Source organism: Urocitellus parryii, chromosome 11, assembly GCF_045843805.1.
Source record: "Urocitellus parryii isolate mUroPar1 chromosome 11, mUroPar1.hap1, whole genome shotgun sequence".
NCBI classification, from domain to species: domain Eukaryota; kingdom Metazoa; phylum Chordata; class Mammalia; order Rodentia; family Sciuridae; genus Urocitellus; species Urocitellus parryii.
This window is the reverse complement of record NC_135541.1, coordinates 23,277,261-23,418,114: the sequence shown is the minus strand read 5'-3', so window position 1 is coordinate 23,418,114 and position 140,854 is coordinate 23,277,261. Positions and strand designations below refer to the sequence as shown.

Sequence of the window (140,854 nt, the reverse complement as noted above, 5' to 3'; positions counted from 1 at the left end):
CAGAAACCCACAAGGCGAGCCGAGGACAGGCATCTGTCTGCAGATCTGCAGGTGAGGGCCCTGGGAGGGAGAGCCGCGGCCGGGGAGTTCCCCTCCACTGCACGCTGCCTGCTGCATCTGGAGGGTCCCCCGGCCCTCGGCCTCTCCCGACCTACATGTTCCACCAGGCACCCTCCTTCCCCAGGCTGCTGCCCCAGATCCTCCCTCCCCTCCCCACCCGCTGCGGGAGCTAAGCCCCAGGTCCTCGCTGGACTCCTGGGGGAGGAGGCCAGCCCTGGTCAATCTCACCCAAGCTGCAGGGGCCTCTGCCAGGCGCTCACGCCCATGACCTCATCCCCTTCATAACAACTTAATGAGGGGGGCACGTCCTTCCCGGTTCACAGGTGACTTCACTGAGGCTCAGAGCGTTTAAATAACTTGCCCAAGGTCATTCCACAGCCCGTCGGGGGCAGAGCCCAGAGTCAACCTTAGACCCACGAGACTCCAACATCCTCCCCCGTTGACTCCACCGCCCTGTGGAGGCCCAGGGAGGACGGAGGTGGCCGCTTCCTTTGGACCACGTTGCCTTGGAGGAGAGAGGCGCTGTCGCCGGCCAGAGGGAAGGTGATATTCTGAGCCAACGGAGCAGTCAGCAGAGAAGGCGGTGGCCTTACAAAGCACCCACTGTGTGCCAAGGCGTGTGCGTTCCCTGTGCCGGGGCTCCCCGTCCATCGTCCTAACCTAACTCTGCAAGCAGTCACCGTGTCCATCCTGAGCTGGTAAATATTTACCAACCAGCTCGTGGGAAGAAAAAGGAGCCCGCGATTACAGCGCGGGCTGATGGCCGTGGGTAAATATTCCCGTGATGGTCCATCCAGGCCACCAGGGGATGTCACTGAAGGCTGAGGAGAGACGCCCTGGTTCAGTTCTGTGAGCCGCGGACCCCAATCCAGCACACCCCTGCCTCTCGGGGCTTGGAGGTCATGTGACACGTGAGGTCACCCCAAAAAGCGCCCAGGCCGACATCCATGGCTTTTTGATCGTGTGGAGTCCACGCTCTCGTTCTCGCCACAGCTCCGTGTCCCCAGGAGCCAAGTCGGCGCCAGGAACCAGTGGTGGGTCTCCAGTCTCTGATGGAGCACAGACTCCTGCGAAATGCTCAAGGACAGAAGATGGAAGAGCTGTCTGTCTGTCCTCTAGGCCGACGGCTGGGAAGGCAGAGGCCGGCCAAGGCTGGCGCACGGTACAGACTCACAGTGATGGACAGACGGACATGAGCAGCGCCGTCCCCGCAGCTCCCAGCCCTGGCTCAGGCCCTCCCTGCCCGCTGCTCCCTCCTCCCGGTTCCTGCCAGGAACCGGGCGGCCTGGGCTCTCCTGGCGGACCATCCAATCCGTCCACCTGTCCCTCCACTCCACACCTGCATCTCAGGAGCAGGGGACACCTCACCCCCAACTCAGACCGCTGCCATCTCTCACCAGGCTCAGCAGCTGCCACCTGGCCCTCGGCGTTCCTGAGGCCCGTGCCCACGCCCAGCCCCTGGCAAACCCGCTGTTGGCCAAGCTGCCACTGTGGACTCTCATGACAGCATCCGAGTGTCACCTCCTCCCCAGAGGGCCGAGGTAGAGCCCCCGGGTCCTCCCAGGCCTGGACCAACTCCTCTCCTGCCTGGCTGCCCAGCTCCCCTCCTCCGTGGCTTTGGTGGCTCCTCTTGAGCAGCACCAAGCTGCCTGGTGTGCCCCTCCGCCTCTGCCCGCGGAAGCTCCTGCTCGGGACGCCCTCTTCCCTCTCAGCCTCCCTCCCTTTGCCTCCATGGCTTCCACTCATCCTTTAAGATGGAAGTAAGAGAGCTTGGGTAGATGATTCCCTGTGAGTCCCAACATCCTACGATTCGAACACCATGTCTTCATATTCAAGTCCCTCCAGGACCTGTGGTCACTTTCTGTCCTCACAGGGATCCTGAGAGGTCCCATGGTCCAACTCCACTGTTTGGCAGATGGAACATTGGAGGCCCAGAGAGGGAGAAGGATTTGTTCAAGATCACACAGCTCCTGGATGGCAGAGACGGGACAGGAACCACACACCTGCCTCCCAGCCTAGGACCCTTCCTTTGCACGACACTGTCCGAGCGGAAGCCCCCATGGCAGCCCCTCGGCCCTCTCCACACTCTCCTCCTCTCGTCCAAGCCAGACCCACGCTGCTGTGTCTGCCCACGCAGGTCACTCTCGACTCCCAGTGCCCTCAGCCTCCACGAAGCCTCTCTTGGTTATCGCACCCCACCCACCCACACCCACACCCCACACACACACCCTTCCCAAACTCCCATGACCGTCCACACCCAGCAGCAAGGACACATTGATGCACATGCCATCGAGGCCCTGTCCAGACTCACCAGGCAGGATGCCCACTGCTGAGGACCCGCCAGTGTCTCCTCATCTTCTTTCTCTCTCCCTTTATAACCCCCAGCTCAAAACACAGCTGCTCTGGGGAACAAAGGAGAGCCCAAGGTCAGACGGATGGAGGTTCAAAGCCCAGCACTGGGCATTCCTAACTGGCTGCCCTGAGTCCACCCGAGCCTCAGCCGCCCCATCTCTGCCACCCAGGTTGGCGCCCAGAGCTCACCCACAGACAGGCCTGGCACTTAGTAGGCTCTTGTTTGCGGATATTCCCTCCCCACTGCCTTTCCCCGTAAATCCCAAGACACTTGGAGAAACAGGCCCCTGGGTGGGGAGGTGGGCCGACTCGCACACTGTCCTTCCTCTCTGTCCGTCGGTCCGTCTGCAGCAGGCTCAGAGCAGCCTGTGTGCAGAAGCGCGGGGCGTTCCCAGCCCCCTCCCCACCCCCCACAATCTGCTCTAACCTTCCTATCACGAATGCCTTGTTTACTTCAATATCATCCGTTTTACTTTTCCGCTCATGCAAAAAAAAAATAGAAGAAGAAAATCACAAAAACAGATTTAAGAGGAAGAGAAGTGCTTAATGAGTCAAACTGTCTGCAGCCCTGTTTCTCTCTCAGGAAAAAGTGGCTGTGATTCTGGCATCGGAGAGGGAAGCTCAACAGCTTCACTCATGCAGCTGCCAGGAGGAGTGCGTCTCGGAGCGGAGCAGAACCTCCACGTTCAACAGTAGGCCTCCCCGCCAGGCGCCTCGGCCCATTCAGCCTGGCAGGTGACGCCCAGCCCCAGCCAGCTCCAGCCCCAGCCTGAGCCACGGCTCCCGCTCCTGCTCCCCTCCCCCAGGGCAGACCCCGTCCTGCCAGGCCCTGACACACACTGCCCACCAAGGGAAAGGCCCTGAGAGGGGAAGGGGACAGCTGGAAAGGGGGTGGGTACACTGAGCTGGTGGCCGAGGAGTCGAGGCCCCACCCGGTGCCAGAACATTCAGGTCCCAGCACTTTCCTCTCCCCTGAACCGGAGTAGCAGGCCACAAAGACCAACCCCAAGGTTTGCTGCTTAGACAAAAATCTCAGGAAACCTGCAACTCCTTTCCCAGCTAGAAAGGTGTCACTGCGGGTTGCTCCAGAGGCCTCTGCCTGCCTTAAGAACCGGAGGCACTGGGAAGCAGAAGGCAGCACCAGGCCTTCCAACACGCACCAGAGGAACTGGCCCAGGGCAGAGAGGAGGCAGGAGAGCGGTCTCCTCCTTCGTTCCAAACACCATACCTCTATTAATGAGGCACACTGATTCCTCCTGAGCTGGCTGGCCCTGGAGCTCCTAAATCTCCTTCTTATCAGTGGCTGCTCCCCAGCATTTATCCCTTGATACTTCATCCGGGTAAATCACCTGGGTCCCCCTCCCCAGCCTGGTGAGATCTGCTCTGAATTCTGATTCTGCGGTCTGAGCTTTTCTCCATCCCTCGGACCTTTCTGGCACCTCCTCCTGTCCTAGGAGTCACCCCTCTGTGTCTCCTTCTGGGTCGTTGGCATAGATGGGTCGGAACCGGGGGGAAGGCAGAGCCCGTGACAGTCTCTGAAGCCTCTGTCCCGCAGACAGAGCCGATTCCACTGAGAGTTGGTGACTGTCACTCAGCCAGATGACAGCCACCTCCCGTCCTCGAGGGTCCTGAGAGGCTGTCCGGTGCCTTTGGAGGCTGCACGATGGCAGAAAGGGACACACAGATCACGTTTGAATCCCAGCCCCCGGGGTCCTGAGCAGGTCACTTAACTTCCCGGGGAATCCATTTCTCATCAACAGAACGGAGACTGTGACCTCAAAGGTACAAGCTCGTGAGAATTAAGACTGGGTGTGACGTTCCCGGCACACAGTAGGTGCTCAATAAATAAGAGGCTCCTTTCCACCCCACGCTGGCTCATTTTCTTCGACCTCCAGTCACTCAGCTACCGAGAGCCTGAAAGAGTCACCTGGTCTCGGTGAATCCACGTTGGCCACAGGGATCGCTGTCTTGTCAATGTCACCAAAGTCACCATCCATCCTCTCACACTGATTTGAGATCAGACAAAACCCTGGATCTTTTTTATTTGAATTCCTGTCAAAATGGGCTTCCTTCCAGGACCTGTACAGGTTGTTTTTGTTTTTTAAATAAAAATAATACTTCTTGTAATGCCAGCTTGATCCCTCCAATCCTGCCAAGAGAATAAAAGGATCTCCATTTTACCGAGGAAGAAACTGAGGTTCAGAGAGGTTTAGTAGCCCATCCAAGGTCACACAGCGGGTGAGTATGAAAGTCAGCATAGCCCTGTTCTGGCCTGAACGCCATACTGTCGACATTTCCTAAACGTGGGCCTAGGGGGAACTTGGTCTCCAGCCGGTTGCATTTGTCTTTTGGGTCTCAGCCCAAAGCTCCACGTAGCTGAGTGCCCTCTGGGTCCTGCGATTGTCCACCACACTCCCACCCTTCCTCACCCCCACTCCCAGCAGCTCTGTGCCCACGTGGAAAGGGACTGGGCTTTGGCATAGATCCTGTCACTTCCTGAAGACAGGACGGTGGGCTCTTCCCCCAGGTCCCAGAACCCATCTTGATGCTGCCGGCCTCCTGACTGCCTGGTGCTGGGCCCTCGACTCCCCGACGGCCAAGCACGAGGCCAGCGGAACCCTCCTCTCCAGCTCCTCATCGGAGCTCAGCCACCCACTGCCAAACCCCAATGCCTCTGAACTGACCGCTGTCCCCTGGACCCCCATGGCCAGGACCCCACCTGCCAAGTGGCCCCCAGACTCCTCTGCCCAGCTCTGTGCCCAGGTTATCCACATGCTGGGTCCAGCTGCCCCATCGGCTGCCCCTCCAGCCCTGGCCACCGGTCTCCACCCTCCTGACCCCTCCCGGGCTGGGGTCAGACCAGGCTGCAGCTTGAGGGACTCCCTGAGCTCAGGGGACAGGGGAAGGGAAGGGGTGGAGCCCAGAGGCTGCCAGGACTAGGTAGGGGGCTAGGCCTGTGGCCACCGGGAAAGCATCTGGTGGACCCCCAGGGATTTCTGGGGAAGGCGTCTATGATCTGCATGTTGGGGCAGGGCGACAGGACAAGAAGCCGTCAGAGGACTGCGCCCCAGCTCAGAGGACAGTGCTCTGGAGCCACCCAACTGCTCCCACCACCATCACCCCAGAAAGCATGGAGCTTTCTAGACACTGGGGATTCAGCAGAGGCCAATGGGGTGGGAGTCTCCCCCGGTGAGGGCGTTCATCCCAACAGGGTACCCACGGCGAACCTTAGAAGAGTAAATAGAAAATAAATAAGTAAGTCGCTTTGTGTGTTGGAAGGTAACATGGAGAGAAGAAAGATTAGAACAAGATGGACAACTTGGGGGGCTTGGGGTGGGGCGGCAATTTTAACTAGAGTGGTCCAGGCCTCCTGATGAGGTGCACCCAAGGGAGCCCCTGAGGGGGACGGTGAGCTCACTCATTCACTCATGCCTCCGATTCACGTTTATTGAACATCCACGACACCCCTCGGCCAGGAACGATTCCAATAGTGGAGACACAGACGTGCACAAAACCACTAACGTCCCTCCCCTCCTGGAGTCTACATTCAAGCAAAATCACAAACCAAAGAGATAAGGAAAGCCGTGCGCGGTGGGCCCACCAGGAATCCCAGCGGCTCAGGAGGCTGAGGCAGGAGGATCAAGAGTTCAAAGCCAGCCTCAGCAATGGTGAGATGCTAAGCAACTCAGTGAGACCCTGTCTCTAAATAAAATACAAAATAGGACTGGGGAGGTGGCTCCATGGTCAAGTGCCCCTGAGTTCCATCCCCGGTACCCCACCCACCCACAAAAAAAAGATGAGGAAAGATCTGTTATGTTCCGCTGTGACCAGGGCCTGGAGGACAGTAAAGTAGAAGAGAAGGGGAGTATATGAATCCTTTTTCTGTTGCTATAACTGCATATCACAAACCAGGAAGTTTATAAGGAAAAGAGGTTTATTTGGCTCACTGTTCTCAAGGCTGGAAGTTCAAGGTCGGGCAGCCACATCTGGTAAAGTCCTCCCTGCTGGTGGGGCCTCTGCAGAATCCCCCAAGTGGTACAGGGACTGACTGTCCTAGCTCAGGTCTCTCTTCCTCTTCTTATAAAGTCACAGTCCCACAGGATTAGGGCCCCACCCTTCTGGCTTCATTTAACCTTGATCTCCGTCCATAGGTCCCACCTCCAAATAACGCGGTCAGATTTAGCTGCTGCCCACTTAAGACCTCACGGTAGGGACGGCATCCAAGCATGAACCTTGATGAGGACCTTAAACCATAGGATGGCCTCTGTCCTCACCTCACAAGTCCGTCCTCTGAGTGAAAACACACCCACAGGTCACTGCCCAAACCTCCTCACGCACACTCATGCTGGGCTTGACCCAACTCCGGAGGAACACGGGCACACATATGTCCTCACACACAAATACACCCACCCACGTCCACACAGACACACCCAGACACACCCAGCCCAAACACACTCATCCAACACACACAGCCCCCCCCTCCAGCCCACCTTATCTGAGTCTCTGAGAAACACACCCTCAAGGTTACACAGATTAGAAGGTCAGAATTGCCAGGACCCTCAGCGGAAGCCCAGAGAGGCCACAGCTGGACTGAGGCCGAAGGACAGCAGCGGCACCGTGGACACCACTCCAGTCCCAATATGCTCCCCCGCCCATAGACATCAATTCCATGCCCCACAGAGAACTCACACTTGCAAGACAGAAACGCACACACTTGTACACAGGGACACACACAGAGGTGCACACATCCGTGCAAGAACACAAACCTCATTCCCCTCTCCCACGAAACAGGGGTGAAGGGCTTTCGGGTCTCTGTGTTGGTGGCATCCTGTCTCTTGGTCTGACACCCACCTCACACCTCACAGCTGCCCAGCCACCAAGGGATTCCCCTCCACCCGCCCTGTGGCCGTGAGTGGAGTGTGTACACCAGTGCATCGTGCAAACTGTGTGCACTGGGGCCTGGGAGTGGGCGGGCCTGTTTGTAACTGTGCACACCTGTGCACGCCTGTGCACGCCTGTGCATGGGGCATCTGCAACGTTGAGCGTCTCCATGTGTCTGGGCCACTGTGTGTGCAGGATACCAGGAAGACAGAGGAATTTATAATCCAAATCTTGTTTCTCCGGGGGATGAAAGAAAGCAAAGCAAAGTTGAGGTTTAAATCATCACACCCGGGGCAGGAGGGTTCCCGCACCTTGCGTGATCATGTGCCCGTGTCGGGGGACGGGCTGGCAGGGGGCAGGCAGCGAACAGCCCATCAGCAGGGAGTCATTTGTTGTCTCCAGGCCCCTGGGACCTGCTGTGGCTGCTGCAGAGACCCAAGCTCAGCCACCGGACAACAAGGTGTGGGGGAAGGGCACCGTCGTCCAGTACTGGACTCCTCCTGCTGCAGGACAGCAAAGGGACAACAGGCAGGACCTGAAGACCGGAGAGGATCCCGGGCACTTCCTGGCCTGGACGAAGGGAAGAGGTCCCACAGGCCCCAGAGGACCGACCTCTTCATGATCCAGGGACGCACCCCTCGGGGGCCCAGGCGGCCAGGGCCCCAAGCAGCTGTGCTCCCTGACCCCTCCCTCCCTGTGCCCGTTCCCCTCTCCCCTCCGCACCCTGTACCATTCTCTTTGTTCCTAGGCATCTGCTCTTAGTGTCTCCCTGTCTATCTCCAGGTCCTCCTACCCTTTGTCTGATTGTCTGGCCTCACCTCCCCGTCTGGCCATCTTGCAATCTTCTCTTCAACTCCCTCCATCCCCCCTGACCTCAGTGCTTCCCTCTGCAGATCCCGAGTCACCTGAGGCCCTGCCTGCAGCACACCACAAGCCTCCCAAAGCATTTGGTCCCACCTGAGCCTCTCACCATTCCTTCAGGGAAGGCTGGGAGGGTTGAGGTCAGACATCCCATTTCACAGATGAGAAAACTGAGCCCCTAAAGCTCATCCAAGGCTATACAGCTGACATGGAGTTAAAAGTCCACGTCTTTCCATTGCAGCATCAGCTCCTCATAACCACATCACTGGTGACCCCCAGGACCCCACGCCCCAAAGGAAAGAGAATATAGGAACCCATTTCCCTGACAGTCCCTCCCACTCCAGCCCAACCACTAAAACCCACTCTGATTAACCAAAGGTCCTAAAAGACAGAACGAGGGTGGAGATGGCAAGCATGGGGACTTCCCATATGTCCCCTCAGAAGCGCTCCATGCCAATCCTACTCTATCTGAACTGTCCCCGCCCCAGGATGAATGGGCTCCCTGCCTCTTGTCTGTGCCTCTCCAGGTCTCAGTCTTCCCATCTGTACAATGGGGATGATATGTCTTGCTCACGCTGCTGAGCTGGGCCCCTGCTCCAACCAACTCAGCTATTCTCCCTCTCCAGGTCCCTGATTCCTAAAAGACCTTAGGCTTCAGCCACCAGGAGCCCTGGGACACCTCCAGGGGGAGTTGCCAGGATTCCTTAAGCCTGGGCCAGCTTTGAGCATGTGGGCAGCAACCAGGAAGCCACAGGCCAAGAGGTAGAGCTCCATCTGCAGCAGGGTCCCACAGCCTCCCGAAGCCTCCAAGGCTGCCTCCAACCCCCACCCTGGAGGCGTCAGCACCAACGACCCGCCAGGGCCTGCCCATTTCCCTTTCTTTTCATTGCCGGCTCCCGCGCACAGTTATAGAACCAGGTCTCCACAGAGTAATTTACTGGCAGAATCTCTCCCAGAATCCAGCTTGAAACCAAGCTGTAAAAACAGCTTCGAGTGTAAATAATTCATGCAGACAATATGACTTTTTTATGTAAATTCGGTGCATTAACCCTCTATTATAATGATGGACGACAGATAGGGGCGACGTTGCCTTGGTAAGAGCTAATGGATGGCCGCCATAAATTCACTGCACATTTTATTGTGTTGCTGGAAATTGTGCCTTCAGGCAATGCTGTTTACTTTTATGTAAAACTCTAGGTTCCCTAAATATTACAAATATTTTACATCCAGCTCCTCAGCATTTGGGCTCTGCCCACAAATCAAGCTTTCTCTATGTGAGTTGTAATTAAAGGTTTGTTGTGTTTTTTTTTTTTCCTGGGACAATTATCTCCAACTATAAAGAGAAATATTTTTCCCCTTTAGATGTTCCGTCATTGACTTATTAACAAATCCTTTGAAGAAGGAGGTTGTAAGTGACTCGCTGGGGCCCTTGGCGGGAGGTGGGTCTACAGGAGAAGGGGCTCTGTGGGCGCGAGGGCTTGGTGGCTGGCTTTCATGTCTGGCCACCACTCCGGTTTATTTACACATATGATATTCTGGGCCCTCCTCCCCCCTCTTCCTTTCTATAATTCATGACCACTTTAGCAGGGTAATTCCTCTCACCACCTTTCCCAGGAAGTGGCCCCTGGCAAACCCCCTGCCCACACACCTCTGGGGAACACAGACAGCAGGGCCTTATGCCCAAGAGGGTCAGATGGAGAGTCCCTGCAGCTGGCTGCCCATGCACAGGCCGATTCAGTCCTTCCTTGTCCCCTGCCTGCACACATGGCCCAGCGCTCTGTGGATGGACACTCAGAGTTTCCTGCATTGATTCTTCTTCAATCCAAAGTGCTGGACATGTATGTCCTTTGGGCTCAGCCCTCACCCAGGCCGAGGTCACCAGGGTGCCACAGAGTCACACCAGAGGTCTGGGGAGAGGAAGGCCGGAAGCTCAGAGGCTTCCTAATGAAGGGAGGCAACAGCTGGAGTAGCAGTCCTCTTTAAAAATAATCCTCACACTTGTTTATTATTGTCATTAATATTAATGGCATGCTATTAATATTCATATAGCTGCATTAATATCATCCAGAAGCACCTGGGATCTCCAAGCACCCCTAATGGCCTGTGCATTCTGCTTCCCTCCCGAGAACCCCAGCCCCTGCGGCCATGCCCCTGGGGACAACACCCACCAGTGCCACACCGGTTCCACGCACATCCCCACTCCCTCTCTCCCATCTCTGATTGGCACTTGCCTTTGGAAACCCAGAGCCACAGGGGGCTCAGAGTCTTCTCAAAGACCTAGGGGCACTGGTGTAGGATGGGACCCTATGCAGGACAGGGACCCTGGACATTTCCTGCCTCCCCAAGGGACACAGGAAGATTTCTGACAGAGGTGGCTTAGGGAAGAAAGATGGCTCATTTCCCCCCCAAGGGCTCAATTTCCTGCAGAGTCGGGGAGAAAAAAAAAAAAAGACACGTTGGTTAAAAACAAAGATGAGATATCATTTTTCACTGATTAGATTGGCAAAGATAATTATAATAATAATGGCATCGGAGCAAACGGCCCACTTCCGATGTGCCAGCGCCGGGCTTAACCCCGAGCCAGCTCTCTCACTGAATCTTCACGACAACCTCTGGAGCAGCCTTTATGGGACTGTAAATTCGTGAAACCTTTGTGGGGAACAATTTACAATATGTGACAAAAATGCAAGCTCTGCTTACCCTTTGGTCAACCCAGCAATTCCATTTTTAGGTATTTCCCATATGTTAATAATTGAAAATTCTGCTCCCTGACTTGAGCCCACTCATCTTTCTTTTTTTTTTTTCTGGGATTCTGGGGATCCAACCCAGACCCTGCACATGGCAGGCAGGCACTGTTCCCCTGAGCCACACCCCAGCCTCTTGCTCATCCTTCAATCTGAATGTCACCTCCCCGGAGCAGCTTTCCCTGATTCCCAAGCCCACATGATGACCTCTCTTGTTGAATTCTCTTGTGACCAGTACTTTAGTCTAGCAATTATATACATTTTTCCATGGTGCTACCATCAACTGCTAACTGGATAATTATTTATGTAACTGCTTCATACATAGACTCTTTTCCAAAAAAAAAAAAAAAAAAAAAACAACTTGCCATCCTTCCTGCTACAGGGCTGGACTCTGTCTCCCCGCGACATCAGAAACTCCATAAGAGCGGGGATTGACCACGTCTGGTTTGTGAATCATTTCTGTCCCCAGCACCTGGCAGTAGGCTGGTACCTAGAACATTCTCAATAAACGTCTGTGGCATGAATGAAGAAATGAAATGTGCAAAGATACAAGCACATAGATGTTCACTGCAGGGCTGTTTATAAGAGCAAGACAATTGGAAGAACATGATCCCCGGAGGCTGGGTAAGCAGCAAAGTCAGGCAGATCTGTGGACCAGTGCATGCATATACATAATGCAGGCGTTGAAACTATGAGGTGGATCTATATGAATTGACATGAAGGATGTCCATGACATATTGCTGAGTGAGGGGGAAAAAACAGGTGACAGAACAGCATGTGTCGTCTGATCTCACTCGGGGTAGCATTGCATACGTGGAATCTATTTGTGTATATTTATGCACAGAGAGAAGTCTGGAAGGACGTTCACCAAAATGCTATGTGGTTATCTCTGGCTGGTGAAATCTGAGGTGGTTTTTACATTTTTCTTTGAACTTTTCCATATTGTCTGATTTTTTTTTTTTTGCAATGAGCATATGTACCCTTTTTTTTTATTTTACAGAATGATAAAGCTGCTTTCAAAAGAAAAGAAAATGTATAGGTGCCTTGGGAAAGGGTGGGGGTGCTTCGTGAGGGGCTTGAACCTGAGGAGACCAGGTGAACTGGGCAAAAGCCAGGGACCAGGGGGTCATCTCCTCTTCTGGTGCAGCTGGGACCCTCCAAGATTACAGGAGAGGAGCCTTTAGGGCCACCGGCCCTGCCCTGTCCTTCCTGCAGGCACCGAGCCTGTCCGGAGTGGGGTGTCTAAATAAGGATTTCCACATTTGATTCTTCTGACATGCTTTATCGCCTTGGAGCTGTTTTGCAAAATTCATGGTGATTTTCGAAGGCTTCGGGCTTCCTGGGACCAATTCCATTTTGAACAATAGCACAGCACCGGCTCCACTCCGGAGCGGCCTCCCGGCCTCAGTGAGCTGGGACCGTGGGCCGAGAGCGGAGGCCTCGGCATGAAAATACATGAGCTCGTCCTTGTCCTTGTCCTCACCCTCCTCTCCTTCCCCTGTTGAGGAGCAGGAAGAAGGAAGGCAGCCAACTTCCTCCCGCCCAGGTCCCTCCTGTGCCCCGAGGGGAATCTCAGGACCCCAGGAGGTGACCAAAGCCCTTGCCAGTGTCCCTCCTTCTACAACCCTGGCTCTTTACCCAAGAACCACCTGGAGCCTGAGAAGCTGAGTGATGTGACCAACCCTCGGTGACAGAGCAAAAGCAGCGCAGCTGGGGTGAAAGCCACCTGGTCTGTGTTGCTTGAAATTCTGTTTTTAAAAAAAAAAAAATTTTAAATTCTTGCTGCCCTCTCCCTTAGAATAAATCTAAGAGCTGTGGCAGCATGGCCATTATCCCAGGCTAAGGGCCCCCATCACTGCCTCCCTCCCTGGCTTTAACCCTGCCCTCCCTCCACCTGGACCCAATACCCAGATCCAGAGTGATCTCTGTAAAACACAAGGCTCACCAGCCATTCCCCTGCTCAAAAGCCTTCCATGGCTCCCCATTCCCTGTGGGAGGAGCTAAGCTCCTTAGTCTTTCGTGATATGGCCCTTCCTGCCTCCCTGTGCATGCTGAGTGGAGCCCTGCCGATGACTTAGCTGTCCCGTCCAGGCCTCCGGGCTGTCACACATCGTCCACACTGCTCCCTCCCAGGTTCACCTGGCTGCTTCCTTACGGTCCCAGAGGATCCCCTGGGTGTCACCTCATCTTCTACCAACAGGTGGGTCAGACTCCTCCTTCAGCCCCTCAGACCCCTGAGCACCATTGAGCACCCACTGCCTACCCTCATGGTTGTGGTGTGTGCCACCCACAGTGCTCCCTTGGTGCCTGCTCCCTGGCTAGTCAGCAAGCTCCCAGAGGCAGGGACACTTCAGCAGCATTCATCCGTTTCCCAATTATGTGGCAACGGCACAGGTCATGAGCCCTGCTTCCCAGGTCAGAAATCCAGGCGTCCCTCAACGGTAGGGTGAGCAAGAAGAGGAAAGAAGAGTTTTCCTGAAATCCAAGCCCATGCCTCCCTCCCCTGCCGCCCCTCCCTCTTCCCCAAGTGTGTTTCCTGTTTATGCCGCCACAAGCCCCTGCGTGGTGTGGGGCCTCGGCTCTCTCCCTTCTCCTCAATGCTCCACCCTCCTGAGCCCTTCACAGCTCTTCCCAAGCCCCGTGGCCTCTCCTGCCTCTGGGCCTTTGTACCTGATTTCACCTCCGCCCAGGACAATCCTCTGCTCGCTCCCTCGTCTTGGTCCCTCAAATGCCTGAAGTGTGGTGTGTGGATGAACCAATGAAGGTCATCCCAGAGGCATCTCAAACTCCGGATGGCCCACTGCATCGCCCTCCTTCTAAAGAGACCCCCTCCCGTGTCCACTGTTCCAGTGAACATCGTCACACGCCACCCACCTGTTGGAGCCACAAGTCGGGGTCACCGCTGGCTCTGCACTCCCTTCCCACTGCGCTGTCCAATCCATCCACGCACTACTGATTGTGCCTCAGGGGCACCCTCTGACGCCCCCGTCCCCCTCGACACTGCCCTAGACTGGGCCCACCACCTCCCAGGCCACCTCAGCAGCCAGTCTCCAGTGCCTCACCTCCAGTGTCCCTGTCCTCTCTAGTCCTTCCTCCTGGAGAACTGGGTGCTGTCTCTCCTTCACCAAGACCCCCAAAGGCTCCCCTTCACCCTGAGGCCGGCCGTGCTGGGTGACCTGGTCCAACTCCTCCTACTCCTGCCACCTGGCTCCTGGTCTCCAGCCACTCTGAGGGGCCAGCAGGGCCTCCACCCCACCTCTACCCGCCCTTGGGCTGGCCCGATCTTCTCAGCCTCTTCATCTAGAGCTCCTGGTCATCCTCCAAGGTGCCTCTCAAAGGTCACCTCTTCAGAGCTGTCCTCTAACCCCACCCCACCCCATCTTCTACCCAGGCCAAATGGCGTTCCACACAGTGCCCTGGGCTGGCCTGTGCCAATGCCCTGATGACCTGGTGGCCCTCCTGCTGCTTGGTTCATCTCTCCTCCTGGGCTGTGCACTCAGGTGCCCAGCGTCCAGTGAATACCACTGCCATCGGTACAGCAGAGTAGGTTTCATCAGCCCATTTTACAGATGAGAGGTGGAATGACTTTCCCAAGGCCACAGAGCTAGCAAGAGGCGGAGCCAGGACGTGAATGCAGACGTCACTGCTTCCAGAGAAGTGTTCTTCCACTGCCTCCCACGACAGCTCTCACGACAGCTCTCACGAGCATCTCAAGCACATGGGTGCATACACACCCACACTCAGACATGCAAAGAATGCACACGGATCACACCAAACACACAGGGAGGCGTGCACATAGTCACACCAACACACAGGCTCACAGACACGAAGAGCGGTCCCCACGCACATGCCTAATGACCCATGCAGAGGTATTCACACCAGAGTAGCCACCGATACACACACGAACATGTATATGCGCATACATGTGTGTGCACAGCCCACCCAGACGGCCAGGCACACTCGAACATGCAGACATTAGCATCCATGTGCATGCACCTCAGGACAAAAACAGACCCACACTGATTCAAACAAGCACACAGAGATGCACACACAGACAGCTATGCACTTGTGCAGACACAGGGACACCCTCATCTACTGCACACGCGCACTCCTATAAACAACAGGCAACATGCAGGTGTGTGTGCAGAGGACACAAGCATGCCACAGGCCCTCACAAGAAGAAGCAGGTCCCTGGCCAGTGCACACAGAGGCGTGCGTGCAGTCACGCTCCCCGAGACGGGCTAGTGAGGGACGCAGGTCAAAGGGAGCTATGTGCCGGGAGCGGGGCCTGTCGAAGGTACCTCGGGGCGCTCACATTTTTGCAGCTCAGGAAGGCAGCTGACATACCAGCCTGGCTGTGATGGTATTTTGCATAAATGCTAATGTATTAATTACCATGTACAGTACACAGAGCTGCCATTTAAAAGACAAAGTTAAGACTTTTTAAATCAAAAGCCCCATGTGGGGTGGGGGTGGGGACCTGTCCTTCTTGGGGGGCAGGAGCTGGCCAGCCAAGCCCACCCTTGGGTCCCTGCCTGGGGCCGGTCAGCGGACACACAGCCTCTTACCCTTGGTGCTCTCTGGCACAACCCGACCCCGCCTGGACCAGGGAAGGGAGAACATGGAGGGCAGGCAAGGCGGCGGGACAGGAGGCAGAGCGGCCGCAGGACAGGCATCATAGTCCTCCCCACCCTCGGTCCCTTTCGCACTCGGGTCAGACTCTCGGGCCCAGGCTGCCAATCTCCTGGCCTCCCCTCCATCGCTCTTAGAATAAAGTCCACTCTCCCTAGACGCCGACCGGACCTGGCCCCTCTCCCCCTCCCGGCCTCTCCTGCCTGCCCTGCGTCCTCACCAGCCGCCTGGCTTCCCACTCCTCCACGGCCAGCCTCTGGCAAACCTGTCCCCTCCCCGACCACCTCATCTGCAGAAGCCCCTCCCCCGTTGCTCTCTTTGGCATCCCCAGGGTCTGGAGCCTTGTCTTTGTGGAACGTTCTGTCGCTGTCCTCCTCCTTGTCCACCTGGTTATCGTGGCTGCCCCACCCCACTCCGCACAAGGAGCTCTGGGAAGCCAGGATGGTCCACGCCCCATGGCAGCCCCTGGACCAGCCTGGGGCACTGTCCGTGTTCAGTTAAACATTGGTTGATGAGGGGACTTGGAATGAATGACCAGGAGGCTCTCTCTGGCCAGTTCCATCCCAGGGGCTAGAGGAGGGCAGGAGAGCTCTCTCCACCTGCCTGGGGGGGACCACTCTCGCTGTCCTGCCTCTCACGGGGTGGGGGGTCACATCCCTGATCAGGTGACCGAGGCCCCAGCGTCACACCTCTTGGAGACGTGCGCCCGGTGAGCCTCCCGCCAGCCTACCTCTCCCGTCTCACGGGACCATGCTGCTGAGCTGCAGAGCCCTCCACCCCAGGTCCATGTCTGTCCCCATTATCTCTCACAGCCCCTGTGAGGAAGCCCAGAAGACATGAAGGCACCAAGTCACATAGAGTCTCACGGCTTGTCAGAGCCACCGGGACACAGATTGGGCCTGACGCCCCGTCCGAGGCTTCCTCCGCTCACCGGGGACCTCCTGTCCCCCTGAGCCCGTGGGTGTGCTCCCAGCAACGACTGAGGCCCCAACACGCCCTAGGGAGGCGAGAGAGCCCAGGTGGGCCTGCGAGGCAGGGGAGCAGCCCAGGGTGGAGCCTCAGCCCCGCTCACCTCACCCCCACACCCACCAGGCCACCTGCTACTGCCACTCTACACCCTGGGTCCCTCCCAGACCTGCCTCCTCTCCCCAGGCCCGCTGCCCTGCACTGGTCCCGACCATATGGCCGTCATCTCCCATCTGTACTCTTGTGACAGCCTCCACCCAGCAGCCAGAGTGACCCTCCCCTGAGCTCTAATCCCACTTCCCTCCCCAGCAGCCCCCACTCTACTCCCCAGCTCATCCCGCCACTGCCCTGATGATGGTGGTAAAGGTGCGTCGTGGATAACAATGCACGCTGCGTCCTCAGCTTGGCTCTGCTCCTTGCTCGCTATGTGACCTGAAGCGAGTCACCTAACCTCACTGTGCCTTGACTACCTAATCTATAAAATGGGAATGATAATAGCATCCTCCCCTGCAGAAGGCGGTTGTGAGAACGAAATGAGTTTAAATAGGTCAAGCACCAAGAACAGAGCTCGGAACCCGAAGAACACTTTGTATGTATCGTTGTTGTTTGTGTTTGATCTGTCTTTCTCCTCCATGAAATTATAAGCTCCATGAGGATGGGGGTTAGACCAGGCTGGCTGCTGGGTTACTTCTTGGCTTGCCTCTCCGGGTTCCCTTCTGCCTGCGGCCTTTGTCCTTTCCTCCAGGGTCCTGACTGGTGCTGGTTCTCGGGGGAGGAGAAGGGCATGCCCTCAGGAAACGCTGTCCCGAGGCAGAGGTCCAGTCCTGACAGCTATGACAGGGGCAGCCGGAGAGGGCTGCCGCCCGCGGAGGGCTGGGTGGTGCACCCTCCAGAGCCCCAAGTTCCTGGGAGCCCCCACGCGGCCAAAGCTCCCTTTGTCCAGAAGGTCAGGAGGACCCCGCCAGCTGTGGGGAGTTCCGCTGCCCGGCTCCGGCCAGCAGCCCAGATGTGCATGTGTGCACAGCCGAGCGCGGGCTCTGAAGAAGCCTTGTTGAGCCCCATGAAAGGGGGCCTGTGATGAGACGGAGGGCCTCCAGTCCCCGGCCGCCTGCCTCCAGGACAGCACCTCGGAATGCAGCCTGCAGGAAGCCCGTCTCACCAGGCTGCCAAGTGCCCTCCTCCCCGGAAAGTCAGAGTCACTTGGCATGAAGAGCTTGACCTTGCCAAGTGCAAACCAGAGGCCTGGATTCTATCTGTCCTCAGTTTCCTCCTCCGTAAGATGGGAGAGGCTGCAGCAGCCTAGCCCATAACTGCACGCAGAGTCACCTTGATTAAGAATTCTGGAGTCGGCGGGCACGGTGGCACACGCCTGTCATCCCAGCAAGTCGGCAGGCTGAGGAAGAGGATCCCAAGTTCAGGGTCAGCCTCAGCAATTTAGTGAGGCCCTAAGCAACTTAGCAAGACCATATACATATGGCCGGGGATGTGGCTCAGTGGTAAAGCGTTCCTGGGTTCAATCCCAGTATAAAAAAGAAAATTACAGAAAAGAAATGACATAATGGGCAGAAAGGATAAAGTACGATCTGACACATAGTTCTGCACCTTCTTCCCTTTCCTGGTTCACCATGGTATCATGACATGGCGTGTCATGGTGACATGCAGCCGGGCACCCTGTATACGAGGTGTATACTAGTTTTCAGACACAGCTGGTACCTGGCCCCAGCTTAGGTTTGGGGTCTCTGGGTAGAATCTGTCCTTGGGCTCAGTCCAGCCCTGGGCAGGGCCAGTGCCAGGGTTCAGCTGGTTTGCCAGTTACAGCTGCTGCTCTTGAACACAACTGACGGCTGGAAAATGCTAGTCCCTGGACACAGTCAGTCCCTGGAAAGAGTCCCTGAGCACAGTCATCTGTGTACACTCAGTCCCCAAGTGTAGATCCTCTCTAGGATACTCAGTCCAGTCAGTGCCTGGGCATCGGCCCAGTAGGCAAGTCAGCACTGGGACAGATGGGCCCAACACAGCAAGTCCTCCGAGGGTCTCTGGGAACAGCTGTTCCTGGGTGGATTCATCCCACAGGTACAGTTAGTCCCTGGACATGGCTGGTTCCTGGACTGTCAGTCCCCTGGGCCCTGTCAGCAGGCAGTCTGCAGGCACAGTTGATTCTGGGCACAGATGGTCCGGCAGGCAGTCGGTGCCTGAGAATCCAACCTTGACCTTGGACAAAATGGACCTCAAGACAGGCCACTGAGACCACCCCCATGGATTGAAGTGCATGGACCCACCAACTCGCTCCTTCATGGTCCCTGTCCCCACAGGGAGACCCAGGTTGGGCCCCAGGGAGGGGAGGGGAAGTATCCTGAGGTCCCTGAGATCCCTGCCTGGTCCACTTCATAACAGATGGAGGTGGCAGCAAGAGAGCCAGGCCTGGCCCCGCCAGCACCCTCTGGAGCAGAGTCTGCCTTCAGCTCACGGCGAGGGTTGTAAAAACAGTAGCTAGGAGACCCCCTTGGCTCCAGCAGGTCCTCTCTCCAGGAGGAATGGACCCATAGGCTGAGGACGGGCATGGGTGCCCCTGGCTGCTGCTCCCGGGGCCTGGACCACGCATCAGACAAGTGTCTTCGAGTTGTGGGGACATAGATTCCCAGCCGGGTGCCCTGTCCTCTGCCCAACATCCCCATCCCCTTAAGCATGGCGCTGGCAGGGGGAGGTGGCCAGCCCTGGGGGTCCAGCCTTCAGGACACAGCTGGTGCTGCATTTCTGACATGGGTCTGATGGGTCCCCTGGCTCCATCGCAACCCAGTCCAGCTGGGAACAGAGCCATGAGCCCCAGGGTCAGGATCCAGGCCGCGTGGAGCCCTGGCCCCCGGGCTGGTTTGGTCCTCGTTTCCTCCGGCCCTCGTTATTCTCTGGAGGGGGCACGGTTTCTGCAGGATGATAATGTGATGTGGCATCCCATTAGCCAGCACCTGCCCTCTGTGCCCACCTTCCTCCCCCAGCCCCCACTCACGTCAAGGCTTAATTGAATTGCCAGTGTCGTGGTGCAAGTCACATCTGTTCCGGGTCTAGGAATGAAGCGAGCCACTCGTGCTGGTCACCCATCGCAGGGAACACCACCCACACTTCAGAATGGCCGTCTCTGAAGGGCCCACTGTACAGGGGAGGGCTCCAGGTCTGCTTGTCCCAATCCCCTGTTTTGGTCCCTTCAAAAAGAAAGTGAAGGGAAAATCTTCTAAGAGGAACGGGACAGGGAGGAGCATGTAGCCAGGGAACCAAACGGGAGCATCAGAAGGAGGCTGAAGAGGAGGGGCTCCAGTATCTGGGCTGGCCAGCCACCCCTTCCACTGGGGGACCCCAAGGGCCCCGGGAGTGGACCATGCAAGGAGAACCATTTACTTACGCCTCCTTCGGTGCTAATATCCCAACCAGAGCCATCCAGGCAAGGAATCCCAAAGCTCTAAACTGGAAGGCACATCCACCTGGAGAGACCAGGTCTTAAACGGGGTCAATCCAGTTCACACTGGTCCCAACGGATGGCAACCAGATCTCATGGATTCAAGCCATGTCCAATCAAACCAGATCTGTCAGGACCAGTTCAAAATGTGTGGGGCTCCCCACAAGACTGGATCAAGCTGACTCAAACTGGTTGCAACCTGTTCAAATCACCTGGGGCCACAGGAAAGCGGCAGTTTCCACGCTTTCTTTACTTATGTCTTAATCTACCCTTCCTCTTAAAACTTCCTGAGTCCTTTTGTTTTCAGTCTGTATTTTGTAAAGGATTTTTTCATCCAAAGAATATAAAATAATACATGTTTCCTACGATCTCAGTGGTACCCTGCAAAGGCTAAATGCTTGGGCTAGCGAAGTCACGGGTCCAGGGCCCCCCCCCCGCCCCCCCCCCCGCGCACACACACACACACACACACACACACACACACTGCAATTTTCTAACAATAAAACCTTGAGTAAGTTACCTAATCTCTCAGTCTCTAGTGTTTTAAAAAAAAAAAAAACAGCTAATTATATGACCTGCCTCATAGAAAAGAGTTTTGCAAATTGAGATATAGGTAATAGAGCTCTGCCAGGCACACAATAACCATTCAATATGTGGACATCATTATTATTGTATGATTATTAGTCCATGGCCCTGACCATACACAAGGTCTGATGTCAAAAGATGTTGAGAGAACAGAGCTCAGACTCTGACCCGCCACGTCCTTCCACTGTGAAATTGGGTACTTCACATCACTTCTCAATTTCCCCAGCTGCAAAGGAAGTTTCTAGCACCTGCCTCAAGGGTGGCTTGAGTATTAGATGTGCTGCCCGGGACATGGTGATCACAAGGGCCATTACACGACGTTGGCTGTCCTACGACTGACACACACCCACTGCTAACTCCACCACGCGGTGCGCTAACTGCCTTCTGTGTATTAACTCAGTTATCACAACGGTCCTAAGAGGTAGGTGCTACTAGTGTTCCTGTTTGCAGGAGGGGAAACTGAGGCTCTGAACATACCACAGTGCCTGATGATCATGAAAGATTTTAGGGAAGAAAAAAAAAAAAAACTGCACACTGGCCGAGGCAGAGAGCAGGGAAAGCCTGGGCTGGAGGACTCGTCTTGAAGGAAGGTCGGTATTGAAAAGCAGGCAGGCTCTGCAGTCAGACAACCCCGGACTCCAGTCCTGAGCCAAACACTGGGCAAGTCGCAGTTCCTCATCTCTCCAATGGGGATAATAAGCCTTCCCTCACAGAATTGTGAGGATTACATTAGATAACAGCTTAGTGCTCAAAAAATGTAAGCTTCTTTTTCTCCCCCAAGCACGTTATGCATCAAAATGGTGTGGATTTGCACAGTGACAGTTTTCTGGGGTTCACAAGCAGATTTTTTGGAGGGTACCAGGGATTGAACTCAGGGGTACTTGTCCACTGAGCCACATCCCCAGCCCTATTTTGTATTTTATTTAGAAACAGGGTCTCACTGAGTTGCTTAGTGCCTCACTTTTGATGAAGCTGGCTTTGAACCCTTGACCCTCCTGCCTCAGCCTCCTGAGTGCTGGGATTACAGGTATGTGGCACCCTGCCTGGCAGCAGATTTTTTAAATCTTTGTGACATCTCTCCATATACGCTGTCTATTTTTATTTGTTTTTTTTTTGTAGTGGGGCTTGAACCCAGTGGTACTGTGCCACTGAGCCACATCCCCAGCCCCTTTTTTTTTTTTTTTTTCACTTTTTGATACAGGGTCTTGCTAAGTTGCTTAGGACCTAAGTTCCTAGGCTGGCCTCCAAATTGTGATCCTCCTGCCTCAGCCTCCAGAGCCTCTGGGATTATGAGCATGCACCACTGCACCCAGCTGGGCTGCCCACTGGTGATGTAGCATCTCTTCAGAGGCCACATTCCCTCCCCTGCACACTGAACACCTCCCAGCAGGGACATGGCCCTCATATCCTGTCACCTTGTACAGTTTTCTGCCAGAACCAAGCAGAGTTATACTAGGGATCTGGCTGGCAGATGTGCCCAGCTGCACGTCAAGCCAAATATATCTTGCATGAAAGTTGAGTGAGGAATGGGCAGGAGGTGCGGATCCCTGAGCCTCCTCGGAGGGATACTGCTGCCGGCATGGGCACGGGACTGGACCCTGAGCTAGAGGGGCTCTGTCTGACCTTGCACCTGCTCAGTTCCCCACCTGTGACTGCCTTGGGGCTGAGATTCTTCCTGGATGACCCTCTCCTCTGCTCCCCATGGGGACCTATGGACGGCAAGATCCCCTGATCCTTTTGACAATGACAGTGATGATGGTGGTGATGGAAAAGATGACATCTGACATCTCTTTACCACACTGTGCACCAGGCACGTTTTTAAAAACACAAGCCGTGTCTCTGCCATTGAACGAAACTACCAGGCTGCATCACGAAAGGTCTACTATCCAGTGTGAGGAATGTAATGGTTCTGCTCAGCCACGTCCCTCTCAGGCCAGACCTAGAGCGCTGCATCCGCTTCTAGGTGCTGGAATTTCAGAGGTTCCCAGACACACTGGGTTCCCACGACAAGAGACCCCGTTGAGAAAAAGACTTGAAATTTCATCTTGTTTATTTAGTTTTTCTATGTGGTGCTGGGGATCGAACCCAGTGCCTCACGCAGGCTACTCAAGATCCACAGCCCCAGGCTCTTGAAATTTAACCTTGTGAGAACGAGTTGAAAAGATGTTCGGCCCAGAAGATGAGAGATTCCAGATTCCTCATGTCAGATCTTTTGAAGAGCTGTTCAGGACAACGGGAAGAAAGCTCTCTGTGGGGTTCCCTGGGGTGGAGCCAGACCGATGTGAGTTACAGGAACAATCCCAAAGAAGACAGCTGGACACTTTGGAGAGAGCGTGTCTGCCCTGCCCCGAGGATATACCAACAGGGTCCAGAGTGCTATTTGGTGTATGTCTTAGGAGAATTCAGGTGCTGGAAAGAGCTAAAGTAGACATGGACCCACAGTCCTGACAGATGGGGTTTATTTATTTATTTATTTATTTATTTTAAGAGAGAGAGAATTTTAATATTTATTTTTTAGTTCTCGGCGGACACAACATCTTTGTTGGTATGTGGTGCTGAGGATCGAACCCGGGCCGCATGCATGCCAGGCGAGCGCGCTACCGCTTGAGCCACATCCCCAGCCCCGACAGATGGGGTTTAAATGGCAGGGGCCGCAAGCATGACTCCTCATTCAGACCCCAAGCCCGAGAGCATGAGGTATCTGGAGCCAGCAGAGCCTCAGAGTCCCCGCTGGTCCCATTAGAGGGGAGACTTTGCTACCATAATAGCAGCAAAAGCAACAATCAAATGCTCTGTGGTTGAACAAACACAGGTTTCTTTCTCTGGGGCAGGATGGACGGTCCAGATCTGTCCTCCCTGGACTTGGCCCTCTCCCCACTGCTCTGTGGCCAGAAGCTCCGTGTCTGGTGCCTCCCACTCTCAGGGACACTTATGAAGGACACCCAACGTGAAAACAAATAAAAGGAAATCACCCCATCAGAGCTATAAGTAATAATCAATAATTCAAAGCCTTGATAAAGTCTTGCTGGAGAGCGCTTCAGAGAGAAGGCACGGGCTGAGTTTCATGGTTAATTCAATGTCAATTAGCTGATTGCTAACTTCCCTCCAGCGAAATCGCATGCGGTGCCGGGGAGAGAATCAAACGTGCTCTCGCTTTAACAAGCCTGGTGTTTCAATCATTCATCTCTGGCCGCAGGCTCCGAATCAATGTCAACAGACGTTCCCTCACAATTTCATCAACCATTTCTGCATGCCACTGTGTTCTCAACTGCCCTGAATTGTCCCAGGACCATCTCTGGGAACCCAGGGCTCCTGTGAAACCCAAAGTCAGAAGAGCAGCCTTCTGCTTCCTAGAAAGTGTGGGAACCTGTTTCCCCGCCCCGTGATCATGTCTTCCTTCAAGAGATGCTGGGGTCGGTCAATGTGGCAATGCATGTAAAGTGAACAGCAAAGGAACATAGTAAGTGCTCAATCAGGTGAGTTCTCCTCTGCCCTCACAAATCCCCAGGTGGGGACGTGGCTCACGTCCACACCGCCAGCCCCTGCAGACGACGTGGCCACCTTCAGCACCATGGCCAGAGCCTCTGTCCAGAAGCTGGAAATGGGAGGAGCGGAACAGGATAAAGAGATGCTATAGGACTCAGAGCTGAGGAGTCAGTGGGGAAACCAGAGTAACAGGACCCCAGAGAACACTGGGGCCACCACCGCCCTTTGCAAAGGAGGGAACAGGCCCAGAGAAGGTCAGAGACTTGTCATGTCAAATGAGAATAACCCTCGTACCACACTTAGACATTGTTAAGGGGATTAAATGAGATAATTGATGCCAAGAACTCAGCCTGGTGCCCAGCACAGAAGAAGTATTTCATAAATAGTAGTGAGCCTTCTTGAGTAAGAATATCCTCTGGGGGGGCCGGGGGTGTGGCTCAGTGGCAGAGCCCTTGCCTGGCATGTGTGAGGCCCTGGGTTTGATCCTCAGCACTGCATATAAATAAATGAATAAAATAAAGGTCCATCAACATCTAAAAAAATATTTTAAAAGAAATATATCCTCTGGGGCTGGGGCTATAGCTCAGTGGTAGAATACTTGCCTAGCATGCGTGAGGTACCGGATTCGATCCTCCACACTGCATAAAAATAAATAAAGATATTGTGTCCATCTACAACTAAAATATATATATATTTAAATATATCCTCTGGAAAAATTCAAACCCTCAGGGATATTCCAGGGGCAGCCCCAGTCTGAGGCCTGGCTCATGGTTCAGTGTGAGGTCAGGATTCAGGCTCCATCTGGACCCAAGTTCAAAGCTCTGTGGCACTCATGATATGGCCTTGGGAAGTCCCTTCTCCATGAGCCTCAGTGTCCTCATCTATAAAATGGGAACACGGGTCCTCCTCCAGCTTGCCTCCAGAGGTGTGGGCAGGTGTGGGCTGTGTGAACCTGGGGATCCGCCCTGCTCTCGGGTGTCATTTATGTTACCTGGACCCCACACCTGCTGGGGAAGCCATTCTTCTCTGTTTCCGTCAGCCCCTGGCAGAGGCCATGGGGGATGAGGGCAGCCAGGAAGGGGACCAGGTGGCAGGGAGGTGCCCAAGGCTCTGCTGCTTCTCCCAGGAGCTGGGAACAAAAGGCCCAAGTTTGTCACTTGAGTATTTGCTGACTTCTCTGCCCTCTGCCAGCGTTGGGCAGTTGCTTCCCAGAAGTTTATCTGAGGAGCACGGACACCGGGGTCCAACAGACCCGCCAGGCCCGGGAAGGCACCCCCCAGCCCGCGCTGCAACCCCCCCCCAGCTCTCTGCAGCCAGCCTCTGATGACCGTCCCTCCATCTTTCTCCTTGATGGTCCTTCTCCACGGGATCCCTTGGTCCACATCCACCCCTTCCCTTCTCGGTCCTGCCCTGGGCTCCTGGAGACTGATCCCCAAGGCCTGCAGGGCCTGGGTGCCCCAGGTCGGGTCCAGCAGGTGGGAGGGGCTGCCAGAGGCCGGAGGGTGGGGGGAGGCGGCCATGGCTCCGTCCTCCCCGCTCCAGGGCCACACTTTGGGCGGTGGCTAGGCCTCCCTCCCCCCACGGCACCCACCCTCCTGGGCTCCCTGACACTGGCTCCTCCCTTCGTCCTATCAGCCCTAGAGACGGCAGCGAGGGCTCCTGGCCGCAGCTGGTCTCCCAGGACTCACGCTCTCACTGAACCCCAGAGCCACACCCCCAGCCCTTTCTTCTGTTTTATTTAGAGACAGGGCCTCACTGAGTTGCTTGGCGCCTCCCTAAATTGCTGAGACTGACTTTGAGCCCAAGATCCTCCTGCCTCAGCCTCCCAGGCCACTGGGATTACAGGGAAGGTCAGGGAGCCAGGCCTCCCTGGCTCTTGTCACTGCCTCAGCCCCACCTTGTGACTGTAAGCAGCCAGGCCCTCACAGCAGACCTCTGGAGGAGAATCCTGCTTCCTGCCAGACACGGCTGGCCCCACTCACCTCTCCCACTTGCTCTCTATCTCCCCCCCTCACCCCACCCCGCCACAAGTCCTACTGAATTCAGGGTGGGACACGTTGCAAGTGCTTCGGTCCCCATCCTTTAGGGGGACTTCCCAAGGCTGCCGAGGGCTAGAGGGAGGGGCTGCTGCTCACACACACACTCCCAGCCAAGACCCCTGACACCTTCCTGGCAGGTCAGGGAGAACGAGGGACAGCACCCTGGGCCACAGCACCCCCTTAGCCACAAACCCGCCAGCACATTCCAGAACCCCGCTTCCCCCTGGGCAGCACAAAGAGACCCGTGCCAGAGAGGCCGTGAGCTGACGGACCTGCACGTGGTTTGCACACGTGACGCGGGTGTGAGGACCCTCCACGCCTGCCCTCCAAGTGTAAGGTATGAGCGGAGGAAGGACAGGCCACAGGAACAGCCAGTACCGGTGCCCGAGGCTGCTCCCTGCCCCATGGGTGAGGAAGGACGGACAGACTGGAGGCATCGAGGCTGAGGCTGAAGCTGGGGCTGGGCTCAGGCTGAGGATGACGCTGTGGTTGCCATTAGGTCTGGGAGGTGGTTGAGGATGGAGGCTGAGGCTGGGATGGGGACGTGGAAGGGACTGGCACTGACGTCAGGGCTGAGGCTGGGGCAACGTGGAGGCTGAGGATGAGTCAGGGGCTGAGCATGGAGCTGAGGCTGAGGTCAGTCGGGGACAGGTGTGAGGCTGGGCCGAGGCTGGACTGGGCCTGGGGAGGCGGGTTAGGTGTTGAGGCTGAGGTTGGGAGCTGAGTTGGGCCAGGGGCTAAGGTTGGGTTTGGACTGCAGTGAGGTTTGTGGCTGGACTGACACTGGATCTGGGGCTGAGGTCAGGGTCAGAGATGGGTCAGGGTGGAGGCCGAGGTTGGATTCTGAGTTGGGTGAGAGGCTAAAGCTGATGTTGGCGTGGAAGCCAAGACTGGCCCTAAGTTGGGGCCGGGGCATGAGGCTGCCCACACAGAGCTCCTCTGGGCTTTGGGAACCTAACTGACCTGCACAGTGGAGCCACTGGCATGTCCTCCTTCCACTCTCTGAGTGACACCTTCCTTCCTTCATTCATTCCTCCATTCGTCTGTTCCTTTATCACCTATGATGTGCAGAACACTGTGCTCCACCTTGGAACAGACTGTAAGCCAAGCAAATGTGACCTCAGCCCTTCTGGGGAGCTTAGGTTTTAAAAGGGAAGAAAAATAGTAACCCAGAGTCACCGAGCCGGGGCCATAAATAGAAGCAGGGGAGGGTCATGAATGAACGGCCTCGGGAGCCATGTCAGACAGCACAGCACGTGCCAGGGCACGGAGGCCACTGGTGGTGACAGGGGCCTCCTAAGTGGTTCAAAGTTATTACAGGAAGCATATGACAGGGGGTCGGGCCCCTGCTAGGAGACAAGGAGCACTTGGTCGGAGGGTGGCATGCGCTGTGCTAGGCATCTCCGGTCTCCTCTAACCCCGACACTAGGACACAGAGGATGTGGTGGGTCTGGGGTCAGGTAAACCTGAGCTCAAAGCCAGACTGTGCCAGGTACAAACCATCGGAGCTGTGTGACCTTGGGCAAGTGACTTCCCCTCTCTGAGCCTCAGTCACATTCTTGAAGGGGGTGACAGTCGTTCCTACCTCCCAGGGCTTAAGGGAAGATGGAGGTGATGTGCTCCCAGGTGTGTGAAATGTGAGTTAATGAGAGTTCTCTCCCCTTCCCAGGGCGAGCAGGAAGCCGCAGCCTGCACCTCACCAGTGGCCGCGTGGGCCCTGGCTGTCCAGGCCTCAGTTGTCACCTCCCCCGGGTACAGGCCTGACTTCTCCCTGGAGTGCCGCTCCCCGGGGCGCAGGCGTGATTTACACAGCCATCAGGACAACTCCAAATTGGACTAAAACCTAATGACTGGAAACGAGACGAGTAATGAAATTCTACGCAGAAAATATACAGGGGAGATTTATTAGGTGAGTTTTATTTATGATATTGAGTACTTAGGGCTCGGGTGGGGTGTGGCATTGCACAAATAAATCCAGTCCACGCGCTCCCGGCCCACACATCACCTGCCCCGGCACCACCTCCCCCAGCAGCCCCGGCGCCTGCTCCGGAGGAGACCCCACACAGTCCCTGCCCTCTCAACTCACAGCCTCCCCACCCTGGCTTGTCCCTCCTTTGCCACTTTGTCCCTGTGCTGCCAGCCTCTCCAGACCCTGACCTCTCCTCTGTTCCTGTGGCCGGGTTGTGCCCAGAGGCAGGACCTTGGGGACAAGGAGGGGAATGTGGAGGGCAGGAACATCAGGAGCAGCCCATTCACAGCATCCTTCCCTTCAGCCCCTTCTCTCCTCACTGCTTTGCTTGACTCCCACTTTTTGACCTATTTTTCCCTCCGTTCACTCCATTCCATGGCACAGTAGCTCCCTAGTTGTTGTTCAAACATACCTAGTAAGGTCATGCCCCAGGACCTTTGCACTGCCTGTGTTTCTTCCCCAGCCAACAACGCAGCTTGCTCCCTTGCTTGCTTCACTGTCACCTTTTCAGTCTGATGGGCTCCTGACCAACCCATCCACATTTCAAGCTTGCTTATCCCTCCTCCTGCTGCTTTCCTTTCCTCCTGAGCACATGTCACTAAAATCTTTATATCTTCCTTCTTGACCCTGTTTGTTGGGTGCCTCCCCTACTAGAACCCAAGCTTCGTCCAAGGGAACAAAGATGTCTGTTGGCCGCGTTGCCGCTACCACTCCAGGCTCTTGGAACCAGGCCTGGCAGGTGGAGGGCCATCAGCACCAAGAGACGGAGCCAGGTCCCTAACAAGCCCAGCAGCCCTGGCTGAGCGTGGGACATGCAAGGACCTGCAAGGTGCCGGGGACTCTGCCAAAGGTCCCCCTGATTAGCTGCGAGTGACTCGCTCAGCAGCTGACTCTGTGCTTGCTCCTGGGCCAGGTACAGTGACACAAAATAAATCAGACCCGGAAGCGAGCTCTCGCAGCTGTCAGCCGGCAGCAGGACAGGCAGGGCAGGTCGGGGGGCTCAAGGCACAGCCCTGGGAGATGACGGAGAATGCCTGCCAGGGAGCCCGGGGACAGTCAGAAGGAATCCAGGAGGCACTTCCCAAGAGACCCTGCACAGAAGCAGGGGTGACTTAGATCTGGTGTGGGTCCCGGCTGTGCCATCAATCGGCTGTGTGGCCTCAGATGTCCCTTACCCTCTCTGTGCCTCTTGGCTCATCAGTAAACCTTTCTGGGATACAGCACCCGCTCTCCGGATGGCCAAGGAGATGAAAGGACCCTGTAAAACTCTTCCAATGGACCCAGCGCATAACCAATAAGAGTACGATAAATGGGAGCCGTAGTGACGACCGCTTGTATCACCGTGGTTGAAAGTTGGCAAAGGGAAGAGGGGAGAACCTGAGGCAGCAGTCGGGTGGGCGGCTGGAAGAGCCCAGGCGTCGGGTCCCCAGGGCTGTGCTAGTGAAGGCAACAACCGGCTCTGGGGGCGGGGCTCCCCATGGGCGGCACGTGCCGATTCTGGGCCAACTGCAGACCACCAGTGCGACATGACTGAGCAGGAGGCTGGGAAGGGAGGCTCGCTTGGCGCTTCCTGGACACACACACCCAACACAGGACACCCAGCCCTGAGTCCCACCGCCCCCCGATGTGGCCACAGGTGCCTCTGGGCAAGACCACTGGGGTCTGAGCTCGGTGTCCTAAAGGGAAGGGGGATGGGGCCCCTCCGGACCCCGTGGTCCAGCCTCCCACAGAGACTCCCTCTGCAGGGCTGGTCCCCTCCGGGGCTCCCATCAGAGGACGGAGGACGGGCTGGAGAAGCTCTAGAAGCCAACTTCAGAGACTTGGGCCGGCGCCAGCCCCCGCAGCGCAGCGCCTCCACCGAGGAGGGGCCCTGGAAGCTGGGGGTTCGCACCTTGCTCCCTCCGCCTCCCGCCGCCATCCCCAGCAGGTTATCAGCGTGAAAACAGGAAGGCCGGCCCAGCTCGGGAGGGAGAGGCGCTCAGCCCCCGGGGAGAAGAGCCCGGCGCTGGGGGCGCCCCTCCTCCCCTGGCTTTGTGGGGGGCCACACCAGGAGCAGATGCTGGGGCTCTCCCTCCATTTTGCTGCCGCCGCCCACCACCTGCAGAAGCTTCCAGCCCTGTAGGAAAATCTTCTGGGCTGAGATGCAGGAGGCCTGGTCCTGGAATTTGGGAGATCAGAGAAAAAAACCCAAGCCTGGGCCACAGGCAGGTCTGCATCCCAGCCCAGGTCCACCCACCTACTGTGTGACTTTAGGTAAATCACTTCACCTCTCTCCACCTGGGATTCTTCATCTGCAAAGTCAGAGTCCGGAGGAAATGGTGAGAATCCACAAAAGAACGGATGTGAACCTTCTCACAGGTAATAGACATTCAATACATGGTAAGTTCTCTCCTTCCCTGCATCTAAATCTTCCCATCTGTAAAGTGAAGAGGTTGAATAAGTGATCTCTAAGGGCCTGCCCAGGAACCACAGGGAGAGAAACCCCAGGCCACATATGAAATACAACATGCAAACTCATGCTCTGCCTAAGAGACCAGAGAGGAATGAGGAGGTATCTCTTTCAACCATTGTGGACAGAAAAGACCTCTCTGGGGAGAGAACATGTGAGCAGAAATCGGTAATGTAGTGAACATAAGAAGAAACAGGGAATCACTCCTAGCAAAGGAAACTGCAAGTGCAAAGGCCCTGGGATGGAAATGATTTCTGCAAGTTTAAGTAGCTACAGGTGGCCAGCATGGTTAAAACAAGTTAGCAGGGAAGATCCGCAAGGAAGCAAAAGGGGGGATTACTCCCAGAGGGTCCTGAAGGCCATAAGGCTGCAATGTTTACTCCATGTGAAATGGGAACACTTACAGGATTATAAGCAGAGACAGGACATATTCACCAAGCTCTTAAAGACTCCCTGGTTGCTGTGTGAACAGTGGACTCAGTACTGCCCATAGAAATATGATCCAAATCACATGTATGATCTAGAATCTTCTGTGAGCCTTCATGAAAAAAATGTAAAGTAACAGGAGAGGCTGGGGCGGTGGCTCAGTGTCAGAGTCTTGCTGCCTGGTCTGCAGAGGCCCTGGGTTCCATCCCCAGCACCACAGGAAATTAAAAAAAAGACCTTCAGCAGCAATTAAGAACCAGGTGAGATCAACTTATTTGCAAGCCGTCTTCCACATCCAGGGTATATTTTATCATCATGGCCCATCTCGGCTTGGCCTGTAGCCCACCAGCTACACATGGCCACCATGCTGGAAGGCACAGCTCTAAAGGGACAGGGCTGAGAGCAGAGGGCAGCAGATGCCACTGCCAGGGGAGGCCGGGCGGGCTCACAGCACGAGGAACAGGCCGGACACGTGGGAAGGCGGGAGGGGTGGCCGAGGCAGGAATGCGGGGGTCAGCCTCGGCTGCCCCGTGTTGGCACTGAGGACTGAGTGGCCCACGCGGACTCCGTGCAGAAGGCACTCATCCTCAGAAGCTCAGTGGCCTCTCGTCTGATCCTGTAGAGACCCAACAAGACCAGCCTCCCGCCTCCAAAAACAGAACTGGGAGGGGGTCATGGTGTGGGGCCATGGAGGTTGTCACCTCCATGTTGAAATCTGATTCCCCACGTGGGGGGCGGGGCCTGTAAGAGGTGACAGGCTGGCACAGTCCTCAGTTAGCCACCGCGAGAATGGGCTGTCCTGAAGCCAGCCCGGCCCCAGGCACTGTGTCCTCACGGAGGCTCGCGGCCTCTCGGTTCTGCGAGTTCTGACACAGCACACGGCCCTGGCCAGCGGCAGCCACCTGCGCTTGAATTTCCTGCCTCCAGAATCATGAGCTAAAAATGCTTCTTTCCTCTATAATCTACCTCGTCTCCTATTCTGTTATAGCAACAGGAAACACACTGAGACTCATGAGCCACAAAAATAATCATTATAACAGCTAACACGGGCCACTGTGTGCTTGAAACACATTAGTACAGATGAACGCCCTTCACCTGGTCATCCAAAGCCACACAGCGTCTAACCGGGGGTGGACAAAGGGGGCTGCCATGTGACCCAGGCAGCCTGGCCCCAGAGCTTCACCCACCCCACTTTCCTGCCACTCTGGCAGGAGCACAGAGGTGCCGGGCAGCAGGCTGGAGCCCCGTCCCTCTGAGCTAAATCCACGGGGGACAAGTTCCTTGTCGTTCTTCTGCAAATAGGGAGTAGTTCCACCTGGAGGCGGAACTCTGGGGCTGGGTTGGGTTTCAGGAGTGTCCCAGGTGGAAACAAAGGACATAGCCTTTGTATGCCCTCCAGCAACTGGTCAGCCACTGGACGCAGGGAGCCCCCCAGCTGTCACCAAAGGCCCTTCCCTGAGAGAGACCCGACTGTAAGCCAGGATGGCCACACTCCCAGAACTACCACAGCCTGCACTAGAGTTGGGGACAGGAGAGAGGGGACAGGAGATGGGCGTCCTGAGTGGGACGACCTCTTTCTCCCAGAAAGAGCAGCCCTAATGTAGACGGCAGGAAGGGCCACCACAAGGCGGCCGTGTCCATCCCGGGCTCTGGAGCATGCAGGAGGTCTCAGTCCCCAGAGGGGCACAGGCTCATCCAGGGCCTGTCTCCAAACTGCCCTCCCATCCCCGTCAACCCAGCCAGTCCTGGGGTCCAGTCACAGCTGCCCCTCCCAGCAGGCACGGCACACCTCTGCCACCACCCGCAGGGCAGGGGGCTCCCACCCGCTCAGTCAGGCTCCTGGGAGGCGTCTGAGCAAGTAGGAAATGTCACTCACAGTGAGCGGCTGACCAGGCGGAGGGGCCGGGACCGAGCATCAGCATCGCCCCGCACACTCGGGCCTCTGGAGGAGCTGGACCCGAAGCCCCCCATTCCTCTTCTGCCCTTGCCCTGGACCCCCGCCCTGACCCTTATCAGGCCTTCGGGCCTTGAAATCCTTCCTCTCCCTGACTCTGGCCTTGGGAGTCTGTCTGTCTGTCCCTCTCTCTCACCAACCACCCCACCCAGTCTTTACCCCTCTCTCTCTCTCTCTCTCTCTCTCTCTCTCTCTCTGTGCATCTCTGTCCTCTGGTCCCACGGCAGCTCCACCTCCAAGAGGAGCCCAGCCCCAGTGTGCTGCCCACATTTACTGACCAGGCTGGGTCTGGCCCGGGCAGGGTGGGAGGGTGAGGAAAGTGGCTATTGGAAGCTCACCCAGCCACACCTCTGAGCCCTATCCTGTTTTGCCAAGATGGTTCCCAGGCCCAGAGCCCAGCCTGCTTGTTTACTACAGGAAGCTCACAGCAGCACCACGTTAGCACTCCGCCAGCCTGGTGCTGGCAGGGGGCCAGCAGCCCCTGCAGCAGCGTGGGCAGGCTGCCAAGCAGCAAGGCCCCACCCCTGGGGCAGCACAAGGCCTCGCCCTGCCTACCTGGTGACCACCTGGCGTCACCCACAGCTGGGAATGAGTGTGACAGGCCTAGTCCAGCAGGAGTGGAAACAGCACACAAGCTTCCCCACCAGGCCAGGTGCGGGGGGTGCACGTCTGTGATCCCAGCAGATGGGGAGGCTGAGGCAGGAGGATCCTGAGTTCTGGCTTAGCCTCAGAAACTTAGCAAGGCCCCAAGCATCTTAGTGAGTCCCTGTCTCTAAATAAAATATAAAAGAGGGCTGGGGATGTGGCTCAGTGGTTAAGCACCCCTGGGTTCAATCCCAGGTACCAAAAAAAGAGAGAAATGCAAAGAGGAGTCGACCCACACACACATAACCACTGACCACCTCCCCACACTCTGACTCAAGAAGCACGAATGGCGGCTGCATCAGGCATCAGTCAGCAGATGGGCGGGTGGGTGGATAGGTGGAATAGGAGGATTCATGGATGGCTGGATGGACAGATGGACAGATGGACAGATGGGCAGGGAGGTCACTGGAGCATAGCCTGCCATGCAAGGCTTTGATTTTCCCTCATCTCACCCTGGAAACCCCCTTTACCAGGTAAATTTATTCACCAAAGACAGACAGACTGAAGTACTCGCACTCGCTTGGCTTCTGATTTTTGAGCAATTTGCTTCTACCTGCCCCATTGCTTCCACAAGGACTGAAGAGCCCAGATCACAGCACAGGCCGGGTGCGCAGGCTGATGGGCAATGGGGACCGGGGCCTGCCCTCTGAGCCAGCCTGGCAGGATGCACACCACCCCTGTGCCTCCATCAGTCATTGAAGCTGCAGCGTGTGGAGCACGCTCTTCTTCCTGAGCTGAGACCTGGCTTTCTGAGCAAGGCCAGAGGACAGGCTTGAGCTTTGCAGGAGGGCTGGAGGGGCCAGGAGCTGAGCTGTAGGCTGGCCACAGGGAAAGTGGGATTGAGGCAGGCCAGGCTGGACGGCCCCCACCCTCCCTGACCTTGGTCCACCACAGGCTGCCAATGCAGGAAAGATGCTGAAGCAAAAATGTTCTCAGAACCGCTCCAGCTCACCCATGGTGGGCACCCTGGTCTTTCTGCAGGCTAAACACCACGTTCCCAAGGTGGCAGGCATACAGGAAGAGGCTACAAGAGAGAACAATGGTCTCCCCAGACTTCCCCAAGCCATTGCAGTGTTGCAAAGATTCAATGAAATAACCTGTGAAGTGGTTAGAAACCGTAAGGACTCAATATGTTCTAGCTATCAACACTGAGGATAGTGCCTGGCACAAAGTATGCACTACATATATGTTGAATGAATGAATGAATGAATCCTGGTCCATTCTGCTCTTCCCACATTGGAGGAGGGGAATTGACTGGTCTCTATGGCTACAGGGAAAGATGTATACATCAAGTTTATTCCCACCCCAGGGACTTTGCCCTTGCTGTGTCCTCTGACAGGAGAGATCCCACATGCATCTTTCACACCATCCACTCCCTCAATGGATTCAGACCTCTGCAACTGGAATAAGAAAGGGTTCTGGCCATCACCTGCTGGTAGAGCTCCCTCTTCCGAAGTTGTCTCTCCTTCTCAGCCAAGAACCCTCACCAAGTCCAGGTACTTGTTTATGTATTCAGGCAATCCAGTGTCCCCCTCCAAACCAGGGCTAGGACTTGAGCTGACAGGGGCTCCGGCCTGGCAGATAGTGCCACTCATATGCTGATGGCCCCCAGTGTCCATGTATGACAAGGATTCACCCAACCCACCCAACCCACAGGGAGTCATACTTTGTCCCCAACCACCCACCTTCCCAGCAAGCCTCAGCAGGAATCATGGTACCGTGGGAACAGGGGAGTCCAACATGCCAGGATGTAAGAATCCTTGCTCCATCCATTAGGAGAAAAATACTTACAGTGAGCACACTTGCTGTGTGCCAGCCACCTTGCTAAGTACTCAACAAAACTGGGGTCATTTCACTGTCACAACAAGCAGAATGAAGTGGGTGCTATCCTTATTTGACCTCTGCTAAAGCAGAATAAACTAGCTAAATGCTTGGGCTCTGGAAGGTGACAGAGCTGGGTTCCAATCTGGGCTTCTCCACTCACTTGCTGAATGACCTTGGCCAAGTTACTGCCGCTCTCTGAGTCTTTGCTTTCTCCTTCACAAGGAGGACTGCCTCTCTGGGCCTGTGTGAGGATTAAAGTAGATAAACTATGACAGGGTGCCAGGCACACAGCCCTCAATCAAGGTCAGGCCCTGCCCTTCCCTCCTTATCTCACAGATCTCCTGCCAAGGTTTGCAGGCTGAGACTGATCTTCCCCACATTTCCAGGCACAGGGCTGGGCACTGCCAGGACACACAGAAAATTCTTGCTGACTGGCAGATTTTCCCCATTCCTGTCCCAGGCCAGGACTGCAGAGAATACTCCCTCTCCTGGAGCAGCTGAGCAGGGGGTTCCCGTCCTAGGTAGCCCGAGGGGAGGGTGCTCTGGAGACCATGACCCTGGACCCCAGATCCTGCCCTGGTTCCCTGGGTCTGATGTCCTATTTAGAAAGCCTGGCTGGCACCCTCGTTCTCCAAGACCATGGCCACCTATCAACCCAGCAGTCCCTCAACCCAGTGTCCAGAGCCCCGACCCTGCCACCTCCTGATGAGCACCCTATTCGCACCAGCTACTCAAATCACCACTCCAGAATCCCACGTTCCAGCCCACCGGCTACGCAGGCCTGCGACTGCCAACTGCCTATCGCAGGGGTCACTTTCACCCCACTCAACAGCCCCCACAAGTGCACACTCAGAGCCCACAGCCATGTCCACCAGAGCCGCGTCCTCTTGGGGCCCTGAAGCCTGGCAGGAAAATCACAGAGGCGTTCTGACATTAATCAAAGATACTCATAAATAAATATGTGTAAATCATATGCAAACCAGGTAGGAATTTACATATTTCACTGCTGAGTCAGCATCTCCAAGCACCAGGGAGGGAGGCTGCCTACAGCTCAGGAGGTTTGGGACAATAGTCCTCGGCATCCAGCCGGGGTGGGTCACTGTGCAATCTCAGATGCATCATCTGGGATTCTAGAACTTTCAAGTGGGAAGCATCGTCCACCTTTTATCGATTGCCTATGACATGCATGCATTCACCTACACACCGACTGCTACGAGTATTAAATGAAGTGCTATGTGAAGTGCACTATTATCAATGCCATCTAGTTTAACTCACAATAACAGCAACGCTCAGCATACCTAATATTGGTAATAATAGCGATAATTACTATCATCTATTGGGTGCTTCCAACACCACAAGCCTTCTGTGTGTGGCAGGTAGAGCTGGTGTCCCCTCATCCCTCCAGGCCCTGCCATTTCAGGGCACTCCAGCCTGATTTCCTACTGCCTCCAGCTGCAGCTTTGCCTAAGGGCTTCTTCTGGTCTCTGGGAGCTGCTCTGCCTTCCCAAGGCAGGCCCCAAGTGTTGGAGAATTAACCCCCAGCCCAGAATGACTGATATGTGAGTATATAAATGGCCCAGCTCATATAAATGATTCATCTATTAAGTAGGAAAACTCTCAGGTATGTGCTCAATGCTGGCGCCCAATGGTCCTCAGTGGAACAGATGTCCACGGTGGTGACCTGCCACTTGTTCGATGAGGCTCCCTCTGTTGGCCTCCTCCCCTTCCCTGTCTCACCTGCCCACTCCCTACCCATGTTTTCTGGAATGCATGAAAATCCTTATCTCAGGGTCTGCTTCCGGGGAAACCTGAACTGAGACACCATGCACACATCTCATGCAATCCTCACGACAACCCTGGGAAGTAGGAATTTGCCCTGATCAGGATATCAGATTCCCAGCACATTCTGCAAAGTCCTGCTAGAGCTGGTCTTACCTCCTCTGCATCCCCAATCTCCCTCCCCTACCACTCCTCTCCAGCAATGCTGGCCTCCTCCTGTTGCTTGGATACATCAGGGCCCCTGGATGCCCTTGCTGACTTACCGGCCAGAAACACTCTTTCGAAGGCTCCCTCAATGACTGGCCCTTCTCACTCTGCAAGCCTCCGCTTAAACATCACCACCTCAGAGAGACCCTTCTCAACCACTGAATCCAGCAACTTGATCGTCACTGTTGCTACAGCCTGTCGTCATCTTGTTTGTGAAATGATGTACTTGTTTACTATCTGATTCTCTTCTCTCCTCTTCTAGAATGTATGTTCCCCAAGGTCAGGAGCCTTATCTGTGGTTTTCAATTGTTTTACCCCCAATGCCTGGCCCAAAACAGGTGATCAAAAATATGAGTTGAAATGGGAGGACAAACTATTTCTATTCCTGGTGAAAGATCAGGAAACTATGGCTTGCAGTATGAGAGCACATTGCCCATGGCCACCCAGCTGGCCAGAGCTGGGACTTCCTGGCTGCAAGCCTGCGATCTGCACTGCTGTGGTATTCTGTTAATTTGACCAGTGAGGAAACTAAAACTCTGGGAAGCATGCTAAGAGCTAGAGCAAGTACTCAAATGCAAGCTTCCTGAGCAGCGCTCCTTCCACTACACACTACATGTTAGACCCCCCCAACCCCCAAAACCACTGATGAATATAAAAATCCTCCAACAGCAGTCCTGCCAGGCCAAGCCTATCCTCGAAATCGGCTACTCTGCCTTTAGTTAGGCTCTTCCAGAGTCAGAGGGCTCTCTCAGGGATGAAACGGCCCTTAGAATGCAAAACCTGAGATCTGGTCCCTAAAATGTCCATGGCTTGGTCTGACCTGTGTCCCCTGGGTCACACATAACTTATATACTCTCTAGAACCCAGGACAGCCCTGCAGACACTCAGAAACTGAAGTTGAAATCTAAGTTAACACAAATGGTGAACTGTCTAAATAGATTCAGTACATGGAAACCACTGAATACAGCTACCAAAAGGGTTAGGTGGATGAGGTATATTGGGAGATGCTGGGGATTAAACCCAGGGCTTCACTCACGCTTAGCAAGTGCTCTACCATTGACCTCCATCCCCAACTGTCCCTACCTTTTTTGTTGGTTTGTTTGTTTTTTTCTTTTTGAGATATATCAACAAGTTGCCCAGGCTGTCCTTGAACTTGCCATCCTCCTGCCTCAGCCTCCTGAGTCACTGGGATGACAGGCATGTACCACCACGCCCGGCTATGAGGTGTATTTTAAAACACAGACAGATATCCAAAATATATTGTTAATTTTAAAAGACAAATTTAAAAATACCATATGTACTGTGGTTACATCTTCCATCAAAAAAGTCACATCTATATCTAGCTATATATCTATACATAATACATCCATAGATATAAATATATATCACAACCTGTATAAGTTTGGCAAGTTAATTCAACTCTCTGAACCTCTATTTCTTCATTGTGAAATAGAATAATAGTTGCACCTAACTCATAATGTTTGGTGAGGGGCCAATGTGTAAGCCCGGGTGACGGCATTTAGCACAGCAACATGATTAACATTCAATAAATCTCAGCTCTTATTAAATAATGAATGTCCATGGGAGGAAAAAAAGAGTTCTGGAAATGCCTAGCATGCATGAGGCCCTGGGTTTGAGGCCCAGTACTGCAAAAAGAAAAGGAAAAAAAAAAGGAAAGTTCTGGAAAGATATAGCGAATAGGAGTAGGAATGAGGAATGAGGCAGACAGATGGATGGAGGACTTCCACTTTCTATTCAGATACTTCTGGGGTAAAGAATTTTTGCAAATGAGCTCAGATTGCTTTTTTTTAAGAGTCTTTTTTTTAATATTTTTTGAGTTGTTCATAGACCTTTATTTTATTTATTTATATGGGGTGCTGAGAATTGAACCCAGTGCTTCACGCATTGCAGGCAAGGGCGCTACCACTGAGCCACAGCCAGATTGTTTTTATCAGCAGTAAAAACAATAAAGACATTTCTGTTTTGTAGATGAAAAGCCCCCAAGGTGGAGCCTTGCCTCCTCCTCCAGGTTCCATGCTCCTACTTCTGTGGCCTCTCTCCTGGAAACCAGCGTCCCTCTGACCCTGACCAGGTGCCAGGCTGGCCTGACCACTGAGCAGTTTCCCCTGGACACAATGTTTATATTGACAATGCCTCGGGACAAGCAAAGCTGGGGACCCTAGAACTTTTCCATGATTGCTGAACCAGGCCTCTGTTCTCCCCCACCCTCAGGTCAAGGTCCTGACCTGCCTCACAGGGTCCTCTTTAACAGATTTAGTCCCATCCCACAGCCCACAGTCCGGATTTGTGGCTGCCCCTCCTTTCCCTGTTGGTAGCAGTGTATGGCCTTATCGTCCTATGCATCCTCATCTTGGCTGTGCATAAAGAACACTGAGTAGGACCGACCACAGCCGACCCTCGTCCCGGCTGCTCTGGGCCCATTACCCGGCCCCCTTTGACCACGGTCAACAGCCAGGTGTGAAGAAGAAGATTGGCTAAAACCAGTGTCTACAGTGTCTCTCCTTTGTCTCCCTCTGGGGAAAAAAAGAAAGAATAGAAGGAACCGAGATCACAGGGCACAGCCATGTGGTGGTTCCTAGGCATTCTTTACCGGTGCCTACTACAGCCAGGAACTGAGGTGGGTGCTGTGGACAGAGATGGAACCGAGCCATTCCCTGACCCCAGGAGCTCACAGTCCCGCTTGAAAGACACACCAAGAGTTAAGAACAGCATGAGCCTAGAAATGCTAACACACAAATGGACTATGGAAGCAGGGCAAAGGCACGGCTTGCTCTAGAGAGGGAAACTTCTCAGAGCCAATGTCCCTTGAAGTGAGGAGTGAAGCAGCGGAGAAAGGGCTTTCCAGGGAGAGGTGCATTCCAAGACAGGAAGTCAGTGCCGGGCACAGTGGCACACACCCATAATCACAGAGGCTCAGGAGGCTGAGGCAGAAGGATTGTGAATTCAAACCCAGCCTTAGCAACTTAGCGAGGCCCTATCTCTAAATAAAGTATATATTAAAAGGGGGGAGCCAGGCACAGTGGCACATGCCTGTAATTTTAGCAGCTTGGGAGGCTGAGACAGGAGGATCGAGAGTTCAAAGCCAACCTCAGCAAAAGCGAGGCACTAAGCAGCTGGGCCCAAAATAAAAGATAAATGGAGGCCTCCACCTAAGAGTCCTTTCCTAGCAGAAAGAAGAGCAGGATGTGAGCCCGGCACACACTCTTCTCAGCTGAAAACCAAAGTTGAAACTTGAGGGTGATTTTATCTGCAGTGACAAATCCATCCCCAGGCTCAGACAGGTAGTGTTCCAGACCCAGCAGACGTCCCCAAGTCAGACACATGTCCAGAGCTCAAAGAGACATCGCCCCAGGCCAGGAAGATGTTGCACCAGGACCAGACAGATGTTGTGCCAGGCTTGAACACATGTCCTGGGCCTAGGCAGAAGCTGTCCCGGGGCCAGATAATGTGCTGGGCTCAGCCAGGTGTCCCAGCCTCAAACAGATGTTGTCTCCAGCCCAGGCAGATGCTACCCTAAGCTCAGACAGATGTCTGCCACCAGAGATATATAAAGATGCTGAGAGGTCCCTGGGAAAATATAATTCCTAAATCCTCCTTCTCTACTTCCACCCACCACCTGCTAACCCCCAAGAAAGCTAAGAAGGACAGCACTGAGCCTGCCACTCTCCCCCCCAAGCCTCCCAACTCATAAAAAATCAAGGAACTCTGTCACTCTGTTCCTCCCACTGACTCCAGGCAACTGCTGCAGGGAGGAGGCTGGGACACACAGTGTGGCAATGAACGAGGCCCATGTCCAGGAGAGCAGGGTACCTCAGCCATGTGTGGAGTGGTAGACAGTGATGCCCAGGTCCCCTGTGCCGAGTGAGTATATGGGGAGAGGGGACATTACAGAAAGGAGGGTGGGTTGATGTAAGAAGCAGGCCTCACACTGTGGGACTGGAGGGAAGGAGAAGCCCTGTAACCCCATCCCCATCCATACCCACTCGGCCCCACACCTGAGACATCATTGCTGGGTCATGTGAAGGTAATTACATTACCCAAAGCTGGACTGCATTAAGTTGGGGAAAAAGAGGGATCCAGAGGCCTGGGGCGAAAACAGAGTGGGGAGAAAGTCCCATTCATTAGCTTGTTCCTGACTTGGAAAAAAAAAACAGCCTTCCTTCCCCAAAACCCCTCACAGGGGTATCAGGGGCCTGGAAGGAAAAAAGAACACCCCCCCTGTGGCCACTTGGCTCCTACCAAGAAGCCACAGCTGTGCGGACTGGAACTCTGCAGAAGTGGGACTTCCAGAACCATGGGGGATAGGTGTTCCTAGACCACAGGTGGAAAGACAGCCCGGTTCCTAGGATGGGGAAGCCAGACGAGTGAACAGTGAGAGCCTGAACCGCCCCAAGGAGAGGCCTCCATGGGCAGCCAGCTCATGAATATGTAAATCAAGCCTGAGCCACACCCCTCACCTGTGCTGGTTGGGACTTTCCTTCAGTATTACCTTCTTGCCCTCAGGAGCTGAGGCTAAGGAAGGTGGGGTGCACCCTTCTCACATAATAAAACAGTATCCCCAAAACAAAAGAACACTGAAACTCCTTTCAAATGGAAGCACTGTCTGACTCAATTACAAACACTAATGCATACACATGAATACAAACCAAGCTCAAGCACCTTAACATGGGTTAAATACGCATGGGCATCTATAAAACTCAACACTAATTCATGCAAGCATGCCAACACAGTCACCATGTGCACACGCACACCAAACCGGCACACGTACACACACGTGGGGGAAGCCCTCTCTCCCTTCCACCCAACCCAAGCTGCCCACCCTCAACCTTCAAATGGATCACAAAGTCGACCCCAGGCCCAGGAAGGCACCTCACTCTTCTAACAATGGTGACAAGGACTTAAATTATCACTCTCTGCTCCACCCCACCCTGTGGTGGTGAATTTTGCAGCCATCCAGATAAAAGTGTTTTTTAAAAAGAGAAAAGAAAGAAAAAAGGAAACTAAAACCCAGCCCCAGCCCTTCAGAGTGATTAATCCCTGCTAATGATTTACCGATTTGCAGAGAGCGTGTTCTGCATAACTGGATTGTGGGCATTAACACCAGCTCAGAGGCTAAAAATGAAAGTAAGTTTCAAGAGCAATTGACCATTCCTAATTTGAACATGCTACTGATACACTAGGAGGACCCTCATTCCCACCCATAGGCCTAGGGACTGTGATGGGGGGAAATGCAAGGGAAGATCTGTCCCAAAGAGACACTTCACCTTCTACCCTTCCTTCCCTTCACCAAGACTGGGACAGGGAACCTGATATTGGGTAAGTGAGACTGCCTTATTTTTCTTTCTTTCTTTCTTTTTTTTTTGGGGGGGGGGGGTACTGGGAATTGAACTCAAGGTCACTTGACTACTGAGCCACATCCCAGCCCTATTTCGTTTTTATTTAGAGACAGGGTCTCACTGAGTTGCTTGGAGGCTCACCATTGCTGAAGCTGGCTTTGAACTCACAATTTTCCTGTCTCAGCCTCCCAAGCCACTGGGATTACAGGTGTGTGCCACCACATCCAGCGAGACTGCCTCTTTCTCCTCTGCCAAAGGCAGCTACATCCCACCTCCACTGCCCTCCTCTGTTCTAGGTTCTAGAGGGCACAGGAAGGACAGAAGAGGTACCAGACCCCTGAAGGGACTGAGTTTAGAAGGAAGATGTGGGGCTTGAGGGGAGAGCTTTCCAATGGTGATAAGCACTACATATTTGTCTAACTGGCACCCACCTGTGCCAAGGCAGCAGGTGGACAAGATGACTCTGGCACCCCCCACTTTCATCACCCAAGACATGGAAACTAGCAGACAGGACCCCACCAGGCTCGTCCAGTTAAAAATCACATTGCAGCCCAGAATAAGCAGGGCAGGGATCCCCAGTGGGCGTGGTTGCTCCTGACACCATTCAGCAAGAACTGGCTGGGAGGAACAGGCAGGTTCTGCTCCAACTGACTCACCCCAGATGGCCAAGGGTGCACCGGGACCAAGTCACACTCTCCCTTTCCAAGCTTCCAGTGATTTCATCCCACTTTTCCAAGCAGCCCAACAGAGACCACCCTGCCTGAGGGTCACAGAGAAGAGGAAACTAAGACCGACCCCAGGTCATCCAACAAACTTGAGTCAGGGCCCAGATGAAACCCAGGATGTTTGACTCCCAAGCAAGGTCCCCTGAAAACGTACAATCTGGGGCATGAGGAGAAGACTGGCAGATGGGCAAGGAAGTGGGCTGTGAGTACTGCCCCAGCCCAGGCAGCAAGACAGAAACTCAAAACCCACACAGACAAACATCATAAAACTCAGCTCCTGCAGCAGCCCTCCCTGTGGACCCCTCCTCTCCTCTCTTTACCTCTTCCCAATGCTCCTGATGTGCAAGGACCCTAGGTGGCATGTCCTGGAGCCTCTCCTCCCTCAGCACTGAAAAGGTCTGGGGTCTGCAGCTGCAGCGGACTCTCTCTGCACTTGCCATCCTCCTGACCAACTGCCCATCTGACAGAAGGGAGCTCTGGGGCTCAAAGACCAAAGCAGCCAGACCCCACTCCCCCCAGGAGACACTGGCCAAGACTGAGCCTCATTCTCCTCCCGAAATCTGGGCCTGGCAAGCCTTTGTGCAGACACCCTTGCCTGGGATGTGGGACTGGACTGTTGCGATGCACATGTGACCATCAGGGTGCTGATGGCAACGGAGTGTGGTTGTGTTGTCGAGGCCATGTCTGTGTCTCCTGGGAGGAGGTCCATGTCTGTGACCCCAGGCTTTGCAGACAGAGTTCATGGGGCTGGAGCTTGTGTAGCTGCCCCTCCTCCTTGCAGAGCCTACCCCCCTCCCCAGCTTCCCCTCGGGCTCAGAGACCCCCCACAGCGAGGGCCCCATCTGCTGGAGGCTCGGTGACCTGTGTCAAATGAGCAGGCGCTCGGTCACACTCCAGAGCCTGGAGGAGGCCTCCCTGCTATGGGAAAGCTGAGCAGCTCCTGCCTGGGGGCGGGCTGGGCAGGGGCCCCGCTGGGGAGGGAGGCCAGGGAGCCTGAGACCCGCAGCAGCCTGACTGGGAGCTGCCCTCTGCAGACCAGGAGAACCGGGGAAAATATGAAAAGAAAGGACTTCCAATGTTGTTTCCTTGGGACTAACACTGCGGCCAACCGCATGGACCAAACTCTGAGCTGAACACAGCCCCCTTCCTGCTTTCTGATCCTTTGAGTAGATCTGTTGGTTCCTTGAGGATATGGTTGTGGATGGCTGTGTGTCTTTGGGAGGTATGGGGGTGGGCCTCTTTGTATCTGCATCTGGGAGGGAGAGTGTGCATGACCGGCCTTGTGTGTATTGTGTGAATAGCAAGGTGTGCCTATTTGGGTGAATAACACTGCATGCTGGCTGAGAGTCTCCATGTTTGTGACCTTGTGGGCCTGGAGGGCTCTTGGCTCTCAGTGTCAGTGAAAGAGTGCCTAAGTATAGGCCTATTTCAGTTATGTGCGTGTTCTGTTTGTCCCCATTTAGACACATGCCTGTGTTTATTGTTAGACGTTGCTTTATATCATTCTGAATATTTGGCCTAATGACACAAGTCCATGTGTTCCTAATGTGAATCAGTATGTTTGCCCTTGTGCTAAAATGTGCATCTGTATCTGTGTGTCAAGTGTGTAAACGTGTGTGAATGCCCATCAGTTGGCAAGGTCCTCACCACTCTGTGTGAGTGCCTGACTTCCATGGGTACACCTGCAGCTGCGTGGTGTGGTATGAGGAAAAGTTCTCCCCAGGGTCTGTGAAGGTGGTGCTCCTGGAGAGAGGGGCTGTTGGGTTGTGCAGGTGTCTGCCAGTGGCAGTGTCACAAACCCCAGTATCCCACACAGAATCTCTAGGAACAAGACTGAAGAGGATGCTCAGACACTTTAAGATAGAAAAAGTGAGCCTCTGAGAGGTAAGGTAATTCACACCAAGTCGCAGGCTGCTAATGGGAGTGATGGAACTTGGGCTGGTTACCTAGAAGCCTGGCTACTGCTTTGCTGTAGACTCCCCTCAATTCAGCACAGACCTGAGAAGCCAGCTTCCAGAGTGCCAGCTGGCCTTGACCTGCCCCTGAGAGCTGCCAGAAATAGGGCTGAGAGCTCTCTTTGGCCTGATGGCCAAAGCTGCTGCCTCCACAGGCACCGCCCCCCCAATTCCACAGCAAGCAGGAAAGTAATGACAGGGAACACATGGGTCTTGCGCCCCTGGGCAAATCTCAGCTCCCTATCTATGCACTGAGGGTAATAATCTCAGTGCTCTCACAGGACTAAGAGGCACAAAAGTGCTTTCTAAAGCACCATGCCCACTGGTCACTGTTTTCCAAGCCTCACTGGCAACTCCAAAAGCCTGGACATCATGATACCCAAATCCAGATATTTCCCATCCTCCAATAGGAACTGGGACTGATTTACAAAATCACTGACCATCAGAGGTAGAAGGACATGGGAAGTCAGATAGTCCAAACCTCCATCATGCCAATCTACAGATGAGGAAATTGAATTTTAGTTAGAGATGGGAGTACCTTGCTCACCCACCGGGAATGAACAATAGGAACAAACAGAGTAAAAGCACTTTCTGAGAGATTTTTACTCCCTTTGTCTCACAATCTGCTTACTTAGTGAGACAGTTGGGCTGCCCATAATACCGCTATTCCCAATTTACAGGAAGAAAATTGAAGGACCCGAGTGAATGTACCAGAGTCATACTTGCCCAGAAAGAGTGACAGTTTCAGGTTGAAAATCTAAGTTTCAGTGTCATACAGGCCTACTTAGGGCTGGCACGAGAGGAGACTTCACTTAAGGACTCTGGCCTTGATCCTACCTCCTGGATCTGGGAGAAAGCCCAGGGAGCCCAGTAGGCCAGGAAGACCTGGGCTGCCTCAAGGTGACACTTCCTGGGCCAGAGTCCAGGAAAACCCAGTGTCTTTAGCTGCGTTCACAACTGCTGATCTAGAATGGGACCTAAAGGATGTTGTTCAGGACACTGACCACTGGCCAGACAAGAACCATGCCCTGTTCCACTCCTTCCCTTGGGGTAGAGGAATAGCCAAAGGCTGGATTTGGGACATTCAGAGCCCAGATGAGCACATTCTATGCCTAGGGTAACCCTTGTCACTGTCAACTGTCCCAGCCACCCTTGAATCACCTCCACAGCAGCGGTCACCCCAAGTCCCCATCACACACCTTTCTTCCTTCACACACTGAGGCTTCATTCCACAGGACTGACTTTCCCAATAGGGCCCTAGCTAGGCACTTAGCTCAGCCCTGTGATTGGAAATGGCAGGGTCCTGAAATGTATTAATCCATTAGAGGTTAAGATCGGGAACAGAAAAGGGGGATTGGCAGTGAAAAAGTCTCCCTGGGACTCAAGGCTAGATGTAGGAAGTGGTGGAAGTTACAGCTCAGGACATTTAGGGTGGGGCCCAAAGTGGGGTAAGGAGGCACAACTGAAGTCCTACTCCTCTCAGGATCCTCCAAAGAGTTCCAAGTGTGAGGAAGTGGCGGAATTCCACTGCCCACCTTTTCAACAGGGACTTCTCAACCTCAGTTCCCTTTTCAGCAGCCCCAGGCAAGTCTGGGTAAACTCCAGGATCCACGCGAAGCTGGACAGCTCCCAGCCTGTGTTCTGGATTTCTGAAGTGCCAGCTACCCTTCCCTGAGTCTACACCATTCCTTTCCTAGAGCAAGTCTCCCCAGGGTGTTACCCCTCCATGATCATCGCCTATGAGCTGTTCAAGCTGGAAGGAGATGGAGTGAGAAGGCTACAGCAGCGCAAAACTGGGCCCAGGGTCCATCACCCGCGCAGGTGGAGTTTTCCCCGGAGCCACAGTCTCCACCTCAGGGTCCTCTCATTCTCAAACCCCAGAACACGGCCCGGTTACAGGAGCTCGCGTCTCAGCACATAACCGCTGCCGCCCGCTGTCCTGGTGCGGAGCCTCCCGCGCCTTACTCACCTGGCTTCGGCGTCCGGGAGCAGGAAGGGGTGCCCGCGCAGGGCATGAAGCCCAGGCCATCCGACTCTGCGCGCTCTGTCAGGGCCGCAGAGGTCCGCGATGAATCTAGAGAGAGAAGAGGGAAAACGAGACAGGCCAGGCAGGCATTCGGAGGAGCGCTCGGTGAAAACTGGAAGCCGCGGGAGTCGAGGCGGCAGAGGTGAGCAGCCGCGCGGGAACAGAGCCGGAACCCGCGCCGCCTCGCGCTCGCCGCCGCGGAGACCCGCGGGAATCCTAGCCCGCAGGCAGCCGCACTGAGGAGGGAGGAAGTGAGGGGCTGAGTCGCTTCTTGGAGCCCGAGCGCCTCCCGGAGCCCGCAGTCCCCGCCGCCCGGGTGGGATGCGGACAGGAATTCAGCTTGCGTGGAATATGGGGCCGGTCGGGCTCCGAGTCTCCAGCACTGGGGGAAAGCGGGGCCCACGCAGCTAGGACCAGAGGGGGTGCGGTCCCAGTGCCACCCCCGCGCCACTCCCCACGTGGCGGCCGCGCCCCCGGGGCGTGAATGTGTACGCGGACGGTAGGGGGGCTGTGAATGAAGCCCCAGCGGCCAATCAGCACGGCCGGCGCGCGGGACCCCGGGAGCGAGGCCCAATGGCGAGCTCTGGGTGGCCGGGCCAGGCAGCAGGCGGGCACAGGGGGCGGGGGCCGAGGCCGGGGGGCGGGAGGCGGCTCCGCGGGCAGCCAATGGGCGGCGGGAGGGGTGGGGCTCCGGAGCGCCGAGCGGGTCCGGGCTTTAAGCCTGCGGAGCGCGGCGGCGGGGCCCGCAGACGGAGCGGAGCGGCGGCGGCGGCGGCGCGGCGCAGGGCGCGGGGCGGCATGGCCACCACCGCGCAGTACTTGCCGCGGGGCCCCGGCGGTGGAGCCGGGGGTACGGGGCCGCTCATGCATCCGGACGCCGCTGCTGCAGCTGCAGCCGCGGCGGCCGCCGAGCGGCTGCACGCGGGAGCCGCGTACCGCGAAGTGCAGAAGCTGATGCACCACGAGTGGCTGGGCGCGGGCGCGGGCCACCCCGTGGGCCTAGCGCACCCCCAGTGGCTACCCACCGGAGGAGGCGGCGGCGGCGACTGGGCCGGCGGCCCGCACCTGGAACACGGCAAGGCGGGCGGCGGTGGCACCGGCCGAGCCGACGACGGCGGCGGCGGCGGCGGAGGTTTCCACGCGCGCCTGGTGCACCAGGGGGCGGCCCACGCGGGCGCGGCTTGGGCGCAGGGCGGCACGGCTCACCACTTGGGCCCGGCCATGTCCCCGTCGCCCGGGGCTGGCGGGGGCCATCAACCCCAGCCGCTCGGGCTGTATGCGCAGGCGGCCTACCCAGGGGGCGGCGGCGGCGGCCTGGCCGGGATGCTGGCGGCGGGCGGTGGCGGCGCGGGGCCCGGCCTGCACCATGCGCTGCACGAGGATGGCCACGAGGCACAGCTGGAGCCATCGCCGCCGCCGCACCTGGGCGCCCACGGACACGCACACGGACATGCACATGCGGGCGGCCTGCACGCGGCGGCGGCGCACCTGCACCCTGGCGCGGGCGGCGGCGGTTCGTCGGTAGGAGAACACTCGGACGAGGATGCGCCCAGCTCGGACGACCTGGAGCAGTTCGCCAAGCAGTTCAAGCAGCGGCGCATCAAGCTGGGCTTCACACAGGCCGACGTGGGGCTGGCGCTGGGCACACTGTACGGTAACGTGTTCTCGCAGACCACCATCTGCCGCTTCGAGGCCCTGCAGCTGAGCTTCAAGAACATGTGCAAGCTCAAGCCTCTGCTCAACAAGTGGCTGGAGGAGACCGACTCTTCCAGCGGCAGCCCCACCAACCTGGACAAGATCGCGGCGCAGGGCCGCAAGCGCAAGAAGCGCACGTCCATCGAGGTGGGAGTCAAAGGCGCGCTCGAGAGCCATTTCCTCAAGTGCCCCAAGCCCTCGGCCCACGAGATCACAGGCCTGGCCGACAGCCTGCAGCTGGAGAAGGAGGTGGTGCGCGTCTGGTTCTGCAACCGGCGGCAGAAAGAGAAGCGCATGACCCCCGCGGCGGGCGCCGGCCACCCGCCCATGGACGACGTATACGCGCCCGGGGAGCTGGGGCCGGGCGGGGGCGGCGCGTCACCGCCCTCCGCACCCCCGCCACCCCCGCCAGCCGCGCTGCACCACCACCACCACCACACACTTCCAGGCTCTGTGCAGTGACCCTGCCGGCTGGGTCCCTGCCGGCGCGCGGCAAGGCGCGGGCGCGCAGTCCGCCCGCGCGGCCTGGACTCTTTTTGTTCGGTTGCTTTGGATTTTACAAAAAGCCCAGAAACTTTCGAACAAAACCAAACACCCGGACGACCCTCTCCGGCAAGCGGCGAAGACGGCCGGTAGGCTGTGTCGCCCGAGCCCCTGAGAACGAAGCGAAGATCCAGAACGCGCCAACTCACCCTGGGCATCCTGCCCGCCGCCTGCTCCCTGCCCCCATCCCCTCGACGACCCCCGCCCCTGCCCCCCCCGGGCTGTTCGGGGCCGGATCCCGGCAGCGGTCTCCCCACAGCGACAGGTAATGCGGTGCGGGGTTAGGGATTCCCCGGGAGAGAGGACGAAGAGAGGAGAGTTCCCCCCATCCCCATTCCCTGGGGCGGACTCCCCAGCCTGCGGGTCAAGGATGCGGGGGGGCTGTCACTTTATTCGCTCCACGCCTCTTCTCTCCCATAAGGATGCGCCCCACCCCACCTCTTCCCCTTTCTTCGGGCTTGGTTTTTTACGATTTTTATTTATTTGTGGAGCCTCTCGGCTTCTGGGGTCCTTCTAACTCCGCCCGCGCCCTTAATTTAAATCGCTGTATACTGTATTTATCGGGGCCCCGGAGGGGAGGCCGCGAGAGCCGCGTCTGTGTATAAAAAGCAGGAAATAGCCAAAGCTTTAATCTAGCCTAATTTATTTTTCCTCTTCTCTTTCCCTTAACCCTCCCCTCTCAAAAAAAAGCAAAACAAAAAAAGCAAAAAAAAAAAAAAAAAACTAACAAAAAAAAAATTTCGAGTGTTCATTTTTCGTTTCGTTTCATCCGAGCCTCGGCTCGTTCCCGGCCTCGCTGGAGGGGTCTGCGCTCCCACACACTCGAGTGGGAAGGGCTTCTGCCCGGCTGCGGACTAACCATGGAACCGTTGGGGCTTCTGCTCCCCGCGGGGCCCTGCCCTCCTGGCCATAACAAACGAAACTTGGAAAAGTTGGAGATATTTTTTAACCAGCTGTAGAAATAAGCCGTTCCCTGAGAACCTTCTGCCTGATTCCCTGCAGCTTCCCTCTGCTCCCTTTCCAGCCCCCCCTGGATGCGGGATGCTGGGGGAGGTGGGGAGAGAAATTCCCCAAGTTTGGGGTGAGGTTGGGAACCATGTAAATATGTGAGATATGTACACACTGGCGGGGAAAAGAAACATTTTGTGCTTGGATTTTATTTTTGGTTTTCTGGGTTGTCCTCCCTCCCCATCCTAAAGGATTTTGTACACCCAACTAATCCGAAAAAGATATTTTAATATGATTTCCTGGTTTCTGACCCATCTCTATTTATTTTCTGGATATGTTTGGAGCTTCCCCCTTTTCCATTTCTTCTTCTGTTAAGGTTTGAATTTAAATTTTGTTATTTTATTTTTATTATTTTTTGGAACAATGTTTTGGTGCATTCTCTTTGTATCTTTATTGCAAACAAAAATAATGTAGACTGGGAAGTTCCCTTTATATTTATGTTATAGTAAATATTTTATTACTCACATAAACTTGTACCCCAGGGCTGTGTCCTGTCCTCTTTACTCCTAGGGCTGGGGCGGTTTTTGGTGGAAGCCATGGGATGCTCTTCCTCTCCTCCCACAAAGATCTGGCCTCACTATTTCAGGCCAGTATTAGTATGCCTATTATTTGGGCAACAATTTGGCCTCTACCCTAGGTCCCTCAGACTAGGGAAGATAAAGCTGCTTCATGTACCCTGCCCATAACTAGACTCTGCAGACCAGACCCCGGACAGAAAACTACAGACACCACCCAGAACTTGGGTCAGCCATTAGTCAGGTACAACATAACTGCTCTCCCCAGCCAAGGAAGAAGTCCTCCTTGGCCTTGACCTCTAGCCTAGAATTTCTGTATCCCCTGCCCTACACCCCAACCTGGAACTTTGGTTTCGCTTTGTATCCCATGTGTAGGGTCCAGAGGAATTTTGCCATTCCAGGTCCTGGCACAGCTGGAAGCCTGGTCAGGCCCCACCTTTCTGTCCCAATTGACTACTGTTCCCATTTCACCATAACCAGATGGTGCCCAAGCCCACCTGGATCCTCTGGGCATTCTGAGAGTTTAGACCGAAGTTCATTCAGTGGTCCTGCAGGTCTGAATGAGCCTGGGAGAAAGCCATGCCTCTTTGCTTAGGCAAAGCCAGTCCTACCTCTCTGCAAACAATCCACCTGCCCCTACCTACTTCTCTTGGGAAGAAGTGGGGACATGACTGTGCCACCAGAAGGACCTGACATATTTCCAAGGGTGGTCTCAAGAACCTTCCCCCCTCCACCACAGGGCGTGATACATATACTAGAGAGAGGAAGGACTCTGTGACCGTGCCGTGGAGACCTGGCAGGGGAGACCATAGACATTCTGAGACATTGCCCTCTCAAGCATTCAGCAGTCACATCCTCTCTGAGGCGGCAGCTGGGAGCAGACCTAGGTTCAGGTCCAAAGCAGTACTATCTGTGTCCCAGTCAAGATCTTATTTTTCCCCTTAAAACAACTTTCTGTGTGCTTCATCGATGCACTCTTTTCTTCTCAGGAAAAAAAAAAAAAAAAAAAATCACACAAAGTTTCTCATACTCTTCTGGGAGCCAAAGCTTGAAGGCAAAATCATTTGGCTGGGGAGAAAGTTGTGTCCCTCCTGAAGGGGTAGGTGGGACCTGCCGTGCCTGGGAAGCTGCCGAAGTGCGGCCTATGAGAGGCCTTGGCTGCAGCCGTTGGCATCCAGGATACCCAGAGAGGCATTCCAGGCTCTTAAGTTGGTGGTCCCTGGCCAAGTTGAGACCTCAAGATGACTGTGCCAGGATGACTTAATGGTGACTTTTTGGGCTCTGCCCTTTAATCTTGGTGGGGAGGATTTTCTCTGCAAGTACGAGGGCTATCGTGGTTTTCACCCCTGCTTCTATTTTATTTTTTTATTTTTTTTAGCTCTCTCAGCCCAGCCTGGTGAACAGATAGCCCTGTAATTGACACCAGTGTCCCAGCCTTTCTCCATACTTGTGAGCCAGTGTACTCCTTGTACATCTTAAAGAGGAGGCCAGGGACTTGATGACCATCATGATAATGGCATATTCAGGAGCCACTGGCCACCCTACCTTGCCTTTCATTTTTGCTAAGTACAAAACTTCAAAGCCATCCCACACTCCTCCCTACTCCCTCTTTATTTCTCCATCCCTGGATTTGTCCCAGCCTCAGGGCCCTGAAATGGAAGCAGATGAAGCTCAGGGCTCCCCGCCCCTACAGGCCCAGAGCCTCAGCAGGTTTTGAGGTTGGAAAGGGCTACCGGGAAGATGGGGCCTTTCACTGGCCTCTGCCTGCAGCTGACACCAATTGATTGATTGATTTCCTAATTGTCTGCTTAATCCTATACAAGAGGGTGGGTTTATTATTTAAGCAAGTCAACTCAAAAACAGCAAAACAATGCAGCTTCCCAAGAACCAGCAGCAGCTGAGGAATAGAACAAAAAAGAAAAGAAAAGAAAAATTGGGCAAGGGGATGGAAGAAAATCTTCCACTTTGCAAGGATTTTGTTTAATGAGACACCAGCCTGGGACACCTAACCAGTGATCAACCCTTGGTGGCAGAAAGCCCCAGGGATTCTTTCCCAGACTTCAGCCCAGGATGACGGTAGGAATCTCAGCACCTTTCACTTTATAAAGAGAAAACCAAAGGGAGAGAAATATTTTCCCCTGGAGTTTTATTTCCTGCATAGAGCAGAGTTTAAGAAATACAGAGCTAGCTGTGGCCTTGCCCGCCGATTCTTCGTGCTATGTGTATGTGTGTCTACCTGTTTGCTCCAGAAAACCTCAGACTTCCTTTCGTCCAAGAGAGGCACACATCCTTAACATTGACCTCCAGAAAAAAAAGAGAGAGAGAACCTAAGCTTTCCCTAGCAAATTTGGGATTTTCTGTTCCCGTCTTCCTCCCTTTCATGCTTGAACAAATTATTTCCTGCGATCCTGTGGCTATAGGTTCTGGTAAAGCTTGAAGGGACTTTCTTCTCCCCATAGGAACCTCTGCATGTGGGTATAAGAATTTGTGTGTGTGTCACTGTGCATGCAAATCCATAGCTGATCCCAGAAGTAGAAGGGAAAAGAAAATCCATGCTACACTGCAAATCATGCTGTGAGCTGGAAGAACATTTGCAGGGTGAGGTTGGCCAACCCTGGAAAAAAGAAAGGAGATCATTGTGGTCATCAAGGCAAACCCAGAAGGAACCCTGTCCTGAGCCCCAAGGACATTGATATTCTCTCCCACCATCTACCTCAGGATGTTACAATAGCTGACGGTCATGGCATAGTCCTAGGCGATCATCCCTTGGCCCTGGGGCTTGATTGAATATCCACAGGACTAACTGACCCCCCACACACACACACACCACAACTGCACACTTAGAGCTGTTCAGCAGCTTCCTCTGGAAAAGCTCTGGGCCTGCATGGAGGAGACTCAGTCCCCCAGTGACCACCCAGGGCCAGGCTGTCACCCTCCCAGGGACTTTCCCTAGCTCCAGAAAGGAGACTTCCCATTAGAGGAAATAGAGTGAGAGGAGTTGGGTTATCTGGCTCAGCTGTTCCCCCTAAGCTCAGCCAAGAGGAGCTACCTGTGGCCTTGAACTTTGAGACGGAGGCCAGAGGCAGCTGAAAGAGCTGGTCTGTCCCCTGCCTGTCACGTTTGAAGGCCCTAGAATTAGTGTTTGACCAGTCATTCAGGGCTCCCCCTTGCTACCTCTGAGGACTCTGTGTGGGAGGACTGCCCTCTATTGGTCCCTGAAATGGGATGTGGCAGCAGTTACTAGAGCCACCCTGAAGTTAACCCCGGTCCCCAAAATCAGCTTCAAGGCAGCCACTCCCTGGGGTGTGCCAGCTAAAGCAGAGGCAACTTTAGCCTCCAAAGGAAGCAATCCTGCTTCACGGGCACATACTCTACACACTTCTTCCCGTCCCACCCACCACCTGCCCGTGCGCACAGCCATGCTCTTCACACTCACTCCCATCATTCTTTCTTGCGGCCAGTTGGCAGGTCCTGACAGTTTGCTCATTCACACACATGCTCACACACCCTGGTCACACCCACACCACTTTGACCATCCAAGATCAGCTTTCCGGTCTTTGTCGTTGAACTTTTGGGAGTCGCCGAATACCTGGTACGTGTGATATTTAATCAAGCACACAACCATTCTGTGTAGGATTTCACCAGATCCTCTCCTGTCGGGATTTCTAAGCACTTACCCCACAAACCACTTTCCAAACACATCCCTGCCCATCATTGTCCCAGCTCCTCCCAGATCTCTTCCTGCTCCTTTCAGATAATTTAAGTTAGGCTGTGTGTTTGTATGTATGTGTGATCTTATTTTTTAAACACACACCCCCACACGTACATATGCGTGTATATATACAAACACACGCAGCAATTAGATCTATCCATTCCGCCATGGTGCTTCTTGTGCAGTAAAACCTCCACCATGCACATGCCCCCACATCGCCATGTGATGGTCCCAGCATGATCTAATCACGGGCTCCTGATCTCTCTCATACACACACAGAGGCACCCAGGTACACACGGTAGCACTTGTGCATGGTATCACTTCCAGCTCCCTGGTGTTTCTCCAAGGGTATAACCTACCTCCTGTTCCCCAGCTCCCTCCAGGGCATCTGAGTGGGCTCTCCTCAGACAACCTAAGTACCAGAAGAGATTTGCTCCAACCCTCACCTCTCACCTCCCACCCACCCACACACCAGTGGACAATTCTCCCACCAAGCCTGACCAGGGTGGGTCTGGGTATTATTAGGCTGCAGAGACAGCACGGAGGCATATGGTCTCGTACACAAGAAATAATGTTCATGTTAAATCAGACCTCATGCATAATGCATGGTGCCTGATCTCACATTATTTTGGGTGTTCGTCAAAATCAGTGTTCTTTCTTGTGAGGGCTCCTGAAAAGAAGGGAAAAAGCCATTTGCTAATTACACCCACAGCCTGGACTCAGGGAGCTAGGGGTGCCCCCGGGAGCCTCCCTCTGCCCCACTTCACCCACCAGTGGGTCCCGTCCTTCTATTCCACTCTGTCTTCCAGCACGGAAGGAGGGGTTGCCTCGGGTTTGTAGCAAGCGTAAGGCCCCGTGTTATTTTTATTTCTTTTCTCTCGGCTCTCTGTCCCCGGAGGGTTCTGGGGAATAGCAGTGGCTCCGTCGCTCTCACACCCGATTCATTTGCCGTTTTATGAACTCCCCGTTGATTCATCGCCTCCCTAAGTCAATGATTCACTCCTGATGGCTTTTCAGAAATCCTTCTTCAAAGGCTCCAGATTATTCAGCTTTGAACAGAAGCAAGAGCCGGAGCAGAACTGGACCCCTGCACTGCTACTGCTTCCGTGGCCTGGAATGGAATATTGTCACCACCCTTGGGCTTTCCCCCAGGGCTGGGCCAGCCTGGGGAGCACAGAGTGCTCTCTCCATACAGAAACTGCTAAAGCTAACCCAAGTGGTTTGTGCACACACCCATCCCATGGCAAGGCCCCTCCAGCCCCTTTGGGTCATCTGCCATCTCCCATTGTTACCAAAGTCCCTCAGGAAGCTCTCCGTGCCCTTGGGGGAGACGGAAAGCAGGAGTGATGGAACACAGGGGATGTGCAGTCAGACAGATCCAAGGGACCAGTCCTGGCTCCACCTTTTACCAAGTGTGTGGGTGACTTTCGGCCAGCTACTTACATTTCTGTGCCTCAGTTTCCTGGTATGGTGACTATGGCAGTCCCCTTATGGTAGAGTTATTTTGAGAATTAAGTGGGATATTGTACACAGAGCATTTAGCGTAAAGGATGAATGACTGAAAGCTATTTTATTGTGAGGCCTGAGCAGGGTATTGTGCAGAAACAAGTAAATAGGGAAGAACACCAGATTAGAATGATCCTTTACGGTGGACCTCACTCTGTCCAGGGCTCTCTGACATAATCCTTACCCAGCGCTTACTTTGCATTTTATTTTCACTATGTCATGCTACATATTCTTATTTTATTGATGAGGAGACTGGTGTCCATAGAGTGTAAGTGATCTGGCCAAGGAAGCAAGACCAGTTCCTTATAGCAGCTGGGATAAAAATCTACTTTTATCTGATTCTTGGGTCCATGGTTTAGTTTTTTTTTTTGTTTTTGTTTTTGTTTGTTTGGGGGAGGGCGTACTTGTTTGATTTGGTTCGGTACTAGGAATTGAACCCAGGGATGCTTTACCACTGAATTATATCCCCAGTTCTTTTTATTTATTTATATTTTTTTAATTTTTTTTTTTTTTGAGACAGGATTTCAGTCATTTGCTTAGAGTCTTGCTAAATGGCTGAGGCTAAATTTAAACTTCTGATCCTCCTGCCTCAGCACCTCCAGAGTTCCTGGGATTACAGGCACATGCCACCATGTTCTCTTGATACCCCTTACCACAGTGTCATTCAATGCTTGGGTATTTTCCAGAAGTGGACTACATTCAGGTCTCAGTGAAACTGAGTGGAACTCAGGACTGGGCCAGGGAGAGAATCTGGAACCACAGGTGCTGGAGGTAATTGACTAGGGTCTAACCCTCTCTCTCACTACCCACAATCAGGTAAATCCCATGATGCTCAAGGAAACTGGGTAATTTGCCAAGGATCATCAGGAAAGTCAGGAAGCCTTCCTAATTTGTCCATTCCAAGCCTCCACCCACTGAGCAGTCTCACACAGCAGCTTAGATATGACCCTGGCACCCATCCAGGTGTTCACCTTGGCTGCACCGCCTATTAACCACAGGTCTGTTTAAGCTCTTCGTCCCTCAGTTTCCTCATCTGTGAACAATAGCACCTGCCTCGGAGGATTGCTATGAGGACTAGATGAGAGATGATATATGTAAACACTTAGAAAAGAGCCTGGCACATTGTGAGTGCACATTAAATGTTAGTCATAAAAATAATTTTATACGTGTAATATATATTATATTATTGCTGAGCCAAAGCAGTGGCAGAAAAAAATAATGCCTAGTACTTCCCCTGCTCCCGCCTAAAATTGTTTCTCTTCATTCTCAAAACTACTCTGGAAAGAAAATCTCAAGATCTCTATTCCCCAGTCTGCAGATGAGGAAATGAGGTCCGAGGATAGTAAAGGCCTTGCCCAAGAAAACCCTGGGAAGTAGTGACAGGTGCAGCCTCTACCTGTTCCCACATAGGCTTGTTTGTGACAATCTCATGTCCCCAAGAATGTGCACTGAGCCTCTTTTACATACAAAGGCACCATGCTGGGCTCTGTGGAGGCAGCACCCAGGCACCCAGAGAAACAGGGAAGGCCTTACAGAAGGTAGTGCCATGAAGCTGGGTTGTGAAGAATGAGTGGGGGCTCCTGGGTCAGGGCCTGATCCCAAGGAGTCGAGTCACTCAGCTCCAGCGCCCTCAGACCCCCACTCATTTCCCCTTCCTGAACCTTCATGCCCTTCCTGCCTTGATCAGGACCCTTTCCCCAGTAGCTCCTGCCACACACATGACCATAGCACAGAAGATTCGACTCAGGGTCACGGCCCTTCAACCCTGTGGAGCTACATACCGTGTGACTAAATCCTTCAGGTCCCCATTCTGGATTCTACTGCCACCTGCCCAGAGGTTAACCATCAAACCATGCCATGGATCAGCCCAGCCTTGGGCACCTGAGTTCAGGACTCACTCCACAATTCATCCCAAATTGAGTCATTTGTCTTCCCTAGATCTCAAAATAGAGGCTTTCCCTAACTCATTCATCTATGCATCCATCTTATACCCATCCACTCATTCATTCATCAACCCACCCACCCCTCCATGCCACCACCCATTCATCCATCTGCCCACCCATCCACTCATCCATTCATCTATCCACCCTTCAGCCATCTATTCAAGTACCCAATTATCCATCTACCATCCACTCATTCAATCATTCAGTTTCAGAGTCGGTCCCTAAGTTAAGCACACAGATAAGTGAAATCAGTCCCTCTGTCCTCAAAACACTCCTAGATTAGTCTCATTCCCTCCCTGCTTCTTGGTCATGTAAGGTAGGTATGTGAGTGCCCACGTGCAAAAGTGTTTGGAAGAAAACAATGAAGTCTATTGTAGTGTCTGTGAATCTCGTGGGTCGGAGTGCTAGAAACCCCTATGCCCCAATCGTTTTTTTCAGGCCCCCAGAGAAGGTCTAAGTCCATATGGCCTCTCATGACCTTAGGACTCTCCTCATTGCTTATTGCAGGGATGCTATATGTCAACTTAAACTAGAAAGATTTTAAAGGAAGTAGGGGAGAGAAAGGAACTCACAAATATAACTTCTGCCATGACTGAAGAACACCCCTAGAACTCTATTGTTTTCCTCCTCCTCCTCTCCTCCTCCTCCTCCTCCTCCTCCTCCTCCTCTTCCTCCTCCTCCTCCTTCTTCTTCTTCGTATTGAACTCAGGGGCACTCGACCACTGAGCCACATCCCCAGCCCTATTTTGTATTTTATTCAGAGACAGGGTCTCACTGAGTTGCTTGGCACCTTGTCATTGCTGAGGCTGGCCTTGAACTTGAGATCCTCCTGCCTCAGCCTCCCAAACCACTGGGAATACAGGCTTGGGCCACTGCACCTAGCTAGGACTCTATTTTCTATCAGAAACAACAGCAGCAGCACAGCACTAGGGAGATATAAAGCAACAATCTGGTCCCAAACCTGTCAATACCTGGATGTGTGACTTCCAGCATCCCTGCCATTGCCCTGATCTCAGTTTCCCCACCAATGCCATGTGAAGGGTGGTCTTGGGGTCTTCCCAGTTTTGAAGTTCTTGTTAGCCTTCCAGCCTGGGTGGGCCTGCTCCTCTGACAATAGGGCCTCTCTGACCAGCCCACACACCAGGAAGGGTAAGAGATGACGTGGTTGGCGTTCAGGGCCCCGAGTCCTCTGGCTATTCAACACCCCCTCCCCTGACACAAACAACCCTCAGTCGCCTCCCCCTCCCACCTCCCAGAATCTGGGCACAGCTGGGGCCTGCTATGCCCTGGTCACCCCATGAATCACCCCTCTATGATCCCCAGGGGAGTGGTCTAGGGAGCATCCTACGCCCCATGAGGGGTGAGGGCCAGAATGGCAGCCCTCAAGCAGGCAGTGTCCACAGAAACAATGGGGGCCTGTGGCAACCAGCCGGAATGCAACCATTGTCCTGCCCTGGCCCCCAACCCCAAGGCCTCAGGTCCCCAGGCCAGGCAGGCTGGCGTGGGTTGGTGCGTCAGGCACGCGTGTGCCAGGGCCAGGGACACATGACCTGCAGCTTCCCCTCCCTGGGTAGGCAGGAGGGTAGGCTGATGGACCAGACCCCACCTCCACACCCAGCCTGGCAAAGATCCCATCCATAGGATGGGGAGATCAGGATGGGATCCCAGGAAGCTAAGCCAGCCTCTAACCCCCCATCCCCGGGGTACTTGGAACAGACTCTCAGAGAAGGGGGCTCGCAGCTCTGAGACCCAAGCTATACATCACAGTGGGGAGGTTGCTATAGCGACGTATTAGGGCAATACATCTAGGGAGCCCCAGCCCCTTGGTGATGTATGGCTCTGCTCAGCTGTGGGGAGCAGGGGGAGGGGACCTGTCCCATCCCTCTGAGAGAGCAGACACCAAACAGTCTCTTCATTGGAAGAGAACATCTGCCTTAGACTCCCAAAATAGGCATCTCAGAATCCTGTCAAGACTGGAGGAAATGCCCTGCCAACCTCTACCATCCTACTGTGGTCCATGTTCAATGAAGTCAAACTCCCTGAGAAGTCCTGAGAGCACATGGAGGGGTACCTGTGTTTGCTGTTCTCACTCAGAGTTCTCCCCATGCTGATGTCTGGGAATCCCACCCCCAAACTAAAGTCTAGGAATTTCGTTTCCTCCACATACTCTCAGGGACATGACAGAATGTGCAGGGGGTCCTAGTGGAAAAATTGGAGAGGGCTCCCAGCAAAAGAAGGTTCATCAATAAAACTTCACATAGGGGTGGGGGGAAGAAAAAAAATTTACAAAGCTGGACACAGTGGTGCAGGCCCATAATCCCAACAACTCGAGAGGCTGAGACAGGAAGAATGAAAGTTTGAGGCCAGCCTCTGCAACTTGGTGAGATCCTGTCTCAAAAGAAAATTTTAAAAAGGGCTGGAGTGCTTGCCTAGCATGTGTGAGGCACTGGGTTCGATCCCCAGCACCACATAAAAATAAACAAATAAAGGCATGCTGTCCATCTGCAACTACAAAAAAAAAAAAAATTTAAAAGGCAGGGATGGAGATGTAGTTAACATGTGCAAAGCCCTGGGTACCACAAAAAAGGGAAAAAATTAATAAAGCCTTCACATGATATTTGTAATGATATGTGAAGAAGGCAGGTTGTGGATTTCCTTCCAAATTGCCGCATCAAGTCTTTTGTACTATCTTGTCCGTATTCAAGGTCCTGTACCTCAACCCCCCAGGGACTTTAGGCTAAGTGTCTTGATGAGGGAGGAGGAAAAAAGACAGGTAAAGTGGGAGCTGGATGCATGGTGCACACCTGTAACCACAGCAATTTGAGAAGCTGAGGCAGGAGGATTGCAAGTTTGAGGTCATCCTCATCTACTTAGTGAGTCCCTGTCTCAAAATAAAAAATAAAAAGGACTGGGCTTGCAGCTCAGTGGTAAAGCGCCCCAGGTTCAATCCCCAGTATTAAAAAATAAAAATAATTTTATTTAAAGTATAGGTATGTCCATGATTATATCCCCACCTCTCTGTGTACCCTTGTCTATGTGTAATTCCGCACATATGTACACATGCTCACACATGAGCACCTTGCTTCCCCACTAAATGGTCATTTTTAATTAATTCATAGATTATGATAATTATACAACCACCATCACCCCACCCCAAAGCTTTCCTTTTTCCTTTTGAAAGTGACAGTCTAGGACTGGGGATGTAGTTCAGTGACAGAGTGCTTGTCTAGCACACACCAGGCCCTGGGTTTGATCTGCAGCACAGGAGAAATAAAACATAGAATATGGCTCGAGTTGTGGTAGAGCACTCACCTGGCATGTGCCAGGCCCTGGGTTCAATCCTCAGCACCATATAAAAAATTTTAAAAAAAAGAAACTGGTGCTTCAGCTCCATAACTTTGAAAGTCACAGAGCTGGCTGCAGCCCAGGCATCTAAGATGCTGACCACAGAAGTCACCCAAGGAGGACACAGGTCAAAGGACAAGGCAGCGCAGAGGGCGTTGCCCCCCACATGAGCACATGCACGTGGAGACATACACTTGGCTTCATCCATGGTGTCGTCCCCACGACGGAAGTAACTAAGTCTTCATCCCTGATTGAGAGGAACCCGGGAGAGGGATTTCTTCTCTCTTTCATCCTCTGCCTGACTCGCTTCTCACATTCACACGGACACGCAAAATCACACACCAACATGCACAATCACACACCAATACGCACACCCTCACACCAATATGCACTCTCTCACACATGGCAGAGCAAAGAGAAAGGGAAAGGAAAGACCAAAAGGAGAAGGTAGGCAGAAGAGAGAGTGTGAGCGCCCAGAGGGCAGTTCCTGGGGTGGGGTGGCAGGGTGCCCGGACACTGAGTGGGCAGGAGACTTCATGGCTTCCTCTCTTCCCTCGCCAGCCACCAAAGGTCAGCTCAGGCGGCTCAGCCACGTGCAGTCCACCCACAGCCCTGGTCAGGTCATGTGAGACCAGGACCAAAGACTCATCAACACCCCATTGTCTTTCAGAGTCCAGCCTTGTGCTGCACCCAGTGAGCCCCTCCAGCCCAGGGCTAGTTCATGACCCTCCAGAACTTTGGTCACCTCCTCTGGGCCGGTCCCTCAGCCCTCACTTTGAGGACAAACTGAGTGATACTCACTTGGATCCCAATCCTCTTTGGGACTTTACATACCCTTCTGAGAAATGGGAAGCTATGACCTTCTCTTGGCTCTGAGAAGACCTGGGAGGGAAGGGGAGCAGGAGAGGAAGGATCCTCTTTTTTATGGTCTCCAAGAGGTACATATGCCACCATGCCATCCCCTCCCTACCCATTCCCCAGATGCTCTGGGAGGAAAGAGGGTGCAGCAGAGAAGGCTGAAGTGTAACCCTGAAGGTCATCTTGCACGTCAGCACTGGGAGGGGCCCCAGAGTCCCTTGGGCCCTGGCTCCCAGCCTGGACAGCAACACAGGCCCCATTGACTCCTGGGCACACTCTTTCCCAAGATGCTCAAAAAGCTGTGGGTTTGTGGTCCTACCCACAGGCCCCTGAGATCCACAGGATCCACCCAGGGAAGGAGGCCAAGGCTGGATGACTGGACACACATCAAAGGGGCTGGCAGGAGGATGTTACACAAGAGTCTCCCAGATTTGGGCCAAAGACCCTCATGGCCAACCTCTAGCCCCTGGAATGGAATGAAATGGGGACCAGCTAGGACAGGTTCTACTTCTATCTTGCAGAAATAAGGACGTCTCCTTGCCCCAGCCCTGCCTCCAGGACCTGGGGCAAAGCCACCCTGGCCCACCCTCTGTCTCCTACAAGGGAGTCAGGTGGGGAGAGGCGGCTGTCTGGGGGAGGGGGATTGGAGGAAAGCCGGGGCTGAGAAGCTCCAGCCCCTCTGGGGGCTCCAGAAAGGGGAGGGCTGCCCCAGCAGGATGACAGAGAGATGATTAAACCCACAGAGAAGATTGATAAGGGAGCTAAACAGCTGCAACTCTGCAAGGTGGGCTGGGGACAAATCTCATCTTGTCCTGGCGATGCTCAAAGCACCGGGGGGCTGGGCCAGCCTGACTGAGCTCATGACCTACACAAGCTCCAGAGCAAGAACGGGAGCCACCGAGGGCTGCTCCCCACTGCTCCCCCCAAGGCCTCTGAAGGTGGCTTCCAGAGCCCAGCCCCCACTCCTGCCACCCCAGATACTCCTCCCGCTTGCCACCTGGGCAGCACACCCCTTCTCACTGATGTCCCTTCACCCACAGCCTCTCTGCCTCAGCTCTCACTCTCGTTATTATTAGATGTGATTTACAGCGGAAGCGCTGAGTCAGACAAAGCAAGATTCCCCAGACAGAGGCAGTGGGAGCCGAGAGGAGTCCAGGGGAGCTGGTCCTCTCTGGGCAGGGTCCTCTGGAGGGACCCAGGAGGTGGAGGTGCAGGACCCTGGCTCCGGGGATGAGAGGGGACTTGGTCTCTGCTGTGTCTTCAATCACCCAGGCTCAGGATCCTCACCTGGGACTCTTGGACAATCAGTCCCCTCTTCTGACTTCCCCCCAACCCCCTTCAGCCTCACTCTTTTCAGCCTCTGATGGTTCTTCGGCAAGTTTGAGAGAACGGCCCAGGGATCCTGAGGCCTGGAAATGAGGTGGTTCTGCTGGGCCCTGCTTCCTCAGACCAGGAAGACTCATGGCTCTGAAGGTGCCCCTGGCTCCCAGAGATGGAGAGAGGCAGAAAACGTGGGTTGCTGGGGTCCCGGCCCCCACTCTACAGAGACACAGACCCTGGGTCCATGTAGGGTCCAAAGGCCCAAGAACGTGTGGAAAGCACACACCTCTGCTTCCACCTTGTGCGGAAGAGTGCGGTGGGCAGGTCTGTCTCTGCTCCCTGGGTCTCTGACTCCCTGGCAGAGAGGAACTGGGCATTGTTGCCAAAAATAAACGTTCCCTCTCCCGCTCCCTGGCTCCCGGCTCCCGCTCATTAGGATGCGTGGCGTTTGGCTGCGGTCCCACACCTTGCAGCTCATTATAAATATGCAGTCGCTGCTGGCGCTACCCCAATCATCTCTGCAATCAGAGCTTTTAATTAGGTTAATTAAATTGTATCAAATCTCGCAGGGACGCAGTTCACTGATGCTGATGAGGCAGCCAAAACAGACCCCAGCTCCTTGGCTAATGAAGGCCGCTGCCTGCTTGAGCAGCGAGGGGCAGGAGCGCATAATAAACGGGCGTCCTCTGGGAGGAGCTGCTGCCCAGGCCCTGAGCTCTGGGGACCTGGCGGGGGGTCTGCATCAAGCAGGCCAGGTTCCAGCTGCAGTGGAGTCTCCCACCCCAGGGACCTCTCCTTCACTTGAGAACTAACCAGGGCAGCAGCAGGAGCCCAGGCAGGTGGGCAGTGTCAGGCCTCTGAGCACCTGCCACCCCTCCACAGCAAACTTGAATGTGTCCCAGAGAAGAGATCCACTGGCTCCATCTGGGGTCTGCTCTTTCCTTCTCCCCCAGAATGGCCCAACAAGGCCAAGGTTCCCTCTCTTACACACACACACACACACACACACACACACACACACACACACATGCGCACACGCGCAGCAGTGCCACTGCCCCTCTGGTTGTCTTATTAGCCAGAAAGGCCAGGCTGAGACCAGAGAGCCCATCCAGCCACTACTGGCCTAGTCTCCATCTGCCATGGAGGCCATCTGCCCCTGGCAGGGGGTGGTGTATAATGCTACCAGTAACAGGAGGGGTGCCACCCCCCAGCCTCCATGTGCCAGATGGACCCTGTATTTTTCCACCTACCATTCCACCTAAAGAGCCCTTTTTTAGAGAGGGACACTTGTCCCCGACCTCCTGGGATCAAATTAACTAGGGAAGGGAGATAGATGATCCCTTTCTACCCTGGCCCCTCCCACTCTGAGCTGACTGCCCCTCACCCTGGCAATCCGGCACTGGGCACTGAAGACCCCAGGGTAGAGTCTCTGCGGAGGTCCTCCCCTGCCTGCAGTAAAGCAGGAAGGCAGGTGTTGCCACCTCCAAAGGGGCTGTCCCTAACACCTCTCAGCTTGGCTGTCGCCCCTCCTCTTAACCCCTCCATCTCTGGTCTATGTTTCTGAGCAGCTGAGGAGAAAAGATGGGGGAATTTTCAGAGCTCTTGGGACAAGTTGTTTCTGCTGTAGAAGCTGGTTTTTTTTTCCACTCAGTAATGTGAAAACATGAAACCCGAAACCAACCCCCCACATTCGTCACCTCAGAGAGAAGCCTTTGGGGTAACTGGGAGAAAGCTGTAAATGAGTCAGGCTGATTCAGGGCAGGGGGGGCTGCCCAACAGCCTCCGGGCACCATGGTTTCATTAACTCTTATGATCTGCGCGTGGCCATCAGGTGATAGACTGGAGAGGAAAGGGCTTCCTTCCCACCTTTCTCTTATCCTCAAATACAGCAGACCCCTGCCTAGGAGCTGGATCCTTAGCCCTGTTCTGGACCAGCCCCTATACCAGCCTGCAAGAACTGAGGGCTCCAGGCTGCACTACTGGTGGGCACCAAGGTGCTCCCTCACATGAACACGTGAAGCAGACAGTTGGATAGGGAGAGTTGACCCAGCTGGGACAGGACTTGAACCAAGCAGCTCCTTCCAGTCTCCCAAGTCTCCTCAGTGGACTTAGGAGCATTTCACGTGTGCAGTGCTGGGAACCATGGTGCCCTGGCCTTGCACATGCAGGCACTCTACCCGAGCTGCAGCCCCCACCATGGATTCACAAGGGAAGCACGGCCTCTCCAGGTTTCTCAGCCGCCCTCATCCTTCCCTGCACTTTCTGCTACAGATCCAGGAGTCTGTGTGGGCTATGCCAGCAGGGAGGCCCTGTGACCCGGCTGGCTAGAGACAGCGCACCCTCTGACCCCAGAAGGCAACTGCACAAGCCCAAGAAACCTGCAGGCTGAGCCCCGAGTCTCAGGTCCACCCCCCGATTCCTGCATTCACCCAGGGCTTTAGGCCAGAACTCCCACCCAAGGCCCTGCCCGCCCTTCCCCAATGCCCTAGGCACAAGGCTCCAGGAACTGGCAGGCTGAGAGCGCTTGAAGAGAAGGGAGCCCAGCACTAGACACCGACTTACCTCACTGTTTCAAGTCCCAACAGGCCCTGGCCTCGCTGGCCTCCACAGGCAGGCAGAGCCTGAGTGTTGGCTGCTGCGCTGCTGGAGGACGTGCAGCTCTGGTTGTTCAGTGCCCACAGCCAGCAGCAGAGACGGCAGCCATAACCCACCCTCAAAACCCCACGGAGGGAGACCTTACCACACCCTGGGGGAACCACCCTCTGGGAAGCCTGAGGCTCTATGACACAGCCCTGGGGAAGACCCCAATGCTCCCCATGTGGACCTCCCTAGAAATAGGAAGGGAAAGCCACATCCTGCCAGGTCTTCATCTTGGAGCCACACTAATCTCGAGCTCAGGGGGAGACACCTCCCTTTTTCACGGGGGCTCTCCCCCATGGCATTAAACTCAGTAATCAAATCCGTACTAAGCACTCCAGAGTACATGAAGCTTGTGACAGAAGCAGTGTGCTCAGTGGGTGGACACCAGCTCCCCAAGAACGAAGCCCAGCAAAGGGGCAGCAGCTCCACCTGCTGGGCCCTTTCCATTCTGCCACCAGGAATGTTTCCTCTACACCCAGAAAATCAAGATTGTTTTATTCAATCAAGGGCTGACACTCTCTTGCTTTGGTCAAACAGGTTTTAAGATATGACCATGGACTGAGTCAGGTTCACTTTCTCTCAGACAGACCTGGGGATTCAATGTGGTCCATCTAACTGCAGCTCTGGTTTATACAACAGACCCAAAACAAGAGTCCTAAGTCACAGAAAAGCTGTCCATCTTCACAGGCTGCCCACAGTTCCCTTGGCATAGCCAGTGATATGCCATGAACAGCCCAAATCATTCCAAGTCTAGAGACATGGAACCCAAGGAAATGATACTGTCTCTGCTCACCAGTGAGCCCCAAGTCTGGAGTCCCACTGAGCACCAAAGCACCCGGCCTATTCTCTGAACCTATGAGGCTGGAGCTTGTCACTTAGTCCTAAGGGGCAGCCAATCTCTTCCCTTAAAATCCTTAGACCTCAGAGAAAGCCCCTGGTGTCACAGCAATTCAGGACACCCAGCCTCATCCCCTATGGTCCTGATTGCCACCAGCGTGGAGCTTATGGCACTCTGAGGATGGACTTTCCTGCTCTTCAAGTGTCTGTTTGTGTCTGTGTACCAGAGGATGTGTAGGTGTGCCTGTACCTGTTTGTGAGGCCCAAGTTCTACGTGCCTTGTGCATCTGTTAAGAGAGCCTACAAAGCACGTGTGCCTTGGTGTGGGTGTACACTCCATGAGAAGGCATTCAGGGATATTCCCTGTCCTCCCCCACCTTTCCAGCAGGGGCAAGAGCCTGAAAAATAGCACCCAGCCTTTGATCCCAGAAACAGTTTGCTGCTTAGTCTGCTCCTCCTCACCATCTAGGGTAACTGTATGGATTCAAGCTCCTCCCAACCTCACCTCTCATCCAGCCAGGATCTCCCAACATCCCTGTGGTGGGTCCCATCCCTGGCCTGGGACTTGAGTCTCAAGACTATCAATCAGCTCAGCACCTCCCCCGGGGAGCACACAGACTGGAAGCACTGCCTTCCTGAAGGCAAAAACTGCTGGCTTCTGTTCTCCTGGCCCTTCTTATTTTCCAGTACATCTTGAAGAAACAGGCTTTCATTCTAGAAAAATAAAAAATACAGGACCCTAGGAGTCATAAGGATTTGTTAAGTATTAACAATATATATTTTTTATTTTCAAATCCACACACAGCTGCTGCTCCTCCACGGGAAGGGTGTGAACAAGCCTCCTAGAACCCTGTGGTGCCTTGTTCTCCCACACTTGCCCTAGGCAGGCTCAGTCCTGTCCTGACGGGTCTTGGCCTAGGATCCCTACAAGGGCAAGGAAGGGAAGGGTAGGAATGTGGAAGAAGGAAGCTGCCCTGCATAGCCTGGGGTCTGTAATCTCAGGGTGAAGCCGTTTTCAGTCCTGGAATTCTGAGTTGAGCAGGAATGCAGAGGAAAGGAGCAGAGACAGTTCCACTCTATTCTGATTTGAGCTTCAGTGAAGAACTGGTCCCCCTGTTGCTTCCTAATTCCAAGGATTTCTATCTACAGATAAAAAATAAGAGAAAAAAATTATTCTTTGACAACTTTTGAAGCCACCTGAATAACCAATAAAAGAATGAGAATAAAATCAGTTTATCCAAGGGCTGGGGATATAGCTCAGTAGGTTAAGTGTTTGCCTCCCATGCACAAGGCCCTGGGTTCAATTCCCACCACCACAAAAAAAAAAAAAAAAAAAAGTCTCTCCAGTAGATAAAACATTGGACAATCATTAAAAGCATTATTTTAATTATTACTATAAGCATATTACTTTTGAAAAAGCCAGTGTTGTAACAAGACAGAAAGGAGCCAATGACTTAAAATTAGGATATAAAATTATTTACCATAATTACAAATTCAAAACACAAAAATATAAACAAAACCGAGGCACAGCTTTACAAAATGCAGAAATACCCTGGAAGCTCATAGTAGCTCTTTACCTCCCAAGCTTTAGCTCTCACCGTGCAATAAATATCTGTTGTTCTTGAATAAGTACTGAGATGATGAAGGAATTCATCTACTTCCTACTTTGTTGTAATGAGATTATGTAAGTTTCACAATGAAAAAAAAATTAAAGTACTGTCTATAAAAATAAGACTGATTTCACAACCCAAAAAACAATGACATGGGGGAAGGGACTTTAATGTTGTTCAGAGAAAGACTCAAATATCAGATCAATAAATCATGGTTACAAACAGGAAAACCATGCCATTTGGACTAATGGAATTGAAGTTATTACTCCCAAAATAGAATTATTTTCAATGCAAAATGATAAGGCTTATGTATAGCACCTCAACGTTTTCGACGACTCTGAAATTTGTAAATAGCTGGGGAATTCACTGTTTCTTTCTTCACCTTCACCCTCTGAGTTTTATCCTATAAAAGAATAAAAAGATGATGGTCAGTTAACAGAAAGAGGGTTTCGTAAAACAGGAAGATTGACAAGCTAACCCTGAGAAACCCCCCAAGATGCTGTTCCCAAAGTTCTGAAGAAAAAAGTGCCCTATTGCCCTAAGCATCCACCAAGTGCGATGAGTTCACTTCCCCTGGGCATCTGAATGGAATTACCTATGCCTAGTCCTTGAGGAATTGGAAGGAGAGAGGTGATTAAATAATGGTTTTGTTTTAAATTATCATTTTAATTCTCTCACGGAACCCCAGTTGAGAAAGGGTATTCTAAATGATCTGCAAGGCTAAAGAATTTGACATTTAAAGAAATGATAATAATACGAAAGCAGCATCTTATATTCTGTAGCTCTGCTATTTAACTACACAATGTTGTCTATTTTTAAACACCAATGAGTGACATGCACTGTTTTGTTAACCTGTTTAAATGTTACGGGAGCTGCTCATAAGCTATAAAGTTCATATGCTACCCGATCCTACCCTTTGCTGTTCCAAGGCACTGACTAATAACCCCCTTATTACCTTCTTAATCAAGGAACATTTCAACACTGTCAGGGCAACAGACACTGGCTCAAACCACTGCCCCTGAGGAGCAGACATTTTCACTGGGGTTGATTTACACACAGCTGAAATCTAGTCTCAGTTAAGACCTTTACAAGAAAAAAATTAAATAAAAAAAAAAAAGAAAGAGAGCGAGAAAAGGCCTAAAGCTCTCTCTCCTCACCTGAAGATCTTTGCGTGTTTGAATTTTCTGCGCAATAACAAACAATTCCTTCTCTCGTTCAATCCGCTGTGTCAGGCAATTATATTGCTTTTGCCTTTCTTTAGCTATTCGCTACAGAAGAAACACAAACATTTTAAATAAAACAATTATAGCAAAAATTAATATAAAAGCATTTTGGATTTCAAAATGTTTTAAGCTTTGGACTACAAGAAACTGGTTCCTAAGCCACTTAAGCCCAAATGTGTAAATGGTTTCATCAGCTCCCTTTCTCCAGAATCAACATAATTTGATAACTATAAAGTTGTCAACCTTAGGAACATCACATTCTAAAGCTGAAAGAAACTTTGGAGACTATCTTATCATGATCTGTCTTTTTATAAATTCAGAATGAGGCCGGGAGAAGAAAGTAACTGACCCAAGGACACATGATTCACCTGGAACAGTCTTCTGGATTCCAGGAATTTCTCCTACCCCTACATTAGGCTGCTTCAACCTCTGTGCGGGGGCCTTGGTTACCTGACATGATGGCAGGGATGGGCCAGTATCAGAAACCCTGCACAAAGTGATAAGGAGCAGCAGAAGGGACACCTGGCAGTGTGCTGCTACCAGAGAATCTTAAAACACCAGAGAGGAGAAGGATTTTTTTCCAGCAAGGGCTGACCTGAAAATTCTCACCATTATGACTCCTCATGACCAGGAGATTCCTAAAATTGGGGGGAATCATAAACCTCTGGGACACTTATGAGAGCTTTAGATTCCTTTTTGAGATAACACACAGGTTGAATATTCCTTATCCAAAATGCTTGGGATTAGTAATTTTGAATTGTGAAATTTTTTAAGCTTTGGAATACCTGCATGTGCATAACAAGATGTCTTGGGGAAGGGACTCAAGTATAAACAGAAAATTCATTTATGTTTCATGTACCCCTTATACACTCACAGACTGAAGGAAATTTTGTACAATACTTTTAGTGTGTCTGCGTTTTGACTGTGACCCATCACATGATGTCAGGTAGGGAATATTCCACATGTAGCATTACATCAGCACTCAAAAAGTTTTGATTTTGGAGCATTTGGATTTGGGCATTTGGGATCAGGGATGCTCAACCTGTATGTACCATTTTTGTTTTTGTTATTCTGGAACTGAAGATTGAACCCTTTACTACTTAGCTACATTTGTAGACTTTTTTGTTTTTTATTTTGAGACAAGGTCTCACTAAGCAGCTGAGACTGACCTCAAAAATTCTCCAGCCTCAGCCTTCCAAGTTGTTGGGATTGTAGGTGTGCACGACAATGCCTGGCTCCCCACCAGTAGTCTCTTAATAAAAATGATTTTGCTTTAAACAAAACAGCTGAATGAAACTACTAGACAAAATGGCAAAATCCAAACCTTCTTTACTTCTCAAAAGCTATGACAGTGAACTATTCTGCATAGGAGTTTGGAATACTCATCTCTTTAGAGACTACCTCAAGACTTGAGAAGTGTCAGTGAACAGCTAACTGAAAAGACAACTAATTGATAAACAGGGTTATCACAAGAACACTAGTCAGCCAGCCCCTCAGCTGGGAGTGTTATCTACATAACGAAGCATATCACTGGCCTCAGACGTCAACAAGTCACCAATTCTAGCACAGTCTCACAGCAGTGGTTCAGACAGCTTTTGTTTTCACTTTATTGCACAGACTGTCAAATTTATGGGATTACCCAATATAGTCAAACTAATTAGGGGTATTTATATTACTAAAGCAAGTTTAGCTGCCTCTGAGCTAGAGAAAGCTGCTGTGAAATTAAACATTGGAAGCAAAACTGATGCGGTGTAAATGATTCAAATCAAAACAGAACAGCTGTCTGCTTGAAACACATTGACAGCATTTTTTTTTTTTTTAATGAATCAGTCAGAAGTGAGAGTTCAACTCCAGAAAGCTTTGAGGAAAAGCATGTCTTCTCCACAACCCAGTTACAGTGCTAGAAAACACCAGAAGGAAAAGTCACTACAAAATTTTCATTACAAAAATGTAATATGAAAAGATCTTTTAATATGTGTTTACCGCCAAAAGTTTGATATCAAGATACTGTATACCACATTCCTTCATCTGCAGCGTCCCCTCCCTGCTCTGCACTTCGAAAATGCTAGAATCTATTACAAGCATTAAAAGTGCACCAGGCTGGGCAGGCTGAGCACAGCAGCACACTGCAATTCAAAGGACCGGGCAGGCTGAGCACAGCAGCACACTGCAGATTCACAAGTTCAAGAACAGTCTCTTCTAGACCCTGTCCTAAAATTAAAAAAATAAAAAAGAGCTGGAGCCAGGTGTGGTGGTGTAGGCATGTAATCCCAGCAACTTGGGATGCTGAGGAAGGAGAATCATAAATTTGAAGCCACCTTCAGGAACTCAGTGAGACCCTTAGCAATTTAGCAAGAGCCTGTCTCAAAATTAATATGTAAAGACTAGGGATGTAGCTCAGTGGTCAAAGTGACCTTGGATTCTATCCCCAGTAAATGGGAGTGAGGGGAGGAGTGCACTAGGCAAAGTAGGGCACACATGTAATCCCAGATACTCAGGAGGCTAAGGCAAGAAGATCCTAAGTTCAAGGCCAGTCTTGACAATATAGCAAAACCCTGCCTCAACAAAGAAAAAGGCCTAGGGATGTAGCTTAATTGTAGAGTGCCCTTGGGTTCAAACAAAAAGGGGAATATAAAGCACAGGGGGCCAGAGCTGGGACTCAAACCCAGATTTATAAGGCAAAACATAAGCTCCTGACCACTTTACCACACATTCTCCAATCTCAGAAAACCAAGCAACCCTCCTCCACTTCCAGCCTCATCATCAAATCCTTCCATTTTTCAAAAAGAACTTAAAGAGTTTTCCAAATAACATATTAAATGAAGTGGCACAAAAAAAAAAAAAAAAAGGAACCTTGATTTCCCCAAACTTCCATCAGAATAACAGTGGAGAAAATTACCTTAAGTCCAGTCTGGTTCGTAATTCCTTTCACTTTCTCCTTCTGCAAGGTCTCGATCCTGGGTCTATTAAAGACTCTATCAACTAGTTCTGGGGCTGTTTGCAGGTGAGTTGCAATATCAAACTGTTCAACTAAAAATCAAAACAAACCTTAAGACACTGCCTGTCTAACACCAAACAGAGAGGGCTATGGTACACTGTCCCAGAAACCCTCAAACATTTCATACCTTCTTTTTTGGTGTCAAAAAAAAATACATGCTTATTCTGTTGCTTCCCCTGGAAATCCAGCAGATGGAGCTCTGATTTTAGTCTTTCAATTTTCTAGAATACAGAATATGGTCTCACTTTAAATTGTGATCTTCTGGAGTTTCAGAAGTAAATTTGTAAAAACTTAGACCATTTCACATCATTATTACCAGCCAGCTAAGAATCTGTTTCATTCTTTTAAAGGCAAGGAGTACTAAAATATATCAAGTACCAACTACATGCCAACTGGGTTAGGCATTTCACAAAACTCACTTAATATTTATAACAATCCTATGAAACAGAAAAGAGGAAACAGCATCAAGGAGGTTATTTGTCCATAGTCATGGGGCTAGTAAATAGCAAAACCAGAATTCAGCCCACGTGTGTGTCATTCTCAAACTTGAACTCTCTTCTTCACCATGATACACTTCTAAATCATTATCACAATCAAGCAAATATTAAGTTTGTAAATGCCCAAAGAAATTAACTGATAACTTGAGATTGACGGGTTTGTTTCCCTTCTTAACCAACAAAAATATATTAGAACAAAGAGTAAATTGTTACCTTAGCTTCTGCAACCCTTTTCATTTCTATGTATTTGATATCCTGAGTTCTCATCAGCTTTAGCTGTTCTGGAGTTACTTCTTCCTTAGTTTCCTTAATAATATGAACTCCATCCTAAAACCCAAATTTAAAAGATATATTCCAATTAGAATAAGGCCATTAATGAGTTGTTGGCATAGATCACTGTTTGAACAAAGACAACCAGAAACTGCATGTCACCAGTAATCCAAAGCACTGGGCCTCCTAGGTGCATGTTTGAGGTGGCAACTCCATACATTTACTCTTAGTACATCTCCAGACATTAGATAAGGCAGATACTGAAGCAGGAATGCAAGCTGCAGGTTTGCCTTGAGCACTGACCAAGAGCATGTGGACCAATTGGAAAGGGCTGATTAAAGCCAAGAATCATTCTGATCCAGCTTCTTCCCATCTTTATTTTCTAACACATGGACCTCAAAACATCCACTGATTCACTAGGCACCCACCTGGAGCTTAACCCGAGTCATTTTATAGTAGAATTCATCTGGATTTTTTTCAAGAGCCTTCTTCCGGAGAGCTCTGAGGAATTCTTGTTTTTTATGATAATCGCTAAAACACAGATTAAACAGGGCCATCAGAAACAAAACATATCATACAAATACACACACAAACACACACTCAATGAGCAAACTTTATAAGTACCTAAAAGTTCACATAAAAGGGAAAAGTGCTAGGAAGTGATATTGGTCAAATTATATTGTTATATAATTTGAATGAATATGTATGAATATGTAACAGTGAATTCCATCACTATGTTTAACTATAAGCACCAATTTTAAAAAAGGTGGGGCTGCGCATGGTGGTGCATGCCTGTAATCCCAGCAGCTTGGGAGGCTGAGGCAGAAGGATTGCAAGTTCAAAGTCAGCCTCAGCAATTGTAAGGCGCTAAGTAACTTAGCGAGACCCTGTCTCTAAATTAAAAAATACAAAAAAGGGCTAGGAATGTGGCTCAGTGGTTAAGTGCCCCTGAGTTTAATCCCCAGTACCCCCCACCAAAATGGTGGGGAAAAAAATAAATAAAAATGCTAAGGACCTAGGAAAAAAATAAATACATAAAAGTTTACATGAAATGAGACTAAAAAAACAAAGTGGTGACTGGATCTGATCCACACTCCACTGTCCCTGAGTTGGGCTTGTGTCTCCACAGGGTCCACAATCTAACAATACACTCCCATCCCAGTTATCTAAAATTCACTGCCTCTACCCCACATGTCTTAGTGCCACTTACATCATTACAGGGAACCAAACAGAGAAAAAATTAAAACTTCTTAGATAGGGTTCTGGTGCCAGCTTCAGCACCAAATAACAAATATTTTAAATCAGAAACCACACAGTGCCATGGAGGATAATGACTCGAATGGGGGACTCTGGAGCCACAGTGTGTGGGTCAGATCTGACTCTATCCCTTCTAGTTAAGTAACCTTAGAAAATAAGTTAGTTAACTACTCTATATCTCAACTACATAAATGACTATGGTAACAGTAACCTACCCAGAAGGTTAAATAGAATAAATGACATTATGTATAACTATAATGCACTAATTTAAAAAAAAAAGGAACAGATGAGTATAATGAGTATAAACCCAATCATAACACTCAATTATTACCATTGTTCTCCAAAACTCTGGGACTTACAGAAATCCACTTAATCCATTGGCACAGACCATACCCAGAGCATAAGAAGGAACTCAGCTGACATGTATGGCTAGCAAATAACTATAAGTGTTTTGCAAATGTAGGGCTAAACAAAAAGAATGGGCATAATTGTTTTATAAAATGTTTTCCAAGTCCATTATCACCCACTCTCAGTCTCATGAATCCATCTTTCACATCTCTTCATTCCACACCACACACATGGTGATGTAAGAAGACTCAACAAATGGAATTTCAGATTATATCTTGCACTTCAAGAAAAGGGAGAAAAGAATATTCGGCTTTTGGTTCAAACACAAAGGCAAATCAAAGCCACTGTGAGAAAGCAATCTGCAGCAGTATAATAAAAAAGATTTACAATGCAACTGGTTAAATAAATAATGCTCTGCCTAAACAAAAAGAGAAGTTTAAAGTCGTAGAAAAATATTTAACAGGCTGCCAGAGCCAAGGCCATTTTATCAATGGCAGGAAGTTATTCCCTGTTAGACACTCAGGCACTTCGGCTGCAGTGCGCGATGTTTTCAGCTTTCTTGGCAGCACCTCTACCAGAAAGAAGACTCACTCTGCACGAAGTTTGTAATCTTTCTTTTTCTCCAGAAGGCCCAGATGTTTGCGAAAGCCAGGCTGGAAGACAAAAGAAAAAAAGATCACTTAGTTTCTTCAGCAAGCACATGTTCAGATCAACATGACACCTGAGGGGAACAAGAGTCTCTGCAGTGCTCAGTAAATCCATGTCCTTGGAGCCAAACCACTACCCTGCTCCTTCCCCCTCCCAGCAACTGGGTTCCAACAAGGATGAGAGGGACCAGGCAGACGCCAGACGGGTCACAAGCACTGCCATAGTAGGTTTCTTGGCCTATTAAGGACAGAGAGAGGCAACAATGACTCGGCACTAAGCACGCAGTTGCCAGTTGTACTAAAATTACTACCAACTTAATCCAAGGGCTTATAAAATACTATGAAGGGAAAACATAGTAACAGGGAGGCAACTGTGTAAGGGAGCTATATTTAGAGTCTGGAGACTGGGGTTCAAATCCAAGCTTTACACTTAACAATCTGTAACCTTGGACAAGTCACTTAACTTCTCTGAGCTGCCAATTCCTAACTGTAAAATGAGAACAGTACTTACTTTGCAGGGTTATAACGAAGATTCAAGGAGCCTCTGTAAGTGGTAGCGCCTGCACATGGCTTGTTACACAGCAGGTGCCCAGCCTATGTTTACTGTTGTTATTGCACCTTTGGTTCAAGGTATGAGAGAAAACCAAGTGTATCAAAAAGTACTTTCTCTGATACAGACTTGGATAGCATGAAGGGTACAATGATTAAATCCTGGTATTATCTTTCTACAAGCACTTGTCAGTGTCTCTGCTAGATGCTTTGCTTATATCATCTTTTGTATGTGTGTGTGGTGGGGGGTGCTAGGGAGTGAACCCAGGGCCTTGTGTATGCAAGGCAAGCACTCTACCAACTGAGCTCTATCCCCAGCCCTGCCTATCTCATCTTAATAGGATGAATTTTTTTTTTTTTTTTTTTTTTTGGTACGAGGGATTGAACTCAGAGGTGCTTAACTACTGAGCCACATCCCCAGTCCCTTTTATACCTTATTTAGAGAAAGAGTCTTGCTAAATTGCTTAGGACCTCACTAAGCTGCTGAGGCTGACTTTGAACTTGTGATCCTCCTGCCTCAGCCTCCTGAACCACTGAAATTACAGGCGGGCACATGGCTGACAATTTTTATTTTACAGCTGTGGGAGGCTGACAGAGTGGAAAAAGAAAACTCAAGGATCAAAAAGAGCAAAACATCAGGCAGAAAACTTAAAATCTGTCCTGCAAGTCCACTTGCAGGGGGGGATGTGGCTCAAGCAGTAGCGCGCTCGCCTGGCATGCGTGCGGCCCAGGTTCAATCCTCAGCACCACATACAAAGAAAGATGTTGTGTCCGCCGAAAACTAAAAAATAAATATTAAAAACAATTTCTCTCTCTCTCTCTCCTCTCTCTCTTTAAAAAAAAAAAAAAAAAAAAAAAAAAAGTCCACTTGCAGGTATATCTGAATTACAAAAGGAAAACTGATCCTGCATCTGAAATAGTTTACGTCACATTTACCTCCTCCATATAGTAGTTTCCCCACTGTCTCACTGAAGGGACCTACAGAATAAAATCCAAAGTACCCAAACAGGGAATGCTTCAATCAGTGGGTTACCCAGCTTCCAGCAAGGCCATCTCCTCTCTCCGCCCACAAAGACCTTCTTTTCCTACTCAGGCAAATCCAAATCAACTACTTGCTGTAACTTTGGATACACTATTTCTGTTTCTTTTTTCTTTTTATATATATATTTTATATTTATATAAAATATTTTTATATAAATATTTTATATAAAATTTTATATTTATATATATATTTTTTTTTAGTTGTAGATGGACACAATATCTTTATTTATTTTTATATGGTGCTGAGGATCCACATGTGCAAGGCAAGCACTCTACCACTGAGCCACAGTCCCAGCCCTTACACTGTTTCTTTAAACACCACATTTCTTATTTGTAAAATGAGGGTAACATCCACCTCATAGGGATGCTAAAGGAATATATAAGACAATCCCTGTAAAACATGTAGGGCTGTGCCTAGGACACTATTATGCTCAAAAACTGAGCTTTGCCTTCAAAGGCAAATTGCCATCCAAGTCCAACAAACTTCATCACAATGCTCTCATCATCTCCTCCCTTCCCATGCATTTCCTTCAGCTGAAATTTTTTATGTGCCATCTCATATAAAGTTGTGTCTTTATTCATCTTTTAGTAACTCCTGGATTCAAAACACCTGACATAATTTCTGGCTTTGCCACTAGCCAGCTATAGCTGTGTGACTCTGGGCAAAGTACTTAACCTATCTGAGCCTTTTTTCCCTTATCTATAAATGTGAGGAAATAATAGTACCTATTTCCACATAGCTGTTATGAATTAAACAAAATAAGTGAGTAAAATACTTTGCCCTTTGTTGTGCACTTCTACCTACTATTAATTTTAGATAAGTCCACATATAATCTCCCAGAAAGATCACAAATTACACTATCACGCCCAGTATACTAATGCACAAATAAAGAGCACAGTATTTGATAAAGGCATTAAGCAGGAAGACTGAACAGTGGTTAAGAGGCCTCGGATCTGTTCCATTAGTCAGCTATACAACTGTAGATACATCCTTCCACATCTCTTCCCCATCTGTAAAATGAAGTTGGACCAGATATTTCTAGGGAACCAATTTTTCTAAATCAGATATTAGGTAACTCCTGAGAACAGTCAAGTGAATAAACTGATTCTACAAATGATCTTATTTCTCCCCCATTCTCTCCACACAGACACATTCTCCTCCGAAATCCTTCAACTGTTGCCTAAATTTAGCGTCTGTAAATAATCCAGTTCCTCTCTAGACCTCAGTCTCCCCACCTGTATAATGCAGCCAGAAAACACCACATGACAGAGTGAAGCCAAAACATGGGGCAGATTTCCGTGGACCACAAAGTCCACGCATCAAGATGATGCCACATTAGTAACAACATCTCTCTGGTCACTGCAGCAGGCAGAGCTGGGCGTTGATGTGCGTTCGCATTCCTGCTGGGAACTTGTTAGCTTGTGTGAGCTTTGCCCTCAACTTCCCCGGGGATGGCCCGGCACTTGGACACACACCATCTCTTAGTTACCCACTGAAACCTGGGAGGGTAGATTTGATCGAGGTATGGGAAGCAGCGTGCTCCAGTCCCACGAGGCTCCGCCCCGGCCACGCGGGCGTGGTCAGCAACATTGGCATGAAATTACATTCAGCACCTAAGCACCGAGACCAAGACCCCGGGGCGGTGAGGAGCTTGGGGCGAGAACAGCACATGTGGCCCAGGCGAGAGTTCGTGGGGCCTGTGCGGTCCTACCTGGCTTCTCTCTCGGTGTTCCCGCTGCCGGGACTTAGCCGCCTTGCGAAATGCCGCCGCCATGTCCACTCAGTTCTTGAAAAACTCACTGGACGACACCGGTACCGCACCTCCTAAGGCTCCTCGTCCACCTATCCCGCCGGAAACAGGTCCCACACTCAGCTACTTGGAACCGCCTACTTCCGCTCCGCAGCCTATCAGAAGCCTGAATTACCGGAAGTACGTCTCCCAGCCAAGGCGACCCCCGAAAGCTCCTTCTGGGAGTTGTAGTTTCCTAGGTGTCGTCTCGTGACTCTGCGAGGGCGGGCGGGCTCTTATTCACCTGAGCGGATCCACGCGAATCGAGACCTAGCTTTAGCGCTTGCCGCGCGTTGTTACCTGGGAACACGTGGCTGTCACTGCTCAGGCTGAGGGGGCTTGGAGTGTGCGCATGTGCGGTTACCCACTGCTCGGACCGGTTGCGGTATTTACGCGGTATATTTAAAGCTAAGAGCAGTGGGAATTTTACAGTGCACCGGAAAGAGCGGTCCATGGAAAGACAAGAGACTTTTTATTTTTATTTATTTTTATTTTTTTTATTTTTTTAATTTTTATTGGTTGTTCACAACATTACAAAGCTCTTGACATATCATATTTCATACATTAGATTGAAGTGGGTTATGAACTCCCAATTTTACCCCAAATGCAGATTGCAGAATCACGTGGGTTACACATCCACAATTTTACATAATGCCCTATTAGTAACTGTTGTATTCTGCTACCTTTCCTATCCCCTACTATCCCCCCTCCCCTCCCCTCCCATCTTCTCTCTCTACCCCATCTACTGTAATTCATTTCTCTCCTTGTTTATTTTCCCATTCCCCTCTCAACCTCTTATATGTAATTTTGTATAGCAATGAGGGTCTCCCTTCATTTCCATGCAATTTCCCTTTTCTCTCCCTTTCCCTCCCATCTCATGTCTCTGTTTAATGTTAATCTTTTCTTCCTGCTTTTCCTCCCTCTCTGTTCATAGTTGCTCTCATTATATCAAAGAAGACATTTGGTATTTGTTTTTTAGGGATTGACTAGCTTCACTAAGCATAATCTGCTCTAGTGCCATCCATTTCCCTGCAAATTCTAGGATTTTGTCATTTTTTATTGCTGCATAGTACTCCATTGTGTATAGATGCCATATTTTTTTTTATCCATTCATCTATTGAAGGGCATCTGGGTTGGTTCCACAGTCTAGCTATTGTGAATTGTGCTGCTATGAACATCGATGTGGCAGCATCCCTGTAGCATGCTCTTTTAAGGTCTTCAGGGAATAGTCTGAGAAGGGCAATAGCAGGGTCAAATGGTGGTTCCATTCCCAGCTTTCCCAGGAATCTCCAAATTGCTTTCCAAATTGGCCGCACCAATTTGCAGTCCCACCAGCAATGTACAAGAGTACCCTTTTCTCCACATCCTCGCCAGCACTTGTTGTTGTTTGACTTCATAATGGCTGCCAATCTTACTGGAGTGAGATGGTATCTTAGGGTGGTTTTGATTTGCATTTCTCTGACTGCTAGAGATGGTGAGCATTTTTTCATGTACTTGTTGATTGATTGTATGTCCTCCTCTGAGAAGTGTCTGTTCAGGTCCGACAAGAGACTTTTTAAAAGTTATATGCGCCAAGTCACTGGCTGTGTGACTTTGGGCAGGCTCTTTGACTTTAATGAGCATTGTTTTTCTCACCCATAAAACGAGGCTAATAATAGCATGCACTTCCACCCTCTCACGGATGTAAAGGTCTCATAGTTGAATTGAGGAATCATCTGTAAGCAACACAGAATGAAATCACCTAATAGCAGTAGTTATAAAGTTCTGAGTCCCTCATGGAAATGGCGGAAGCAGAGTGCCAAAGGCGATACAATTTAATAGGACCATGAACTATGGAGGCATGTTCTGATCCCAACCAGCAAAGGCTAAGTTTGCTTTGTTGAGCCTCATTCTCCCTGTCTGCAGAAGTAATAATAATAATGCTATATGTACCCCCAGGATTGTTGGGAGAATTAAATATGTTTTAACTGATTAGGTTCACAATAAAATGGAGCTATCAGTTATATATTTTTTTTTTGAGAGAGAGAGAGAGAGAGAGAGAATTTTTTAATATTTATTTTCCATTTCTCGGCGGACACAACATCGTTGTGCTGAGGATGGAACCTGGGCCGCACACATGCCAGGCGAGCGTGCTACCGCTGAGCCACATCCCCAGCCCAGTTATATTTATTATTACTAAACTTCTTTTAGGTCTAAAGAGAGAGTTGAACACAGCAAAACATTCCAGAGATGTTTGATTTCTTTTCCACTATGTGAAGCTGAACTTCAGCAGGTTCTGTAATTGCATTCATTTTTTTAATTTTCATTACTTCTTAATTCCTGTAATACTTTGAACTATTTTTTCTTTTTTATTTTGTTTTATTTTTTAGATATACATGACAGTAGAGGGTATTTTGACATATTATACATACATGATACCTTCATTTCTTATGACAGTGGGTAACCTCTCCAGCTGAAGAGCTCCAGAGAAATCTCCAGAGAGTCCCTGGAGGGGCCAGTCCAGCCAACCAGTAGGCATGAAAGAGTAAAAGCAGGCTTGAACTCTCTCTCTTGCTCAGACCAATGCCTGCCACCTCATGGAGTTCTATTTTCGCCTTCAACTTCAATAACTCTGTTTAAAAAAAAAAAAAAAAGTAAAAGTAGCTGAGATCTGCTGTGCAGAAAGTTTTTTTCCTACCTCTGCATTTCAGCCTTGCCCAACTAGGGTCACATGAATTTAAAAAAATTCCATCTCAATTTTCACTTGCATTGGCAGACAAGCTCCTTCCTGATATGGCCTACCTTTCCAGTCTCATCTTAATTAAAAAGACCAGCCATCAATCAGAGTGAACAGGTGGCTGCCCCAGCCACTTCTCCCAAGAATATTTTGTATCAGCAGAGCCAGCGGAAGCCAGCTCTGGAGGTGGAGGACTCTGGAGCAGCATTGGATTGATTATCTATCTACTATCTATTGACTTGTGATTTGGAACCCCATTGTCAAAATCTCTGAGTCTTGTCTTTCTCTGTAAAATGATGATCAACAATGACTACTTCGTATGAGAAATTATACCCCAATTGATTCAAATGTATGAATTGCCAAGATCATTGTAATGTCATGTGTAGCTAATAAAAATAAATAAATAAATAAACATAAATAAATAAAAAACAATGACTACTTCGTGTGGTTTTTGTGACTAAACATAGGAATGGCCAGTCTAAGCATGGTATCCTGCAAACAGTCAGCATTTACCCATGTTAGTTCTCTCTCTGCCCCCACCCTATGCTCTGTGAGAGTCACTTGTTCCACCCTCTTCACCCATAAACCTATTGCCAGACTTGAGATCACAAGGAAGTTTCTGGATGATTTGAAAGAAGGTGTCTGCTAAGCCCTGAGGCCTGCAAGAGCTCTAGGCATTGCAGTGGTAAGAGTGAGCAACACACCCAGAGAAGGAAGAATGTCTTCTAACTTAGGAGAAGGAGGGCTTGTGGTTACAGGCACCAGAGAGTGATTCAGCATCAGAGGAAACCACTAGAGGCCTGTCAGTAATCACCCAGGGCCTCCTTTTGAAAACTTTTCCAAGGTAAGAGAACAGCTGCAGGACCTTGAGCATAAGATAGAGAAAGGTGTGTGGGGACTTCCTGGGTGGGAAAGGGACAACCAGAACCTACTTACCCAAGGCCCTTCATCCAGCACTCAGGGTCTGCTTCCAGCCCAGGCTCAGACACACCTGTTTCCCAGGGAGGGGGAGAAGACAGATGGGGAACAGGAACAGGGAGTCCATGCGGCTGATCCCTGAACTCCCTGTGGCACATCTTCCAGGGCCAATGGAAATAAAGTGAGCAGGGAAATGTGAACCCACTGGGGAGCTGAAAATGGAGATAGGAAAGAACACAGTCCACCCTGCCCTAGAACAGTCTCCCTTCCCCAGATTGGCCTAAAGCAGAGGTCTCCTAATTTTCTCTGGCCTCCAAACTCCAAGACTAAGCAGCAGAACCTTAACACTTGACAATTAAATGGGATGGGGGGGACACATACTGGATACCTACTGTGTGCTCACATCCAGTCCTCAACAACAATGCTGAGACTAGAGGAGACCCGTTTACAAAGGTCAAATGACTGCAGATGCTCTACAACCTAATGATTAAGCTCTTTTTTGGCATAAGGGGCTTTGACATTTGACTATCTGGTTTTAAGCCTGACTTTGTTATTATTAGTTGTGTCAGCTTTGACAAGCTAATCTCTCTCAGCCTCCATTTTCTCATTTTTAAAACAAGGATAAAAATATATATATTTAATAAAGTTGTTGGGTAATTGTGTGTGTGTGTGTGTGTGTGTGTGTGTGTATATATATAAAGTTCTAGAGACTGGTGCAAAATAAGAGCTCAAGAACTACTGTCTCTCATTTAGACTGTTCAGCAGAGATTCGAGTTATAAGAAAAGAGATCTTGGGGCTGGGGTTGTGGCTTAGCAGTAGAGCGCTGGTCTAGCATGGGCGGGACCCAGGTTTGATCCTTAGTACCACATAAAAATAAAGGCATTATTTCTTTGTTTTTTGTTTTTTAATTGAGCTATTAAAAAAGAAAAAGAAAAGAGATCTCAAGACTCTGTCTTTTATTCAACACCTTATTGCTCACTCATACCCCCTCCCTTTCTGAAGACTTCTCACTTTGCCCTCACTTCACCCTGGAGCAGACCCCTTCTTGCTACCTACTCCAACCAGGAAGGTTAGTTTTCCCTGGTTTCTCCGGTTCCTGTACACCTGCAAGACAAATCCCAGAGAAAGGGCCCACCCATGGGCTGATGTTCACTACTGCTTGATGGTCCCAACTGGGGAGGTGGGGGTCCATATTGAAGTCCTGTCATTCATTCGTTGGTTCATATTTATTATGTACCAGGCATTGAAGTAGGTACTGGGAATGCAGTGTTAAACAAAAAGGACCCAATATGCCTAGTTTAGGCAGAAACAATAATAAACAATTATTTTTTTTGAAAGGAAACCTGGAGTGGAGGATGATTTTAGACCCAGAAAATGGCACATGATGCACAGGGAAGGGTGGTCCAGAGTCCCAGCCTGGGAGGGTGTTAGTTCATCAGTGAGATGTTGGCAGGAGCTGCCTGGGGTGTGGGAGAGACTTTGGGCACCTGAATCTCCACTGAGATGCTGAGGTTATTTCCAGGGTTAGTTTGTTGTCTCTTGTTTTGCAAACAGCACAGCAGAGCCTCCTCCCCACCCCCCCCTTCCCTGCCAGCCTGAGGCTATTTATTCCTAGTGACAAGCCTGAGGATCCCAGGGGAGGTGGCCTCAAGAACCTGGAGGGGCCCCATGTCCCTGGCAAATGCCAGTCCTCTCCTCTCTGCTGGGCACAGGGAGGAAGCCTGAGAGTCAGAACTACAAAGGTTTCCTCCCATCTTCTCCACCACCCTGCAGTACCCTATACCCTCACACCCCTCCCTGAGAAGCCCAAAGATCATGGAGCCAAGGATTAGGGTCTCCCTGGGCCTCAAAGGTCAAAACTATTCCTGGGCACTGTGGATACAAGCAGGACTCCTCAGTGCCAGGATGCAGGAGGAGGTTTGTGTGAGGGTGGGTGGTTACCAAGTTTTGTTACCAAGGTTTTTGCCACTCCGAGTTATGGAATAAAGCTCTGGGAAGGTCAGGCCTTGTTGAGTGGGCAGGAAGGGGGACCCTCTCTTCATCCCCTTTCCAGAAAATACCTTGCTACCACTGACAGGGCCTTAATAACAGAGTCAAAACCACTCCCCCCCACCCCCGCCCCCAGGCTGTATTAAGGTTACCTCCATAAACTGGGGTGTAGTTAATTCCTGGGGGTGAACTTGGGGGCAAGTGAGGGGCGAACACAAGGAGGCGTAAGGGCTCCTAGTCCCCAAATGCATCCCGGTTTGCACCCCTTGCCTGGGGTGGAATACCGCAGCCTCCCGCAGCCGCAGGGGTCGCGGCGCAGAGCCGGAGGGCAGCGGAGGCTGCAGGGAGGGGCGGGGCGCGGTGGGGCGGGGTCCGGGCTGCGGGGCAGGCTAGAGAGCCAGGTTGGGCCGAGCCGCCGGGGCTGGGGCGGCCGGGGCTGGCTGCGCGGCGGGGGCGGGGTCTGGCCCAGCGGCGGGCTGGGGGCCGGGGGCGGGCTCCGGCGGGGCGGGCCCGCGCGCACTTCCTCGGGAGGCCTGGGGCCGCGCGCCCACTCGCCCACACAGTCGGTCGCAGCCGGCAACCTCGCCGCGCTCGCTCGGCCGCGTTCGGCCCGGCCAGCAGGTAGGAGCTGCTGAGGGACGCTGGCCCCCGGCCCCATCTGCGCCGCGTGCGCCCGCTTCGAGGTGAGCGCCCCACCGACCCGGCTTCCAGCCCCAGCTGCCGGCCCCCGCACTCCGCCCGCGCGGGCTGAGGACTACTGGCCCACTGCCCCTGCCCCTGCCCCTGCCAGGTGCGACCGCGGGCACCATGGACGCTCCGAGCCCTGCAGAGCACCCGCTGGGACTGCACGGTTCCGGCCGGGGACCACTGCGAGAGTGGGGCGGGGGAGGGGGCCAAGTTTGAAGTAGAAAAGCCATGGAGAGACCGGGGAGGGGGAGGGTTAGAGAAACTGAGGCTCCCCGAAAGCCTGCTGGGGCGAGAGACGACTGAGACCGGGACAGGAGGCTAGAGACCATTGAAACAAGGGCAGAGACTGGACCTGAGGCATGGGGCAGACCCGGATTTTGTGCAGCATTTTAAGAAAAAGTATGCATATGGCCCCTGTGAACACATAGCTAGGGCCCCTGCTAGGGCCTTGGAGACTGAAGTTTTGCTACTTTCCTGCTAAATCCGCCGCTCAGATCTACAGAGACTGGAGAAAGAGACACTCAGGCATGCAGAGATGCTAAGAGACAAAGATTTGGGTGCAGAGACTGAGAAATGGAGGTGGTGGTGACTAAGACTCTCAGCCCATTAGAGACGCTGAAAAGCTAAGCAAGACTTGGGTGTACAGGAGACAGAGATCCAGGTAGTGGAGGCCCCACTGGGAGAGAGCTGGTCAGAGATACAGAGTTATGTATCTGTATCAAACATAAAGAGACCAGCCTAAGTGTGCCTGACACAAAGATGTTGAGTGGAGCCAAGCTAGGCACAGAGACTGAAAGTTACCGGAGGTGGAGAGACCTGGGTGCACTGACAGTTCCAAGACAGACCCTGAGAGATCCAGGCCTATAAGAGTGGGAGACAAGGCTGTGGGGAAAAGAGACTCAGCTAACCAATCCCCCATGAGGCAGAGGACCTAAGTTAGTAAGACCAAGATCAAGAAGTAGCCTCATGCATGCACACAGCCACGAAGACAGCCTCAGCTTATTTTTAAACTCTAATCTTGGAAGAGCTGCTTCAGCCCTGGGGGACCCAGGGTGAATGAACTGTTCCTCTCCTGTCCCCAGAGCAGCTGCCGGATCCTATTCCCACCCCCTTTCCCCTAAACTGCTTTGACTTCCAGGCCCTGTAGGGGAGGAAGGGGGAGAGCAGTTTGGGGTTGGTGCCTGGGTACAGGGGTGGGGGTGGGAGGACTTTAGTTTTTCCCCTAAGTCTCCTGTCAACTCCTGGGAGTTGGGGGAGGAATCTATTCTGATTCTGACTCACAACTGTGGGGCCTGGCCAGGGTCCTCCTAGACAGTGAGGAGGGGGGACAAAAGGGTTGAGCAGTTGGCATGGCTAATTGGAAAGGCTTCTGGTTATCTTCCAATCACAGGGCTGGCAGCTGGGCAGGAGAGCCAGGCTTTGGTATATATCCCTTGTCTTTAAAAGCTGACCACCCCCTCCACTCATTACCAAACATTTCTAGAGAGAAGGAAGAGGAAAGGGCTCCAGGCGGGACGGAGGAGACCTGAGATCTAATACCTGAGCAATCTTGGCCATGCCCCGCCCTGTCTCTGGCCTCCTTGTGCTCCGCTATAAAGTAGGAGCGATATTCTGTTCTGCTTGTCTTTTGTGGGAGCTAATGAGGTGATGGTGGGAATGTACCTTGTGGAGCGGCAGAGTAACAGACAAGTGTGTACACCTGTGTACCTGCGTGAGCAGTCTTACAGTTATGCTCACTGGAGTCGCTCTGATGGCTGGTCTTGGTGGTCACCTCAGTGAGATCCACGAGGCTGGGACCTCCTGTACCCTGTGGGCCTACACAGGGAATGCCCAGGTCACATCCCAGACTAGTTCCCTGACCTAGGCCTGCATGAGGCCTTCTGTCTGACCACAGTACAAGTGAGGGGCTCATAGTAAAAATGCAAACAGCTGCCATTCGCTGGGGACTTATCTACCAAGTGCTCTCCAAAGATCATCACATGTAAGCCTGATGACAATCCTAGGAGGGAAGGAGTAGCATTATCTCATTTAACTAGATGGCCAAAGAGACTCCGGGCACTTAAGTGACTTGCCCAAGGTCACAGTATTCAAATCCCAGGCTTTTATTTAATAGCTCAAGCCTCTATACACTGTACACCATACTGTTATCCAGCCGTTCTAAACTGCGTATGGTATGTGTGTCTAGGTCAGGTGGAGGGATGTGTGTGTTGGTGGGATTAAGGGTTGAGAGCCATCCTGCAGATCCAGCAGTCTCCCCTGAACCTTATTCCCTTGGCAGCCAGGAAGGAATACAGGACTGGCTTCCCACTCTGTTTCAGCCCCCCAGCCTTGCCAGGGAAAGGGGGAGGGAGCAGGATGGGCAGAGACAGGTGGGTCTTGATGGTGCCCTTCACTGTGTCCTCACCAGAGCCCAGCTGGAAAGACCAAGAGAATGGGGGATTCTGGGAAGGAATAAGCCACACCCATACCCTATTTGGGGTTCCCCTGTCTCAGAGGTGACTGACTCCCAGGGGCGGATCCAGGGCTAGCCTGGGCCTGGAAAGGTGGTTGCTGCTGCCAGCCTTGCCAGGAAGGAAGGAAAGGGCCCAGGGTACTCCCTGAGGGACGCTGGGCCACATACCACCTGCGTGGCCCCCTGCTGCCCAGTGGCTGACAGCCCAGGTGATCCTTATATGCCAGGCCAAAGTGGCAGGGAGGGACTGAGGAGTGGCAATCTCCACCCTACAGCATAGCTCCTACCTCAGGAGTCCCACTGTGAAGATCCCAGCTCTGGTGGCCTTCAGGCCTCGCCTGCAATGTGAGCTGGGTGTTCTTCGCTATATGGAAGGGAAGTTTCAAACACAAGCCCCAGAGGAGTCAGGGCCTTCAGGCCTGGGGCATTTACTGGCGCCTGAAGTCTGAACTCCAAGCCAGAGCCACGCTGTGGGTGAGAATTTCCCACTGGGGTGGCTGAGAAAAGGGCTTTTCCTTCAACTTGAGCCAGAAATGCCAGTCCATAGTGTCTCCTGGGGAAGAGAAGGGGGTTGGTGGGTCCCTTTGTAGTCTCTTAACTTCCCCAGAAGTTTATCTGCAGCTGTGAGAACATCTCCTTCCCAAAGGTCCTGGTGGTTCCTCTCTACCACCTGTAATCCCAGCCCCTAGAGAGCAGGCCTCCTGGTGGAGGAGGCCAGGGGTAGCGAGTTCTGACTTTGGGCTGGAGACTGGCTGCGGAACGAAGGGACTGGGAACCCCACTTCCCAACCGGCCCCCCCACTCCCCATGCTCCTGTTCCAGAGGCAGCTGTGTGGATGACCTCATCCCACAAACATGCTTTGTTCCTGAGAAAATGGAAAGTGTCTGAGGTTTGGTTGGGGGGCTGGGTGTCTACAGCAGCCGCTCTCAGGGTTCCCCTGGTCTTATTCCCCACCCAAGAGGGGGTCTGACAGAGGAGAAAGGTCTCCACTGGCTCCTGCCCTCACCCTCTTCTCCCCCACCTCTACCCTAAGACTCAAACTCAAGACTCTCGCAAAAGGTGGGAAAAGGCTGTCTGTGTGGAGGGGAGAGGATCATGAAGGGGGAGCAGATCTTGGGGCCTTGAGGAGAGGACTCCAGGAGAGGTGCCTGGCAGGAAGTAGCACGGGGCCGGCGGTGGTATGTCTCAGTTCCCCTCTGCTTCCTCATCCATCTCATTTTCCTTTTTCTCCCTTTTGCTGGCAAATCTGACATCTGGCCCTCTGTGCTGCCACAGCTGTTGCAGATGTTTGCAGCCAAGGCTGCCCAAGCTGGTGTGACCTGAGACACAGCAGGGGTGGAGGGGGGTAAAGGCAGAGTGTCCAGCTGGGGAAGCTCAGCTGAGTCCAGCTTGCAGGATTTCCTTCCTGCTTACACCCTAGACTGAGCCTCTCAAGTTCTTACTGCTTGGCTGATTCTGCTGGGGAGAGGAGGACGCCAGCCTCCACCATTCATCTGTCCAGCCTCCCTCTAGCATTCCATTGTTTCCTGGATGGGGGAGGGGGGCAGAACAACACCAAGCTCCCCAGTTCAGAGCTCTAGTAAAGTTGCCTTTATCTACTAGAGTCCCTTTCTGGAAGTCAGGAGGTGACTGCTGCCCCCTGCTCCTGCCACCCTGGGGACAGTAGGGACACACTGGAGGCTAAACTCAGTCTGGGGCAGGAAATGAGTCACTGACCCAGGAAAAGCCCCCTCCCCCTAGATCTGCCAGGGCCTAGATAAGAAAACAACTTCTGCTTCCTGGTTTTTTCCTGACCTCTTCCCACCCCCACAGTCAAATACAGAAATAAAAATGCAAAACTCCTAGGTTCCCAGAAGCACCCCTTTCCCCATCTCTACCTGCTCTGTGTGGCATTTCCTATGCTTGGTCTCTGTTTTTGAATGAAAAGAGTTTGTGCCAAGGGCTAAGCTAGGGCTGTCTAGGTGACCCCTGCTCCACCTTGTGTTCCCAACAGGGCTCACACACATCACCACCATGAGCGAGGCATTTGACTGTGCGAAATGCAGTGAGTCCCTGTATGGCCGCAAGTACATCCAGACAGACAGTGGCCCCTACTGCGTGCCCTGCTATGACAACACCTTTGCCAATACCTGTGCTGAGTGCCAGCAGCTTATCGGGCATGACTCAAGGGTAAGGACCAGACTAGGCCTGGCAGGAGTTGGGTGGAGGCTGGTGGGAGGGGGCAAAGGATGGATCCACCAGGCTTGGGCACCAGTGCCCCTGTTGTGCTCCCCATAGGAGCTGTTCTATGAGGATCGCCACTTCCACGAGGGCTGCTTCCGCTGCTGTCGCTGCCAGCGCTCTCTAGCTGATGAGCCCTTCACCTGCCAGGACAGCGAGCTGCTCTGCAATGACTGTTACTGCAGTGCCTTCTCTTCACAGTGCTCTGCCTGTGGGGAAACTGTCATGCCTGGTATGTCCCCATCGGTACATCCTGTCTGATACACACACACAGACTTGACATTGGTAGAGACCTGCACACACGGCTCATTCCTAGAAATTTAGTGTGTGCAGGATCTCTTGTGCCTGAACACTCTGTGCCTGAAGCCTACTGTGCACAGGGATCAGCATCTCTGTGGCTGCACATAAAAACTTGGCAGGTGCAGAAACTGACCAGATTGGTACCTTCCTAAGGGTTCAGTGTGGGCTGGACCATTAGGCCTTACACCTGGGGTAGTATCATGTTCGAACAGACTGACATGCTTAATACACATCTGGGGGTTTAGCATGTATGAAGACCTGCATGTTTGGTACATATAGGAGCCAAGGATGTGTGAGACTATCATGCCTGGTGCATCGGGGCTTAGTGTGTGCAAGGATTAACATGTATGGGGACCTGCATGCTTAATAGCTGTGTGATGACTCAGCATGTGTGGAGAATGGCATGCCTAGAACTTATAAGGACTTAGCTATCTATCTATTATTTATTTATTTATTGGTGCTGGAGATTGAGCCCAAGGGTGCTTTAACACTGAGCTACATCCCTAGTCGTTTTTATTTTGAGACAGAGTCTTGCTGAGCTGCTAAGAGGCTCACTAAGTTGCTGAGGCTGACCTTGAACTTGGCAGTCCTCATGCCTCAGCCTCCTGAGCATTGGGATTATAAGCATGCACCACTGCTCCTGGCACCAAAACACTTTTGACCAGTTTTGGAGGCCTAGTACATACTGAACTATCATGTCCAGTGTTTGGAGAGAGGTTAGCATGTGCAATATACAGTATACATAGTGGAAGTTTTGCTGCATGTTCCTGGACACCACCCTACTCAAGCCATGGGAGCAGTGAGTACATTCTGGTGGGGGCAAACGGGTTGTGGAGCAGAGACTGAACCTCAGGAGCTTGAAATATAGCCTCTGAGTGGGACTCCTGTTCCCTACAGGGTCCCGGAAGCTGGAGTATGGAGGCCAGACGTGGCATGAGCACTGTTTCCTGTGCAGCGGCTGTGAGCAGCCACTGGGATCTCGTTCCTTTGTGCCCGATAAGGATGCTCACTACTGCGTGCCCTGCTATGAGAACAAGTTTGCTCCTCGCTGTGCCCGTTGCAGCAAGGTGGGGGCTGTGCCAGTGGGTTAGGGGTAAGACCTGTTGTGGGGTGGGAATTCCCACTCCCCCCCGCTGAAGGATGCTGCCCCCACAGACGCTGACCCAGGGTGGAGTGACTTACCGTGATCAGCCCTGGCATCGAGAATGCTTGGTCTGCACTGGGTGCCAGACACCCCTGGCCGGGCAGCAGTTCACCTCTCGGGATGATGATCCCTACTGTGTGACCTGTTTTGGAGAACTCTTTGCACCTAAGTGCAGCAGCTGCAAACGCCCCATCACCGGTGGGACAGGTGGGTAGAGTGCAGGCAAGGGCGTGGATGTGGTACTGGGTGAGGCTGAGGGGCAGGACTGCCCCAGATCAGCAGAGCTAACCTCCAGCCTCCCTGCAGGACTCGGTGGAGGCAAGTATGTGTCCTTTGAAGACCGACACTGGCACCACAGCTGCTTCTCCTGTGCCCGCTGCTCCACTTCCCTGGTGGGCCAAGGCTTCGTGCCGGATGGAGACCAAGTTCTGTGTCAAGGCTGCAGCCAGGCAGGGCCCTAAGCCAAGCCTCCTGGGCCTGGGCTTTCCCGAACCAGGGCTCCAGGACTTTGGCTCCTTTTCTGAACCACTTAAGACCCAGCCCCCCCCAGAATGGGGTTTCCCCTGGGCTCCAGGATTCAGTCTCCTTACTGGTACTCCCTGACCCAGGCCCACGAATCTGGGCTCTTATGGAGCCTCTGTGATTCAAGCCCGCTTTCCAAATTTGGAGTCCAGAACTGGGCCCTCTCCCCTAAAATCAGGGTTCCCAGACCAAGATACTTTCCCAAACCAGGGCTTTAGACTCCAGCCTTCCAAACCTGGACTCTGGGCCTAGGCCTCCATAAATCAAGACTTCTCTACATAGATCTTAGGTCTCCTACAGGTGCCGAAGAAGTCCTCAAAAGTAGACTGCTGGGGCTGACCCCACCTCCATCCTACCCCTTTCCCTAGGGCTCGCGCTATCCGGGCAGATCAGATAACTGGTTAGAGGGTCTTAAGGTACTGAGTACTTCCCAGCCCGTGTCCACCAAGCATGTTCCCATTTTATTTTAGCTCATTTTGCCCAGAGATGGGCAGAGGGGGATTTGGCTCACCCCCCTTCCAGATTCTGCAATAAAGCAGTGTGTGGAAGCACAGGCCTCAGTGTGTTTGTCTGGGAATAAGAGGGTAAAGGAAGTTTCCTTTGCAGACTAAAGCTCTTTTAGACTTCTTGAGGGGGATGTCTGGGGGCAGGCCATGGAGAGGGAAGTCTCCCCAGGAAGGGGATCCCCGCTCAGCTACCGCCCCTCTCTGACCTGCCTCCTCCCCCGCTGCTGCTGCTGCTGCTGCTGCTGCTGTGGGTTTTTTGTGTGAAGAAGGGAGGGATTCGGGGAGATCCCAGACGGCAGTGGGATTTCTTAGTTTGGTACACATCGCCCCCTCATCCTGCATAAATCCTGCAATACGAGCACCAGGTCCTGGTCCCCAGTCTGGCCCAGACCCTCAACCCCCTTCCCCCTCTTCCCAAGGATTAGCGGGGGCGGCCCGGGAACGCTCGCGGCCGCACGTTTTTTGCCAAAAAAGGCAAGGATGCAGCTGCACGCGCCACGGGAACATCTGGATCCGATTCCCAGTATGAATGGGTCATGGCCCCGCCCCTTGCCCCCCCCACCCCCGTGATTCAAGGGAGGAGGCGGGAATGAGCGACAGGGGCTGTCCCCCGAAGTGGGGAGATGGGGCGGGGCGCTGCTCCGCTCGCCTGGCGTCTGGACGCCCCAGCTCCAATCCCAGCGTCCCCGCGCCCCCTGCGGTGGCTGGCGGAGTTGGGCAGTCTGGCTGCCCGAGGCAGGGGCAGGTACGCGCCCAGGTCTAGCCTGAAGCCTCCCGGGGTGGAGACCCTGGACCCTGCGGGGAGAGGCCGGGCCGGCCCGCGGAAACTGCGTGATTGTTTAAATGTAGTGTAAAGCGGCGGACGTTAGTTACTACGTGCATCCCACAGAGGTGGAGATGGTTCCCAGAGTGACTCGTCTAAAGTCACACAGGTAGTCCCCAGAGAGCCGGGATTCTAGTCCGCTTTACACTGTCTCCCGGGCCCAGTTAGAGTCAGTTCAACAAATCTTTATGAATGCCCAACGCCTGTTGTTGGTAATTAATAATTGTAGTCTTTACTTTTTTTGTTTGTTTCTCTGTTCCCACTGGCCTGAGGACTGAGCTCACGCCTGCCTTGCTCACCCCTCCTTCTCAGCTCCCGGCACTTACTACATGTTCAATAAATACTTGTTAAGGAAGAGCAGTCCAAGCATAGAAAACAGCTGGTGAAAGGCCTGGAGGCCTGAAAACATCTGGTGCTTTGGGGAAGCAGCAAGTAATTGCACTTGGAGGAAGTGCCAAGAGAATAAAATGGCAGGCTGAGCCCAGGTCGTGAAAAGCCAGATGCCAAGCTAAACAGACCTCACCCTGCGGATAAAGCAGCCAGTGGAAATGTTTAAGCAGTGAGAGGGTCAGAGTTTTAGAGAAGATCACTCTGGCTGCAGCATGAATAACAGATTAGGGAGGGTAATATGAGCAAGTCTGTTAGGACATTAGGACAGTGGGTAGTGGGAGGTCATGAGGTAGGTAGCAAGAAGGAGGCAGACAGAACTTGGTGATTGACTTGATGGAGTGAGGATAGAAAAGCATTTAGGGGAAGGACAGATTCAGATCTGAGGCCAAGTGATAGAGAATGGCATTGCTTAGGTGATCCACCTATTTAAGAGTTAGATGTACAACTACAATATTCTTTCATTTATGTCACTATAAACATTTTTAAGATTTAACATGTCAAACCCAATTTATTTTTAAATTGAGGAAGTAACATGCATATGTTAAAGAAAAAAAAAAAAAACTTGATGCTGTGCTTTGGGTGGATACAAAGAAAATTTCCTTCCCATACCAGATCCTCAAGTATAATTTACATACCAGATCCTTCCCATACCAGATCCCACATATAATTAAAGTATAATTTACTTACCATAAAATTCATCCTTTTTTTTTTTCTTTTTCTAATGCAGTGGGGATAGAACCCAGGGGTGCTCTACCACTGAGCTACATCTTCAGTCCTTTTCAATTTTCGTTGTGAGATAAGGTGTCTGGCTAAGTTGTGGAGGCTGGCCTTGAACTTGAGATCCTTCTGCCTCAGCTTCCAGAGTTGCTGGATTAAAAGTGTGCACCACCACACCCAGCTTAAGATTCATCCATTTGTAGTGTTTGATTCAATTAATCTTAGCAAATTTAATAGAACTACACAACTATCAACACAATTCAATTTTAGAACGTCATCACCCCAAAAAAGGTGTTATTGGGTCCCTTTGTAGTCACTTCCAATCTTAACTCCAGTCATAGCAACCACTCATCTACCCTCGGCTTCCATGGATTTGCTGTTGTGTACATTTCATCTGTACATACACTGTGTGATTTTTGAGTTTATCTTCTTTATGTAGAATGATATTTTTATGGCTCATCTTTGTAGCATTCCTTTATTGCTGAACAATAGCCCATTGTATGTAGTACCACATTATGTTTATCCATTCACCAGCTGGTGGAATCAGATTGCATCAATTTTGTGGAGTAATGTTATGAACATATGGATATATGTTTTCATTTCTCAGAATGGATTTTTAAAAATCCATATTGGGGGTTGAACCCAGGGTGCCCTACCACTGAGCTACCTCCTCAGCCCTTTTAATTTCTTTATTTTGAGAAAAGGCCTCACTACGTCGCTGAGGTTGGCCTTGAACATACAATCCTTCTAAATCTCCCAAGTAGTTGGGTTACAAGTGTTTGAGCCCGGCTTGCCTTCATTTTAAAAGGCTCTACAGCGTTTCGCTGCCAGGATATGCCATATTTTATTTAATGAGTCCCCTGCTAATGACTAGGAAGTTGTTTCCACATATGAATTTTGTTAAAAAAAACACCATCATCCCCATTTTACTGACGAAGACACAGAGGTCCACAGAAGAGAAAAACGCTATCAGAGGTCACACTGAAAGCAAAAAGATTCAAGTTCTAGTTTCCCAACTCCCATCCCTACTCTTCAATTTCTCAGTCCCTGACTGCCCAGCTGGCCCCAGCAAACCACAGGAAAACCAGAGCCCGCTTATCCTCAGGTTCTTAGATTTTCTATGCCCCCTAGAGGCACCTGCGAACCTCTGGGCATCACGCCTTCACCTCACTGACCAGCAGGTGGCACTGTTGCCATCTCGGCATCCCAGACTGAATTTCCTCCTGGTGTTCATTTTTCGAGTCCCCGAGGCACTTCCGGGATTCGCGGAACTTTGGTGTAGTCGGATGCACAGCGTGGGGACGCAAGCGCGTAAGGCGGCAGGAACTGCTTCCGGCCGTGTTGGTGGTCGGAGTTGAGGTGTCTCGGCGAGGGGAAGATGGAGACAATTCTGGAGCAGCAGCGGCGATACCATGAAGAGAAAGAACGGCTCATGGACGTCATGGCCAAAGAGATGCTCACTAAGAAGTCCACGGTGAGTGGGGCCTAGTCAGGGGCTGGGCCGTGTTTAACCTCTGAGCCCTCCCTTGGGCCCCAGATCCTCCCCGCACTCTCCCCGCCTGCTGCCGGAGCTGCCTCCCCGCTCCCACCGGGGTCCCGTCTTCCTGGGGCCCAGCAGCCTGGAGGCTCCTGTGCTGCAGCCGCTAACACCTGAGCGAGTAAGCCGCTCGAGCGGCCTTTCCTACTCCAGAACTCAAACTAACGGCCCTGTGTCACCGTTTACCTTTCTTCAGCTCCGGGACCAGATCAACTCCGACCACCGCACCCGGGCCATGCAAGATGTGAGTGTCCCGCTGTCTGCTTCCTCTTGGGTCGGGGTGGGCAGGAAAAGAGGGCAGGTGAGCTGCGGGGTCTCAGCGTGAGCCCTGGTCAAAGGTAACCGAGTTGGCCAGTCGCGGGTTGTCTGCTTAAGTTGTCCATAGGCTGCTGAATGTGAGGGTGCTGCCGCGTCCTTTCCTCACTTCTCTACGTGGGGAACTCATTCATTTTTCCTCGCTCGAGAAGATGATCTTTACAGCACGTCGAATCCTGTGGGGGTATAAAGAGTAGTTTTTAGGTATCCGTGACTCTGGTGCAGAAGATAACCATCTCTTCTCAAAAACAGAGGAATGCTGTATACTTGTGTTTTTCCTCCCAGGATACTGTTTTAATAGTATTTTTGGCTTCTAAACTGCTTTTTCCTGCTGATAATGCAATTTCTTATTTTTTAAAAGTATCAATAATTATTAAGGCTGGTTGATGGTTAAATGGAGGCTTGTCATATTATACTTTTTGCTTTTAAGTATATTTGATATCTATTTAGAAAATAATGAAAGGCCTATGCAGAGCTTATGATTTTTAGGAGATAATTAAATTATAGGACTCCAGACCCTTATATATGTTCCCAAATCCAAAATGCTCTGAAAACCAAGGAATGCTTTTTTGGGGGAGGAGGAGACAGTTCATTTGGTGATAACTCTTTATCAGATCTCCTTTGGCATTGAAACCTGGTCTGAATCAATAGGAGGCTTTTTGTGGTCTTTATCCCATTTAATTAAATAACACATAAGTGTTATTGCAGTTTTGTGTGTGTGTATGTGCGCTGGTGGATGTGCTTGTGCTAGGGCTTGAAGTGCAGAATTGTTAATATATGCTCAGCTTTGGTGCAGTGGCATACACCTATAATCCCAGCAACTCAGGAGACTGAGGCAGGAGGATCCCAAGTTCAAGACCAGCCTTGGCAATTTAGGGAGGCCCTGAGCAACTTAGTGAGACCATGTCTCAAAATAAAAAAGCTTGGGATGTAGCTCAATAGTAAAGCCCAAACCCAGGGCCTTAAACATGTTAGGAATGCCTTCTATCACATCCCCCAGCAACATATCTTTCTTATTCTAAATTTGGAAACAAATCTAGTCCCAAAAGTTTTGGAGAAGTGACTATCACCTGTTTAGCCCACCACCCGCTCTGGCTTCATAAATGAAGGTTCAAGATGTGAGAAACCACTAGGGAGTTTTGAATTAAAGAGACAAGACTCTAATTACCTTTAAACCAGCTCCAGGACGGCTCCTCCTAGCTCCAGGCTCTAGCTACCTATTGTGGTAGTGAGGATTACTGAAGAGGCTAGCGAGAGAGAGAGAGAACACGCCAGGGAGTGGACTTTTATTGGGGAACAAAAAATTCTGGGGAGAATCCCATCCAATGAAGATTAAGAGGGGCAGCATCCCAAGGTCAGGGGCGACGATTGGGTCTTTGGGGTAGTGGTCAGACACGCCTCCACATGGACAAGCCTTTGGACCTGAGAAGGGTGGGGAAAGCTCTGGACACAAAATGTGCCTAAGTGCCTCTCACCCAGCCAGGGAGGTAACTCAAATCACATGCAAGGATGGCCTCCCACACACCTGTACCATCTTGAGTTAATATTCTTTGACTCCAAAGGAAGCTATGTGATATTTTATTTAGCTTATGTATTCCTCATTCAAGCTTTTTGAATCTCTTGGACCACCATTTTATCTTTGAGGGTCTTAGGTGGGAATGTCTGTTGGGTCAAAGGGGGATGAATCTCATACACAAAAGTTAGTTGTATGTAAAAATTGGTGCTCTCTTCCACTCTTCAAGTCATATCACTTAATCATATCAACCTGGAACCAAAATACTAACCAGGAACCAAATTGTCTTTTTAAAGTTGTTAGAAAGCGCAGGAACTTTTAAGGCCATATCTCATGAGGTTTTCCTGGGGTTTGACCAAACAGCCCTTGTTGGTTGCTTAGCTCTACGGTTGCACAAATTGTTTCATTCTGATGGTTTGCAATTATCTTTCAGAGATATATGGAGGTCAGTGGGAACCTGAGGGATTTGTATGATGATAAAGATGGGTAAGTAACAGTCATAGATGGTCCAGGAGTTAATGCTTTTGAGGATCCCTAGTTAAGAGACTGATTTTGTATGCTCTTTGGATTTTTCTTGAAATTGCAGATTACGAAAGGAGGAGCTTAATGCTATTTCAGGACCCAATGAGTTTGCTGAATTCTATAACAGACTCAAGCAAATAAAAGAATTCCATCGGAAGCACCCAAATGAGGTATGACCTGAGAAAGTATTTTCTCCCAACCTACCCAAAGAGAATACTAAAGAAACAATATTAGGAAAATGAAAGTGTGCGGTTCAAATGTCCCTTCAAGAAAGAACTTGCCATTTAGCTGCAAGGAGCTTAATTAGCTGACACTCTATTACTGTTTTTTTTAGGATCCCCCTCAACTTTTAAACCAAAGCACACTCATCCTCGGCAGCCCTCAGCCAGTGAGAGCATGGTAGGGACCCTAGGGCCTGCCTGTTTCTGTCCATTTTGAGGCTCCTTTGTTGAGTGATCTTTGCTACAGAGCTTCTCATTGGGTTGATCAAGATTTTGTCAAATCTGTATCTAGTCTGTCTCTACCAAGTCCTATTTCCTCCTAATTTTTCACAAGGACTCTCTCACTCCTAATAAATTGTTTGTGCTCCAAACTATCTTGACATCTTCTATTTAGAAGATCCAACTAACACAGAGATATTGTACTCACTTTCAAAGTTCATCCATACTTTTTAAGATTCAGCCCAGAGGAAGATATTTCATGAATATTTCATGAAATATCTTCCTAGTCTGCCTCCTTCAAATTGATCCTTTTTTTTAATGTATTTATTTTTTAGTTGGACACAATATCTTTATTTTATTTTATTTATTTATTTTTATTTGGTGTTGAAGATCAAACCCAGGGCCTCACATGTGCTAGGCGAGCACTCTACCGCTGAGCCACAATCCCAGCCCTCAAATTGATTATTCTTTATGAACCTATCATATTTTGTGAGAATGAATGTCTGTCCTGCTGTATTCTTAGGATTATAGGGAGTAGGGATTATGATTCAGTTGTCTGGAACCCACTAAGCATTGCTGACCAAAGGAATTGTGAGAGAAGTGGGAGTAAGACTCGACTCAGGGAAGAGTGGAAAAGACTGTGACAGAGATTACTTTGAACCTTTATGCCTGTAGAACTGGAAAGTTGTTTGTTCTCTTAATAAAAATAAGGAAGAAAGAGTAGACAACAGGTTTTTACGTGTATAGATTTTTAAGTAGTGTTATATCTAGTTACAGGTGTCTTGTGAGCAGTTTGAATTAGGTGACTAGGGCTCATGTGAGATATTTGATTTACATTTGGGGAATCATCACATGGACTTGATGGTTGAAGTTATTAATCACAGCATTCTGGGAGAGAAAGAATATGAAAGGAGACTGTCAGAGCTTTTCTGTGTGCCATAGAGCACACTTAAAGTAGTTAATAGAAGAGAGCTTAGGAGGACTTTCATTACAAAGATCCTATTAGAAAGGCAGTTATGGTGTCAACTGTTGTTGATTGGTTGCTGCCAGGATTGCTGTTTTATTGGGGTAATGGGAATGAAATCAGGTCATGGGGTAAAGGTAGATAATGGGTAAGTAGAAGTGTAGAGTGTGGAACGTATGTGAGAGGCTGGCAGGAAATAGAAGAGGAAAAATACGAGAGTCAGAAGATAGGGTAGGAACAGATGGAAAAAGGAAGACATAAAAATACCAGAAAGGAGAAGCTATTTATTGAAGTAGTATGGAGGTATATATTCTCACACATATGGAACCCTTTTTGGAGGACAGAGTATGATCTGCTAACCAGGGAGAAGACTTGAGTACCATTCAATGTGTTCACCTTATTTCAGCCACAGTTGAAAGGTGATGAGGAATAAATATTAAATAAATGATTGAAAGGATGCCCAAGAAATATTACGTGAAAAAAGCAAGTCTGCTTATGTAAAAAACAAAATTAAAATCTTTGTGCAGGAAGGAATGTGCTTATACAAATATATATATTTAAATATAGAGAGCAATAATATCAAGGTTTTTTTTTGTGTGTGTGGTACTGCCTTTTTTTTTTTTTACTCCCTCTGCTATTATTTTTTAATAATTATTTTTTAGTTTTATCTGGTGCTGAGGATCGAACCCATGCTAGGTGAGTGCTCTACCTCTGAGCCACAACTCCAGCCCCATCTGCTATTATTTTTGTTTATTTATTTTTATTTGGTGCTGAGGATCGAACTTGTGCCTCACATGTGCTAGGCAAGCATTTTACCACTGAGCCACTCCTTTGTATTTTATTTTGAGACAGAGTCCCAGGCTGACCTCAAACTTACCATCCTCCCTCCTCAGTTTATAGGCATGCTCTACTGCACTGTAGCAGCACTTCAGCAGCTTTTAGTCAAACAATACAAAAAAGAAAAAGAAGCTGGGTAAGTAGAACAGCTTATAATCCTAGCTACTCAGGAGGCTGAAGCAGGAGAATTGCAAGTTTGAGGTTAGCAAAACCCTGTCCCAAAATAAAATTTTAAAAGGGCAGAGGATGTAGCTTAATGATAGAGCACTCGCCTAGCATGTGTAATGCCCTGGATGGGTTTAATCCCAGGTAAAGAGAAGGAGTGAGGAAGGCAGTGAGTTAGCTAAAGAATAGTTATAGGTTTGTATGAAAAATGAAGACCAAATGTCAGAAGTCCAACTTTCTAGCCTTGGGTTGTAGCTCAGTGGTAAGAACATTTGCCTTGTGTGCACAAGGCCTTAAGTTCAATCCCCAGCACCATTAAAAAAAAAAAGTCCAACTTTCTGTAATCCCCTTTTCTGTGGCATTAAAACTTTTACATTGATACACCCACCTGAGCTTTTTTCTCTTTTCCCTCAGATCTGTGTGCCTATGTCTGTGGAATTTGAGGAGCTCCTGAAAGCTCGTGAGAATCCAAGTGAAGAGGCACAAAGTAAGTAAGGCTTAACATTTTCCTTCATCACTAGAAAAAGTACAGGTTAATGACAGAGCTCAGATTGCCCACAGGACCTCAGAAAAATTGATAACAAGATTTTCATGCTGGTTTTCCTTTTACTGGTTTCTGGGCTAGATTGGCATCCTAAATGGGTCATGTGCAAATTTGTTCATTTTGTCCTATCCAAATTCAAATTCAACAGCTTGGAAAGCTAAGAAATTTTCACTTTTAGGGAGGACATTTGGGTTCGGTGCCTCATGGAACTTGGGACAGGCAGTTCATTTGAAAAGGCGGGTCTATAAGTATTCAAACCATTGACATTCCTGATTCCTTTTAGACCTGGTAGAGTTCACAGATGAAGAGGGATATGGACGGTACCTTGACCTCCATGACTGTTACCTCAAGTACATTAATCTGAAGGCATCTGAGGTAAGGCCCGGGAGGAGGGGGAGAGGTTGTCATTCTAGGAACCAAGTCAGGACGTTATGTTGAATATCTAGACATGAAGCAATTAGAGCATTTTCCTTGGGTTATGTAACTGTTGAATAAATTAAAAGAGGTGATAAACTTTCTTGGAATGAAATGGTATTGAAAATTAAAATCAAGATTCTACTATAAATACAATAAGTGTATTATTTTATTCATATTAGTTTATTAATGCAACAAGCATTTTTTATTTTTGTAAAATATATATTTTTAAACCTTAAGTACTGATCAGATTCCCGTATCGGGTGAACACAATGCTGAGTGTGTGGGAGTTGCAACATGATTTTTACCAATGTTAGACAAATGTTTCTTTTCGCGTTTACTGTTCATTGACTCGATCTTTATTTTGTAGAGTTGTTTATGTCTGATAGTCTACATGAGTCAGTGGGATTAACACTTGTAGGAATTAAATGGGAGGAAAGAAAAGCTAAAGTGAGCTAGGCCTTGTTACTTTATTAGCAAACCCACTTGTGGGTTTATTGTTGCTGTTGTGCAGTGCTGGGAATCTAACCCAGGCCCTCAGCACATACCAGACAATCAACTCTAACTCTACCTCTGAGCTGTACCCCTCAGCCCCAAGAATACTCAATTTTGATCTCACTTATTTGAGGTTGTATTGTAACTTTTTTTGAGAGAGAGAGAGAGAGAATTATTTATTTTTAAGTTTTTGGCGGACACAACATCTTTGTTTGTATGTGGTGCTGAGGATGGAACCTGGGCCGCACGCGTGCCAGGCGAGTGCGCTACCGCTTGAGCCACATCCCCAGCCCTTGTATTTTAACTTAATGTAATCACTTAACTGATTCTTTTGGCCTTTCTTCTTTGCAGAAGCTGGATTATATCACGTACCTGTCCATCTTTGACCAGTTATTTGACATTCCTAAAGAAAGGAAGAATGCAGAGTATAAGAGGTAGGCATTCACAGCTTCCAGGTCTGTGCCAGATTGGATTAGAGGATAATGTCAAGTTTAAGGGAAGTTCTGAGTTTTTTTGCCTAAAAGGTGCACATGAATGACTTCTAGGTTTATTGGAGGATGAGAATAAGTATTACAAATGATATGGTTTTCTTGGGATTTTTTTTTGGAGTAGGGGCAGTTACTGGTGATTGAACTCAGGGCACTTGACCACTGAGCCACATTCCTAACCCTATTTTGTATTTTATTAGAGACAGGGTCTCACTGAGTTGCTTAGCGCTTTGCTAAATTGCTGAGACTGGCTTTGAACTTGGTGATCCTCCTGCCTCAGCCTCCTCAATTGCTGGAATTATAGGCCTGCTCCACCATGCCCGGCTATGATGGTTTTAAAGCATTTGAATACTCTTGCTTTGAAAAAGGGTTTATTTGTTGCCAATACTGTTTTTATTTTTTTTCTAATTATAGGAGGAAGTCTCCTGTTCAGGGAACTCTGTTTTTGGAGTTTAATAGGAAAAATTAGACTTTCTCAGCTTGCAGCTGAAGTGAGGTGCCTGGATGTGATATTAAATGGAAGCTTATGTTTGTGTTAATAATGCCCCTGATCAGTGATCCTGTACTCATAATCTCTTTTCATTTTCTTTTACCTAAAATCTTTCATTTGTGGATTAAATTAAGACCTTTGTACTTGTCATTATGTCATAAGGATGAAAGGAGGTAGGGAAGAAGAGAATTAAAATCATGTTGGAAACAGTAAATTTATAAGGTCATTTAAAAATAAGCATGGGAGCTGGGTGCAATGGTGCACACCTGTAATCCCAGCAGTGCGGAAGGCTGAGGCAGGAGGATCATGAATTCAAAGCCAGTCTCAGCAACTCAGCAAGACCCTGTCTCAAACTAAAATATAAAAAGGGCCAGGGATGGGCTGGGGTTGTTGCTCAGTGACAGAGCACTTGCCTCACATATGTGAGGCACTGGATTCAAACCTCAGCACCACATAAAAATAAATAAACAAAAATATTGTGCCCATGTATAATTTAAAAAAGAAAAAAGGGCAGGGATGTGGCTAAGCACTCTGGGTTCAGTTCCTGATACCATAATAAGTATGTGGACAGGCTAGTGCCATAGCTCAGTGGCAGAGTGCTTGTCAAGCATGGGTGAGGCACTGGTTCGATCCTTAGCACCTCATAAAAATAAATAAAATAAAGGCATACTGTTTATCTACAACAAATATAGGGGATATAGCGTGGTGGGAGAGCATTTGCCTAGCATGCATGAGGCCATGGGTTTAGTTCCTAGTACACAAAAAGAAAAAAAGTATTTGGCCAAGTGTGGTAACACCTGCCTGTATTTAATGACCAGGGAGACTGAGGTGGGAAGATTGTAAGTTCGAGGCCAGCCTCAGCACCTTTGCAAGAAACCCTGCTCCAAAATAAATAAAAGGGACCGGGGATGTAGTTTAGTGATAAAGCACTCCTGGGTTGAATCCCCAGTGCCCCTCCCCACAAAAGTTGAGAAGTAGGCTAGGGGTGTAACTCAGTGGTTGTACATTTGTCTAGCAGGCATGAAGCCCTGGTTTTAATCCCAGCACTGCCAAAAAAAAATAATAATAATAATAATAATATAATAATGAGTGTTATTTCAAAAACTATTATTATTAGAATTTTAAGTATAGTCTACAGGGCATAGAAATATATCAAAGATAGAAACCCTGTTTGCTTTCTTTGTATTGCATGTTCCTCTGTAGATACCTAGAGATGCTGCTTGAGTACCTTCAGGATTACACAGATAGAGTGAAACCCCTTCAAGATCAGAACGAACTTTTTGGGAAGATTCAGACTGAGTTTGAGAAGAAGTGGGATAACGGAACCTTTCCTGGATGGCCGGTGAGCTTCCTTGGTGTTAGAGGTGCAAGTGGAGGATGAACCAGAGAATAGAACTAATTGTTGTATTTTAATCTTGAGCCTCCACTTCAGAGCATTGGATGCCAGTCCCTTGGTATCAGCACTGGCCATGAGGTGTTCCCTACCAAGTGTGCTGGATTTTCTTTGTGTACCCTGCGACAGAGTTTATCAGGGACCATTTGCGTGGGCCCAGTATTTTCATCAGCTACATCACAATTGCTGTGTGGTTCCTGCTAACCAAAAACATATCAGATTTTGTGGTAGCAATCTATATGTTTTCACTCCTGGGAATAAGTTTGAGTTTTTCTGAAATTTCGAGGGAAAGACTGGATCATGTGCTTTTTTGCCTTGTTCCCATAGGAACTTGATCCTCATTAACATATATGTATAAGAAGGAAGCCATCCAGTACCTAATAATTTTAATGGTTCCGTTTGCCTGAATCTTAATAAACATCATATTATTGTTCTTGGCAGAAAGAGACAAGCAGTGCCCTGACCCATGCTGGAGCCCATCTTGACCTCTCTGCATTTTCCTCCTGGGAGGTAGGTTTTTCTGGCAGCAGTACTGGTCTCACCTGTTCCTTTTACAAAGGAATAATTTTCTTTCCGGTCTTTAATGCCTTGATTCTAATAATATAAGTCACCATTTTGTGGGAGCAGGTATCTATAAGGAATGTGGAACATAAAAAGAAAAAATTGTATCTAAGTAGTCTGAAAACTCCAAAATGATTCTTGTACATTAAGCTATAGTAGTGGTAAGGGAATACAACCAGTTTAGTTAAGTATGAATATGACTACCGTGTCGGTCCTGTGAAGAGTTTCAGCTTTCTGCTAGGAGATTAGGTATGGAATGTGTGCTCTAGCCATACCCTTAAGAACTCAGATCCATCAGCCTGAATTAGTAGTTTACCAAAATGTATCCATATAATGTAGTAACATTTCTTTGTACAGGAGTTGGCTTCCCTGGGTCTGGACAGATTGAAGTCTGCACTCTTAGCTTTAGGCCTGAAATGTGGTGGGTAAGAGACTGTTGTTTTGGTTTTTTTCCATCAAGGCTGTCTTGTTTGTCATGTTTGTGTGATCCTGTAAGTAGCTGATTACTTTTTTTTGGTCACCCCATCTTTCAAAAAAAAATAAATAAATAAGCAAAACTGGGTTTAGAAAAGTCACCCTGATGTTCTCTGCCTTCCTATCCTTTTAGGACCCTAGAAGAGCGAGCCCAGAGGCTATTCAGCACCAAAGGAAAGTCCCTGGAATCTCTTGACACCTCTCTGTTTGCAAAAAATCCAAAATCAAAGGGCACTAAGCGGTGAGTGGCTCAGGTGGCACACTTGCTGTAATTCTCAAATTTTGTTCCCATGCAGAATTTTACCACAGTGGAGAATTTTCATCTATCTATCTACTTATGTGTGTATGTATTTTGATTCTAGGGATCGAACTTAGGGGTGCCTTATCACTGAGCTACATCCCCAGTCCTTTTTATATTTTTTTCCAATTTTCACAACAATCCTGAAAAGTAGTTATTATCCTGATTTTTCAGATGAGGTTTCACAAAAATTGTAGAGTGTAGTAACTGTGTCTTGCAGTTAGTAAGTAGCAAGAGTTAGTGTTTTTGACCCAGGTCTGCCTACATGGAGAGCTGGTTCTTCTTTATCACATTTCCTTCATAAATATAATGATGTCAATTGAAATGGTCTTAACAGGTCTCTCATCTTGTGGGTGAGTTCAAAAGGGAAGCCTCCATGCATTCTAAGAAATAATCTCAGGACTTCTGTGAGTCCTAAAATGAACAGAGCGTTAGTTTTCATAGCTATTTTCTTCTATGCTTGTAATTTTTAATGCAAATATAATATAAATGTTCCCAGACTGAGGAAACAAAGTTCGGGGTGAAAGAAAGAACTCCTGAGTGATATAGCTTGTTTCTTATTCTTAGAGACACTGAGAGGAACAAAGACATTGCTTTCCTGGAAGCCCAGATTTATGAATACGTGGAGATTCTTGGGGTGAGTACTCTGCTGGGTTTAGTCTGCCGCCAGCACAGACCGGAACGGTTCAGTCACTAGGGAAAATTCTCGGGGAGTTTAAATTAAAGACACAGACACACAGTTTTACCTTTAAACCAGCTCCTGAATGGCTTTTCTAGCTCTCAGCCTCAAGTTCCCCAGGGGGGCAGCGAAGTTTTACAGAAGAGGCCAGAGAGGGAGAGAGAGAGAGAAAATATGCTAGGGAGAGGGCTTTTATTGGGGAACTAAAAATACTGGGGAAAATCCCATCCAGTGAAGGTCAAGGGGGTCATTGCTGCAATATCAGATGAGATGATTGGATCCCAGGATAGTGGTAAGATGCGCCTCCACACGGACACGTTCTCGAACCCAAGAAGGGTGGGGAAAGCTCTGCCACATTTTTGCAACTGAACGCCTCACACCCAGCTGGGGAGGAATCTCAAGTCATGTGCAAGGATGGTCTCCCACAGCTGGGGGCTATGAATAGGAGTAAGAGAGAAGGGGTAGGTTCCCCCCCTCGCCCCTTCTTCCCGCCGACCCCCTGCCCCACCACCCCCAGGTCATAAGAGGAAGGAGTAGGTAATAAATTAGTTCAGTACAAAATAGGATTCTCTTGGTCCTTGGACCTTCTGTAGATTCCTGTTCTGTTGTTGGGTAATATTCCCACAGCTGCCCAATTCCTGTAAGACCAGGTAAAGAGAATAGATTCCCCTGCCAACATAGTAACCATAACAGTACAAACTCTTTGCCTGAACTTCAACATATGCCAAGGGGTGGCACAAGAAGCAGATTGTCAAAAGACAAGTAAGAAAAAAGCCATCCACAGAAGCTTTTGGTATGAAGTGTTATGGAAAGGCTTTTCTTAGATGTCAGGAAGATTCTGAGAAATTTGGGTAGGGTAGCTTGATGCAGCAGAAAGCTGGCTATAAACATGCTTTTATGTTCTCTTAAGTGTTGAAAGATGGTTAGAGGGGAGAAAGGCCTGGCCTGCCCAGGATGCCTGTCTCAAGAGAAAGAAGGAGGAATGGGAGAAACATCTCTTTCTTTCTCTTTTTTTTAGTGCTGGGGATTAACTCAGGGCCTAGTGCATACAAGGCAAGCACTCTACCAACTGAGCTATTTCTCCAGCCCCACATCTCTTCCTTTCTGAGAAGAGAAGGGGAAGAAAGTGCTATACTCATTCAGAGAAGATGCATAGTCTCAGGGAGTCCTCCATACAATCTATTCTGGCATGTCTGCTATGTACAATTCCCAGCTGCTCTTGGAACAATTCCCTTTGCAGGTGCTCTCAGAGCTGGCCCAGAGAATTTTTTTTTTTTTTTTTTTTTTAAAGAAAGAGTGATAGAGGGAGAGAGAGAGAGAATTTTTTTCTTTTTAATATTTATTTTTTAGTTATTGGCAGACACAACATTGTTGTTTGTATGTGGTGCTGAGGATCGAACCCGGGCCGCACGCACGCCAGACGGTTTGAGCCACATCCCCAGCCCCCAGAGAATTTGTTTACATATCTTTGTCAGTTGCCATGGACATGTTCATTCTGCCCTTGTTTGAGGACCCTGCTATTTTGTGGCTGTGGAACTTGTTGATTCTCTTATGATTGCTTTCAGTGAAAGGCTAGCCAGATATTAAACCCTGAGTACACACATTATCCATAGTGAACAAACTTGGCTGTCCTGGTATGTTCAGCAGACTGAGTTACCAGTCCTCTGAAGATTGGCTAGGTGGCCATGGGCATCATGCTGTTGACAAAATACCCACTACTGTCTCCCTTCTCTGAGAGCATCTCACCTTGCCTGCCAGGAGGTGGCACCTCTCTTTGGAATTCCAATTTCAACTAGTGGTTTCCAGAAGTTGCTCTCATGCACCAATAAGATTTTTGCCATTGATTGACATCTGTTGATTTCCAGACATTATGCTAAATTTTGGGGTACAATAGTGTATATTCTCATGGGCTCTTGTCCTTAAACTCATATTGTTGTCAAGGGAGACAAATAATTGTAATGTGAACATGGCATAATACACTTAGATTTAGTTTTCTAAGCAAAAAGAGGGAGTAAAGGTGTTTCAAGTTAGAGGAAACAGCAAGGACACAGGTACAACATTATGAAAGGAAATTGCATCTTCCTGAAATAAGTTAATTGGTCTGGAGTATGCTTTGTTGGGGAAGGAGTGGTCAGAGAAAATTTTGGAGAGTTATGATGGAAATTTGGACTTCGTCTAAACTGTCCTATAAACTGTAGGAAACTAATAAAATTCTTTAAGGGCTGGGGGTATTGCACTGTGGTAGAATGCTTACCTGGCATGTGTGAGGCTGTGGGTTCAATCTCTGACACTGCAAACAGAAAAGAAGGGGGAAAAAAATTCTTAAGGAGGACAGTACACCATTGGATTTGCTTTTATTAATAGATAGATATGGCAGCAAAATTGAAACTGGTTTGGAATGGGGATACCTGGAATGAGTTGGAAGTTCATCACCTTGATTAGGGTAGTAGCAGCAGGAAGAAGAAATGACTAGTTCAGGAAATGTTTCAGTAGGACCTGCTGAAAAGGAGTTCTGGTAAGATGGCAGGACTTACCCTATTCTACAACAAAGAACCTAATCCTTGGAAATGAGGTGTCAGCAAGGGTTATAGGAAAATAGGAAATTTCCGTTTTTGTTCTGTACTACCTTGTCCTGACTTTCCGTTTCATTTATTACCTTCCTTAGGAACAGCGACAACTTACTCATGAAAATGTACAACGCAAGCAAGCCAGGACTGGAGAAGAGCGAGAAGAGGAGGAGGAAGAGCAGATTAGTGAGAGTGAAAGTGAAGATGAAGAGAATGAGATCATTTACAACCCCAAAAACCTGCCCCTCGGCTGGGATGGCAAAGTTAGTCCCACACTACCACTTTCTCCACTCCCCAACCTTTGAGCAGATGCAAACCTTAGTAAACTGATGCTTTTTTTAATTTGGTTTCTTTTAGCCAATTCCCTACTGGCTGTATAAGCTTCATGGCCTGAATATCAACTACAACTGTGAGATTTGTGGAAACTACACCTACCGAGGGCCTAAGGCCTTCCAGCGGCACTTTGCTGTAAGGAATTCAGAGCCTTATTTCCTGAGAATGAAGCAGAAACATGAGACCTTTAGAGAAGGACAGAAGCAACCCACGAGAACCACTAGTGTCTAGAGCTGAAGGGAAAAAGAATCCATGGCATTTGGCCCTTGGCACCAATGCTTGCCTTGAATACCTGAGACGGTTTCTGGAAGCATTCTACCACTCAGCTATTGGGCATCATTTCGGTTTCCTCTTGCTATTCTTTTATTTCTCTTTTGTTTCTACTAGCATCTTAGATCATTTCTGACCCTAGGTTATTACTCTGCAAGGTTCTGAAATTTATCAAGCAATTCTTGAGACAAGGCACTGTCTGGGTAGTACTCTAGAAAATGGACTCACCCTTGTTTCATTTCTGCCTTCAGCTCTTAGTACTTGAAAGGAAATTTTCCATATGCTAGACCAAGGATGGTGAATCTGTATTAACTCCCCTAGGTCCATGCTGCTAGTTGATCCTAGGATCCTTTCTTCTGAGTCTCTTGCCCTGAATCTTTCTTAATACCACTGAATGATTGGGTTTGGCATCTAGAATAAAGCCCATGTCATTTGCCATCCGAGAGCCAAAATTGTCATTATTTTAGCATCTCTCCCTACTCTCTTTCACATCCTCTCTTCTACCTAATACTATGTTCTCCTTTACTTACAAAGATGATGCCTACCTGCCATCATATCCCTTATGCTGGTGGTGGATGTTGCTAGGGCTGTCAGCTTCTCCCACAGCACAGTAGGCTAGAGGTTAGAATTGTTTTTCTGTGGTTTTGACCCAGAGATTTTGTCTGTAAAATAATTTAATCTAGAATCTAGGTTTTGTAAATCTGAGACTGTGCAGTTTGGCTTTGAAATATCAACCCAACCAGGCACAGTGGTACATGCCTGTAATCCCAGCAGCTCAGGAGGCTGAAGCAGGAGGATTAAGAGTTCAAAGCCAGCCTCAGTGAGGCACTAAGCAACTCAGTGAGACCCTATCTCTAAATTTCAGCATAGGGCTGGGGATGTGGCTCAGTGATTGAGTGCCCCTGAGTTCAATCCCTGTACCAAAAAGAAAAAAAGAAATATCAACCTATTGTCAGTCATAGCCAGCTATTTATAAATATAAACCACTAAAAGAATGCTGCCTTTAGTTGGGAGTCTTTTGCACAGGTTCAAGGTAGAGTTTATGAATAAAATAGTGCTGTGCTTCAGTTGTTTCCATTTTACATTGTTCTTTTGTTTTTCTGTTCCAGGAATGGCGTCATGCCCATGGCATGAGGTGTTTGGGCATCCCAAACACTGCCCACTTTGCTAATGTGACACAGATTGAAGATGCTGTCTCCTGTAAGTAAGCTTGTTGACTCCTCTCTAGTCCAGACCAAGTGGCCACTTCTCTTGCGATTCACTCTCCCAGTACCTGGTGTATCTAGGTCCAGGGGCAGTAGGCTGTGGATATATAAAAGCTAGAGCATTCATATAATTGCTGCTTTTTTGAAGGGAGTGAGTTAGCAGTACTAATTATTTCCCCCCCTTGAGAAGATTGCAGTGCAGAGTTAAAACAAGGCTTTTGATTAACCTGAATTTGTGAACTCCCCTGTATGCAAGATTGAGTGAATGATCGTATTTTTATTTTTATGAATTGATTTTAATTTAAGAACCACTGATATAAAGGGGGAAAAGTAGAAATGCTTTGTGGAGAAAGAGTGAAGTGGAGTGCACATCAGGAAATGTGCTGCCAAAGCACCCAGGGTCCCTCAGTCCAAGGCTTCCTTCCTTCCTGACAGTAGTTTTTTCTACCATTAACATCTTCCTGGCAGACTCTTTTCTTTCTGGTTCATCTCTTTTCTGTCAAGTTTCACTTGAGGCTGATAAAGCTGAGAAAAAAGGGACTTTACCACTCCACTGTTACATTACAGGTGCTCACTCTCTGCTGCATTCAGCCCGCTGCTCAGCTTTCTTGCCCAGCCAGCTCCCTTGGCTCCCATCTCAGGTTGTCAGATGGCTCCATGGCCAACCCAAATAGAAGTAACTCTCTGAAGAGCTCCTTGATCCTGATTTAACCCATGGATTCTGGGGACTCTTCACTGCATTTTTTGTGTGTGGTTAGCTTTGGGGACTTCTCTCCTTGCTTTCATACCTTTCCTTAATAATTTTCCAAACAGGATCAAAAGTGTTTCCAATAAGAGTCATAACATGTCTTATTGCCATATTACCTAATTAGCTTCTTCTTCTTTTTTTTTTTTTTTTTTTTTTTTTTTGGTGTTGGTACTGGGGATTGAACCCAGGGCCTTGTGCATGTGAGGCAAGCCCTCTATCAACTGAGCTATATCCTCAGCCTCCCTAATTAGCTTCTTTACATTCCCAGTTTTGCCCTTTACTTTGTTAGGAGAAAATTAAAGTAGTAATAAAATTTCATAGAATGAATCAACACCATATTTTGAATGCATTCTTATCTTTAGATGTATTTTTTTTATTTCTGCAGCACTAATAAATAGATCACAAGGGGCTGGGGTTGTGGCTCAGTGGTAGAGTACTTACTTAGCATGTGTGGCACTGGGTAGGATCCTCAGCACCATATAAAAATAAATAAAGATATTATGACCATCTATAACAAAAAAAAAGTTTATATAAAAAAATATAGTTTTGTTTTCAGTTGTTTATGTCCCTTTATTTAATTCATTTTATTTTTATATGCAGTGCTGAGAATTGAACCCAGTGCCCCACACATGCTAGGCAAGTGCTCTAGCACTGAGCCACAACCCCAGCTCCACAGTTCATTTTTCTGTATTTCTTATTTCCTACAATTTGCCTTAGTTAATTTATTACTCTTCACTTCTTAGTTAGTTTATTACTTTTCAGGACATAAGAATAAGCTTAGATCAAGCCCTGGCTTTGAACTCAAGATCCTCCTGCCTCAGCTTTCCAAGCTGCTGGGATTCCAAGTGAGCACTATTGCACCCAGCTTGTATTAACTTGTAAAATAGGTGTAGTTGAAGAAAGGCAAGTATTTCTCAGAAGTTGTTAAAATAATTATAAGATTTTACCACTTTTTCTTTTCTCAGGAATTGAATATAACAGCATTCCTAAATTGTTTCATACTAGACAATAGATAATTTAATGTACTGATTTAACTTGTTAGGATTCTGTTGAGAAGTTTTGTATTTATATCCATAAATAAGATAAGCTTTTTTTTTTGAGACATAGTCAAGTTTAGTGATCAGAACCATATTTATGACATAAAATGGATTAGATTATGTGCTGTATTCTTTTCTGTTGCTTGAAACTTGCTATTTTACACAGATATGTAGGAACTGCTCTAAGAAAATGTTTATTTAATAACTATCGTAATTTCTTATGACAAAGTAGAGAACCACATGTTTCATTTCTATTCTGAGTTTTATTATTTTTCCTATTAATGCTTTCTGTGATCTTGTTTATTCCTTTCTTAAATCTTTAATCAAGAACTTTATTCTCTTTGTTGCTTTATTCTTTCTAATACAAACATTTACTAGATGTCATTCTATAAGGACTTCATTAGAAATATCTGGTTTTGATATGTTGTACTTAGAGCTTTATTTAGTAAAGATGTTTTCTCTGAGCTTGTTTCCTTGCTTGCTTGCTCTTTTCTTGGTACTAAGGATGGAACCCAGGGGTGCTGTGACTAAGCTGTATTTTCTGTACTTTTTATTTTTATTTTATTTTGAAATATGGTCTCACTAAAAGTTGCCAACAGGGCTGGAGCTGTAGCTCAGTGACAGCATGTGTGAGGCACTGGGTTTGATCCTTAGCACCACATTAATAAAATAAAGGCATGCTGTCATCTACAACTATAAGAAATTTAAAAAAAAAAAAAAAAGTTGCCAAGAATACCTCAGCCTCCCAAGTTGCCGGGATTTACAGACACGTGCTACTGTGGCCAACTTTTTTTAGTTTTAAAAAGTAATTAAACAGTTGGGGTGCGAGGGGGAAATAGAAGTTCAGTGGATTAGAGAAAGGACAATAAAGGGAAGAGGGAGATAGGAATAGGAGAGACAGTGGAATGGACCTGACATAACTTTCCTATGTGCATGTGTGAATACAACTCAGTGAATCTCAACATCCTCTACACCCACAAAACTGGAATCCTAATTAGAATAAGACATACACCATGTTTATATAAATATGTCATAATAGACTTCACACTCATTTATAACTAAAAAAAAACAAATAATTTTTTTTTAAAAAGTAATTAAGCGGGCTGCGGTGGTGCACACCTGTAATCCCAGGGACTCTGGAGGCTGAGGCAGGAGGATTCCAAGTTCAAAACCAGCCTCAGCAATTTAGCGAGACTTAGCAAGCAACTTAGCAAGACACTGTTTCTAAATAAAATATAAAACGGGTCCCAGATGTAGCTCAGTGTTAAAGCACCAAGAAATAAAAATTATTTTAAAGAATACTTTTAGGGGCTGGGGTTGTGGCTCAGTGGTAGAGTGCTTGCCTAACATGGGTTCGATTCTCAGCACCACATCTAAACAAATAAATAAAGGCCCATCAATAACTAATAAAATTTTTTTTTATAAAAGAGTATTTTTAATCCTGATTGTTTGAACTCTTTAATAATTTTATTTTTCTTGGCCCTTGCTGAAAGGTGTAGAATTTCTGTCTTTAGGATGGTTTTTTTTTGTTTGTTTGTTTTTGTTTTTTGTCGTGCTGAGGATGGAACCCAGGCTCTTGAGCCTGCTAGGCAAGCGCTGGTACCACTGAGATACATCCCCAGCCCAGGGTATGTTGTATTTTTGTATCCAAATATATATCAACGATTTGTTGAAAGGAAGTACTTCTCTCCATATGTTGATTGGTTTGTTCTTCCTGCAGTGTTCAAGTCTTTAGTTTTATACTTTATAATCTATTCATATTTAATTCTGATAGGAACATTTTATACTTAAATTTTATTTCTTGTATTTCTGTCAGCTTTACATATAATTTATTGTGTTGTTTAAGCCACATAAACTCAATTTTGTAACTTTATTAATCACTCCCATTGTGGTTTATTGCCTTTACTCAGTCACATTGTTTCTTAGATTCTGTTACACTCAGACTTTTTCCCCAGCCATCAAAAGTTTGGCAGCATCAGGCAGTGACACATGCCTGTAATCCCAGCTGCCTGGGAGGCTGAGGCAGAAAGAGAGTAAGTTCAAGGCCAGCCTGGCAACTTGGCAAGTCCATGTCTCTAAAAAGTAATAAAAATAAAGTTTGGATGCAAGTGTTGTCTGTTTTTAACCCAGTCATCAATACTCTTGGTTATATAGTGGTATTAAGCTTTTTATACTAAGTATATTCATTGCTCTATTTACATTTTTTCCTTTCCTGGGAAGAATATCTTGGCTTTTGTTAGGTTTGTTTATATTTCTCATTTACACAAATTATATAGTAGACTTGAAACTATTTTGCACAGATATTTTAATATACATTATTTGGTTGAATTATGCATACATGGTGATTATATCTTGATTATCTGAAGCACTATAAATTCTATGCTTTTTTCATTCCCATAATGATTCTGTAGATATTATTTTGTCTTCAATCTATATTCCTTATCATTTTGTTAAAAATAAATTTGTTTTTCTGCTTTTAATTTCCCATCATCTTTTCAGGACCCTTTACCCTAGGATTTGGTTGATGGATTCTGTCAGGTTCTCTATGTTTTGATGTGTTCTGTTCAAGGTTGAAGTTGGATCAAAAACATTTCCAGTAGGATTTCATGTGGTTAAGAATGCAGGGTTAGGAGCCAGGTGTGGTGGTGCACGCCTGTAACCCAGCAGCTCAGGAGACTAAGACAGGAGGATGAGGAGTTCAAAGGCAGCCTCAGCAGCACTTAGCAACTTAGTGAGACCTTGTCTCTAAATAAAATACAAAATGGGGGTGAGGATGTGATTCCCCCCACAAAAAAGAAAAGAAAAAAAAAGGCTAGGATTGTGGCTCAGTGATAGAGCATTTACCTGGCATGTGGGAGGACCTGGGTTTGATCCTCAGGATCACATAAAAATAAAGGTGTTGTGTTCATCTATAACTAAATTAAAAAAAAAAAAATGCTAACTCCACAGAAGCAGTCTCTTGGGGCAGGGGATATAGCTCAATTGGTAGAGTGCTTGCCTCATATGCACAAGGCCCTAGGTTCAATCCCCAACACCACACACACACACACAAAAAAAAAAAAAAATCCAGAGAAGCAGTCTATTGGAGTTCAAGCTAACACTTCACCACTTAACTAGCTGTGAGACTCCTGGGCAAGTTACTTCCCTTAGCTCCTCAATTTCTTCATCTATTAAGAGGGAGATGGTAATACTATATCTACTTCATGAAGTTGTCTTGAAGTTTAAGTGAAGTAATAGCACGGGTGAATGTTCATAACCACACCATAACATAACATGTATCTAGTGACTAAATGTAAGCTGTCATCATCCTCATCTTCATTTCTAGGCTACTTTTAGTTTGAGGAGTAAGATCTAAAGTCACTCGTTTTTTATTAAGTTTAATATTACTAGTTATCATTTATCAAGTGCTTACTGTGTGGCTAATAAAAAAGAGATATTGTATACTTAGTCTTAAGAACAACCAGTGAGGGCTGGAGCTGTAGCTTAGGGTCAGAGCTCTTGCCTAGCATGCATGAGGCATTGGGTTTGATCCCCCAGTGCCACATAAAAATCAACAAATAAAGGCATTCTGTCCATCTACAACTACAAAAAAAATTTTTTTTTTTAAAGAACAACCAGTAAAGTAGTGTGTTACCCACGTTTTCAAAAGAATCCATAGAAGTTAGGTAATTTTTTCAAAGTCAAATAGCTTGTACATGGAAAAAGCCAGGGGTCAAACCCATGACTGTCCTAAAACAGTCTTTTTTCCTTCCTCCATACTGTACTTCTTTCCTTTGTTGTTTTTGTTTTTTTTTTTTAGGTGCTTATGTTTGCTTAGAAAGTGCTCTGCCCCTGAGCCACATTTCCATCTTATTTATAATAGTAGCATAGTTTATTTACAGGTTTTTAAGGAAATCCATGGATATTATCTGTAAAAGTAATTTCTTTACTAAAATCATGATATCCCTTATCTATCTGTGGGTTTTTTTGGTTTTTTTTTTTAATTGTTCAATATCCCATTAAAAACAGGAAATTGAGTTAGTTTTCTTGACTTATTCTTAGTGAACTCACTCAGGCCCCCAGTGATGATCACATTCTTTCCTAATGACTTCCAGATTTCCGTGAAGAGTTACATATCCACTACTGCTCTACCCTTTTCCTCCATTGTTTTTTGTTTTATTTTGTTATTTAGGTACCAGGAATTGAACCCAGAGGCACTTAACCACTCAGCCACATCGGCAGCCTGTTGTTTATATTTAGAGACAGAGTCTCAAAAGTTTCTAAGGCTGGTTTTTGAACTAAAGATCCTCCCGCCTCAGCTTCCTGAGCTGTTTGGATTATAGATGTGTGCCACACATAATCTATTCTTGAATTGTCAATAATTTTTATTTTAATGTCTCTGTAGTCTGTTGAATCATTTTACCTTTCAGACTCTGGCTACCATATTTTTGCTTTTTTTTTTTTCCTCTTTTTTTTAATTGGTGTGTTATAGTTGTATATAATGGTGGAATTCATTGTCACATATTTGTATATACATGCCGTATAACAATATAATATGGCCCATGTATTTCTCCTCTTTTTCTCTGAATTTGAAATATATGTATCAGACTTTAAGTAAATATATTTGATGATATCAAATATTATTTTCCTCTCCTTTACGGACTTGGAGGCAGATCAATTTCTTTTGTAATTCCCAGGGGTTGTTCCACATTAACTTCTTTCTTCAAGAGTGTCAGTTCTCAGTTCTAAGAGATCTTTTGTTATATTTGATCTACCTTTTCTTTCAAAACAAAGCAATATCAGGTAAATTTTGCATCAAAAGTTTTGTCTATAGGAAGTTCAGAACCAAATTCCAGTTTGGAGCAGGTAAAGGTCTCAAAGGCAGAGGAGAGGGGGATTTTTCTGGGAGTGGGGAGTGTTGTGGCACTATTTACCAGTGGAATGACACTAGTGAGTCCTGATTGCTGCTTATTTCTCCTCCTGCAGTGTGGGCCAAGCTGAAACTTCAGAAGGCTTCAGAAAGATGGCAGCCTGACACTGAGGTGGGTGTTAATGGGTACAGCATCAGGTGACAGAGTTCTCTGACCATGTAGAAGGGAGGTGAAAGTGGTCCTTGGTTTACTTTAGTAGCAAGTATAATATGATAAGTCTATCAGTCGACTCCTGAGGTATAAACCTAATTTAGTTGTGATATCTGTTGATATCTGTTACACTTTGAATCTATAGAGAGATTGTATTCTCCCATTGAAATATTGAATGGCCAGCAGGTGGACTGCATCTCTTGTCCTGCCATGGGAAATAATAAACTAAGGAATCTTATGTCATAATTAGGTCTCCTTTGGGGGGCGGGGGGGAAACACAAGAAATGAACCTCTCACAGGAGTGGGAAATGTCCTTTTGGTCTCGGTCATCATCCACGCACCAGGTTTCAGGGATGGGAAATGACATGTATATGAAATATGGTAGTGACTGACCCCAAGCTTCATAGGGACTGGCCATAGCCTCCCTTTCTTTGAGGTTGGGGTTTTAGTATTTCTTTTTTAGTGGGGCATGAGGGGAACAAACCTTTCTAGCTGTAGTGTAGAACTCCAATATATAAAGCAGAATTATTCTGGAAGTGGGGAAACTCAGCCTTCTTGGCCTCCCTGTCAGCCTCTGCAGTAGTCCTGGGCAAAGACAGGGTTCTTGGGAACCATTTGAAAAATGTTGTCCTGGGTCATCCTTTCTCAACCAGAGTTTCTTATTTTAAACACAGGAAGTGATGAAAATGAACTCTTAACTCAGATACCCTAAGGATGTATTATACCCTTCTGGATATCTAGAAGAGAATTTAATTCTCTATGGAACCCCAGTTGAGAAAGACTGTCTTAGATAAACGCCAAACTCAGAGTACTAGGGTATAGCTGGGTGCTATGGATCATGCTTGTTTTCCCACCACCTCGGAAGGCTGAAGCAGGAGGATCACAAATCCAAGGCCAGCCTGGGCAACTTCGTGAGACTTAATCTCAAAATTTAAAAAGAGCTGGGGATATTGCTCAATGGTAGAGCATCCCAGGGTTCAATACCTAGTGCCAAAAAAAAGAAGTAATAGTACTAGGGTATGCCATGGAATTTGATTAGGTGAGCTCAGGTACCCAGAGATTATTTCTAGTTGTTTCTTTTGAGGAGTTTAGCTAACAAAGTATACCCCTTCTTTTTTAGGAAGAATATGAAGACTCTAGTGGGAATGTTGTGAATAAGAAGACATATGAGGATCTGAAAAGACAAGGACTGCTCTAGAGCACAGGACAGAGCTCAGCCTTTGGGCTTGCCCAGGCTTCCCCGAGGTCTGCTTTTTCTATTTCTCTCAACCAAATGCTTTTAAAGACTCTGCTACATAGTCTTCTGGTCTATCATGCATCTTGTAGAAACAAGGCATGCTGGCAGATTACAGGGTTGAGATGTGTTTTATCTTTGTTTTATATTAAAAAAAAAAATCCTGTGGGAAAATAAAACTAATCCCTTGTTCTAAATGTGTTTTTTCCTGAAACCCAAGATTTGGGACTAATATAATACTTTAGTTATTAATGCCTTTCTACGTCTTTTCACCAACTTTAGTAGTAGCCGAGATTTAATGAGCACTTGTTAATGCCATATATATTATCTTAGGTAATTCCGACCTAACCTCTTTCCTCATCCCACACCTTTGCTGTCACTTCCCCAAAGGAGCATCACTCAAGGGTGATCCCTGCCCTTTGTTGAAATCAGTCATCAGTGCTCCATACTCAGGAAGAAAGGAGAGGGTGGGCAAGGGATGCTCTTAAGGACTAATTTGGAGGCTTGGAATTTAACTCAGTGGCAGAGCACTTGCCTTTTGTGTGCAAGACCCTGGGTTCCATCCCCACAGCTGTGTGGCCCCAATGCTTGCCTTTTTTATTTAGATCAGGTTCAAAATGAGAGTCTTTGGTGATCCTGTCTGCCTATTTTTCCTACAAGATCCCTGTTTGACTGCAAGAAGCAGCTAATATTCTTGTGTTCTCCAACCCCAACCTTTAAGATCTTGGGTGGAATTTAGCAACTGCCCCAGGGTCTGAATCTGGTATCCAATAGAAAGAGTTAGGGAATGGGGCTCCTGATGTGGCCCGCTTCAAGCGTGAGGCACTGGGTTCGATCCCCAGCACCACATAAAAGAAAATAAAGATATCGTGTCTACCTAAAACTAAAATATTTAAGAAAAATGACTTCTTTAAAAAAAAAAAAAAGAAAGAGAAAAGAAAGGGGAGCCAGGAAGCACTGGTTTGCCCTTAAGCACAATTCTCCAAAGGCCAGGGCTTACTGCGAACAGTATTCCCAGCAGCCCCTTTGCCCTCAGCATTTGGATCTTCTGTTTTTCACATGTCTTCTTTTAGAAATCCCAACTCCATGAATGGCCATCTTTCTCCCACCTATCTATTGCTCTAGTCACCATCCCCACCCCTGCAGCACTTCACTCTGGATTGGTATTTTCCTTCCTGGGTCAACGTGTCTCTTGGGCAACCCCTCACATTGGTTTGTGCTTTGGCTCCTCCAGTTGCTTAAAACCCCAGTCGACAACCTCTCTAGAGCCTGAACTTCTGAAGTAGAGTGAGTGGATGATCATACTTAATTGAGCTGATTACAAACTGATTCTGAAAACCAGCCCAGGATGCAAGGAGACATTGCCAATGGGGAAGAGAGTTAAAGCCTTGGAAATGGAGGTGCAGTGAGAAGACATGGCTCCAGCCTTCCTGTTGGAACAGTAGCTGCATTGAGGGTTCCCAGGAGTATACCTACTGCTTTCTAGTTGTCACATTCCCCAGAGCCCCCTCATTAGGAGTGGGTATCTGGGATGCCCCTTTACGGTGTGGAGGGGAGGTAGAATGAGGTCTGAGGGGTCCTGTCATTGCCCTGTCTCGGTAACTGCAGTCGTCCTGTACACTGTGTGCCAGAATAGCCCTGGAAGGAATCTGGGCTTACCTACTGCCACAAAGAACCAAATGTTCTTTGGTTACATTCATTCATTCAGATTTTTTGGTGCCTTGTATGTGCCAGGCACAATTAGATTTGCAAATTTTGAAAATTAGGTGGAAATAAGATGGTGGGAGCAGAAGCCAGAGTAAGGATGCTCAGTTGCAATGAAGAGCCATGTGGCCAGAGCCATCAGGTACTGAAGCGGTACACAGCTGTTGGCTGAGGTGTGGGCAAGAACATCAGGCCCTCTCAGAGGGACCTCCTGGAAGTCCACCTCAGGGCATCTGCTGTGGGGAGAACAGTATTTCTGCTGAACGCCCTGACCAGGCTGTGGAAGGAGGAGAGGTTGCTTTCCTTTGTTTGAATCAGTAGTTCTTTTTTTTTTAAAGAGAGAGAGAATTTTTAATATTTATTTTTTAGTTCTCAGCAGACACAACATCTTTGTTGGTATGTGGTACTGAGGATCGAACCCGGGCCGCACGCATACCAGGCGAGCGCGCTACCGCTTGAGCCACATCCCCAGCCCCAAATCAGTAGTTCTTAATATTTTTAGAATTATGGATTCCTTTGGAGATACAAGGATAATAGAACTTTTTTTTTTAAGAGAGAAAATTTTTTTAATATTTTTTTTTTTTAGTTTTTTTTTTTTTTTTCCGGCGGACACAACATCTTTGTATGTGGTGTTGAGGATCAAACCCGGGCCGCACGCATGCCGGGCGAGCGCGCTACCGCTTGAGCCACATCCCCAGCCCAGATAACAGAACTTTTTTACTAGAAAAATTCATGCACATGTTTGCATAGTTCCATGCACTTAGGAATTCCCAAATGCCCGTCTTTGCTTCCTAAGTCTAAAGCATCTCACCTTTACCAAACTGGGGGTGTAGCTCGGTGACAGCACTTGCCTAGCTTGTACAATGCCCAGGTTCAATCCCCAGCACCACAAAAAGAATCTTGCCTTTGGATATGGAGTATGAATCTCTGCCCAGATGCCTACTGCTGAGAAAAGCCCATTCAGCCAGCTTTTCAAGAAGGTTGGCTGCTAGGCTGAGGAAGAACTGTTTGGGAATTATTGCTAGGATTCACCACCTCTGCTGAACCCAGTCGCTGATCCTGGGATGAGCCTCCCAAGAGCAGGAGTCTCCATGCTCTCCAGCTCTGAGAGGAAGGGAATAGATATGTCAAGCCTCAACCAGTTATCCCTGTTCTCTTGCCTTCTGGTCCCTTCCCTGAGGTCAGCTGGTGCTGGAAGACGCTGAGAGGGAGTACCCTAAATGTAACCAATGTGTTGGGGAACTGAGAGGCAAACAAACTTTGAGACTTTTCCTCTCTCTGCACTTTTTTTTTTTTTTTTTTAATCCTTGGGATGACAGTTCCCTCTCCATTTATGCTTCAAGTCCTGCCATCATCTTCTTGCCATTCCATATGAGTTCTGGGAGGAGCCTGGTCTCCCTTCCCTCCAATCTCTTCTAAGAGTCCCTCCACCTGCCAAGTTGCTGATCCAGTCAAATAAGTCTCCTTTCCAATCATATGAAGGTTCTCCAAAAGACTCAGAATGGAAATGTAATATGACCCAGCTATATCACTGCCTGGTATTTATCCTCCAGAATTAAAGTCATCATACTATAGCCATACACGCACACCCATGTGTACAGCAGCACAGTTCACAATAGCCAAACTACGGAATCAGTCTAGGTGTCCATCAATGGAAGAATGGATAAAGAAAATGTGGTATATATACACAACTAGTTTCATGCAGCCATGAAGAAGAATGAAATGTCCTTTGCAGGAAAATGGATGGAACTTGTGAACATTGTGTTAAGCAAAATAATTCAAAAAGTAGAGGGTTGTATGTTCTCATGTGGAAGCTAAAGAGAAAAAAATGAAAAGAAAGGGGGGAGGAGGAGAATCTGGGTGTGGTGGTATACTCCTATAACCCCAGCAGTTTTCGAGGCTGAAGAAGAAGGATCGAAAGTCAAAGCCAGCCTCAGCAACTTAGCAAGACCCTGTCTCTAAATAAAATATAAAAAAGGGCTGGGGATGTGGCTCAGTGGTAAAGCACCCCTGACTTCAATCCCCAGTACCAAAAAACTGAAAGGGCCCATCCCAGAGTAGGTCCTCGCTATAGGCTCTCCATTGTATGGTATCACCTTGGCACCTGTCACTGAGAGACTGGTGGAGGACTATAGCCAAGAACAAGGGAATAGATGCCCCTTTAGCCCTGAGAATGAAGGGGTCTGGTTGTGCTCAGCCTCCCAGAGCTGGGTGGAAAGATTAGAATAATTTCCCACTCTCACCTCCAGCAGTTATTTACCTTGCACAGGAAAACGTAAAAGGTGCCTAAGCAGACACTTCCAGGTCTGACCCCTCAGGCTGTGGGAGGCAGAGCCTGGAATTCAGGAATCCCGTCTGAGAGCTGCCTCCTGCCCTTGGCTCAGGTCCAACTTAGGGACGGTGTGGCGTCTGAACCTGAAGAACCCTGAGACAAAGTAAACCATGCTTTCTAACCCTCTGTGACTCAGGGTTTCCTTGGTGTGGGCTCTGAGGAAACCCATCACCTCAGGCACCTTCTGATGTTGGAGGCAAATGAGGTCAGATCAGAGGCAACAGATATCTATTTCCTGTCCCTGCACCTGCTCACGTTCTGCTTCCCCTGGGGCTTGGGATGCTGCTGTGGCCATGCCAACAACTCTCAGAGGGGCAGTTACTAGGTTGCAGGCCTCTTTATGCCTCCCTTATGCTGTCCCTCGGACAGTACCACCTTCAGGAAGCAAAAGCCACCTCCCGTGCTCCCCAGCCTGCTTGCTTATTTGCATAGTGCTATAATGGCAATCTCTGTTTGCAGCCCTCCTCTGGCTACCCAGAGCTGGCCCTTCATTGACCTGTGACCTTTGAACTTGTCATTCCCTGCAGTGGCTCCTCCTCTCTTTTCTTTTTTTAATTTGTTCTAATTAGTTATACATGACAGTAGATTGCATTTTGACACATTGTACACAAATGGAGTACTATCCTCTCCTTTTCCGCCTACCAGCCCTCCTGCTGCTTCCTGGTAGCTGAACCTTGCTCCTGTCCAGGTAAGCAGCATGTGAAGGATAGGAGAGCTTTCCTAATTGATGGATGCCCTTCAGCGCATGGGGTGGGATCACAGTGCTCAAAGCTGGCCAGACATGACAGATTCTGCTGTTTCCAAGACACATGTTACCAGGAGGCACAGCGCTCCAACCACACAGCAGAGTGTGGGCATGGGGAGCACCACTGCAGGTGCAGGGCCCAGGCACCATGGGGCCCCAGCCTGATGCTATCATGAGAGGAAAGGGAGTGGAGCCACAGCCTGGAGCAGATAATCAGGCACCCGAATCTCACCAGAGCTGGACCTTCAAGGAACCAGTGTGCCTGGGGTCTAGCAAGCTCCATCCTTTCACACCACATGATGCCAAAACCCAGGGCAGCAGCTGGAATTTTCCACATCTCCGTGACATACATGCCCCCTTGTTCCTGACCTGCACATTCTCTTGGGACTGCCTGGCTGACCTCAAGGGGCCGGAGCTAGGGACCAAGGAGGTTTAGGTCAGTCCATATTTAGCTCAGCCCATGTTTTGCTTTCAGCCTCCAAGAGTGGAAGAGGGGTAAGGGAAGGAAGAAGGGCCCATCTCTTGCCGCTGAACCAATCCTGCTTAAGCTGTACTGGCTGCAGCCAGAACTATATGGCAGGAACCCCAGGTGTTACAAGGCTGACACTAGCCCTGCTATCAGTAGCGCTGTCCAGTCTTGGCCTTCAGCAGCTGCTTCCAGATGGGTGGGAACCTCCACTTTAGCTGGGAGGCTTCAGGGGCTACCAATAGCCCACTCCCCTACACTCTGGCTATGGACACTCTGCTGCTCCTCCACTCCTGCTCCTGTCTCAGTTCCCTTAGCAGAAAAAAGAACAGCAGTCAGGGAGATCCTGTAGGCCCTGCAGGCCCCCAGGCCCACCTACTCCAATCCTACAGCTGTGTCTTACAAGTGATTGGTCAAGTCCACATCTCTGGGCTCAAGGTGCCTCCCCCCTCCCTCCCAGGGCCTATGACATGGGACCCTCCAAGGGATCAGGGCATTAACCCCAATCCCAGGAAAGAGGCTGGAGTTGTCTTAAAAAAAAAAAAAAAAACAAAACTCTTGCCTGATCTCCATCTAATGAAAAGGCCCCAAGATCCTGCAGGGAACAGGTATCTGTTCCAGACCCTCCTCCTCAGCCTTTAACATAAAGATGGAGGTGGAGGGCTGGGGTTGTGGCTCAGTGGTAGAGCGCCTGCCTAGCATGTGCAAGGCCCTGGGTTCGATCCTCTGTACCACATAAAAATAAATAAATAAAATAAAGATATTGTGTCCAACTATAACTAAAAATTAAATGTTTAAAAAAAAAAAGATGGAGGTGGAATTGGAGTCCCTGCAATGATCCCTTCCTGTTTGCTCTCTCAAGGTAGAAACAATCCCCTTTCCCTTCACCCCTTACATCACTTTGAAAATGAATTCCAGTAAACTTGAGATCCATTTGCAATGTGGATGCATCAAGAAGAGATGACTGGGAGGTATATCTGCTTCTGGAATGAGTCTCCATAAGCAAGTTGGACTGGTCATTAAAGCACAATTTAGGGAAAGAGGAAGGGACTGGTCAGAAGTCATGATGATCACCCCTTCCTCAGCACTGGCCCATCTGCTGCTCCTTCAGCTTGGGCCAAAGCTTGAGAGAAGGTGTATTCATTGAAATCATTCACTGAGTGATCCACTAATTCAATAAGTGTGTTCTGAGGGCCAGGAGTGTTGACTCACACCTGTTGTCACAGCTACTCCAGAGGCTGAGGTAGGAGGATCACAAGTTGGAGGCCAGTCTGGGCAACTTTGTGAGACCCTGTCTCAAAATTAAAAATAATTTTTAAAAAAGGCCTGAGGATGTTGCTCAGTGGTAGAAAACCTCAGATTAAATTCCAGTACAAAAAAAGAAAGAAGAGGAAGAAGGAAGAAGAAGGAAGGAGGAGGAAGAAGGAGGAGGAGGAGAAGGAGAAGAAGAATAAGGGTACTGCATGCAAGAAACTCTGCAGAGAACCACCCTAGAAAAGCTTACTGTCCATTTTGTCTAGGCGGAGCAACTGTATTATCTTAGATGGGGTCAATAAAGCCCCAAAGTGATAAGGGGAAGACAGATGTGAGTGATGGGAACAGAACACAAGGTTAAGAGAATAATTATATAAAATGTGCCCGCCATGCTGACCACCACATTCTTTCTTGTCCAAGAAATAATTTACCTGCATCTCTGCCTAGTTTAAGTGGACAGGATATGACACATTCCTAGGCGAACTACCCATTACCTGCAAGAAAAATGCAGGCCCAAAATAATGTTGATAAGAGGAACCCAAGTTACCCTGAAGGGGGAGGGCTTTGTGACCCTTTTCTCAGGGAGATAAAGATAAATTCCTCCTAACCATAAACTCTTTAAGAATGTATGATTAAGAATCTAATTAGAGCTGGGGATGTGGCTCAAGCGGTAGCGCGCTCGCCTGGCATGCGTGCGGCCCGGGTTCGATCCTCAGCACCACAGACCAACAAAGATGTTGTGTCCACCGAGAACTAAAAAAAAAAAATAAATATTAAAAATTCTCTCTCTCTCACTCTCTCTTTAAAAAAAAAAAAAAAAGAATCTAATTAGAGGGCTGGGGATGTGACTCAAGCGGTAGCGCGCTCGCCTAGCGTGCCTGCGGCCCAGGTTCGATCCTCAGCACCACATACAATTGAAGATGTTGTGTCCGCCGAGAACTAAGAAAAAATAAATAAATGTTAAAATTCTCTCTCTCTCTCTCTCTCTCTCTCTCTCTCTCTCTCTGTCCCCCTCTCTCTCTCACTCTCTCTTTAAAAAAAAAAAAAAATCTAATTAGAACCAGTCAACATGGGCCAAAGTGACCTAGAATTGTCATGACAGGGGTGACTTGAAAGACTGATGTCATGTTACTTTCAGTCAAAAGTTAAGAGGTGGTCCAGGCATGGTGGTGCACACCTATAATCCCAGCAGCTTGGGAGGCTGAGGCCGGAGGATCACAAGTTCAAAGCCAGCCCCAGCAAAATGGAGGAACTAAGCAACTCAGTGAGACCCTGTCTCTAAATAAAATTCAAAATAGGCCTGGGGAAGTGGCTCAGTGGTTGAGTGCCCCTAAGTTCAATCCCTGGTAGCAAAAAAAAAAAAAAAAATCAAGAGGTGGACCTGGGAGGGACTCTCTGGAAACTTTTCTGGAATCCCCAATAAAACTGGAGTGCAAGAGAAGCATGCTGTCCCTTTCCTCTCTGAGAGGACCCATTCTCTCTTGAGAGTGTCCCTTTCCCCTTTCCTATGCCTTCAAAAAAACTCATCCTATTACTCTGAGCAACATGTCTGAAATCTTTCTGACCTGATCTCAAGAACTGGGGTTTGAGGGGCTGGGGATGTGGCTCAAGCGGTAGTGCGCTCGCCTGGCATGCGTGCGACCCGGGTTCGATCCTCAGCACCACATACCAACAAAGATGTTGTGTCTGCCAAGAACTGAAAAATAAGTATTAAAAATTCTCTCTCTCTCTCTCCTCTCTCACTCTCTCTTAAAAGAAAAAAAAAAAAAAAAAAGAACTGGGGTTTGAAAGTGTGTGTGGGGAGGGGGGCGTTCTTCACACTGCCTCAGTTTCCCAGAAGGCGCCAGCACCATAACACTATCAGTTGCCCTCCTATGTCACAGGAATTCTCTTTCTTCTCATTTAAATAAATCCTACTCTGTTCACTTTTCCCTTTCCTTATTGTCTGTGGATTTTAGTTTTCAAATTTGTGAGTCAAGAACCAAGAAAGAAATTGGATAAGCAGAGAATGTAGTTTCATCTCAAAACTCCAGTCTGAAAAGGAGAGATGTCTCTACCAAGGGCCCATGACCAGGGAAATCAGGGGAAGGGGCTTGAGAACAGTGAAGTCCAGCCTAGGGCTGCCTGAGAGCTGAGGAACAGAGGCCTTTGACACAGCCTGTTGACAGTCACACCAGTAGCACGAGTAAACAGTGTCACACACTTGATGTTCACATCCTTATCCTCAGTCTCCTTCCTGTGGGCAAGAAGGGCCAGGAGGGACTGAGAGAGGACACATGGCCCTGAGTGGCAGTTCAATGGCACAGGAGCAGGAGTGAGGCCTTCAGCTCTGTCCCAGTGTCACCAACTGCCAGGCTGCAGGCCTTAGATTGCTTTACCTGGCTGAACCTCCGTTTCTTTGCCTGGAAAAATGGAGATACTGGCTGTTCATAATCTTGTTCTCCCTCTATTAAGCTAAGACACGGTAGTTATTTGGGGATGAAGAGTTTCAGTAGAGGTCAGAGCTCGCTCTCTTGGAGTGAGAAGAGTTGAGGGTAGAATTAAGGAGGAAATTAAAATTTATTTTTCTTTCCCTTAAGGTAAACGTGACCATGGTTCCTTCCGGGCCCTGGCCCCCCTGTCTCAGAGGTCTGAGGGTAAGGGTTAGGCATTCACTAGAAAGCCTTTCCGGAATACGGACCCCAGCCTATCTCAGGACCTACAGGGTTAACAGGACCGGGGAGATACCCCCACCCCAGGATTTACTCGGGCATGCTGGGACTTGCAGACTGGCTGACCATCCTATGGCGCAGGGGCCGCTGGGAAATGTAGTCACTGACCTTGCCGGCCCCAGAGTCCCGCGCTCCCAGCGGTGACAGCTCAGGAGGTAGGCGGCGATGGCAGGGGTCTAGGAGCAGGTGTCGGGTGGGAGGGACAAGGCAAGCTGACAGATGGGACCCCTGCACTGTAGCCATGAGATTGGACATTTCCCCCACCCCCTGCCTGTGGCTGATGCAACGGGGCCTGCTGGGCAGGAAGAAGGGCAAGAAGCACCCGGGCACTTTTCCCTCTCCCAGGATAGAGGAGCAAAACTGGGTTCCTTCTCCAGGATGGGACCCTCCCTACCTGAGAGTAAGGAGATGTCCCCCCAGCTTATTCGGATACACCATTAATACCTCCCAGAGGATCAATACTGCTCCCCCGAGAAAAGAGGCAGAGCCTGCCCCAGGAGCAACGGAACAAAGTCCTGTCTCCGCAACGTGACCCGGCATCCCACTTTCAAGGAGTAGACTGGCCCCCACTAGGAACGGTAGATGCCCTCCCAGATAAAAGGCACGATAACGAATTGCAGACCTGGCCAGGGGCAAAGGGATGGGGCTCTTCTCTCGAAACGCTTTAAAAGCCCATTCTAGAGAGTGGGAAGAGGAGGAGGAGCAGGCCTCCCCTTCCCTTCTCCCTGCACAAAAGCCCTCCTTCCTGCCCGCAGCCCTCTGAAGCAGCTGTCACTTCATCCCTCACTTGTAGACCAAAGAGGGATCCTATCTGTCCTGCCCAGGGAGAGTCTCAGAGGGGGCCAGCATGGACCAGTCGGTGGCTATCCAGGAGACTCTGGCTGAGGGGGAATATTGCATCATCATATCCTTCCTGGCTCTGAGCTCCTAGCTCTGGCCCCGTGGGAGGTCAAACAAGGGGGTCAAGGTGTCTGTCCACTCTCTTCCCCTTTTCTCTGAGCTGTCAGGGGAGAAGGAAGCCAATATTTACTAAGTACTCACTTGGTCCTGGACTCCTTGTCAAGTGCCTTAAGTATGCAACTAGCCTCCCAAACCCCTATGAAGTTGGGGATTATTATCCCCATTTTGCAGATGAAGAAGGCTCAGAGAGGAGAAGTGACTTGACCAAGGTCACACAGGGAGTCTGGGAGGCAGGAGAAGGGCAGGGAAGGTGGGGTGGGCTGGATGGGGAGAGGCCTGGCTTCGGGTTTCATTTTTCCTTGACTCTGAGCAGCAGGCGGTACAAGGTGTGCTGTGTGAAGGGGACAGCCGGCAGAGCCGCCTACTGGGGCTCGTTCGCTACCGCCTGGAGCACGGTGGCCAGGAACACGCGTGAGTGAGGGGCTCGGTCTCTGCCTGTCTGGGACTTGGGGTTAGTCTCCATTGGGGGTGTGGTTCAGTGGCTAAGCACCTCTTGCTTCAATCCAATCCCCAGTACCCCCCCCCCCAAAAAAAAAAGAGATTTAAGTAGGGTTGAAGATAGAGTTCAAAGGTCGAGTGCTTGCCCACCATGGGTGATCCCCAGCACAGCAAAAAAAATAAATAAATAAATAAAGATTGTGGCGGGCTGGGGCTGTAGCTCAGTGGTAGAGCACTTGCCTTGCATGCATGAGGCACTGGGTTCAATCCTTAGCACCACATAAAAATAAATAAAATAAAGATATTATGTCCATCTACAACTAAAAAAAATTTTTTTTAAACTGAAAAAAAGAAAAAAAGAAAAGATTATGGCACATACCTGTAATCCCAGCTACTTGGGAGGCTGAGGCAGGAATATTGGCAAATTCAAGGCCATCCTGGGCAATTTAGTGAGACCCTGACTCAAAATAAAAAATAAGAAGGTCTGGGATGTAACTCAGTGGTAGGGAGCCCCAGGGTTCATTCACCATTAATTAAAAAAAAAAAAAATGGGAGTGGTCACAGGAGGCCGATTTGCCAAAGGGCGGCATCTTGGGAAATGAGACTCTTTAGATGGAGGAGGATTAAGGAACCTGAGGAAGAACGAATTAGGGAAAAATCAAATTTTGCAACTGCAAAGGCCTTTCAACACTTATCTTTGCCTTAGAACACAAGGGAACTTAAAATTTTCCTCATGCATCAGCGCCCTTCAGACAAGGTTGGGTGCGTTCAGGGTGGTTTGGCCGTAGATGAGTCTATACTTCAAAGGTCTGAAACACTGTGAGGCACCTAGAGGTTCTCTGGAAGCAATGTCCGGTCACATCCGCTCAGTACACTGGAGCAGAGGGTAAATGACCTCATAGCTAGTAAGTGGACCTCAGGGCCTCAGAACTGGGTGGAAGGGGCCAGAGGTGGATTTTCTTATCCTCCATCCTAGTTTTAGAGATAGGAAACTGAGGTTGGGGAAGGGAGAGGGGGTGGCTGAGGTTGCACTGTGGCTGTCACATGCAGCACTAGAAGGCACATTTTACTAACAGCATGGGCTCCCCAAAGTGAGAAAAGTTCCACTTTGATGACCTCATCCATAAACTGCAGTTTCCACAGGTACCCTGAACAGAGCTGGCCTGAGTAGTGAGCCTGGGCACCACCAGAATTGCCCTAGGGACCCACAGACAGCATGAACACCTAGGCTTCGAAGAGGAGCCTGAGGCATGGCCAGTGGGCCCTGTCCTCACTTCCGCTTCCTGCCCTCAGTCTCTTCCTGTATACGCACCGGAGGATGGCCATTACCGGGGATGATGTCTCCTTGGACCAGATAGTGCCAGTTTCACGAGATTTTACGCTGGAAGAAGGTGCCACAGAGGGCTGGGTGGTATGAATCCCTCTCCTCTAGGTGTCCCCTGAGTCATCTCTGCCCACATTGGGGATGGGTGGTGGGAATAAGGATGACATTGGGGCAAGGGTGCTCAGTTGCTAAAGACATTCTCGTTTCCTTCCTGCACAGTGTCCACAGATGGTGAACTCTACATCCTTGGTGAGTGGTCCTCTCACTCTGGGTCCCAGTTGGGGAAGAGGGTGCAGAGAGAGAGAGAGAGAGAGGAATGTGTGAAGTAAGAACACCCCTGATGTCCTTACTGTGGCAAATAAGACCCTGAAGGGACTTTTCAGAGACTGAGTCTTCCCCTTCTATAAAGTGGGGAGGGTGTTAACCAATTGAGTCCCAAGCTTTCAATTCTTTATAGGACATAATGGGTTATTTTGGAAGTGAGAATACAGAGGGTTCTCTTACTGTAAGTAAATTTCCATGGGCTCATTTCCATCCTGTCTCCCTTGCTTGCTGCCCTAGACTCTTCTGGGTCTCTCTCATCACCTTGAACACCCCATGTTCTCACAGTGGTGTTTCCTCTTCCTGAAAGCCCCACACCTCTTTACACTTCCTAGTCATCTTTCAGGGGTCAGGTCACACATTTCTTTTCCAAGGAAGCCTTTGATGAACACTTAAATTTCCTACAAACTTTTTCTTTTCTTTGCCCTTGCCAGGCCCCTGTCACACATAGTGATTTGATGATTTGTACTGACTTACTTAATGACTGACTTCTTTGTTAGATGATGATGATGATGATGATGATGATGATAGTAATAGAGGCCAATATATAACCAAGGATTACCTTGTGTCAGATAACAAGCTGAAAGCTTTACATACATCGCATCATGCTTTCTTCACAACCACTCTATGAGATTATCATTGTTTTTATCCCCATTTTGTGGGCAAGTTAACTGAGGCCCAGACAAATTAAATAATTTAGTAGGGGATGGAATCTGGATTCAAACTTATAATTCAGACCCTGGGGTCCACACTTGTAATTGCTCTGCTAGTTGCTTTTGTTCCTTCATTAGTTCAGCATGTTTTTGAATGTTCACCATGTGCCACTGGTGACATCCAGACTTGCCCCCTGAAGAAGGGCCCGCATCTATGTTCCTCACCATGGTATTCCTAGTGCTAGCGCTGTGCCTGGCATTATCAGGAGGATCAACTGATGGTCAGTCCCACCAGAGAGTCCATCTGTACATGCTCTTCATTGCACTGGGAGGGGTGTACACTACTAGCTCAGAGAATCTGTTTTTGCCAGCTCCATCCAGTACTGCATTGGTGAGGCTTACTAACTTCTCAGAGCCTACCTACTAATAAAGTGCAGAGGATGTGAATTTGGAACTGAGGATACAAATGGCTCTTTTACTTGCCAGCAGCAACCCTGAGTGAGTTGCTTAAGGCCCCAGAGGCTTTGGGGGAGCCTGGAATGATGATTCTCCGTCCTGGGAATGCTGCCCTTAAGATCAATCCAAATATTCAGTTGCTGGCAGCTGAGGGCCCATTTTCTGCCTCCTTTGTGCAGGCTCAGATGTGACTGTTCAGCTGGACACAGCAGAGCTCAGCCTTCTATTCCGACTACCCTTTGGCTCACACACCAGGATGTTCCTCCAGGAAGTCACCAAGGCCTGTGTAGGTAGGTAAGACCCCAGGCTCCCAGAGAGGTGTCAACTGGGGGTACTGACCTACCCACTCCAGTTGACTTTTCACCCTTTGGACTCACATTCAACAACTTCTGTGCCCTCTGAAAGCTGGTGGAATGGAGCTGCAGTGCCCCTAGGCCACCAGCCAACTGTAATTTGATTTTCTGTTTAGGATTTCCGGCCCTCAGTATTAGCTGTAGCAGGGTCTCTCTGCACAGGGCTGCACAGGGTAGTTTGTGACTCTGATAATGAAACTCTTACAAGGTGGCAGGGCCAGCAACTTCTAGAGGCGCATCCATTTCCCTCTCTCCATCACCCAGCTAGAACCAAAGGAAGTCAGTTGTATGGGCTCTCATGCCCTTGAACCTGGTCATGTTCTCCCCAGCAGCTGAGAAAATGGTCTAGCAGTGAGAGGAAAAAATTTGTTTAGATCTGAGATCAGCCAGGCAGGTAAAGGAGAATTTGTGTACAGAGCAGAGGACTAACTATAGAACATGCAAATTCAAGCCACCAGGTGCTGGGGTTTGGGCATGATTCCTGTCAAGCTAACATTTTGTCTCTTTGGGACTAGGGGAGGGTGTGCCTTCTATGGTGGTTCCACTGTGGAGGGTGAAGCTCAGGGATTCCAACTCTTAGGTGTTCTAGGAAAGGGACTGGCTTTGGATGCAAACTGGCTTTTGGGGGAAAGGAAATAGAAACAACATTATGTAGCCTTGAAGGCCTGCTTAAGGAATTTAAAATTTATTTTATAAGCAGGGAAAAAATTTATCTCTGAATCTTAAAAACAATAAAGATCATCTACGTTATGATTATCAGTGGTGATTATAGAAAAGATAATAGTAGTTATGCAGGTTGAGCATCCCTAATGTGAAAATCAAAAATCTAAATGGTTCCAAACTCCAGAACTTTCTGAGTACCAACGTGATGCTGCAAGTAGAAAAATCCCAGACCACGAAACTTTGTTTTATGCCCACAATGATTAAAAATGTTGTATAAAATTACCTTTAGGTTATATGTATAAGGTGTATAAGGTCCCAAGCATTTCAGATCAGAGGTACTCATCCTGCACAACAAAGTGCACAGGCTTTGAATCTACACAGCCCCTTGAGTTCGAAATACATCTGTATCAGGTGAAGTGGTGTGCACCTGTAATCCCAGCAACTCAGGAGGCAGAGGCAGGAAGTTTGAGGGGCCAGCCTGGGCAATTTAGTGAGTCTAATAAAAACAAAAGAAAAGAAAAGAAAGGTGGGAAACTGGGAATGTAGCCCAGTGGTACAATGCTCCTGGGTTTTTGTACTCCCCAGTACAATAGAGAGAGAGAGAGAGAGAGAGAGAGAGAGAGAGAGAGAGAGAGAGAGAGAAAGAATCCATCTGTGTGACTTTGGGTAAGTCATGTCATCTCTCTGAACCTTAGTTTTTGGTATCTTCTAAATGTAATGAATATCTTTCTCATGGGGTGGTGGGAATTAAAAGTAACATGTATGAAAATGTTTTTGAAACTGTAGAGGGTTTTCGTGCCCTCCATCAGAAGAACCAGATAAAGGCACATTGGCAGAGGAACAGACTTTTTATTCTTAGGCTTGAGCACAAGGGAGGCAGCATATAGGGACGTAAATCCCAGGCTGACTCAAACAAACAAACAAAAGGACAGAAATGTGTAGCTTTATAGTGTTCCTATGGCATTCAGGGACGAGATCTCTTGATGTCACTTTATGGTAGAGGTGGAGTTCCAGCTCTCATCATTCTCTCATCATTCCTCCCTCTTCATTATCATCTTGGGTCTCTGCCTCCAGGTGTGATAATTTCTATGCTCATTAGCATAGTAATTAGAAAAGGTAATTGCAGGTTAGTTAGTGACTATTCTACACATGTGTTTGACCCTCACCATTGGGGGGAAAAAAACCTGACACTATTTCAGAACAGGGCAACCTATTGTTCTGTCTTAGTGGAGCTGATTGATAACTCAATTAATTGCTTTGTTTTCCTTGGTCCTGGCTTCCAACCTCCCATTTCCTGGTGTGCTACCTTAATTTCATAGCCTTGAAATCTGATCTACTTTTAAAGTCCCAGTTTTCTGGTATTTTTAACTTCACAAGATTGAGGGTTAACTTAGCTGTCTCAAAATTGCCTACCATATAGAAGGAGCTCAGCAAGTGTTTATTCCTTGGTGCATAGATCATATCTAACATTCACTGTGGACTTGTCATGTGTGAAACACTATTCTAAGACCTTTTCACACAACATTTTATTTAACCCTCACCATGACTTTGTAAGGTAGGTATTATCAATGTCTTCATTTTACAGATGAGGAAACTGAGTCTCAGAGAGGATAAATGCTTATCTGAGTACACAGCTAGGAAACTGTCAGCCAGGATTAGGCAGTATTAGCTAGTTGTACTCCAGAGCCTGAGCTGGAGCCCTTGAGCATCTTGCTGTCTTGCTTCCCTGGTTTGTGATTCCCTCTTCCTATAAATGGCTCAGGGAAGGCTCTGTGTAGGAAGTGGTATTAGAGCTGACACTAGAAGAGAGAACAAGATTCTTTTTCCCAGTTAAGCATACAAGGAGGGGAAAAGGCATGATTGTGAGAGGGGGAAGCAGGTGGTTCAGAGGTACTGAGCTTGGAAGGGTATGGAGAGAACTGAGCAGAAGAGACTAACAGAGGGCAGCTCATGAAGAGATTTAAATAAGTAACAAAGAACCTGGACTCTGCCCTACAGCTTGTGGAGGGCTAGTAAAGAGTTTTAAGCTGGGGAGCAATATGGCAAGATTTGCAAGTTTAGAAAATTCCTCTGCTAAAAAGAAGACAGAAAGAAAATTCCTCTGCTAACGGGTTTGGAAGGGGTGGGGCGGGGGGAGCCTGGAGCAGGGAAATCAGTAGGAATGCATCACAGTGGTTCAGGCATAAAAATAAGGCTTGGACTAGGGTCCTGGCGATGAAACTGGGGAAGAATTGAGGGACTAGAGAGGCATTGAACCGAAGAAACGAAGGCACCATAGGGCTGTGAATTTGGGTTGTGTTGACAACTTTATCATAACTGATTGTGAGCCTGATATAATGGGCACTTAATATTTGTTGAATGGATGAACATAGCTATCTCTTTAAGTGTGTTGAGAAGATTAAGGAGTAATCTTAGCACGTGGTCACAATGAGGTCGGAGGCGTGCCTGGGATCTCCGCCTTGAGCAGCACTTCTTTGTTTACATCTATTATCGCATCTCGACCTCGTACCCCTGCGGTGAACGAGCGAAACGGGCTTGGAGATTCTCCCGAGAATACAGTCATACAGAAGTGCAGCCTCTTCAAGCCTGTGGCTCAGTCTGCGCTCCTTGTTCCTCCCACAGGCTTGGACCCTGCGACCCGGGATCCTGAGTTCCAGTGGCTGTCCCGATACAGGTGCGCGCCACCACAGGAGGCTGGCTCCACACCGACACTGCGCGATTGGAACTCGGCCCCGGGCACCTGGCCCGCTTGCGGGACAATTGGCGGAGGCAGGTATCCGTCTCGCAAGAAGCGGTGGGGATTGGAGCAGGTCCTGCCTCAGGGGGCGGGCTCTGTTCTGTTTAGGGGCGGGGCGAAGGCGCAGACGAACTTTCGATTGGCGGAGGTGGCACGGGGGGGCGTAGCCGAATGGGGGCGGCACGCTCGGGGCGGGCGGCGATATGAAGAGCTTGAGGAAGCAGGCCGGGAAATGTCCGCCGCCGCCGGCTCTCGAGAGCGCGACTCTGCAGGTCGGGCGGGCGGTGGGAAGCTGGGCTGGGGGCGGCGGCGGGTGGCCCTGCCCGGCCATCGGGTGGAAAGGCGCTGCGGGTTGGCGGGCGGGCGCGCGCATGGGGCGAGACCAAGGTCCCGGCCGTCCCGAGGTGGGGACACTGGGGCTGAAGTTCTGTGGGGATGTTATTCTCAGCCGGGCATGAGGAGTGCAGGCCGATGGGAAGGGTGTAGCCAGGAATCCGGAGGCAGGGGGATTTTAATAAAGTTCCATTTGACTCGATGTGTGACCTCGGGTCGCTCGCTGCCCCTCTTGGGGCCTCAGTTTCTCCAGCTGAGCTTGCTTTTCAGTCCTGACCTTCCGAGGGGCGAACGTGTTTGTGTGGGGTGTGCACTGCTGTTGACAGAGACTTCCTTTGGATGAAGTGGGGTGTGTATTAGGGCTGTCGTAGTTCTAGGCCCCTGCGGTAGATTGGGCTATGCACAGAGCTGAAGTTCACTGGAGTCCTGGTCCACCCTGCCACTGGGGGCCAGGATGAGGTTACAGGTGAAAGGGACTAGGTTTTTTTCCACACAGCCTTTGGTGGATAATGGGTAGTACAAAAGGCTAATTGTTGAGCTGGAGGTTATCCTCTGGAGAGCTTAGAGGCTCAGAGCTGAAATTTGGGTCAGTCTTGTGCTTTGGGAGGACCTGTCTTTTTGTCCAGATCCAGAGTTTTCTGCAAGGGATTGCTGATGTCCTCTCCCTCCCTCCCCCCGGGTGTGGCCCTGAGGCCCCAGTTTCATGTGAGCTTTGTCATAGCCACTAGTACCCATTTGTACCACTTTTTTCAGTCATTTGCTAGGGATGAAGACGCTGTCAAGTAGCAGTGTTAAGTGTGGGCCAGCACTTCATTTGCTCTTACAAGGCTTGGAAACTATGAGGGGAGGAGAGTGACATGTTGCACAAGAGTTTGTAAAATGAGAGGAAACTAGGCAAGCAGAGGACTTCCTCAATGCTTATGCTTTTCCTTCATTGCAGCCACCACAAGATGCGATTGAAGCACCTGATGGTGCTGATAGTTTGCATTTTCTTGGGCTTATCTTAGAGTTCACTTGAAGAGCCGGTCTTGAGACAGCTATTGCTTCAGTTTCCATGACATTCTGGGTTGTGGTACTGGGACAGGTGAGAGTGTAAGATTAAGAGCACATCCTCTCCTTGCCCTTCATAAGAGGCTGCCAGAATCCAGATAATCGGTGGACAACAAGCCCAATGGCAGGACAAAGAGGTGAGATTTGTCTTTTCAGCCCGCATGCCAGAGCCAGGCTGTTGTAGTGCTTCGTTCTTTCAGCAGAGGACTATCTTTGGTGAGACAGATCAGCTAGCACCCAAGCCTGTTATCTGCCCCTGAGAGAGAAATGTGCAAGGACGGCAGAATCTTTCATTTCCTTTCACAAAAGGGAAACTAGCCACATGCTGGAGAGGAATTATTATCAAGGTTTTGTTTTTACTTTTAGTTTAAAAGAATTTGTCCCCATCAAAACAACACAGTAAGTGAGATTCCACTAGTAATTGCTGATTTGCTCCTATTAAAATTGGTACAAGTGGTACCAAACTCCCCTTTCTGTTCGGGTCATTTCTATTTCCAGAGTTGCTCTGGCCTCAGCGGAGAGTTGCTGCTTCTACAACAGATAAGAGAAACCCTTTGGGCCAACTCTGGATGCTTAGTAGATCCAGGCCCCAAGGTAGTGGATTTGGTTCTTCTATGTGCATATGATTAAAATTCCCACTCCCAGTAGCCAACCCCAGAGAAAAGTTTTTTTTGCAATGCTGTTTGTGGCACACAGCAGCAGTACAAGGCACCTCCCAGGAGCTGGCAGTCTGGCAGAGAGGGGGTCTGATAGTCTATGGAGGTAAGAAAGCATAGGGCCAGCCTTGTGGGACAGTGATCCTTGTAGGGTGAGCCAAGGGCAAGAGCCCCTGGAAGGCCTAAATGTTTTGGGGCTAAGGTGAATCTGGTCTTCATTCCTCACCTTTGCCTTGATAGAGAAAGGAAAATTCTCACTTTAGTGATTGTCTCAAAAATGTTCATTCCTTTCTTGGGTCTGTCTCTGTTGAATTCAGGAATATTAGGGGTAGAAATTGTAGTAGAAAAATAAAGTGAAGCTAGTTTCCACCTGGAATCCATGTCTTAGGTTGGGATGGAAATCTAGGAGCCAAGTTGTGATGTTGAAATGAGACACAGTGCTTCTTGTTGAGTGGGAACCTGTTCACCTGATTCTCTGTTGTCTCTTCAACTGCTAAGACCTTTCACTGGCTTTACACTGGTATCTGTTTTAGGCAGGAGCTTTTCTGCTTCTTGGCTTATTTTATTGCTCTTAACTTTTATAGCCTTTTCTTTCTTTAAACAGAATGGGGTCTGACTTGGGGAAAATATTTATTTAATATTTATTTTTTAGTTGGACACAATATCTTCTTTTATCTATTTTTTTTTTTTTTAATGTGCTGAGGATCGAACCCAGGGCCTCACATGTGGTAGGCAAGCGTTCCACCACTGAGCCACAACCCCAGCCCCTCATTATTGTTATCTAGCAACTGAAAATCCATTTATCTGGTTGAAAACCCAATGGGACTTCCTTCGTAGGGCTCAGTATTTATCAAGTTGTGTAAAAAGTTCACCTGCATTTCATCCTGGGTCCATGCAAAGACCTGCAGTTGTGTTCTGGAGGATTCTGAGCTCTACACTGGAAAGGAAACAGCTACTTGGAAGTCCCATGGGGGCCGTTCAGGGCTAATTTATCAAAGTGGTAGGAGCAAACAAATGTTGGTATTTTGGATTTTTTTTCCATAGTTGATTCAAAGTGAGCTAGCTTTATAGTAATTCAAATTTAGAATGAAATGTGTTATAAGTGTTTTTTCCCCCCAGACCCAGGAAACAAAGTTTTAAAGTCTGGCCTGTGAAAGGAAATGAATGCTATTTATATCTTGGGGTAACATAAAGGGTAACCTAGATTACTAGAGCAGGAGCCAGAGAGAATGTTAGAAAAATAGCCTGTGGGTTGATTTTCTTTCCTCTTGCTCTGTCTGTATTAATAAGTAAAACCTGTGTGACCAACAGATCCTTTTAGCATGAAGAAAATGAATTTGCTTTTGTTACTCTTAGAGGTAGGAATATTACATATCATTTCCACTTTTGTAGTAAGCTCTGCAGACTTTCTAAGCAAATTAATTTGAGTCACATGTTTCTTTAAACTAAACAGAAGTGGGATGGTAGTGGCACACACCTGTAATCCCAGGAGCCTGAGGCAGGAGGATCACAAGTTCAAAGCCAGCAATTTAGCAAGGCCTTAAGCAACTAGTGAGTCCCTGTCTCACAAAGGGCTCACAAAGGGCTCACAAAGGGCACGGTGGCGCATGCCTGTAATCCCAGTGGCTTGGGAGGTGGAGGCAGGAGAATTGATTGGGAGTTCAAAGACAGCTCTGCAACTCAATGAGACCCTGTCTCTAAATAAAATACAAAATAGGACTAGGGATGTGACTCAGTGGTCAAGTGCCCCTGAGTTCAATCCCCAGTTACCCCTGCCCCGCCAAAAAAAAAAAAAAAAAAAAGGCTGGGGATGTGGCACAGTGTTTAGGTGCCCCTGGATTCAATCTCTGGTACCAATAAATAAATAAATGAAATAAAACAGAACTGTACCAATTTTTCTTCCTCCTTTTATTCTCTGTTTTCCTTCTTTGTCCCGTATAAACATATGTTTATTTCTAGTACAGGAGAATCCCCTAAAGACTTTTTTCCCTTGTGAAAACAGTTTGATTTGGAATTCTACAGTGGTTTTTTATAACAAGAGAGGTGACCCACAAATATTTATTTAGGTGCAGAGCTTTTAATGGAAGAATCCTTAGGGATGGGTAGTTTAGGAAGAGGAGGTGTCAATATCTATTACAGGAAAGGCAGTGTTGGGCATAGATGCTGGCTGACCTACATTTTTGTTTGTTTGTTTTGGTTGGTTGTTTG

At 49.3% G+C, this 140,854-nt stretch overlaps 5 protein-coding genes and 1 long non-coding RNA gene across 10 annotated transcripts in view; 4 read left to right on the top strand and 2 right to left on the bottom strand.

Annotated features, from left to right (window-relative positions):
• Positions 1-48,168: 48,168 nt before the first annotated feature.
• On the top strand, positions 48,169-49,527 carry Pou3f1 (POU class 3 homeobox 1). Its single transcript, XM_026393477.2, has one exon. It carries the CDS (start codon positions 48,169-48,171, stop codon positions 49,525-49,527), a length of 1,359 nt encoding a protein of 452 aa, XP_026249262.1.
• Positions 49,528-68,038: 18,511 nt separating this feature from the next.
• Utp11 (UTP11 small subunit processome component) lies at positions 68,039-79,601 on the bottom strand. The gene is made up of 9 exons (XM_026393424.2): positions 79,445-79,601; positions 76,087-76,148; positions 74,319-74,421; positions 73,834-73,947; positions 73,251-73,344; positions 73,025-73,155; positions 70,060-70,170; positions 69,221-69,305; positions 68,039-68,435 (listed from the first exon to the last, which is right to left on the bottom strand). The coding sequence occupies exons 1-8, from the start codon at positions 79,505-79,507 to the stop codon at positions 69,222-69,224; spliced, it is 762 nt and encodes a 253-aa protein (XP_026249209.1). The 5' UTR covers positions 79,508-79,601; the 3' UTR covers positions 68,039-68,435; position 69,221.
• A 2,443-nt stretch (positions 79,602-82,044) lies between these two features.
• Positions 82,045-85,479, bottom strand: LOC113186073 (uncharacterized). The gene is made up of 3 exons (XR_003301216.2): positions 85,299-85,479; positions 83,175-83,368; positions 82,045-82,133 (listed from the first exon to the last, which is right to left on the bottom strand). It is a non-coding gene; the product is annotated as an uncharacterized LOC113186073 (long non-coding RNA).
• A 172-nt stretch (positions 85,480-85,651) lies between these two features.
• Fhl3 (four and a half LIM domains 3) lies at positions 85,652-93,024 on the top strand. Of its 3 annotated transcripts, XM_026393404.2 has the most exons (7): positions 85,652-85,829; positions 89,319-89,463; positions 90,279-90,454; positions 90,563-90,737; positions 91,703-91,872; positions 91,961-92,156; positions 92,256-93,024. In XM_026393404.2, the coding sequence occupies exons 3-7, from the start codon at positions 90,299-90,301 to the stop codon at positions 92,408-92,410; spliced, it is 852 nt and encodes a 283-aa protein (XP_026249189.1). In that variant the 5' UTR covers positions 85,652-85,829; positions 89,319-89,463; positions 90,279-90,298; the 3' UTR covers positions 92,411-93,024. The 3 variants fall into 3 exon arrangements, with proteins under 3 accessions (XP_026249189.1, XP_026249188.1, XP_026249190.1); XM_026393403.2 differs by lacking the exon at positions 89,319-89,463; XM_026393405.2 differs by lacking the exon at positions 89,319-89,463 and having other exon boundaries at positions 85,654-85,767.
• Positions 93,025-95,566: 2,542 nt separating this feature from the next.
• Positions 95,567-119,678, top strand: Sf3a3 (splicing factor 3a subunit 3). Its single transcript, XM_026393419.2, has 17 exons — positions 95,567-96,381; positions 96,641-96,688; positions 98,706-98,758; positions 98,859-98,964; positions 101,615-101,687; positions 102,028-102,119; positions 103,005-103,087; positions 104,835-104,973; positions 105,466-105,534; positions 105,943-106,010; positions 106,193-106,300; positions 106,925-106,994; positions 109,702-109,866; positions 109,961-110,071; positions 111,316-111,406; positions 118,162-118,217; positions 119,377-119,678. Exons 1-17 carry the CDS (start codon positions 96,286-96,288, stop codon positions 119,452-119,454), a joined length of 1,506 nt encoding a protein of 501 aa, XP_026249204.1. The 5' UTR covers positions 95,567-96,285; the 3' UTR covers positions 119,455-119,678.
• Positions 119,679-128,816: 9,138 nt separating this feature from the next.
• Positions 128,817-140,854, top strand: part of Inpp5b (inositol polyphosphate-5-phosphatase B) — a 52,741-nt gene continuing 40,703 nt past the window's right edge. Inside the window, exons 1-7 of one of the 3 annotated variants that reach the window (XM_077791298.1) lie at positions 128,817-128,857; positions 129,496-129,606; positions 129,979-130,073; positions 131,394-131,491; positions 131,644-131,673; positions 133,034-133,144; positions 136,493-136,879. In XM_077791298.1, coding sequence (XP_077647424.1) covers positions 129,550-129,606; positions 129,979-130,073; positions 131,394-131,491; positions 131,644-131,673; positions 133,034-133,144; positions 136,493-136,879 — 778 coding nt within the window. In that variant the 5' untranslated portion in view covers positions 128,817-128,857; positions 129,496-129,549. Of the gene's footprint in view, positions 128,858-129,495; positions 129,607-129,975; positions 130,074-131,393; positions 131,492-131,643; positions 131,674-133,033; positions 133,145-136,492; positions 136,880-138,083; positions 138,128-140,854 lie in introns of those variants that run through there. The other 2 variants (XM_077791299.1, XM_077791300.1) reach the window with 2 other exon arrangements.

What these genes read in the sequence shown, in the direction of transcription:
- Sf3a3 (XM_026393419.2), top strand. Translation starts at nt 96,286, where the DNA reads ATGGAGACAATTCTGGAGCAGCAGCGGCGATACCATGAAGAGAAAGAA. An exon ending in TGCTCACTAAGAAGTCCACG is followed by an intron (nt 96,382 to 96,640) that starts GTGAGTGGGGCC and finishes ACCTTTCTTCAG; the next exon opens with CTCCGGGACCAGATCAACTC. An exon ending in ATCGGAAGCACCCAAATGAG is followed by an intron (nt 98,965 to 101,614) that starts GTATGACCTGAG and finishes CTTTTCCCTCAG; the next exon opens with ATCTGTGTGCCTATGTCTGT.
- Fhl3 (XM_026393403.2), top strand. Translation starts at nt 90,299, where the DNA reads ATGAGCGAGGCATTTGACTGTGCGAAATGCAGTGAGTCCCTGTATGGC. An exon ending in TTATCGGGCATGACTCAAGG is followed by an intron (nt 90,455 to 90,562) that starts GTAAGGACCAGA and finishes TGCTCCCCATAG; the next exon opens with GAGCTGTTCTATGAGGATCG. An exon ending in TGGGGAAACTGTCATGCCTG is followed by an intron (nt 90,738 to 91,702) that starts GTATGTCCCCAT and finishes TGTTCCCTACAG; the next exon opens with GGTCCCGGAAGCTGGAGTAT.
- Utp11 (XM_026393424.2), bottom strand. Translation starts at nt 79,507, where the DNA reads ATGGCGGCGGCATTTCGCAAGGCGGCTAAGTCCCGGCAGCGGGAACAC. An exon ending in TGACTCGGGTTAAGCTCCAG is followed by an intron (nt 73,948 to 74,318) that starts GTGGGTGCCTAG and finishes TTTGGGTTTTAG; the next exon opens with GATGGAGTTCATATTATTAA. An exon ending in AAACACGCAAAGATCTTCAG is followed by an intron (nt 69,306 to 70,059) that starts GTGAGGAGAGAG and finishes ATTCTTTTATAG; the next exon opens with GATAAAACTCAGAGGGTGAA.
- Pou3f1 (XM_026393477.2), top strand. Translation starts at nt 48,169, where the DNA reads ATGGCCACCACCGCGCAGTACTTGCCGCGGGGCCCCGGCGGTGGAGCC.